This window comes from Microchirus variegatus (assembly GCF_963457635.1).
Source record: "Microchirus variegatus genome assembly, chromosome: 14".
Classification (NCBI taxonomy): domain Eukaryota; kingdom Metazoa; phylum Chordata; class Actinopteri; order Pleuronectiformes; family Soleidae; genus Microchirus; species Microchirus variegatus.
In genome coordinates, this window is record NC_139815.1 from 9,134,788 (window position 1) to 9,278,442 (window position 143,655).

The 143,655-nt window shown below is 39.2% G+C and overlaps 3 protein-coding genes across 3 annotated transcripts; 2 read left to right on the plus strand and 1 right to left on the minus strand.

Moving 5' to 3' along the window:
• Positions 1 to 60,598: 60,598 nt before the first annotated feature.
• On the minus strand, positions 60,599 to 80,427 carry LOC310936660 (CD151 antigen-like). The gene is made up of 8 exons (XM_083900767.1): positions 80,276 to 80,427; positions 77,059 to 77,143; positions 72,450 to 72,641; positions 66,785 to 66,859; positions 63,751 to 63,855; positions 62,716 to 62,874; positions 62,432 to 62,518; positions 60,599 to 61,700 (listed from the first exon to the last, which is right to left on the minus strand). The coding sequence occupies exons 2-8, from the start codon at positions 77,140 to 77,142 to the stop codon at positions 61,641 to 61,643; spliced, it is 762 nt and encodes a 253-aa protein (XP_083756893.1). The 5' UTR covers position 77,143; positions 80,276 to 80,427; the 3' UTR covers positions 60,599 to 61,640.
• LOC310936886 (transmembrane protein 138-like) lies at positions 77,671 to 85,233 on the plus strand (the record flags this gene model as incomplete). The annotated part of the gene is made up of 5 exons (XM_083901044.1): positions 77,671 to 77,700; positions 83,082 to 83,275; positions 83,461 to 83,632; positions 84,414 to 84,489; positions 85,124 to 85,233. 5 exons carry the CDS (start codon positions 77,671 to 77,673, stop codon positions 85,231 to 85,233), a joined length of 582 nt encoding a protein of 193 aa, XP_083757170.1.
• Positions 85,234 to 90,212: 4,979 nt separating this feature from the next.
• Positions 90,213 to 121,606, plus strand: ddb1 (damage-specific DNA binding protein 1). The gene is made up of 27 exons (XM_083900374.1): positions 90,213 to 90,350; positions 92,010 to 92,158; positions 92,384 to 92,500; positions 92,599 to 92,820; positions 92,980 to 93,094; positions 93,639 to 93,736; positions 98,235 to 98,393; positions 100,131 to 100,214; positions 100,704 to 100,820; positions 103,100 to 103,202; positions 104,611 to 104,686; positions 104,770 to 104,878; positions 105,846 to 106,024; positions 106,915 to 107,078; positions 108,619 to 108,726; positions 109,783 to 109,990; positions 110,149 to 110,244; positions 110,592 to 110,703; positions 111,414 to 111,537; positions 112,362 to 112,526; positions 113,297 to 113,391; positions 115,160 to 115,330; positions 116,509 to 116,618; positions 117,300 to 117,469; positions 118,807 to 118,909; positions 119,325 to 119,448; positions 120,983 to 121,606. The coding sequence occupies exons 1-27, from the start codon at positions 90,290 to 90,292 to the stop codon at positions 121,064 to 121,066; spliced, it is 3,423 nt and encodes a 1,140-aa protein (XP_083756500.1). The 5' UTR covers positions 90,213 to 90,289; the 3' UTR covers positions 121,067 to 121,606.
• The last annotated feature ends 22,049 nt before the right edge of the window (positions 121,607 to 143,655 follow it).

Consider the following 143,655-nt stretch of genomic DNA (forward strand, 5'->3'; position numbering starts at 1 on the left):
ACTAAGAACCCTTGAAAAACCCTTACTTCAAGAAAGGGTTTTTCAGAAGCAAATGGTTCCAGGTAGAACCTCAGCCCTTGTATAAGGACCCTTTTGGAACCCTTATTTTTAAGAGTGTAGATAATGGATGGATGGATTATTATTAGATCAGGATTTTAAAAACTTGTATGTTATTTTTCCACTATGAATGCGACAGGTCTGGACTGAACACTCTAAATTGAGCGTAGTATGTTCTATGTTCCCCAACTTTCACCTTCAGCTGGGATTGGCTCCAGCTCCACCTGCGATCCTCATGTTGGAGCATAAAACAGTAGAAAATGGATGGATGGTATGAATTCACAAACCACATCCATTTTAAAGTTGTTGCTGAGATTAGTGCCGTGTTCAGATGAGGGTGTAGCTAACTGTAAGTGACAGACCATCTAAGATTCTTTGAGTTTAAGTTCAGGGCAGATATAAATAAGATTTATAATCTCCTCACTGTTCCCTTCCAATCATGAAAAGTGTTGTCTCAAAAGTCATCATGGCTTTGTGTAACACTGTACTGTATTGTACTAGAATCACAATTAGAGCTGAAACAATTATTATGATTATTAATCGATTCCTAAATTCATCGTCAACTATTTGATAATCAATTAATCGGTTTGAAGCCTTTTTTCATTTTGGTTTTGGTTTGTGGACTAAACAAGACATTCGAGAACATCGTCATTTCCAGGTTTGACAAACACTGATCAACATTTTTTAACATTTTATGACATTTTATGAACCAAACAATTAATCGAGAAATTAATCAACAGATGAATTAATTCTGAAAATCATGGTTAGTTGCAGCTCTAAACAATAACCACTTCTAGTTTGTAGTTTAGATTGTAAATTGGACAATACATTGCCAGCAGCGACTATTCCCAAGGGGAACAACATGGTGATTTTAATGCTTGGCAGCACAACTGTCAGGCATCTACATGTGCTAAGTGATTGTAGGTGTTTCATTAAGTCACTGTTTAAGAGCACATGTGAGAAATGGCTGCGGGGGCACAAAATAGACGAGGCTGGTTTGGAGGTGGTTCGACATGACTGAAGATGGATGAATACAGAATGGCAGTTATCATTTGGACTAAATAGCTTTGTGCTTTTGAAATAGTGCTTTATGTGTCATAACCTCAAATTACAGGAACATCAAGTATGCTGTTATGTGGAATTATTTTAGAGTAGTTCAAGTTTAAGTTTGGTTTAAAATCTTTTGTCCATCATGAAAGTATCTCATTGCTTTCCAATTCGGTCTGCAGCATGACGTTGACCTCCAAACACTAAGAACCAAGTGCTGTCTCATACACAGAGACAAATAAGATGTATTCAACACCCGCAGAATCCTGATTTGAGCATCATGGAGTCAGTGTTGGATCACTGAGGAGAGAGGAGTCACAATAATGTTCATTAGTAGAAGAGATATAAAATATATCGTATATATAAATTAATGGAAAGATATAAATTGAAGTTTTTATTTATTTTTTTTATCAACTTTTTTTTACTGATAAATTAAAAACTGTTAATGACATACGTTTTGAAACAATCCTCATTTAAGTGGTGATTGAAAAAAAAAAAAAAATATATGAAAATATATGAAAAAACATATATCTGCCCTGCCCTAATCAGTCATCACTTATAGATGAGTCCCATGCAGAAATAAAAACACACCATTTAAACTTGATTACTTCTAAATAGTAATGAAGGCCCCAAACACCAGGGCTGCACCAATTGGGGAAAAATATCTTATTGCAATTTTCCTGATACTGATACTACAATTCCTGGTTTTCTTGTGATATAGATATATATTATTTCAAACTCCAGTTAAATATTCATTACATAGTGGTGGAGCATTACCTCATGAGAAGAATATTAACCATGTTATGTATGTAATGCAAGGATGAACCTAAATAAAGATAATGTTGTATCGTTAAACAGGGTTGACAAGTGTAAACCCTGTGCCATATTATGTGCTGCCTTACATGCATCTTGGATAGCTGCTTTTGCACTCTGGTAAATTGCATTGTTTCACATTGTGATTTTGATTTGAAAATGATTAATATTTCAGCTCTCCTCCTCACTTTGGCGCCGTGGAGTCATTGTCTCAGTAGGATGTGAGGCTCAACAGCAAGATGAGAGCTGTTGTCTCTTCTTCTCAGCATCAGAGAGAAGAAAAAACATGTAAACTTATAGATTATTTGCCTGCCGGCGTGGACGTAATTGGCGCTAACCCAGTTTTCGCTGCTTCCATTCTCCCATATTATTCTACATACAGTATACTTTATATTTGTTATGTAACTCAGAGGCGGAACAGAACATTTGGATGGTGGATAAGTTTTTGTGCAGGGTTCAGTGCTTACAATACAATAATAGCCAAAACTTTCTGCCAACAAAAGGTTTTTTTTCTTTACGGTGAATATCTTAACATTAATGATATTTTCTGACCCCATGGCTCCGTTTGAGTCCTGCCTTTAATTCACCGTGACAGTGTGTCACGGTGTGTAATGTGACTTGCTGTTTCTCACATGTGCTCTCCAAGCCGCACCTCTCACCCTCAGACAAACACAAACACAAACACCTGAAGCTTGGCTTGTCATGCAGCCGCTAACACATTTAATGAGGATAAGAAAACCGTTGTAGGCTCGCTTGAGTTTGAACTCCTTTACAGCACATTCATGGACAAGTCAGCCTAAATGAATGCCATCAGACGAGCAGATATGCTAGTTTTTTTTTTTACTCCCACAGAATAGTGCTGACAGAGAGCTTGGTGGCAGGGTTGAAATGAGCACAGTGTGTGTTATGTCCCCGGCGTACATTGTGCTGCACATACAGCCGATCCTGGCCCCGAATATTTATAGTCTATCATGCGTTCATCTGTGTATGTGTGCATGTCTGTGTGAGCCTGGGAAAGCCAGTGTGTATCTGAAAGCCCTGCAGGGGTGTGAGGCAAGAAGCAGCAAGAGGCAGAAAATCCCCACTGCCTTTGGATTAGTGTCAGCAAGCAGGAAGCCAAGCACCGTGCTACATGTGCCTGTGCACTCCCCTAAAGCAAGTCCCTTCAGGATTATTTATATTATCATGTTTCATTTTAACCCTTCAAAGATGGAATCTAAAATTATATATACTATTTAAAAATATATAATATATAACAAGTATTTCTATTCAAGGTAAGGGGCCGTTTAATTTTGGTCGCTTTTTAATGGAACCGCCCACTTTACCATCGCAGTTATAACTGCACCCTATGAGGAGTCAGAGAAGGAAAGGAAATATTTGGTAGTACCTGTTATCCAATGTGATGTCTTGTGTTTTTTTTTATTTTATAGTGTGTATTTTTCACTAAAAGATTATGAATATTCATGGGCGCTTGCTGTGCGTTCTGCTGCTGAAGCTCTGCAAATCCCATGATCCCTCGCTGCATCCTGACGTCATCAAACTAGACCTTTGTGATTGTTTTGATTGAGGTAATCCAGAAATGTTATACTGCCAGTTTTAGTACGTTTGCAATTTGGCCTTAAGAATTATATTTAATTTGTGAAAATATTGCAGTGCATCTGTTTGTTGATGAAGAGTGCTGTCATGTTACAGTGAAACATGGGAAATGTATTCTTCACAGGGAGATATACAACATTATGCAAAATCAACTTTTTAATCATTTAAATCCTTATATTTGTGACTCTGGAGGCCCTATCAGTCGGTGCGAAACATGCGATGTTGACTTCCGCTCTCCTTGGGACGTCACAATGCGCTAAATTGTTGTCTTGTGGAGCTCCGCTTTGTCCGTAAAACACCCAAGAGTGCTAGCGAGGGCAACAAAAAGTTCTATTCTTGGCTCCACAGTGCAGCACAGAGTTCTACACAAACTTCCAGCCTCAGAGGATTTATCTGTCCAGTGGATACATGTTATATATGACGGCAATGTGCCTGCTAGAGCCTGCAAATGATCACTTATCCAAATGCTAACTGCTGTTAGCTCCCAGTAGCCTCTGTGGCTGATGCCATTTCCTGTGCCTTAAGTTTAGTTTTTACTTTTTTTTAAGGTGGACCTAAAGAGATACTACTAAACAGAGCATTCTGAACAGGGCTGTTTTAGCAGGGTGATTGAACTTGATCCTTAAGGTATTTTGACCAAAACATGTCACAGACATGTTCATTAGGACACCAGGGATCTAATATGGGCTGAAATATGTGCCACCAGAAACTGAATTTGAATCGTTTATATTTGAATTTGAATTGCTAAACTTGAATAATTGCATTAAGAAACTGAATTTGAATCACATAATTTGAATTTGAATTGCTAAACTTGAATAATAGCATTAAAAAACTGAATTTGAATCACATAATTTGAATTTGTATTGTTTAATTTGAATTATTGCATTGAAAAACTGAATCTGAATAGTATAATTTGAAACTGAATTATTCAAATTCAACACTCCATATCTCTTCGCATTCGGTTCTCACAATTCAAATTCAGTTCTCAAAATTCAGATTCAGGATCTGCCGGCTTGGCGTTGTTAACAGCTGCCACGAACGGCTTCCACTGGCTGTAGCTCTAACCTACCGGTAAGTTTGTGTTAGTTTGTTTACTTGACTGGGTTTGTTTATGTGCTACTGGTTAGCAGATGAGAGGCTGACAAACATCTCATCTCATCTCTCATTGCTAAGTTAACGTTAGCCTACATTTACGTTACCTTAGCTGAAGCAGCCGGATAGATCGGAGTTTGTCAGCCTCTCATCTGCTAACCAGTAGCACCTAACCAAGTCCAGTCAAGTAAACAAACTAACGTAAAGTCAAACTTACCGGCTGACATTCAAAGTTAAAATAAATAAAACATTCATACTATAGAGACTTTCAAACTATCAGGTCAAAACGTTTACATTAGAAAAGAAAGTAACGCGTCAACAACAAATCTATCGATCACACCAAATATCTAATGACGGAGCCGTCTGAGCCAATCGGATCTATTCAACAGGGCAGGCCGAGATAAGGCTGCTCTGTGCCGGGCACTGCACGCACCGAGCGTAGAGCCGATCACCTAGCTCCTACAAAGTCGCTGCCAAACTATAAATACATCACATCTTAATACACAAACCACATTTTTGATTACATTACAAATCACTAATTTCTCGCCTTAAATGACATTAAAACCGTGTTCTGGGACACAGAAAAATATTTATTTCAGGGTTGTTTTCTCTGCTGCTGTGTTCTGGCGACAAACCAAAGCGATTATCCTGTATCTGGGCTCGATTGTTCTTCCTTGAACTAACCGTATGTCTGTCGTTGTAATTTTAATCTGAATTTTGAGAAATGAATCTGAATTGTGAGAACTGAATGCGAAGACATATGAAGTGTTGAATTTGAATAATTCAATTTCAAATTATACTATTCAGATTCAGTTTTTCAATGCAATAATTCAAATTAAACAATACAAATTCAAATTATGTGATTCAAATTCAGTTTTTTAATGCTATTATTCAAGTTTAGCGATTCAAATTCAAATATAAATGATTCAAATTCAGTTTTTTAATGCAATTATTCAAGTTTAGTGATTCAAAATCAAATATAAACGATTCAAATTCAGTTTCTGGTGGCACATATTTCAGCCCATAAACTAGGTTCACTTGGAGAAATAGGTTATGGATCTTTAAATTCCGTTGCTGCATCCTGATGGGCCTGTAAACATTTTTGCCTCAGTGTTGCCGACAGCACACACAGCCTTTCTGGGTCACGATTTTTCTTCATCTAACCTCCTCTTCTCGCGAATCCTGCCATGACAACAAATAACTCCTGAAACCCTTATCAAGGAACAGTCAATGTTGTGCGTGTTATAATAACATCTAACCCTAACTAGGCTGCTTTTAACAAAATGCAACCGGTGACTTGCTTGTGCTGTTGCTTTCATGGTGAAAGCGTGACAGAGCACGTGTGACACACAGATCAGAAGATTTAGAGGAGAGCATCAACAGAAACACTTTGGTGTCAAGCAACTTAAGTGCAACTTGACACTAGAGAGGGTCATTTCTGAAGGAAATGCCTTCTGCTTGAGCTGAAGCCAGTCTGCCATACTGCGTTGAATTGGATGTTCAGAAAGAAGTTGAACATTTTGTGCAAAATGATGGATGGAAAGCAGGAAATCTATCTAAAATCTGAATGCATCCATTAGGACTGTCACAGCCATCACAAACATGAAATACTGTGGTATGAACGAAGACAAGATACAGCACAACCGCTCATCACATTGTATTAAGACAATAGAAAAATGGCCAATGAATGCACTGGTGGCTAAACAGGTGCGGTGTCCCTTTAAGAGCATGACAAGCTGACATGCTGCGACAGACTAATGTAGCACTCTGTGACTGGTGTCATACTGTGTCTATTACTGCTCTCTACCAAGACCTGACTGACTTTTACTTTTAATTACTGTGACTATCATTTAGCTGGAAATACACTTGTTTTGTTTAATTTATCACAGCCCTCACTGTCTCTAATTGACACTCTCGCTAGCTCACTGTGTTAAGGCCGCTTTATACTCCCTTATACAGCATGCCTTTCGTCCGTAATTTGCTTTTCGATGACAGACGAAACCCAGCAATAGTATAGAGTCAATAATCCAATCAGTCCGGAAAACAACGGAGGATCAACCTACAGTTTCAGTGAAACTACCGTAAAACAAGCTACTAAATATTGAAATGCCATTTGTCATTGATCACTCTAAACGGCAACCCCAACAGGTAATATTCCCCATTTACCATTTAACAGTGAGCGTATCGCAGACGACACGTTTGCGCAAGCGCACATTGCATTATCATAATTAAGGGACAGTTACACTTGCGCTGTTGCAGGAAGCTGGCAATCAGGAGAGTGTTGGAAAAACACCTGTACATAGTTTCCATTTTTGGGCCTGTTTTTGGACATTGAGACAAAAACTCGAACAAATCTCATTTAAAATATGTGTTATACGGTTCAAATTTCAAATTTAACATGTGTTCTCAAGGTGTTCATGTACAATCGCAGTGTTTTTTTCTCAGTAAAACATTTAAAACTGTTAATACACCAGTAAATTGTAAATAACTGCCAGATATTGAAAGTTATTCTGGAAAAATGGACGAAAGAACTTACTCATGGGACATTTTCTGGCCCTTTCATAGTTAAAATAAGTAACAAAAAAAAATAGACATTTTGAGGCTTAGGTGTTAAAGAGTTAATAGGACGACTTACATTTCACAACCATGACATCTGCTTGCGTTTCAGTGTTTGTTTTTGTGTTAGTTGATGCCTGCAACTTCGTACTCGTCACTGCCCTATAGAGGAAATATTGTGTAAACATCCGTACCAATGCAAAAGACGCACAGAGGTATGTAGGGTAGTGACGGAGACAACATTTGGGACGGGTGGACGGACGGAAATCAAGCCCATCCTAGAAGGCAAGCAAACCAAGCAAATGCTTGGGGCCCCGGGCTGGCCTGACAACGACTGGTTATGAATAAAATGCAACGACAAACTGTGCGAGCGCCCCTTTAATTTCTGTAATAGATGCAATGACACTGTTATCGGGATTCCCCTCAAGGGGGCCCCTCTGAGTAGTTGCTGACAGTAGCCAGCCAGGTTCATGATCCCTGCTGCCTTGGGCCTCCATTTACATTTTGCTTGGGGCCCCCAAATTCCTTGAAACGGCCCTGATGGAAATGGCCCTTTACACGTATATTCACAACACGGTCGTTATCCTAGCCTAGCAATTAGCTTAGCAACAATGGCCACTCGCCTTAGACCCAATGATGCACACATAAAAAACTTGTAAGAGTTGTCCTTAAATACATAAACATAGACACTCACATACACAAAGTGTATATATGTATATATATATATATAGCGCTGAGGTTGCTGTGCAGGCTAAGTAATAAGCAATGAGTCCATGTAATGTCTCATTTCCCATCTTGATTCAGCAGTAAAAGTACTCACTGCAGTGTCCTCACCTATTTGCCCTCTTGAGGAGAGTTTGTTCCAGTCTGGGCGACAGACATTACTGCTCTGTCCATGTGGAAAACACTTCTCCTTTGCACGACATTATCGGGGTCGAACGCAGACAACTGCACAAGGATCTCAACTAAACCTAAAATGTCAGACATGTTTTTATTTGGTCTAAACAATTATTCTGTTGTAATATGCACAGAATTTGACCCAGATTCAGCAACAGTTAACATGTTCAAAGGGATTTATTGAAATGCGAATGAGCGGTGATGAGTGCGGAGGCAGAGGTGGAGCAGGGCGGCACTGGCATGGCAGGCGTGTTAGTGGCTCCAAAAGCTCCAGTAGTAGGAACAAGGATGCACAATTCACCAGAGGGTTCACACTGAAGCAGACGGAGAGGAAAATTAGTTGCAGGGGGGGAGGGAAAAAAACAGGGTAAGAATACTCAGACTAAACACTAGGGAAAAACTTGTTCAAAGAACTAAATGGGCTGATCAGTGAACCACTGTTGCAAACAATGTGACGGCGAACACAGGAAGCTCCAAGGCTTAAATCCTGGAGTAGATGAGCTGATGAGCAGCAGGTGTGTTGTAATCATCCAGTCGTCCTCCAAGGACCAGAGAGGGAGAGGAGGTAGCAGACACGCCCACACACACACACACACACACACACACACGCACGCACACACATACATGTACATGTACAGGTATTACTAATGTTGTGGGGACCTAAATCTGTTTACACAGTCACATTATGGGGACTTGTCTTCCTTATGGGGACAAAAAACATAAATTACTACATTTTAAGGTGAAGACATGTTTCAAGGTTAGGTTGAGGTTAGGGTAAGGGTAAGGTTAGGGTCAGAGTAAGGATTAGGCCAGTAGTAATTATGGTTAAGGTTAGAGTAAGTCTCCAGGAAATGAATGTATGTCAATGCAATGTCCTATGAAGTCATGTAAACCAAACACTCACACACACACACACACACACACACACACACACACACACACACACACACACACACACACACACACACCAGAGAGTGTGTGAACATGATATTGTCTTCCCACTATAATTTTCACAGTAAAGCAGAAGTCGTTGTGTTATTTGTGATCTCACATTGATCGAGGACATCATTTTCATTTACATTGACCTCATCCATGCCCGTTGCAGTTTTACTATGGGAATCTTTCATGAGTAGATAGACGATGTGATAAGTTGACTCCTGACTCTCTGAGAGCTGAAAACAGACCTAAGTCTAATCAAGCTAATTTCACCCTATGTATGTTTGGGGATGTCTCCTGGAATAAATCGAAATAAGTTTTTCCAAGAAACTTGGTGATTTAACTTTTAGGTCAGTTTTTATTGATCATGTTTTTGCTTGGGGCTGTAACTATATTCCTCTTTGTAATATTTCATGCAAACATTACAATTATATAAAATTCAGGGTAGCAGTTGGTTTTAATCTGAACAGGTTTAGCCTGGTGCTCTTGGTTTGGCTGTAAGCGTTCATCTCCCTGAAGTGATGGCCTGTGAGATTCATTTGCATGAGAAAAACAGTCATATTTCCTGCTGAATGGGAGCATTCAGGTGTGCACACATGCAGCTGCTGGACCCAGTACATGATTTACATAGCTACAGTTATAGCACAGGTAGTTCCTCAGTGGATTTTCCTGTTTTAGAAAATTAAATAAAACCATTGTCTCTATATTGTTGGAACATGTATCAGTAATTTAGCGAGAGTCAAACATGGTGAGATATTTAAGCTGTCCAGCACGGACTGTCTCCTGTGTTACTAGTGGTTTATTACTAAAGCCTCTGAACTGTGGTGGACAGCTGACTATAGTATAGGAGTGGGAATCACAAGGTACCGTACGATACAATCAAAATACACAATCATATAGTGATACATGATATATATATGTCTAATTGAAGAAAACAAAATGTAATTAAAAAGGAGTCAAGGATGCAGGATTTCTCTATTTATTCACAACACAGAGAACAAAGTGCAGAAGTCAGCAGTCCGCGGCAGTGCTGCTGGCTCATGTGCAGCTTTACTATTAGGAAGCAGAGGAACTTGCTGAATGGAAGACCAAGAAGCAGTGTTTGAAGTGGGACGGTACTGTTCAGTACGCAGAGTACACACGAGATGCCACTGTGGTCATTTGGGTTTTTCGTGTTCAAATCAGCCATTCCAAAATGTGAAGTCAGCCTTTGCACATTTATTGAAATGGTCCAAACCAAGCAGTCATATTTCCAGTTTTCAAAATCAAGTCTCATCAAAAGTGAACACAACGTATACTGAAAAGAAAAATGTTACTCGTATATCCTTAACTTATGTCTATTTTTCTTTTATTTCTACATTATATGGAATATGGAGTAGTTTATGCTTTTCAGTTTTTTGGACTTAATACTATTTGTACCATATGCATGCGTAGTATGTAAGTACCACAACTGGACAAAGTACTTTCTGTACTTCATGCATAAGTAGTATGAAGTACTTTTACTGTGTACTCAAAATATTAAACATAAGAAGTGCCAGTTCCAGACAGTACTGGCGCACTTTAAGCACTGCTTCTTGGTCTTCCATTCAACACGTTCCTCTGCTTCCTAGTTGTAAAGACGTACTGTAAAAAAGACCTACAACTGCTGAGTTCCGTTGTGGCTTATGCATTCACGTTGAGTCTTCAGGGCCAGCGTAGGCATCTCTTATCGTAACGTTCTCCACCATTAAGTTTCCCTCATTCACATGAGCAGCGTCGATGCAAGGAGACATCAAGTAGTGACATGCGGCAAGTGAAACTGACAGGGACTGTTACTTCTGAGTGCCTTCATTTGTTCATTAAAATATTGATATTTGCCCTGGTGTATCGATTACCATATTGCACGAGGAAGGACGACGATCACAAAAACGAGGTTTTGGCCTAGTATACTCGGATGAAAACCAACATGTATCTCTATGGTATCTACATACTGCGCATAGTGTGGTTATAATCCAAATTAAATAATTCACTGTAAAAAAAAAATACACTGTATGTAAATTTGTGAATGAGAGACTAAAACACTAAAAAAGGAAACCCCATAATTGTACTTTAACACCTGTTCATTAAGGATACTTATGTCATAATGGTAACAGGGCGACCATTCTCACTTTTTTAGCAACCACACTGTGCGAGCCTGCCAACAGTTTCTGAAACTCCTGCTTCCTCCGCCCCAACACTCTTTTTTTTTTTTTAATAAATCATATTTATTAATCTCATTCCAGCACAGCCTCCAATTAGAAAGAATTTAAACTTCAGTTCTGCTCATAAAGTCACAGGCACAGTTGTTGTCATGCCTTCGTACACATCTTGCTGTTGCCTTGTTTCCCTCCAGCTGTGGGTTGACTACTTACTGTAAAACTGTTCCTTGATTTTGACACGTGCACCTGAGAAGAAAAACAAAAGACGTCCACTGCACTCTTGTTTCTTTCATTTTCTTTTCTCAGAGTGATATTTTAGACTCAGCAGAAGAAGAGACGTTGTATGCTGTTATAGGATTTAGGACATGTTAACCTTTTAACAGGAAGAAATCTCAGCAAACAGAACCACACTCAAAGATGTGCAGCCATCCGGTTTGGGTGAAAGGAAGAAACATTTTTTTTATATATATATATCTATATTTATATAGTTATAATTATAAATATAAATGTAAATACTGGACAGTTAGAGTCAGTGATGACATACAAGCAGGAGATGAAAATTATACAAATAGTAGCCGAGACACTGGATCTGGATCCTGCAACCTGTAAGATGAGGATATATTATATATAGAGAGAGAGAGAGGAAAGGAGGGAAAAAACACAAACTAGGGAGATAAAGAACAAGGTTAATGACATATAATAAAGTCATATTCATACCCTAAGTGTGAGAAAGTGAGTGTGAATGCACCACAGGAACTCCCTCAGCAGTCTCGGTCTATAGCAGCATAACTAAGAGATGGTCCAGGTTTCCCTGAACCAGCTCTAACTATAACCTTTATCAAAAAAAGGAAGGTTTTAAGTTTATAGGTTGACATCTTGGTGACATCTATAGGGTGACCCTTCTGGGAACTATGGTAGCCATCAGAAAATGTTTTTGTGTTGAAGCTTCCACTTCAAAATCTGAGTGTCTCTTTGGGAGAATGCAGACACATTGCAGTGCAAAATGCCAGCCTCTCCGAGTACATACTGTATATAAGGCTTAAAAGCAGTTCTTCACATATACAGAGACAAATTTATGGGAAGCAAATTCATTAAACACCCTTAAATGTTACACACAGGACCTTTAAGCATTTTAAATGGCTCTACTTAGACTGTACACTGAATATTTAATTCTATATTCAGTCCTTGTATTTGTGCAAAAACAGGAAAAGTCCAGGACACGATACCTGTTTGTATTTACTAAAGCAGTTCACCAAGCAAACAAAACTTGAAATGTAAACAACCACAGATTTAGCTCTTAAACCTTAATAAGGGAATTAGGTAGAAACACTCAGTATGTTTGCTGTAATTGCCTTGCGCCTGCTGCAGCTATGATTGCATACGGAATGTCTTCAACTCCTATGAGACTTTGTGGAAATCCTCCGATTACTGAGGTAGAGAATTATACAACAGCTGCTCTGTTTATAGTGCACGCTTGTCTCTAACAGTCTGCATCTTAATAAACACAAATAGCTTTGAAACAGAACAGTTATTCTGTTATTTTGGCCCTGCAGGGGTGGCTCGAAAAAACATAAACACTTTATGAGGAAGAAATTTAACTTTGACTCAAATCAACATTCAACAATCGACAAATTAGCGCCACTTATGTCGATGTCCGTTGTTCTGCAAAAACACCTCACCTAACAGCAACGTTCTAACATATTTGATGCTGCTAATTACTTGATAATAACGTGCATGTGTCGCCCACTGGTTTACTTTTGTTCCTTTATTCTTTGTTACTTAATATAAATGGTTATAAATGATCTGAAACTAAGCAAACAAGTGCAGAGATGGAATTGTGCTTTAAGTGAATGGTCAGCTGTAAATGTATTTATAGGAGGGTTTTAGATATTAGATACTCATTTTCAACAGTATGGATACCAACAGTGTTCTGTAACAGTAACAATCTAAAATCCCACACTCTTAGAAATAAGGGTTCCACAAGTGTTCTTCTACAAGGGCTGAGGTTCTACCTGGATCAATTTGCGTCTGAAAAACCCTTTCCCGAAGAAAGGGTTTTTTCAAGGGTTCTTGGTAACACTAATGGTTCCAGTGAGAACCATTTAGATCCAGAGAACCCTTTAAAACCCCTTTCCTGAATAAAGGGTTTTAAAAGGGTTCTTGGTGGAATCCTCCAAAAGGGTTCCAGGTGGAAGCTTTATAAAAAAGGTTCTACCTGGAGCCAACAAGGGTTCTCCTATGAGGACAAGCAGAAGAACCTTATATGGTTCTACATAGCACTTTCATTTCTAAGAGTGTAGAAGCTGATACAATTTGATCTGCAACAAGACAAGTTTGTTTAGTTATTTATTTATATGTTCTGCCTCGCTGTGGTATCGAAAAAGGTATTAGCATCAAGTGTTTTCATAGTTATCAGTGTCAAGTTTGAACACACAGATTCACTTCTGATATATCATCCATCATTTTTAAAATGAAAACTATTGGCCTATAAAGGTGCCATATGTAAGAATGTGGCCAAAAACAGTTACTACATTCAAATTCAAAATACCAAGGTCTTTTAGGTTTCGTTTTCTGACGTAACTGGCAATGATTGGTAGACGGCGGTAGGTGGCGCCACATGTCGAAACATGTTTTCAAAGAATAAACATGATTTGCAGTCTGCAAATGTTTTTTTTTTAATGCAAATATTTTGTCTGTACTGTTGTTGTTGGTGAGTTCAGTTTGTTATATGAACATTATTCCTGAGTCTCTGTGACATTAGGAGGATTTTATGGCCAGTTGATTTAGATTTATTACATAATGCACCTTTAAGTAAAGGTGTATAGTGTATGTCACCCCTTCAGTGCTTTTCATGAACAGCTGCTTTTCAGTATCATAATATTGAAGTCACATTGTGCAGCCAAACTCTTGTGCTGTTATACGGCCACTTTGAAATCTGGAGTATAGTACGTTTGATGGACTAGTGCAGCCATAAAAAACATACTGAGTCACTGAGTCGTTTTCAGTAAACAACCCCAACACGCTAATAATGACGAGAAGAATCTCAACCTTTCAGCCACTTAAGCGGAAACACAGAGGAGAACTGTATATTGAGACGTTAACAATGACAAATTATTTATTAAGTACGTAAATCTGCGTGCGAGTCGCTGGACTGTGTGCTTAGAAAACCTCAGACCGATCTGTTCAGAGGCAGTTGCAGTTTAATGACCATGATGATAATCTGTAGCAGGATGCATCGTGATCAGTGTCTGGGTGGTGGGAAAGGAAAATATGATGATGGTCAAACTGCTCCATCTTCATGCTGCATTTTCTCAAGAATGATGACAGACGGTGGTTATCTTGTTTCCTGTTTCTCTGTCTGTGTTGCAGCGCTGCCAGTTACAGGGAGAGGGAGTATCAGCACCACACATCTGTGGAAAACCCCAGAGAACGAGCGAAACATCGAGGTCGGTCGTCACGAGCACGGGGCGGACACTAAACACAACAACAACAACAACAACAACAACAACAACCACAACAACAACAACAACTGGAAGAGACTGGACATTGGGACGAGTGGAGATGAGAGTTACTGTCATTGAACAAACCCAGGGGGGTTTGGGACTGGAGATTGCAAACGAGTGAGTCATGGCCCAACATGATTGCCTTAATTACTACACATACACAGACACGTATGGAGCGATGAAACTAAGAGACTTAAACAAAGATGTTTTCTTTACATGTGAAAAAAAAGTGTCTTGTAAGGAACAGATGTGAATATTTTAATATGATAGAGTTAATGTTTGGTTGTAACGTCGACATAATGTTTTAGTTGGGTCGGCTTTGTAGGTGTCATTGGTGACTAAAGTGGTGAGTTTGCTCTCTGCTTCTGCGGCAGTCAGCAGTATGACTTAATCTATTTTTATCTCCTTTCATATTGTCAACCAAACAAGGCTGGCCTGAGTTACTCTTTCAAACGCTGGCAACTTGAAAACTTAAGTCATAACACATGAAAATCCTCATTCAGACAAAAAAATGTGTATTGTGAGCGAAACGGGGAGACGAACACTGACTGATTAATTGCAACACACTGAGAGACATCCGAAGAATATCCTCTTACATTAAGATCCACTTACACTAAAGCAAAGATGTCAGGCACATTAACGTCATCGTCAATCTGCCACATTCACTTTCTATCACAGAAAAACAGCGGATGTCACCGCCCGAGAATCATCGACATAAAGATGAGATACCTTAGGTTTTTTTCTCAGATGCAAATTTAGAGCTGACCAGCTGCTTTGTCGATATGTTTTCACTTTGACTTTAACTGTATGCAAAAGTAACATGGACGTGTGTTCTATATTTTTTTAAACCTAGCCTTGATAATTACATAACCAAAGGTAAAACCCTGAATTTATTGTATGTCGTGGACTTCTGGAGATGTTGTGACATAGATGCACACTGAATAGGAACAAAAAAAAAATGTAAATAACAGACGTTTATACTTGTGTGTCCTAAGATGTGTTACAGATAGATTAATTTGAGATTTTTTTTTTTTACTTTCTTTGACTGTTACAACCATCGACCATAATCATCTGTGTTTGTTTTGTCCTCGTTGATACCATCACTTGTTGTTTCGGATGCTGCCTCATCTTTAAGTTGACCCCTGTACTCTTTTATTTGCTAATGTTCGTAAGCTTTGTCATAAAAAGCCCTGAAGTAAGTGTGTTTCCTCTGTTAGACCTGCGATGTTTTCCATAAATGAAACGATAAGAGGTGTTTTCGTTTGGTAGTAGTAATACGTTAGATATTATACTTTTATGAAGACAGTGTTTTATTTTCCTACATTTTCCTTTAAAATTATATCATTAACTGACTGTGTTAAAATAACGCCACTTAAAAGGTTGAATTTAGATCTTTATCATAGTGTCTGTTTCCTCTATGTCAAAAAACCAAATCGAATTCTCCTCAACAATTTGTATTTGTAATTACGTCAATAATTGTTTCATCGGGAAAAGTTGTGAACTTTGTGTTCAGATGTTTCCATTGTGTCAGATAGTCACAATACTTAGATGTGAGTACTGAGAAATACATATACAAACTGATACCAGCAGTTTTACCACAGAAGGTTTAGCAATTTTTAAATCAGCCAAGTGTTTAATACCACGACTAAAAGCAGTGAAAAGGGCAGACGTGTAATTTAAAAGAAGAATTTAAAGTAAAAAGGAACAGATTGATATTCTATGTGCTTTCATGTGACAGATAATAAGATCAAAACCACTCTGCTGCCACTTAGCTTCCCTTTATGCTTATCATTTTTGTTTAAGTTTATCGACTTAAACATTTGGCCAGGACAGTATATTTTTGCCAAGTTTTTGCTGTTGGGCTGGATTTATTTCGATTTTTTTTTTAATATTCAACAAACTTTTTACAACATTATAAATAACAGAGTAGCTGGTAGACGGTTTTACAATATGAAAGAGCCAGGCTGGCTGTTTCCACTGTTTCCAGCCTCCAGCAACTTTCTCTATCTACATTATATACAGACATGAGGGACGTATTGATCTTTTCACCTGATGCCCAGTAAGAAAATAAATACTCCTATTTCCCAAAGTCCACACAATTATTTAATAAATGTGAAACAAAAAATGCACAGCCTGTATGAAAAAAATATATTCTGAGAGGTGATTTTAAAATGAGATGTTACCAGATTATTGGTTCTGGCTAGGGGATGGAGCAGTCAGGCCGCTTACACAACTATCATATCAATAACCAATAGTGGGCCAGAAGCTGCAGTGCAATGATTGTGATGACGTTGTGAGAGACAAATCTATATAGTGAGGTATTAACACAGGGCAGCACAAAAGAAGCACAGACATAGAGTTGTAATTATGTCCACAGGTTAGTGCAGAGAACATGGATCAGCCTGAGAACTGATCCAAGAGGACCACTGCGCACCAACAAAACAAGCACAAAGTGAGAACTCAAAGAAATCTGTGTAACTTTGAACCTCAATCTAGTCGTTAAAATAATTTGTTTCGAGGGTTGCAATCATGTGGAGACAGTGTACTGTACTCTACTGTACTATAGGAAGGAAGGAAGATATTAAAGGTCAACTGGCAGATTTTGAAGCAGATTAAATGTAACAGGAGGAAATTTATCTCCGTGTGCGTTGAATGAGACTCGTGCAGAAAATGAGAATGTCATCATCCAGAGTGAGGAGGGCATTTATCATGGTGCGAGGTGATATCAGGATGAGTGGGCGCAACAAATATCATGAAGGCCAAACAACAAATAAAAATGTCTGGAACTTAGTATGTTCCTGTGGGTGTTAACATTACCAACCAGTGATAGGCTACATCCATACTATACTCTTAGAAATTAGGGTTCCAAGAGGGTCCTTCTACAAGGGCTGAGGTTCTCATTTGTTTCTGAAAACCCCTTTCCCGAAGAAAGGGTTTTAAAAGGGTTCTTGGTGGAACCCTCCAAAAGGGTGGTTTATAAAAAGGTTCTACTTGGAGCTTAAAAGGGTTCTCCTATGAGGACAAGCTGAGGAACCTTATATGGTTCAACTTACCACTTTTATTTCTAATATACTCAAACGAAAACAAAAACCTCCTCCAGATACACCTGTCGGACACTAAATCAAAGAAACACTAGTATGGATACAGCCATAGTGTTTGTGGTTACCCCTCACAGCAGCTGTTGAGTAAATCTTTAAAAGCTGTTACGGAGGTTAACAGTTTAACAATCTGTGAGAGGACAGTAGCTATCAACACACAGAACAAGGTGAGAGAACATTAGAATTATTATCGCCTCTGAGCGGCAAAACTCAGCTGGGATACGACAGTAGCGGTCCCAGCTGCTGGCCAGAGGAAGAGATTTCACCCAACACCTTTTAATCATGTCCAATGATGCTGTGAAAAAACAAATGTACGATATCAAATAAATCAATGAAAGACACATTTGAGTAATTGGGAAGACGATTCCCGCTGGAGATTGATTTTTACTGTGTCAGTGTCCACATTTTGAGAACCTGCTTTTGTGTTCAAGCTCACATTATTCTGTGGCATAAACAAACTCAGGAACCAGTGTTTGGAATTACATGCTGACATTTGGGGGACGAGCCCTATTTTCAGGTGGAAGTGTGTGTAAACATCATCACACACACATCATCATGCCATTTCTATACTGTCTTGCACGGCCACACTGCCACACACGGGCGGCAACAAAAGGAAAAGCATTAGGTTCATTAGTGAATTGTTAGGCAAAGTGGTAATGAGCGAATAAACACATATTGATATATTTTACTCCTATTTCGGTCATGTCAGTGTATCTCAAAGTAGGATTTCAGGGGAGCTTGTGTTCTTGTGTCCCCCGTAATTTGAACCACGTCAGGAACTCATTTAATATTCTGTGTTTTCCCAGAGAGCAACACAGGCGAGATTAACTTTAAGTTGAATGCCTCCATGAATCTATTGCAAATGATTTTCTCCACTTAAAAGAAAAAAAAGAAATGTGACTGACACACAATCAGATCCTGTTGTTCTCACATTTTTTTGTTTAACTTCTGAACATAAAATAGGTGCTGAGAAGGTTTAGGGTATTTCTTTTTTTATTTGTACATTTAGGCAAAGCACAAACCATCCAATATTTTTAGTGCCATTGTGATTTTTTTGTTGTTGTTGAAAAAATACCATTGGATATTGATTAAAACATTAACATCTAACAGTTTCATTTAACTCTTTTCGCAGTGATATATTGTGAACGAATAAGAGCTTCAACAGGGTAAATGGTTTTATTATCGACCTGGCTGTGATAAACTGCGACATGTTTGAGCCCTGCCAATTTTAATTTTATTATTGATCAAGAAGGAGGAGCCCAAAATAACCAGAAAACAGCCTGAGGACATTGATGATAATACAGCCAAACTGGCAACACTAAACTTTGGCGTTTGTCAGTGAGTGATCAGAATTGATGTGATGTTAAAAATAATGCATGTATTGTTTATTACAGTGAGCTGACTTTACTGATCTGTTTGCAAATATTATTTGCAAACCTCTTATGGAATAATGATTTTTGGAATGTCAGGAAATGATCCATTTGCCCTGATGCACTTTGACAGTGAGCTGACTTTCTTCAAAAAAACGAAAAGTATCTCACAATGACTTGAGATTTCCCATCATAATAGCAACCATCGCCCTGAACAAGGATCCGTTGAAAATATTTGCAAATCGCTTAAAAAAAGACAAACAAATGGTATCACTTCACATCACAGCACAGTTATGGTAATACCACCCTACTTATAATGCAATTTCCTGCTTTGTAATACCAGTGTAATAGTGTGAAAACACTAAAATAATTTCCAGTTAATATCCAGTTAATTCGAATTGATACACAGGTTATGTAATTACAAAGTTGCAACAAAATTTCCTTCACGTCCCACACATTTTACACTGTTTCAGCAAGTATTTGGTGATTACTATAAAAATAAGATAGAATTGTTGTAATATTAAGTCCTATTAATATGTATGACTAAACCTTTACCATATGTGTACTGTAATGTAAAGTGTTGACAAACAATCAAACAACAAACATGACTAAAAACAATCTGACTAAGCCCAATGTGTACACTCAGAGGTTCCATACAGTTTGATATTACATACACAGACATGAATAAAAGAATAGCAGCGTGTTTACTGTAACATCCACAGAGTTGGATAAAACCAGGGAGAGTTTTAAATCTTAATCCTTATAAACAAGGTGGAGACGGGGAGCGCTGCAAAACTGTTGTCTCGTATCTGCACTGGATTTCAAGTCATTTCGCACCATCTACGTCCTGCAAAACAGTATTAATGCTCCGCATTGAAAATTCAGTGATCACAATGTTTGTCTGGTCACCTTTTTTATGAAGAAACTTTCCCATTATATGAGACAAATAAATTTATTCAATATTACTCGTCAATACCAATTATTAATGTAAAATAAAGATTGAACACTTAATTGTCACAGTCTGTGATTTTAAATCCAGCCCTGAATTGGTTTAATTGATTTGTGAATGTTATATTATTTTGTTGGCAATGTATATCAGTAATTAGGGATGGCACAGTACCACTTTTCCATCTCCGATAATGATATCACAAACTGGAGTATCTGCCAATACCAATATCAGTCTGATACTGTTAATTTAGAGTAAAGACAACTTAAAACAACATGACTCAGTTAAAATGCCGTGGCTGTCTGTGCAAAGTGAAGCATTCGATATGTATAGGATTTTAGGATTGTATCAGATTTTACATTTTTATCGGTCCGATCCAGTGACTGTGACCAATATCGGACCAATAGTATCTGAGTAATAATGTTGATGTTTGATGTAGGTGCTCCCTGAAATCCCGCAGTATACTTTACAGAATATAGTTTGTGGAAAAGTCTTCCACAGGTAATAATAACCTCATCCCTACAAGTACTGGGTTAATAACAGCGTTATTACACACACATATACACACTTGAGATGAGAAACGATTTTTTTTTTTTAATCCAAAGATCATTAAATGTTATTATTTTAAACATATTAAAAGTGTTGGGACACATTGTAGATTACACCAGGGCAGGGAGAACATAACTTTAGGAAGGAGTTTCATTAAATCAAAAATGATATGCTCGTGTGCTAATCCTTGAAAGTGAGTTAGCATTTCCACATATTTAATGAAGGCCACAGAGTGGAAAATTATTCCTGGAGAGTCACAGCAGCCCAAGAGTTCAGTGCTGCCAGAGTTTCCTTGAGCAAAGCAGCATCTGTTTGTTTCAAGGCAGCTGCATTTCTTTTCTGGGCAGATATTTTGCCTCACCAACCAGGTGAGGTAAACAACCATTTGTTTCTGATCTTATTTTCAATAATGTTCCAGCGAGAACTGAACGTCTAGAAGTTGAAGATTCAAGTCACCAATCCTCCCTCAGTTCAGTAAAGTGTCGGCAAAAATAACTGCAGATTCAAAGCTTCTCTTTGCTTCGTTGACCCTTAATTACTGCTGAAAAATGGTTCCAGTACATCAAGTTGTACAATGGCAAAAGACGAAAAAGCCGCACTCATTTATTTCAGCCACGTTTTTGTTTCATATTTGGTGTCGCCAAAAATGTTGCAATATTTCACATCGGTACAAAAAATATCTGGCAAGTTCATACAAGCACTGCTGCATATTATATATATTTAAACAAAAAAATGTATAGATATTAGTACTGAACAGCCTAATCTGATTAATCTGACAAAACTGTAGCTGGGTATAGCTGTTTGATCATTTTCAGTGTGTTTGTTTCATGTTTTTAATTAGCCACAATGTCAATTACTCTATTTGAGCAATTGAAATAATTTACAAAATGACAAAAAAATAAATAAATCTCTAGTTGTGGCACTGATGGCAAACAACAGGGATTTGAAAATCTTATGTGAGGTAATAAATGGTCAGTGCTCTTAGACGTGGCAGTGTAATGTTTCATATCACTTCAAATATTCAGTGATAAAACCCTGGGAGCTCAATGCACCATATCTAAGAAAACACATGTAAACAAGACAAAAAGGTGAACAATGATATATTTACTATAGAACAGAAAACCCAACAAATACAATAGAGACAAACAAAAAATTGCATGTGTTGTTATGTTTGATATGTTTGATCAAATTAGGGATGATGTTTGCTTCAATTTCCTTTAACAGTGATGCATTGAGTTCTCAGGGCCACATTTTAAGATGTCTCTGATTAATCCGTGCCGTGGATCATTTTGCTGTAATTTCTGATGTTAACCCCACAAGAGCTTAATTAATGATGGCCAATTATGTAATAAAAAAAAACTATACAAATGAAGAATAGATTAAAGCGATCGCATCACAAACCCAATGAGACTGGAGTGTCTATGCAAGCCGGTGCAGTTTGGTCACATTTGGAACAGTGTTTGACGTGCAGTATATCTGCCATCGGTCATTATGACAGTCACCGTCATGACCTCGGCAGAGAGGTCAAAGATCTTTAAAGCTGGAGAATCTTTTTTTTTTTTTTTTTTACCACGTTTAATGTTGTTTAATGTTGCTGCTTCACCTATGTGTGTGTATGTGTGTGTGCTTCATGTTCACTGTAATCATTTGCCACTGCCTTGAATCACAACAACATCATCGTACAACAACAACAACAACAAGGGAAACTGACAGTTACTATTATTAATGAACATGTATAATATTTCTACAGTTCAGGTGTTGAGAAATATCCATGTGAGGTTTTGGCCAGCCTTGCTTTTATCCTGCATGATGCTTTGTTTTGAGAAAAAAATGCATCTTAACCCGAGGTTTGATGTTTCTTTTTTTTGTTTCCTTTTTGTTTCCTGAGGGCGCTCCTCTCCTTCTCTTTCACTATCTATCTGTTCTCGTTCCTTTGTTCGTTTCGTTTGTTTTCTTTCTTTGTTTGACTTTTTTGGTAAACCTTCCAACTTCTGAATTTTCTACATTCATAACATTTTGTAGACAGCAATATGAGATGTGATTGAAATGGAATATGTGCAATGTTGATTAAAGAAAAATATAATATATTCAATAAAAATTCAGAAAACACACGGGATAATGATGTGCGTATGTTGTTTGAAGGTATATATATATAAAGCAATATCTCACCTTTTTTTTTTTTAAATCATGCTTAATAGTTTAACTATTTTTTTGTTCTCTTCAGTACATCTTCCCTATTATTGCACATTCCAGTTGAAACTGCTAATTCGCTAATCAAAAGTCCTAACAACGTGTAATACTTATGTTTAATTAGATTTTACATTTTTCGTCTGTGATTAAAAACAAAATGAGTCAATCACATGAACGCTAACAGAGGAGGATGCACCTGCGTCTGGTTCTGGTATAAGTTCGACAACTTTGCTGCCACTCAGCAGCGTTACTGAGGAAAACTCACGTTGTGTTGGAATGAGGTCATTTTTGAGACAAGATCCTGTGTTGCTTTTTGTGCAATAATCTTTTTTTTTTTAAAGTGCAATGATTCGACTGATGATACACCTTTTTGTAGGATGCACACACTAAAGCCCAATTTATACTCCTGCGTAAAGTGCTCTGCGTCGCTGGAGAGCCCGTAGGAGAGCCTCTGCGTCGTCTCTGGCTGCACGAAATATTTTAAAGTGTCCGTCACTCCGTCAAGGGACAACGGAGACGGCAAGAGCTGCGATTGGTCCTCAGGACAGGCCGAGATAACGCTGCTCTGTGCCGGCTCAGAGTGCGCACCGAGCGTCCACAGAGGCGGAGCTGATCACCGCCGACAACGCTGCTGCCAAACTATAAATACGTCATATCTTAAGACACAAACCACGTTTAGACTCTAAATGGCTAATTTCTCGCCCCAAATTATCTTAAAACTGCTTTACGGGACACAGAAAATTGAGAAGCAACAGCAACAGCAACAGCAACAGTGTTTCTCTCAACCCCCTACTGATCGGGCAGGAAATTGCAGTGCGTATCCGTCAACACGACGTAGAAGTATGAAGCCTCGAGGGGTCTCCGTGGTTAGGCAGTCAGGTAACACATTACGCAGTAGGAGAAGTATAATGTGGCATTAAGAAATCAAAGTACGAGACTGTACCTAAAAAGGTACACATGCTTTGTCGCTCCAGTTGTACCCGATCAGGGTACAAGCACTGTACCTGCTTGTTTGTCCCTCTAAAGAAACATTTCTGCACCCCTAGTGACAAAAAATGTACCTTTATGTCCTTGTACAAAAATGTACTGATTGGTACACTGAGAAAGGTACATTTCAGGGATTGTACCCTAATAGAGTACAACTGGAGCGACAGCATTTGTACCTTTTAGGTACAGTCTCGTACTTTGATTTCTTAGTGTGCACTTTGGTCTGTTTAATAATGGCAGTGCAACTAAAGAGCACATTAAATCATGTAACCAAGAAACCATTCTGCCCACAACTGGTTCAGATTCAAATAAATCAATAATCAGGTTGGATGGTATCAGCAGTTTGATTCATAGCCAAATTGATTCTTTATAAAGTAAGTAAATAAGGTTTTCCTACTAAGAATTACACAGCTATGAAAACAGGATTGTATGTATTCTTTGTGTCTTCACACCCACAAAGCTGCCTTTGAGACATTTACTATATAAGCTCAGCAAGCTTGTTATAACATTATTTTAATATCATAAGTCCCAGGTCTCAGCATTATAGAGAAACCACTTTGCAAAAGCTGAGCATCACTTCCAGCTTGACTGAAACTGTTTAGTTTTGCTGTTAGTTGAACTGTTGGGACATGTTTACAGACACACAATCAGCTCCGTCAGCAGAGGCTGAATTTCACAGCAACAGAACGTTTTCTTCCACAGTGGCCCCTCCACGGCGGTTGCTTTTGAAACCCGACGCCGTTCATGTTTGACACTGTTTAAATATTTTAAATGGGTCCATTGTGGTGCAATTACTTGACTCTTGGACAAGCACCAGTTCATCCATCATCCATCATACTGCTGATGAACACACTGCAGTCAGTTTGTGGCTCTGTCTCCTCGCTGCAAAACACCATAACCCTGCAGAGATGCAACCTGTTCGCCTTTACTAAAACCTACAACCACCAGTAAACAGCAACAAGCACGTTGCATTATTTATTACATTGGCGAACTAAAAAGGAGTTTGTCATAAGACAGTGAGCCTGAGCGGTCGATGTATGGCGCTGGGATCACACGGAGGAAAATGAGAGTGTTGAAGTTAAATATAGCTGCTCACCCTACAGCTACCTCCACAACCTTTCTTACACAATCACAAAGGCACATACGCAACACACACACATTCAGCTATAAACAATAACAAAGTCTGAAATTGTATGACTTTTCAAAGTGATCCCTTATAAATAGTACAACAATTAAAGTATTGTAAAATGTTTTTTGTGCAAGTTTTTGTTCTGGGTCAAAAGGAAAACTGCAGTTGAATTAAGGTTCAACAATTGAATCTTCATCACATATTATTATTGAACATGTATAATATTTCTACAGTTCAGGTGTTGAGAAATATCCATGTGAGGTTTTGGCCAGCCTTGCTTTTATCCTGCATGATGCTTTGCTTTGAGAAAAAATGCATCTTAACCCGAGGTATGATGTTTCTTTTTGTTTCTTTCCTGAGGGCGCTCCTCTCCTTCTCGATTGAATCTTCATCACAGGGCCACATAGAGACACACAACCACCTACTCTAACACCTACGGTCAATTTACAGTGTCCCATTTACTTCATCCCCATATTGCATGTTTTTGGACTGTGGGAGGAAGACGGAGAACCCGGCAAAAACCCACACATGGGGAGAACATGCAAACTCCAAGAAAAAAAGGCTCTTGTTCTGACCGGGTCGTAAAACCCGGGTCTTCTTGCTGCAAAGGCAAATAGCGCTAACCACTACATGACATGTCTGTGGGAATTTATTGTATGGAAGAGTGGTGACTGACTTCAAGGGGATCATTATAACTGTCATGATCTGACCACATGATCTGACAACAGTTACCTGCTGGTCTCAGAGGAATCTTAAAACAATGCAATAGTAAAACAGCTGATGAATGATCATATACACAATGGTACACATTTTGTGTAGAAGTCACGCAGAGGTCAGAACACAAGGCCTGCACCTGTATGCAGCTGTGATGTAACATCTTTTTTGACAAATCAGAATCCATTTATTCAGAGCTGCAGATCAAAACTGAACTGCCATGTCAGTGATTGATGTTATGGCTGCCAGACTTAATGTGCAAGTGGTCCTTGACCTTATTTTCCAGGATGAGGAAAAAGACAGTAGTTTGGAGGAGGGAGACAACATTAATGTAAAATAATGATGAATAAACACTGATACTTTGATACTTGGAGATGATATTAATTTTTAATGATTTTATGACATAGCAGTGACGACATGGCAGTACTTGAATGTGGTAACACTTTAGATTAGGGAACACATAATATTCACCATTAACTAGGTGCTTAAGTAGCATACTAGCCCTTTATTAGTAATCATTAAACATGTATTAACACCTTATTCTACATAACCTTATTCTACCTCTTATGACATGAATTAAGATTTTTCCTACATAAGTTGTTAATAGTGCTTAATATTTACTAATAAAGGGCTAGTATGCTACTTATATGGATGTTAGTAAGCACCTAGTTAATGGTGAATATGTGTTCCACAATCCAAAGTGTTACCCTGAATTTGAGTTATTATATTAGATAGATAGTGTTTCCAAATTCAGTATCAATCACCATCACTTATTATGAGGGAACACTTGGCCGGGGTCAAATTATCCAGGACCATATTGCAAAGGGATGAAATATGAACAACAACAAAATCAAAATGTTCCTAATTTAACCCTTTAAGGTATTACTCAACCATTTGGTCACACTTTCAGTCACTATATCTCATTGAAAAATGCATCAAGCTGAACTCTAACAATGTGACTTGTTCTGAATGTTGTACTTTATGAATTATGCAAACCAGGTTTATTAGGAACAGACGTCTCAACCATTTGGAGGCCTGTATCTGAAATACTGTATAGGGTCTAATAAAAAAAAACAAAAAAAAAACTCTATATCGATTGTCGTTATTGTTATTATAAGCAAATAAAATAAAATAAAATAATAAAAAAAATGCAAATAAATCATTTTTCCTTTGCTTTTTTCTTGGTGCGTACCTTAAAGGGTTAATTATGACTGTAGCACGCACGGGTAAACAAGTCAGAATGCTGCCACAGCAGGTCTCAGCTTCAGGCTTGAGCCTCGTCACAGCTTCTGCCGCCTCAGTCAGTGTCCGCTACTATCTCCCAGGAAAAGACCCCATCGCTCAGAGGTGTAACGCGACACCTGACAGAGAACAATATCTTTGGCACATGCTCGGAGGCTGCTCTCGTACATTCATGCCAGCGAATTTGGCGTTCGCAGTTTCCCCTCTGCGCGGAAACCCAATGCCGCCGTACTGTACTCCGCTGGCCCCTGAAACCTAATCCCAAAAGGTACCTGCCCTGCTCCTTTAAAGCAGCGCTCCTGTCACACGACTGGGGATGGAAAAAATTGTCAGCAGCAACTGGGCTCTGCTGCTATAGACAGACTGTTCTTTTATATTCAGAAACTATAAGTCGGCCCTCTGCCAAACAAACACAGCACAACTGAGGGCAGTGAACCTTCCCAGAGGAACATTTACTAGCTTCTGCACTTAGATCCAGTGGCGCTGACCTTAGACTTACTCCCCTGGCACAATCATTTCACTGTCAATTTATTAAATTTGACAGTCAGTGGCATTGGATAGATGTGTTGCCATTTGTCAAGGAAACATACATTTATCTGTGTCTGCAGTTCTAGATTTACAGGATAGAAATAAATTGGTAGACTGTTTGACCTATCGAACAATGCATATATAAATACAGTCCACTAAAATGCAGAACATCCTGACTAACTGCAGTAAGATCAGTTCTCAGGAAAAGTGAGAGAAAATGAGAGCTCAGAAAACACACACTGCAATATTAAATCAACCAATTCCCATCAAACATCAGTGATTTCAGCTGGATTTATCTCACAGCCCAAAGGCTTAAGCAGCTTCTTACATTTCAAATCTTTCCTCACACAAAGTGATAATAAATCAAAGTGTGCATTGTCAGGAACAGTGTTATTAAACTGATCAGACTGTCCTACATGTGAATTCAATCCTAAATGTGTTTCTCCTCTTGCAGTTTGAAAATGAACAGTGTTAAACTATCTATTTAGTTCAATGCCTTTCTTTTTAATGCACAGTCAATATGTTTGTTCTTTACACTTGTTTTTCTTTCACAGTTACATAGGCTTTTGGGTCAAAAGAAAGTGCTAAAATGTCACATTTCAGAGCTGCATATTTCCCAGAATAGAGCCTTTGACGGATCTTCATCTACTCTGACACCTCAAGGTGTGACAGCAGCAGGTCACAGTTCAGAGTGTCCAAAACAGACCCATGGTTCTGGAGTGGCATCTGTACTTAGCAGGTCTGGCATCTTGGTGTCAGGGCCTCCCATGGTGTGTAACTGTATCCATGCTCCCAATCATCACCGCCATCTCCGAGGGATGTGGACGAGAGTCTATTTCTGTTAAGAGAGTAGAAAAATGTGTTTGTTCACGTGGTGTTAAAGTGCAAGCATGAAACAGTGTGTCCCTTCACTCCACTGCCCACACATTGTTTATGCACATGGTTTCCTAAGACTGTGATGATTTTTAGGTGGTCAATGTGGAGCACGTCTAACACGAGCAGGAGCTCCGCTTCATTCTGCATCCACACTGCACAATTCAATCACACCCAGCACAGACTTGGAAGAGAAGAAACGAATCATCGACGTTACAGAGATCAGAATTAGTCATGTGCTCAGTCTCACTCTTATCTGCAGGAGATCGATATGAGTATATTCTCCAAACTCCTGAGGATGCTGGAAGCAGAGAAGCGGGTGGTAAGTTTTGGGGAGAGTGGGGAAGGCGGGGGGGTTGTTGAAAAGCACTTGGGTGAAGTGTATTGAAGGGAAATTTCTGTTTGTTGTCATGGTAACAAGCAGTGTGGTCTGTGGCAAAAACATCCCTGGCAGAGAGGCTTGATCAGGATCCAGCGGCAGCTCCTCGCCGCACAGCTCTCCTCCTCCTCCTCCTCCTTCTCCTCCTCCTCCATTTTGAACGTGGGAAGGCGCTGATTGAGCTGCGAATGTTGAATGATCCGTGATGCTCCAAATCATATGAAATATACAGATTAGACGAGCAGAAGAAAAACAGGGGCGACTTCAGGCGTCAGAGTGAACGTATAGTCTCTGTGAAGGAGGGGGTGAGTGGCTCAGTTGTTGTGGGGAGTAAGTCAGCAAGACATTTCTTTTTATAGTACGATTTCAATGAAATCATGTGTAAAGACAATATTATAAACAGAAATTCTACAACTGCAATATTTACTGTGAGGATGAAACCAAGAAATGTAACGTGCAGAGCTCATAAGAAGTGTAAACGTTGTTTCCAGCGTCTGAGGATTGAAAGCTCCAAAACATGATTCACATATTTATGACCTGATCAGATACAATCAGTGCTGCCACACAGATATTTCTATAAACATTTTTCCCTGGGGTTGATTTTTTTTGGCAGGACTGCATCTTTCAAGCTATTCAACAGTTTGTGAGGCCGGTTGAGTCCAGCTGCATTTTGATATTTTCAGCAGGACAACTATCAGCGGGATGTGAATGTGTTTATCCTGTTTATCCTTGATTCAAAAGTCATTATGAAGGCACTTATGCCTAGTGAATATCTGAGACACGGTGTTTATTATGTGATCAAATCAGAGCACAAGGACATATTTGTTAATACATGTTAGTGGTTATCTAGCTTTTGACGTCATGACTTTTGTTTTCCATGTCACTCATCTTGTCGTTTTATGATGTTTGGCAACAATTTAATACTAGTATGTTGCGGTTTCCTTACAGAAGCAACACATACTAATTAAGTGTCATGTTAAGTTCTGGTTAAAAAAAATAATCTGTATTTTTACTTGAAAATATCAGTCTATCTTTACGTGAGAAAATTAATGTTAATACATGTAGGAGCCTATGTGGGGTTTAGTTTGGGGTTGGTGCGGGATTACTTGTTACATTGTGATTTTATTATTCATTATATATATATATATATATGTATATATATATATACATACATATATATATATGTTTATACATACATATATATATACACACATATATATATGTATAAACATACATATATATATATACACACACATATATATATATATATACACACAAACACATATATATATAGTAGGTATGTACATGTATATCAATTTATGTAATTACAGTGGCATAAAAGACAAGGTTTCAAGCCTCAAACTCAAACAAAGTCCACGAGTCTATAGAGCTGAAAATGGAAAATGTCCTGCCAACTGCCAAAATAAGGATTACATTGATTCTGAGATGGAGTTTTAAAGAACTGGAAACAGACAGGGGTTTGATACGGTTTTGAATGTCTTCAGTGGAGGTCATCAGAAGTGTAAGATGAATGCGTGTTTGTGCGTTTCGGAGGAAAAAAAAGTCTGAATCAAAAAGCAGGGAAGATGACTCTTCCCCTTATAAAGACATATGGAGAGTTCTGGGACTCACCATTGTTTAAATGTGACAACTTCCACACTTTAATATGAATGAACACCAGGAAACAGACAAAAAAAAGCCCTGTTGCCTCTGCCTTCGTCAGACAATGAAGGAGATGTCTGAACGACGTAGCATGTGCCTGCCATTCACTCCTGACTGTCACAGGCTGTGAATTGACTGACATTTGCTTTGATCGTCTGTGCCTGTTCGAGAGGAAAGCCACACATCTCCCCTCCCATCAAGAAAAAAAACATGTCTAAAATTAGCGTGACCTTTTTCGAATCTTGTTTGTTTTTCCTGACACAGAAATAGAAATAAAAATGACTTGCAGGGAAAACAAAAGAATCCTTCCTCCCAGCCTGAACATCACACAGTCTGTGCCTGCAGGAGCTCGGGGCTTTGCATAAAATGAGCATTGATAATTTTAGCGGCGCTTACGTAACACACACACACACACACACACACTCAGTTCGAATGTTACTCACGAGGTAGAAAGTGACGCCTGTTTCATTTCTTCTTCACTCTGCTCAGGATTTTCTTTCCCTGTTTTTTTTTTTTTTTGTGCTAAAGCCTCAAACAGGCAACAGCGCTTGACAAGCAGCAGTTACGTGGATTAGTTCAGCAGACAAAATGCCCTGTTGTGAAGGTAATGTTACAGAAAACATTTATCTGCAGTTACCTCTGCACCCAACCTGCAGCCTCCACATAAATATCCACATCTATAAGCCCGAGAGAAGCTGTCAGTGTGTCTGGGTGTTGACAGTGTTCAGATAATGCAGAATAAATTGTGCATTATTTTTTTTAAATGCCACCAAAGAAAACTTGTTTTACAAACAGCTCTGATGGAAAAATAATCAACTCACTTGTTTCTTTGGGATGTGTGTGTGTGTGTGTTTTTTCTCTTCAGTGCATCTGGAGACGAGAAAACGCTCACTGAACCATGGTGGTAAGAGATACCAATCCCAGGGTGTGTTAGCGGAGGAGAAAGCACTTCTTCTTCACATTGGATGGACAACACTGTGTCAATTTGAACAGTAAACAGTCATAATCACAAACCTGTTCCTTGTATGAATTCAAAAACAGAGCTAATGCTTTTCTACACATCTGATTTTGTGTAAATGGCGACAAAAGTTGAAGACCACCGCGACCAGGAGGGTTAAAGCAATTACCCGTTTCTCTACGTTTGCTTCTCTGCTTCTCTGCTCCACAGAAACATCTAAAGACTTGAGGGGAGGACATACTGAAGGGCTGCACACAATCCCTTCCAGTTCTCCTCTGGCAAAATGACCATCCAGCCATGCCAAATGTGGATCAGGAGCCAGAGAGACAGAGATAAACATAACCCAGGCAAAAGGAATTATGGGGAATAAAATAGCAAACGATGAGCCTTTAGATACTCCTCTGTCCATTTTGTTCAACATGAGGAGACTCTGTGATGAGAACTTCAAAATGTGTTAGAATACAGGGTTAGAAATATTCACTATTTCAGATTTAAAAAAAAAAAACACACATGTATCCATATAACCACAGTTATCAATGGAGAGTTTGTTTACTTTTTAATTCTATTTTATTGCATTATTATACATATATTGTATTATAAGAGATGATAAATGTGTCCATGAGTTTAGCTTAGATTCATTAATAACAATCCACGCTATTTCTTGCTTTTGCTATAGACTGAAGCCCAATTTATACTCCTACGCAAAGTGCTCTACGTCGGTTACAGAGACCCCTCTAGGTCATCGGAGAGCCTCTCCGTCATCTCCATCAAGGGACAACGGAGACGGCAAGGGCTGCGATTGGTCCTCAGACAGTCTCTGGGCAGCATCAACGGGCATGAGGTGGCTGCCCTGATGATTAATATGAGATAGCACAAGGCGTAGAAGTTCATCAAATTTGCCAGCTGACATCCAGAAGTACCTGAAGTAGGTTTCTTCCTCCATGTCCCTCATGTTAAATCTGCCTGCCATCAGTCTCTGTACATTTAGTGGTCGTACATACCACTCCTGGACACGTCTCCTCAGTCTTTCACGTCTCCATTTTTGTATCAAAAGTATCTGTGTTTCAATGTTATTCAAGTCAAATTTGGAAGAAAGACAACATCTAGTCTAGGAAAACATGTTTAACTTTTTACCACCCAGACATACCCCTCAGGTTAACCTGAGGAGCTTTCTGAAAGGACACTTCCATATTCCAGCTGTTCCCTTTCAACATTTGTTTTGCTTCGTCACGACCTCACTCGTGTTGTTGTTTCAGAGAACCCGGGCGGTTTATTCCATAATCTAAAGTTCTCTTTTAACATTCCTTCCAGCTCGCTCATGTTTCAGAGAACTGGAGGTAATTCCTTGACCTAAGGTTCACTGCTGTCTGACTTCAGTCGCATAGCTACGATGCTTCTGACTTCCCTCCAAGAGTCGTCGTGTCAAATGCATCACTCTGTGTCACCACAGACATAAAAACAGAGTCATGTAGACCTGATCAACTCATTTGTGTGAACTCATTTGACAATAGTCTGAATGTAAGTGATATTTGTTAATATTTTAAAGTTACACACTACAGCTTTAATAATGAGATACTTGATGTTTAATGTCAGCAGGTTGCAAACATATTGACTCCCTTTTCAGCCACTTACCTGTGACATAAGTGAAACTGTGTAGAAGAGTAAAGACTTACAGGTTCATGTGAAACTACTGTAACCACACTGTGACCTACTGTTTACAAGAGAAAATGCATTATTAATGCACTCGCAGGCCTCATAGCGACAGACAGACACTCAAACTTTCTTCTTCTTCTTCCTGATGAAACATGAAGGGCGTCAAACCAAGACAGATGGACACTTCAGATCCCTTAAGTCCACTTTACTAATTAAAGTCTAACGATCTCATCAGCACATGTCAGGGTACAGACGACACATGACCTCTACAGATGCTGTTACCAAATGACAAGGGGCGCCCTTTTTGCACCACTTACTACCTACAAGTAAGAGAGAGTGAATTTAAACTAACATTTGCTAGACGCTTTACAGTGGATTATTTGTATGAAGCCCTGCTCTTTTCCTCTGATCACATCGCTGCAAGAGGTTCTGTGTGTGTTTACTTTGTGTGTCCCGTCCTCCTGTAGAAATCATTTCAACCCATTGACACGCATGATGACGTTTTATCTAAAAAACACAATATCCGTGACCAGAGATTGACACTTATTGTACAAGTCTAAAGAGGAATTAGTTTTCAAACCTTATCAGGATTGAAACTGCAATTTCAGTCTTGAGATATTAGGTAGATTATGTAAGTAATAATACATGACAAGGTATCATAATTGTGTCGTGTTCATATAGAAAAATAACACAACCGATGGGGGTAAAAACTAACCATCTTCCATGGAGACAGTGAAAAAAGTGTTATTGAGGTCATTCAAAGTTTCTTATGTCCTCTAAATGTTGAAAGTTCCACAGTTTGAAGGACTTCACTGTCTGTTTTCACCAAGAGGAGTTTATACTTGTGAGTGAAGTGTCTTGTTGCACAAATTTGACAAGATGTTATATTGGTGTCAGCCAACCACAATATCCATTGTCAGACCCTAATAGTTTCTATTATTATCAAAAACATGTGCTCATGCATTTTGGATGATTATCAAACAGATTGATCCACATGACGTTGTAGTTGAAATGAAGTGGTTCAGGTAAATCTTGTAAAAGCTGTAAATATATGAGATAAATGCAGAGGTGGGGGGTTCGAGTAATATGACTTGACTCAAGTCTGACTCGAGTCGCAAATTTGAGGATTTGAGACTTGCTTGACTGGGAAAAGACTCAACTTCATGACTTCAGACTCGAGTAATACAGTGTTTCTGTTACAGGTAAAACTCTTTCATATCACTTGTTTGATTTTAAGCAGGGACTCGACTTGACTTGTTCTTCTTGATTCAAGAATGAATGCAAGAATGACTTGAGACTTGCTTGAAACTGGAGGTGAATGGCCACCATGTGCGCGTGTGCGAAATGAATTTCTCACTGTGCAGCACCCATTGTTTAAACCCTGCTCATCAAGCAGAAAAAAACATTTTAACAACAGAAGAAGTGGTCAAGAAGGACAGTCACTGAGCCTTGACCTGACGTCTGACACCCTGACTCTCCTGCCTCGAAGGACCTTTCAGCTGTGAGCCATCTGAGGAGCTGTAGCATCATTCTCTTCTTCTTTCGTAGGAATGCGTCCTATTACCTTCGCCCAGGCTTGTACCACCACCCGATGGGGAAGTCAGATACTACAGGATGGGTATACCAGGTTCTTAAGACTTGAGACTTGCTTGTGATTTGCATATGTGTGACTTACTCCCATCTCTGAACCTCAGGCTGCTTGTGCTCATATATGCAACTATCTGTGGGAATCTCGAGGGCCACAGCCAGAAAGATTTAATGTCTACATGACATATAGCTCATTTAAATGAGATGCTTTACTGTGTACTGAATTACTAATAGAGAGGGTGCTGCACGTACTATGAGCATGTAATGAGAATATACACAAGAGAACAGGTTTAAAGCAAAGGAATAGCAGACAGAAATGCTTTCTCACAATGATTCACTATCCATTCACTTGACTGGGAAAGAGACCACACTCTGAGCCACCGTGGCCCATGTGTCCCATGCCTTTCCTCGCTTTAATGTGTCAGAACTTCTCTTTTCATGTGTGCGCAGCAGTCAGTCTCTCACGAGGTCCCTTTAAATGCAGAGCATGATTACAAACCAGACCCAGCTGTGACAATCAGCTCACCTGCAACCATCTCCACACCTCCACACACACACGCACACACACACACACACACACACACACACACACACACACACACACACACACACACACACACACACACACACACACACACACACACACACACTAACACGCGCACACACACAGCTGACAGCCAACCACACTCACTTCCACCAAGGATTTTTCACAGTGGAGTCAAACTCCACCAGTGTATTAGGTGTGACGTGCAGAAAGAGTGAGAATGACATACTCACAGCCGTCACCCCACTGTGCAGTGGGAATATTGAGAGAGAGAGAGAGAGAGAGAGAGAGAGAGAGAGAGAGAGAGAGAGAGAGAGAGAGAGAGAGAGAGAGAGAGAGAGACTGTGTGTGCTTGTACTTGCGGCATACTGAGTACCGGTGAGGGTTTTTAACCAACAAAGTGAGGTCATTTTTACGAAGGGAGGACATTTCGGCCGGTCCTCACTTTGTTTTCATTGAAATCGCTTCCTTAGATTGTTAACATCCTATGATCTGAGAGAGGTCCTCAAAACCCGTTTTCCAGCCCAAGTATTATCAATACCAATATCATAAATCCAAGTATTTATCAATATCAATATCACACACCCAAGTATGTATCAATACCAATATCACACACCCAAGTATTTATCAATACCAATATCATAAACCCAAGTATTTATCAATACAAATGTCACAAACCCAAGTATTTATCAATATCAATATCATAAAACCAAGCATTTATCAATACGAATATAATAAACCAAAGTATTTATTGATACCAATATCATAAACCCAAGTATTTATCAATACCAATATCATAAACCAAAGTATTTATCAATACCAATATCATAAACCCAAGTATTTATTGATACCAATATCATAAACCAAAGTATTTATCAATACCAATATCATAAACCCAAGTATTTATCAATACCAATATCATAAACCCAAGTATTTAGCAATACCAATATTTTTTCCAGCCCTGGTGTGTCCCACACGTTTTGCTCTGGGGCTCCACCTGCAGATATTTTATGGTACTGCATCCAGTAGTTCTTTATTGATGTCATTCATGAAGTAGATATTTTTGTAATTGTGATTTGTAAAGTGGAAATGCTGGTCCTCACTTGGTCAGCACTTTTACCCGGTCCTCAGTATGCAGCAAGTACAAGAATGTGTGTGTGTGTGTGTGTGTGTGTGTGTGTGTGTGTGTGTGTGTGTGTGTGTGTGTACACCTGCCATGAACAGGACCCGGCCTATCTCAAATAAACCAAATCCCAACACACACCGAGCTCCTGCTGGCTGAAAGCTTTTCAGTCATGTGCAGCCGTGCACGTTGTTTGGTGACGCTAAGCTCTCATTGTTAATGTGCGCAGTCACTCCCTCCTTCTTTTTTATTATTTTATATTATTTATTTCTGCACTTGTGAACCTTTTTTCTATAAATCTTGTTCTCACTCGCTGTTAAAAAACAGTGTACAGTATATGGAGCAACGGAGCAAACATTTTTAGATTTCTCGTGTGCAACGTTGGTTTCAGCACAGCAGTATTTATGTGAGCAATCAAGAATGTCCTCACAAGCTGCTGTGAAATGGATCCTCACTCTCTGACACTTTAACGGTGATGTATGAAACAGTTATTTATCTTTGATTAACCCCACATGTTTTCACTCTCAATAAATCAAAAAAATTCCCTGTCATGCCATTTGCTCATTTACATTCACGTTGTATTCTGTCTCTTCTTTATTGAAACCAATTACTCTGCTGCAGCAGTGTCAGAATTTCCCCAGAGGGATGAATAAAGTTTCATCTCACTTTATTCTAACAACTGTCACTAACATAAAAGACGGTGATTTAGAAGTTGAAAAGAAGGAGGTGACCGGGAGAAGCCCTCAGATATATGTCCTATGCTATATATATGTATTTATTTTTACATAAAAATGATCGTCTTCCCTATGTATTTTTATCTGTTTCATTTATTTTATTCAACCAGATAAAAGACCCATTGCGATCAAGACCTCTTTCGCAAAGGGTGGACTGGCCAAGAAAGGCAGCAGCACACGTCATAGTTCATAAAAACAGGGCAATAACAGTTACGAAACAAACACTGAAATATAAAATTGCAACTAAATAGACAAATAAAGTGCAGGAGTTATGGTTGCAGTAACATTTAAGAACACAGGCACTGTTCAATGGATTCCTGTTGTTTGTCGACATGAGAGGGGGAAATGTGAGCCAAAAAAAGAGAGAAAGAAATGTGTATAAAAAAGTACTTTCAGACTTAAATTATTGAGGTGGACAATCCAAAGTTATGTTAAACTGTTTTCCTCACAAGCTAGCTGCCTGTTAAAACACAGTCGACTTGCCTAATTATCGGGTTTCATGATTTGGTTTTTGGTCGAGAGACCTGAATAAACAGATAATCTCATATCAGCAGGAAATCAGACGTTAGCGTATTCCATTCCTTAATGAAAGTTGTGTTTCTATTGGATGAGCAAGTGTACATTGCAGTTCACTGTTTGGACAATATTTTCAGCGCAGCAAAAACATTAAAACCAAATACTCCACCAGTGTTCTTGTCAATCCCTGTCCTGTGGACCCACTGCGCTCTAGATGTTGCCCTGCTCCGACACACTTGATGCAAATGGTCCGCTCATCATCAAGCTCTGCAGAAGCCTTTTAACTAGTGCTGTTAAACGTTAATGCGTCAACGGCGTTTAACGACGTTAACGCATAACGTGTTTCCATGACGACTGACCGGGAAAAGACGCGCGTGACGTGATGTTTACGTGACTCCCGATTGTGAAAATAAGTCTCTAAAGTAACACTAAACTTTAAAAACAGAGGCACACATACGCAGTTACACAGGTACGCTGGTTTTTTTTTGTAGCGCTGCTCTTTTCATTTAATAAACAGACTGCTCCAGTTCCACTGTAGGCACGCTAACGGCGCTAAAAGGTAACTGGTGTCTGGACTCCGGTGTCGTGGCACGTAAACATGGCGTCATGCGCGTCTATTTCCGGTCAGTCGTCATTAACGCGCGTTAACCTTTTGCACAGCACTACTTTTAATGACCCATTTATTTGAATCAGGTTAGAAATATTTTTCTGTGATTAGTCAAACATGTATCGTAAACATTTAAAGGATTAGCATTTAGCTTTGTATTACTAGAATAGGGGAAGTGTTTTGGAAAAATTGTGCTTCCCATTCTCAGTTTCCCCTGAGTCCAGAAATATCTTCATTCTTTTTGTTACGTGCCCACTAGTGTCACTTGGGTCCTGTTAGCGTAACTGTTAGCAAAGATGGCGGACACTGTTTGCATTCTGGGAATGAGGTCCCGCCCCCCTCTATGGGTGGGTCTAAAAAGTGCGCAATTAGCATTGCAGTTTCAAGCCTTGAACCAAGGCTCGGACAATGTGTCCGAAAAATGAAGATAATTCTCCACTTGGGAAACTGAGATTTTAATGATGCCCCATCAATGTAAACGAAATGAAATCTCCAAACAAAAAGTTGGATTACTCTCATTTTTCATCCAGTTCTAACACAGACACTAAAAATAAACACCAACATGAGTTAGATAGCACAATGTACAACCATCTCTACGTTGAATGCTTTAAAACTGGCGAGCCTGCAGCTCATATGTTTTTTAGGCTCAGTGAGTTATTTTCGCATAAGCCATAAATAATCTGCAGAGATATCCACAATGTCCTGATTTTCACTGTGCAGTCATACAGTTTATCAGCTGACAATTTATTATTTTAGCAAAGGCCAGTAAGATTAAAGACTAATTGAGCAGTGCCAACCAAAAATGATTTGGCAAACCACGAAAGTTTTGAGAAGCGAGCTACCGGCTGCCTTCTGTTCACTGCCATTGATCATCAGAGGAGACAGACTGGCAGGATGTAGTGGTGGTTTGCCGCTCCAAGTCTCTGGTTTATGCATCAACTGTCCTACGATTTCTTCTCGAGAAAGCTTCAAACATCTTTTTTTTTGTCTCTGCATGTTAAAAAGACAAAACAATGCCAAAAACAAAGGGCAGCGCAGCACCTGGACAAACTGAGGTACAAACATTCCAAAGTTTTGAGAAAGGTGGAACTCAACTATAACAAATCTTTCTACACCCTCACTTTGACACTATAGGACACAAAAGTGTGACACGGAAGGTACATTGTTCAGAAAATACAGCGGCAAGTGTAAAGAAGTTGCTCTCTCCATTATATAGTCCAAGATGCCTGTCCATACCCACAGACACTCACGCTCTTTTAAAGAATGGTATATTAATATTGTAGAACATTACATAACATTAGTATTTTTGAACATAGTGCACAGATACTTTCATTGCTTTGATCACTGAAATATTGATTCCTCTTCACAAACAGCATTTTACCCAAAACAACACGGAGCATAAACACTGACATATGTACTGTTATTTATACCTCTCTCTCTCTCTATCTCCATCTATCTCACAGGAATGGTAAACATTATCTTTTTGTGATGCAAACAAATGCCTCTGAAGACGACCTGTGCATCAGTGTACAGTGGATTTATTGTGCAAGCCAATTTCACTGTGATCAACATTAACAGCAACAGTAACAGCAGCACATGTTACTGTCCCCTAGTGATGGTATAACAGCATAATATCATACCTGGATCCTAAAACTATAATTGAAATCAATGACCTAACCCAACATATAAAGTGGTTATTTGTTCTAATGCATGTTTTTTTTGTGGAACAGGTCTGTAAATCTCAACTTAGGGTGCTTTCATACCTGTATTTCATTCCGATTCAGGGAGTAATACGTTAGTGTTGCACTTAGTTCGATTAATTTTCACACCGTAGTCTAGACTCGACATGCCCTCAACACTACGTGCTTATAAACACTTTTGTTATTATAAGCACGGGAAATTTGCTGTCTGTCGATCTCTGGATAGTGACATACCAGTGTTCAGAATATGAACATTTCCACTTTGCCACGTCATGAAAACAACGCCATATAAGTGATGATGCTAGGACGATGCACTGCTGCTTCATCCAGACACCACTGAAGGAGAAGACGTATTCTGGAGGCATATAATGATCGATTCACCGGACCGTTAGTATTCTGAAGAAGAATCAGGTAAGCTGCTTGGTTTATAAGCCTAGACTCTTTTCAACGTGGAGCTCAAACTCTGTTTATCAAAGTTGTTTCCGGCAGTGAGACTGCTGCAACAGAGCTGTTGGTTGAACCAGTTTGTGAGTAAATGCAGCTGCATATTACACATTAATTGTGTACACACTCCGTGGAGCGATTGTAGCCAAGCATTTTGTGCCAGAACGGAACAGTGTGCAATTGCTAAGTTCACATAAGCCCATTAGAACTGATCTAGGTTGGAAACACCCCCCGGGTTCCGTACGACAAGATAGGTATGAAAGCAGAATTATAATATGTATATTATATCAGTGATACAGATGTCTATAGTTTCCGCCCCCCCAACATCACTGAACACGATGTGCAAAGATCTAACAGAGCATAAACAAACTGAGGTGGTTTTAAGATAATTTCTACAATCCATAGAAATGTGTACTTTATCATTCAGCTATATGCTTGTACTGTCACATACAAACCTGGAAACAAGGACTCTCTGTCCCCTGAGACCGTATTTCTCATCCCTGGACCTGGGAATCCAGTGCCCTGCATGTTTTACAAGTTTCCCCTGCTCCAACACACCCGATTCAAATAAATCAGGTTTTTTTTACAGAGCTTGATGATGAGCTGACCATTGAATCATGTGTGTTGGAGCAGGAAACCCTCTAAAACAAGCAGGACAGTGGATCCCAGAGAAACACTGTGCTTCCAAACACAGATTTTGTGCTGAGAACTGCAGAGGTTTTTATGGATTTTATTAGGGATTTACATTATTTGTCATAAGCAACTTTAGAATTTCTATTTCAGGGCACGCATCATAGATCCACACACATATTGTATTCATCCACTTTGTTGCAAGAATATGTGTGTAAATGCACACCGAAGTCTAAATGATGTATGAAGTGTTTTATTGTTAATTATGTAGCTAAAAAACTCCATAGTAACACAAGCAGTAGTGCAAAGAGAACTCAGAAAGTAGTTGCACTTCACCTCACATATCTGGTCTGAAGATGAAAAGTGAAAATTTTCAATGGATCATTAGCTCTGTAAAGGGTGCAAGATTATTTGTTCAAAGACCAACCTGTTTCTTTATTCTAATACTTAAAACTCACCAAACCCCATTTCAGAAAAACTGCATGTTTTTCCATCACATCCTAGAACAGGAGCTTTCGAGGGTATTAGTTGGTTTGCTGTACCGAGAATTTTGAGTCAAAAGACAGTTGTCATCCTGTCCAAAAGAGGGATAATCTGTGAGTTTGCATTGTAAATGTTGTGTACTTTGTGTGTTTGTAGGCAGCACACAATACACGAATTTGTCGCAGTTAACAAAAGCCAAAATGTGTCTATGGGGAAAAATAGGCTTTGAGTTTGTGTCTAAATGGGTTCACAGGCTTTCACACGATGGTCACATAATTTCATCAAACACAACAGGGAAAGTACAACATTTATACTTTTTACATTATACTGAGCGACGCATCCAGGAAAATTAACATCCTCTAACATGTATTAAAAACTACAGGAGACCTACCAAGAAATTTGCATTTTGCTGAAACATTTTAAGAAATCTGCTTCTCAGTCACAAATGAAATAAATCTCAATGAAACTATTTTTTGAACAAGAACATTTATAAACGCAATATAATAACACTTATAGCTTTATCCTCCACATGAGGAGGCTGGAGCCATTTCCCAGTGTTTCCCCTGTGAAAACCTGAGTTCACCCTCCATAGACAGGCCGCTATTCCAACTATTCGCAGAGCCAACATAGAGAGATAAACAACCATTCACTCTCAACCATAATCCTCAATCTGCATATTTTTGTTTCTGAACCTTTGGAGGAAACAAGATTACCTGGAACGAACCTGTGTGCACACGAGGAGAACATGCGACTCCACACAGGAAGGCCCTCGGTCAAACCAGAACCCAAAGCGATTACCTTCTTGCTGTGCAGTAATAACGCCGACATTGCATTGCAGCTGGTGATGTGTTAGATAAATTAGTAAATACATTTTTAAAAAATGGTTTGTTCCTTAAAATTCAAGCAGTATAAAGAATGTTTTTAAAACTAGTTGGAGGAGGATATTTTGGAAGGAAGAGCCTACGAAACTTGTTCATCCTCCTCATCTCTTAATACACCAAAGCTGCCTGCTGGACTGAAGTGGATTCCCCTTAGGTACTTTTTCTGCAGCGTGACTAAGACCCTGTTATTTCCTTTCCCAACTACTAACAGCTTCTGTTTGCTTTTTTAAACAAACAGTACAAAAAAAAAAGGACACACTATTGTATAGTAACTGGGATGATGTGAGTATCACCTGCAGGTGGTTGCCTCCACATTCTGTTTACCCTTCTTTTGACTCTAGGATGTGTGTGTGCATTGCAGGGAAGACCAAAGATTTTAAAATAACGAGCACCACAGATTCTGCCGGTATTTTGAGGACAAGCTCTATCAAGATGGAGGTTACAGAAAAAAAAAGACAAGTTGTAGCCCCATCTTCACCCAAACCAAACATTCTGACTCACTTGATATATATATAAAAAAAAAAAACTTCATGCAAGCATCGGAACGGAAAGATTTTAGAATTACTCACTTTCCAAATGTTTTATTGTTGGAACAAATGAATTGTTTGAGCCAATAAACTTTTTTATTATTTAAAAAGCTCATGTTCAGAAACCACTGGAAATGTAATAAAAAATGCTCAACGGGACTTGGCTCAGTTTAAGCACATGATTTATTTAATGCGACTGCAATTTAAAAAAAAATACAGCCAGTATTTTTCTTATACCTACACTCCAGGAAAAAATATAAAACTATGAGATGACAACTAATGTACACATGGCCCATTAATTGCAATAGATGGGACATTATATTGATTTAGGTGTCTAAAGCAGGGTTCCTCACTCCTGGTCCTGTGGAGCCACTGTCCTGCATGTTTTAGGTTGTTTCCCTGCTCAAACACACCTGATTCAAAGCTCTGCTGAAGCCTGATAATTACCTATTTATTTGAATCAGGTGTTTTGGAGCAGGGAAACACATAAAACATGCAGGACAGTGGCTCCCCAGGACCAGGAGTGAGATACCCTGGTCTAAAGTATGGGTAACCTTAACCGTCTTCTTCAAAGCGGAAATATGCAGTAAAAAAAAGATTATGGTCTGGATGAACAGTTGCTATAGATCAAAAGTTGCACAGACGGCTGGGTGTGCCTCTGTTTCTCTATGACAACAGTTGGTATAATCTAACTCAACCTATTTCATTATTCTCAGGACCTTGAGTCGTTGTGGGGGTGCCAGTGGTGCCCCACATGTCCCAGGATCAACACACATTAGTCACATACGGTCATTTATCAGTCTGGCTGATGGTCGCTCAAATTCAACATTTACAGTTTAGACTTTATGAGTCATGCACTCCAGCGCAAGATGATGTCATGCTGCTGACTTCAACAAAGACAGCTTCATTCAAACACCTGATGGACACTCAGCAAGACATTTACAGACATGGATGAGGAGCACTGGGCTGCAGGAGAGAGGAGCAAGTGAGTATTTAGATCTTTTTGGATCTATGACTGGATTCATATCAATTATATTTAAATATCCAAGTATTTGTATTCATTGTATTAGTGTCTGTTTCTATTGGCCTACAGGGATAATACACTCTTAGAAATAAAAGTGCCAAGTAGAACCATAAGGGTATTTGGCTTGTCCTCATAGGAGAACCCTTTTTGGCTCCAGGTAGAGCCTTTTTATAAAGGTTCTACCTGGAACCCTTTTGGGGGGTTCCACCAAGAACCCTTTTAAAACTCTTTCTTCAGGAAAGGGGTTTTAAAGTGTTCTCTAGATCAGTGTTTTTCAACCAGTGTGCCATGGCACACTAGTGTTGTCATGGAATATACATTCCCTCATACAAAGACACGTAACACATCATCACATTACTTACATTTGACTCACGTTTATTCACATTTATAATCAGCGCTTATACAAACTTTCCATATCTTACTCATGCAACTTTAAGTGCACATTCTCTGCCACCTACACAGGAAGATGTAAACCGCAAGTGACAGGAACTCACAGCTCCTAACTTACGCAGCTGTCATTTCACAGAACGCACACACATATATCTTTTCTCCCAAAGACAGCAGGGCCCTCCACCCTTAACCGTAAACCGCTGACAACACAAAGGTCACCAAACAATAGCACACGAACATGCGCTAAGAACACCTGTGTCCTGACTTCCTGCTCTCATCCTTTAAGAACCTGTAAACTCTGCAACCAGTTCAGTCGAACACTTTTGCAGACCGCTTAGCACTCTGTAAAACTCTGTTTCACTCTGTTCAATAAACTCTTCAAAGACAACTTTGAACAAACCCTCGAATTTCTTCTTCTCACCCGGGCTCACACGAAAATTTCCACAACAGTGTGCCGTGAGAGATCGTCAGGTGTGCCGTGGGAAATTATCCAATTTCACCTAATTGGTCTAAAAACATTTTTTGAAAACAAATAATTAATTATCTGCAAATAATATGGATATAAATATTCAAGACACTTTGATAAGAATGACTAAATTGTTAATATAGGCTACAGAGTATCATTTTTAAAATATTTTTGTTTGGTGGTGTGCCTCGTGATTTTTTCAATGAAAAAAATGTACCTTGGCTCAAAAAAGGTTGAAAAACACTGCTCTAGATCAAAATGGTTCTTACTGGAACTATTATGTTACCAAGAACCCTTGGTTCCAAATGGTTCCAGGTAGAACCTCAGCGCTTGTAGAAGGAACCTTTTGGGACCCTTATTTATAAGAGTGTACAGTACTGTGCAAACCGCCTTTGCGGTTATTCGTGTCTGTCAAAATCTGTCATCGTGGTCATTTGGAGTTGAATAATGTGACTGAATATTGGTCTTATTAGCAAGGTGTCAGTGGGTTTAACTCTCAATTCAGCCCTGCATGTTTTAGTGTGTTTTAGTGTGTCCAGTCTTTTGGAGCAGGGAAACATCTTAAACATGCAGGGAAGTGGGTCCTGAGGACCAGGATCGAGAAACACTGGTTTAACTCAACATGGGTATGTAATGGTCAAACATGTCTTGAATAAATCTGGTGTAATCAACCTTATTTTTTAACATTAATTAGGATTCCACTCCAGGTTTAAGAGAGTCAGGGTCATGATATTGTTCAAGTGTAAGAGCAGGTCACACTAAATATGTGTTTATGTTCTTAATGGTCATTAAAGAATTGCTAACACAACACACCTGATGGTGGCCTTAGACGTATGCACAGTTGTGTAAAATCAAAAGTGATGAAGAAAAAAGGATATTGTTCAAACACAGAACAATGTCAGACTGATGATTTTTGGATTGCTCAAATTTCAGAAGTTGCACACTCCCATACCACATGAACACATCACAGTCAAACAGCCCCAGAGGGGGTTACATGATGCACAAAGAATCTGAGAAACACTACAGGTGCATGTATAAATCTCTGACTCAGAGTCTTTGAAGGGAAATGATAAAAAAAAAAAAAAAAAAAAACAGTCTTATCCCCTCACATGTTTTATTTTCTGTGACCTGTAAAAAGTTCAGAGCTGTCAGAATGACTAAGCTGCTCCGGTTAAGTGCAGCACAAAATCCTGAAATGTCCCACTCAAACACTGAGTCATTGCACATAAATAAAATGTTGCTTAGTCCTAATCAGCTGAAGAGGCAGCCAACACATGGTAGAACATACATGCATACATTATATTGTGCAACTTAAAATAAAAAATATTGCAGTCTCCTCTTATGGCTCCTTGAGTGATCCAATGTAGGTTTGTTCGCTCACAAAATCTTTTTTCATATGCCCTGAAATTGAGATTTGAATCTATGATTACACCAAGATATTTCAATTCTTTGACAATCTGATCCTAAAATGTCTGGATCTTGACACGTTAAGTTGAAGACAACACTTTTTCACGCTCGCTGGCACTGACACAAGAAAGAACCCAAAAGCACAACAATGAGACAGGCAAGTTTGTAGAGGAACAGGCAGTTTACTTAGTCCAAAAACAGGCAGAGTCAAAACCAGGAGACCAGTCAAAAACAGGCAAACAAATCAGATTAGGGGCATGCAGGTACCTGAAGTCTGAGACAGGCAAAACCGGGTCAGACCAAGAAGGCTAACAAGATAGTCCTGGAAACAAAACTACACAAGACAATCTGGCAGGGCAGGGGTTGAATGAAAATGGGCTGGTATATATACGCAGAGGAACTAATGAGTAAATGTACAGCAGGTGAGGAGATGGGCGAGGAAGACATGGTGAGGGTGATGAGTTGATTGCAAGGGACGAGAGAAAAGGCAAGGTCTGAAATGACGGGAATTAGTGAAAAGGTATGGAAACAAATAAGAAGAAAACAATTAGAAGATGTAACTACGTTACAGCACTGATGAAGCCACTCTGATTTTAAAGTTTAGAGCAACTTCTACCTTATGTACATATAGAACTGTGTCATCTGCAAACATTAGGGTATTGACCTCAGGACACAAAGTTGGCAAGTCATACAACATACTGACAAAATAAAAGTGGACCAAATATGGATCCCTGTGGAACACCATCTCCACTCCCGTGGAGAGCGGGAGTCAGACTAATGGCTATGGATATGCACAGTTTGAGATCGGTCGGAGGGATTCAGTAGCATCAGCAGAAAAGTTGAAGGTGGCTAATTTGGACAAAGGAACACTGTGATCCAAAGCGTCAAATGCCTTTCTGAGATCCAGAAAAACTACACCATCATTTATCAAGCATTGATTTCATTGATTCACTGTAAAACAATCAGCTGTCTCGGTTGAGTGGTTGGATCGGAAGTTTGTAAAGTTTATTACGTTGAGATGATTCTGAACTGTTTCTGTCCATTTAACTGAAAGGTTTAATGTTCACATAGGTCACACTTGTGTATTTGCCGTGTGGCGGTAGACCAGGAGTGTTGGTGGGAGGGATTTGAAGACACACTAAGTGAAATGGAGTGTATATTAAACAAATGAGATTGAGCTGTTATTGAAGACACTGAAATATATATACTACTCATATAAAACATGATCTGCAAGTGTCGTAAATGTCTGTTCTCATCACACTGTGACTGTGCAGGCTTTTGTTGTGGCCGAATGCCAGTTGAGTTTTGGAATGATGGCCCATGCCCAAGCACATCAGTCAATTTCAGACCCATGCAGATTAATTTGATCCCAGCAGGATAAAAATGGTCAATTGGGCTGTAATATAGTTGTAATATTGTGCATGACATTGGGTTCAACCCCATAAAATAGACGGGAAGCAAGGGACAGGAAGCAGTTGCCAGCAGGGAGTAGTTTCATCAGTAAGAGAGTTATTTGACAGCACCTCAAAAAACTGACTTACAATGTTAAGATCTAATTAAACTAAAAACAACTGACATATGACAAATGGTGAAACATGAGGCACATATTAATATAGTTTCAAACCAAGAGGGTCAAACATGAATAAATTGTATTCTCAGGATGGAAAAAACATTTAGTTTTAGTAACAGAAAAGCCATAAATATCCAGGAATATACAACGTGTGAAGATGATTGAGTCATTATAATTTTAATTTTCAGTGTCAACAGTGTCAACAGTGGATGGCTTACCATAAATTCCATAAATAAGTTGATAGATATTTATATATTTAATTTACTTATAATCACACCTCAGAACAGATGGAAAGCAAAATTACTTATATCCTCATCTGGAGTAATTATATTTTGAGAATTTCATGCCATTTCATTTTATATAGATTTATTATAGAGGCTGTAATTAGGTGTGATATTGATTATGTGACAGTTGGGCTACTGTCATAATAATAGAGTGCGCAACCCAATGGTCAGGGTAAATTCCACACATACTCACAAACTACTGCCAACAGATGATCCAAAAGTCAAAAGACACTGAACCAGGAAATTAGAAGAAAAGAGTTCCACAGGTTCATACAATGATGGTAAGTCCCATCCAGCTCAATTGGCTTCACTGACACTCAGTGAGGTCAGTTCCTAGTTCCATCAGTGCTTGGCAATAAACCTGCTAAAACTGCCCCGAGGAGCAAATTGGTCTATTTGAGTGACTGAGGCCGAACAGGGAGTGAATTAAATAACAGATAAAAGGAGGTCTTACAGTTCAAACTGGCCTGAGAACTTTTCGCATCACAACACAAACCAAAATAAAGCAGAAAGTGTCTCCAGTTGTTGCTTCCACCCAACAATAGTTATTTATTACTGACTAGGTGACATTCTGGGCCGAAGCAGATTGAAAAAAGTGTTAGGCCTGGTTGGTTAAAAAATCATTAACAACAAAAACCTTTGTGTGATAGACAACAAAAAAAATAATTTGGATGTTTGCCCCATTGGACACAATTCATAAGACATTCAAAGCTGTTTTCACTAAACATGCGCAAAACAATGTTCTGTTCACGGAATACAAATTTGTTTGACAGTGCAGCACAACAGTGCACCAAATTGTCCTTGCTGTCACATAGAGTTGGCATTAGTGAGCACATCCCTATGAAGCTGGAGCCACGTCACAGTCAACTACAGCAGCCCAGACTGAGACGAACATCCTCAGATGCATCTCAATTGAGTCACAGAAGCTGCCCCAGCCCATTTCTAAATGAGTGTCTGGTCGGACCCTCCTTGTCAAGTCAGATAGGTCGACTGCACAGAGACATGTTGACGAATGGGAACGGCGTCGAGCTGCAAACAGAATGAAAATGACCAAGAGAGACAGAGAATGAAGGAGACAGAGATGGAAGGAGGCAATGTTATGCAGCTCCCACACACATACTATCTCCTTATTGTCATTTGGTCTGTTTTTGCAAGGCTGACTCTGCCATGAATCACCCTGTGACCTACATCCAAGCAGCCGGCCTTACACAACATTTAATAGATATCATTAGTTGACTATTCCCATTCACTTGTTCCTGATTACAGTTGTTTTTCACAGCTGACCGCTCTATTAGGAGGTTCATGCTTAGCTGCTGAGTTAAGGGCGTGTAGTGGAGTGTAGGCATTTAGCAGCTTGTTTTTAATATAAATGTTTCCATATCACATCCTGCACAAAGTTGCAAAAACACCTGTGATGTGATCACGTTCTTTTTAATTTGATGTCAACATTCTCTCAGACGTTTAAATCCAACCCTCATAAAATTGGATGAAACACTCAAACACCAGATCACAAGGCAAACAAATCACGAATTTCACATTCACTTAACACAAAAATACCACAGCATTTGAGCCATTGGTTCTTAGTTCAATAGTTTTACAGATAATGAGAAAAGCATACACCAAACAGTCGAGGAAGGCATGCGAAGCCTCAGGATCTGAACAGACACACTATGATTTCAGGACCAATGAATTATCATAATGAGTCGTCCATGGAATTCAATGTGTATGTATGACAAACACGATGTTACAAGCCTCCCTGAGGCTCTCTGTTCATATATATACACTGATATATATACACTGCATATCTTCATGTGAGTACACTTTACTGTTGACTGAGTGATTCTGTGCGATGCTCGCTCCATAAAAGTAATTTTCTTGCTCAGCATGGGAGAGGAGGCTGTAGTCATCCAAGACCCAACACCACGTTAAACATGAATATTATAAACACACACACACACACATACACATACCAGTCAGGACAATAGGCTTTAGAAGCCAATATGAAGGTGGGGTTAGAAGCTGGTAATCATACAAATGAGGAGAAGATGATGCAGCATTGTGATATTTGTTTTGCTTCGGGAAACTCTCCAATGAAAGAAAAAGTGTATCGACAGGTAAATCCGATTTTTTTTTTTCTGATTTGATTGCTGAGCTTGACATTTTTGTCTAATCAATCATCTCACCAAAACCAAACAACAAGTAAGAGGAAGAGTATGGACGTATGGACGCGTCTCTGTCACATCTTCAGCTTTTCTCCCCCAAGTGTGAACTCCACCTGACTCTATATGAGCTGTTCTGCATTAGGTCAGAGCTGCCAGATCAACCACACACCCAGTTAGTAGTAACAGGTGGAGCAAATAACAGAATATAGCATAGCATAGCATAGCACAGCACAGCACAACACAACACAACACAACACAACACAACACAGCATAGCATAGCATAGCACAACACAGCAAAACATAGTATAGCATAGCACAACACAACATAGCATAGCACAGCACAACACAACACAACACAGCATAGCATAGCACAACACAGCAAAACATAGTATAGCATAGCACAACACAACATAGCATAGCACAGCACATCACAACATAGTATAGCACAACACAACATAGCATAGTATAGCATAGCACAACACAACATAGCATAGCATAGCATAGCACAGCACAACACAACCCAACACAGCATAGCATAGCACAACACAACACAGCATAGTATAGCATAGCACAACACAACATAGTATAGCATAGCACAACACAACACAACATAGCATAGCATAGCACAGCACAGCACAACATAGTATAGCATAGCACAACACAACATAGCATAGCATAGTATAGCATAGCACAACACAACATAGCATAGTATAGCATAGCACAGCACAACACAACATAGAATAGCATAGTATAGCATAGCACAACACAACACAAAATAGCATAGTATAGCATAGCACAACACAACACAGCATAGCACAACACAACATAGCATAGTATAGCATAGCACAGCACAGCACAACACAACACAACACAACACAACACAGCATAGCATAGTATAACATAGCACAAAATAACAACACAAAAGAAGACGTTTTACTCTAGCCTTAAGCTAACCCTTTTATTCCACCCTGTGCTGTGTATTGCATTTTTAGTTTATTTTAAAGTTAAAACAGAGTTTTAACCTCTTGACTCTAGCCTTTTCCTTTTTTATTCCACCCTGTGTTGCATTTTACTGTTTTATTTGCATATTTTGTTTTATTTCAAAGTAGCTAAAAACAGGGTTTTTACTTTTGACGTTTCACTTTCACTCCGTCCTGTGTTGTGTTTCATTGTTGTATTTACTTTGTACATTTTATTTTCCTTTTATTGTGAAGCACTTTGAGCTGCAATTATTGTATGAAAGTTGCTAAATAACATAACACAACATAACATATGAAAGCAAGCGAGGAGCCTCCCTGCCTTCACACACAGTCACATGGTTCTATCAAGAGCTTACTATCAGATAACAAATCACTATCACTGTCAACTGTCAACACTTAACATGGAGATAAACAGGATCGAGGGGCTGTTGCTGTTTGAAGCACTTTAGCAATCACTTAATGGGATGTGAACACGGGCTGACACATCGGGGAACCCAGCTGACCTCCAAAGTGGCAAGGACTTCACTGAAGCTGAACAGCTCTCCAGTTAGCTCTTCTGCAGACAGCTATACGTCATTTCAATTACATTTTACAATAAAACGATTTGTGGTCCCTCCATAATAACCACAGGAATGGCAAAGATAACTACCTACTCCAGTCAACTAGAATTTTGATTTGCTCAACAACAATCAATATTTTTTAGGCATGATCAAAATCAATTGTAGCTGTAACCATTTGATGTTTGATTAGTCAACTGTCTGAAACATTGGCCTGAGGCAGCCTTTTTAATCAAGTTGTACTTTTCCCTGTTTCTGTTTCTAGCCATTGCTGGGTGAAAAAAAGGACAAGATAAATCATAATGACCTTTGAAGCTATATTCTTTGAAGCTTCCTCCAATAACTCCAACTACATATATATATAAAAAATGGAACCGAGCTGTGGAACACACATGCATGCACACATTCACACAAAATGTTATAGACTCGACACATGTACACACTTCTCACATGTCTTCTTCCAGTCCCTCAGTTATGTAACCTTAATGCAAGAGACAGGTTGACTAAGAAATCCTGGGCTGTTATCTTGATGAAGGTGTGTGCGTGTGTGTGTTTGCGTGCGTGCGTGCGTGTGAGTACAGCGTATCAGGAGACACGAGCTGCCCATCTTCATTGCTGCCTGCTCTTTTACATTAAGAACATACACACATCTTTTCATAAAAAAGACACCTGTATTTTTAAAAAAATATATATATATACTATGGTTTCATTAGACTTAATCTACACTCTTAGAAATAAGGGTTCCAAAAGGGTCCTTCTACAAGGGCTGAGGTGGAACCATTTGCTTCTGAAAAACCCTTTCCCCGAATAAAGGGTTTTTCAAGGGTTCTTGGTAACACTAATGGTTCCAGTAAGAACCATTTTGATCCGGAAAACCCTTTTTAAAGCTTTAAAGGCTTTTAAAAGGGTTCTTGGTGGAACCTTTTTAATAAGAATATACCTGGAGCCAAAAAGGGTTCACCTGTGAGGACAAGCCGAAGAACCTTATATGGTTCTACTTAGCACTTTTATTTCTAAGAGTGTAAGAACACCATCTAATCTAGTAATAATTGAATCGTAATCTTCACTTTCTGGTAGCATTTGTCCATTCTAATATTTTCTAAACCCCATTGTATAATATTGTTAGAGGTGCAATTAATAAGTTAATACACTAATTCTCTGGTTGCTCTACCCCAGTACATTTGTAACTTTACTTTAACATTAATGTACGGTGGTATTTTTGGATTTCAGGCACTTTGGTTGGTGGTGGAGATGTGGCATCCCAGAGGGCTTTACCACAGCATACAGGTGACAGCTATGCCCAAGAGATAACAGTGACAAATAGTGCTGAACTTTTTATGCCATGGCAACTTGCAAAACTCCAAACACAATTTCCAACTTCAACACAGATTCTGCACTACTGACTTCCTCCTCCATATTTCCTCATAACAGTAAAACAAACAAATCGTATGCAGAGCTCATCGGTGGCACGTAGCTTCTCAAGCACAGAAGGAAAAAATATCAGACAACAATAAGTACAACTAAATGAGCTGAAACTGCAGAAATATTATGCACTGTCATGTTCCTGGCTAAGTCTGAAGAGAGAGAAAACTCACAGGGAGGTACAAGAAAGTCATCATCAATAAAGCTGGAGCCAGTATAACTTGATTAGCTAACCTGGTTGACTCATCATAAAACTTAATCTCATTTGTGTTGATGTTTTGATTTTTAGGATGCATCTGATAAGCATACAAACTGGAAATGTAAGAGCCAGAGTTCATATCTCTGTGTATTACTGTGTTACAAAGTAGGAAACTTATGTCAACCTGTAGTTCTTTTTCCTCAGGACTCAACTCCATCCACAGGTAACACAGACAACCATCAACGCTGCTGCCATTATTTTAACTTGGTTAGAGAAAGACTGCTCCGGGAACACTTTTTTTGTGTGTGCCGATATAATGTGACACACTCGGGCAAAAGAACTCTTTGTTTCACTGACAACAAACAGGACAGAAAATGTATGCCGTTGTGTAAGTCTGCTCTATGTGAATTAAAGTGTTCGAGGGAAGATACTTAAAGGCGTCTTTTGCAGCGATCAAAACATTTAACATGATCGTCGACTGGTTTGTTTTGGGACATGCACGCATTTTAATGGCAGCAGTAATGTGCAATGGCTCTATAAATGTTTCTATGGAAATGCTCCCCTTGCATGAGTAAAAAGCAGTTCATATCTCCTTCCCCTCAAGTTCCCACCGAGTGCACCTGAATACACTATTCAAAGCTCCATTTAAAACACAATAGCATGTGTGACAGGGCATGCATTTTTCTTAGCCTGTGCTTAATCTTCAATTATGATTTTTCCCCGCAAAAGCAAATTTTTTTATGATTGAAAACTGAATATATATTAAAGGGTACATCTACTTTCCCATCTCACCCTGTGGCCTAATCCAAGTATACCAATAAGCATTTTATTATCCAATTCAGAAATTCTGTTTTTTATGCATATTTGATGTTCTGTGGCTCTGATCAGGTGTGGTTCTGCGTCAGTGGCCTGCAGTTCTGTTGAAATGCCATGAATTAGATTATCACAAAAATGTGTATATTCTCTCTCTCACACACACACACACACAACAGGAAAGTGTGCTTACTACTGCCCTGCATGACGGTAATAAATCCAAACAACCTGTAATTGTAAATACACATTAAGTGTAGTAAATTTCTCCAGTGAATTGTAAATACTGCACAGGATATCACCAGGACTCAATCTACACCTCCATGATGCCTGCGGCAGGTTGACAACACCATTAAATACCCATCCTGCACCAGCCACCACCTGTTCAAACTCTGGTCGTCTGGAAAGAAATAGAGACTCACTGCAACTTGAAGTAAGAGGATGAAAATCTTTCTTTCCTGCTTTTCCTGCACTGCACATACTCTGAGATTGGGATGGCTGGAGCACCAGCACAGCGCTTTCATACGTATTAAAAAATATATTTTTATCTATTTACTGATTACTTTGCACATATTTACAATTTTGTAGAGTGGTCTTGAACACTGACAATGAAGCTCTATTTACTTCAGTATCATCACGGCCTTGTAGGAACCAAACATGTGTCCATATTTCCAACTTTTCCCAAGCTATTATACTCTAACAATTTCATCAACACAACACAGAGATACATGATTTTCAGTCAATTGACTCACTTCTTTAAAATTAGCAGGAGAACACATTATACAAAGCCCCACACCTTTATACATTATTTGTACTTTACTTGTACTTTCTGCAGCACATCCATCTAATGCTACTTCCATTCTACTTCTAAGTTGTGTAAACTTCTAAATAAGGGGGGAGTAATTCAACATTGTGGATGCCAAGAACCATCAAATGCCAAAGAAGAGGAAGAAGTCAAGTTACACATACTGCAATTGGAAATTTTGCAATGTAAATCTCTATTTATCCTTTGGTCATTGATTTGGTGAAATATTGAATAATTTGAATAATTTGTCACATCCTCATCCACAGTCAACACTGCAGCCATTTTTTTTAGCTATAGCAGAACAAAAGCCGGCTGGTTGAAGTGCCTTTGATAATGTCAGGACTCCAGAATCTCCACTGCTTAGATGGGATTTGACCCAGAAAAGGAAGAGGGTGGTGAGCCAGATGTTGGGGCCGCTACGCTTCAAGGAGCGGGAATGGGCCAGAGTGAGCCTGAGAGAGCAAGTGAGTGACAGAGTGATATATGTAGTGTACAGTACTGTACCTGCATACAGAGGGATGAGAGTCATATGCGAGCCTCCTGTCAGCACACAGACGCTTCACCCTGATGCACATCCTTGCAGTGGCTCCTTCCTTCAACAGATGCTCGAGTGTCATCTGCTAAAAGCTGAGAGGCAGCTCCGTGAGAGGTTGTAGTTCACACAGCTCAGTATTCAGAATTAGTCTGAGGAGGAGAGCCTGGAAGCTGCGGAGGCTCAATCTATTACTCCACTGAGCCAGGCCCTCTAAAACTGGAAGAAACAGAGATGACTTCTGTAAACTGTACCTTACACACACACACACGTTTGCGCTTCATTCATAGTGAGGACCCTCATAGACATAATGCATTCCCTGGCCCTTCCCCCACCCCCCAAAAAAAACCTTTAAAGATGTGAGGACTAGCCATAATGTCCCCACTTTGCCAAAAGGTCCTCACTCCTATGGTTTAAAAATGATTGTTGGTCCTCACAAAGCCACAAATACATGAACACACATGAAGTGAGGACTCTCATAGACAATACATTCCAGAGCACATTACCCTAAACTTAACCATTACAACTAAGAGCAAACCCTAACCCTAAGCAAATCCAATTCTAAATCAAACCCTAAAAAAACAGGTCTTAACCCTGAAAGGAGCCCTTTAAAGATGTGAGGACCAGCCAAAAATGTCCTCACTTTGCCAAAATGTCCTCACTCCATGTATGAGTTTTGGTCCTCACAAAGCCACAAACCCAAGACACACACACACACCAAAAATGTGAAACCAGTACTTTACAAACACAGTTACTAACCGTTAAAAATACTATCAGTTGTGTGCAACAACTAAAGTTACAATTCAACCAAGTGAGCAGAATCTTACTAATATTTCACTGTATGTAGCTTCTTTTGCTACATAATGAGGCTCATCACCTGAGTAATGATCCTGTGGTTGAGGCAGAAGCTGTTTCTCTAGTCCAGGTCCTTGATAACCACTGTCCTCCATGTTTTAGGTGTTTCCCTGCTCCAACACACCTGATTCAAATAAATAGGTCGTTATCAGGCTTCAGCAGAGCTTACTGATGAGCTGACCATTTGACTCAGGTGTGTTTGAGCAGGGAAACAACCTAAAACATGCAGGACAGTGGCTCCAAGACCAGGAGTGAGAAACCCTGATCTAGTCCAATGTTTAAATCCATTTCTAAAAATAACAGCAGATTACACTCCCAGAATTCAAGCACTCTGTAAGTTTGTTTTGAAAGGTGCTATTTAAAGGAAGTTATTATTATTATTATTATTATTATTATTATGCATGGATTCTGGCTTCTGGATGTGCGCAGGCATTAAAGGACAGGCTACGAAACTCTTCTTTCTGAGTGGATTCATTCGATTAATTGCAACTATGCATATTTTTTTTCTCTCCTCACATTGGATTTTCAAATTAAAGGGATATTTCAGCGTTGAGAAGATGGATATCTATTAAAACTAGGTCATCTATGCAGTATAAATGTGAAATAATGTTTGAAGCAAGTGCCTTCTTGGCTGAGAAAGGCAGGAAAATGTATTTATCGCTCATGTACACGAATGACAAAAACTCCCAGAATGCACAGCGCGCGCTCGCAAGCAGCCATATCAGTTTGAAAACTACATTCTGTCATTATCTTCTCAGTTTACAAGGCCAAATTAAAGAGCCAGAGCCGGTGGTAACTTTTAGCAAAGATAGCGGACACTGTGTTTACATTCTGGGAATGAAGTCTCGTCCATTCTGGGAAGTCTCGTCCCCCTGTGGGTGAGTCTAAAAAGTGCAGAACTAGAGTTGTAGTTTCAACACTGAACCTAAGCGGACCCTACCAACGCGTTGATAGGGTCCGCTTGGAAAATGGAGAACAGATTTTTTACAGCTCAGTGAAAAACTGAGGGAGGGACGCACATTTAAAAAAAAATATTACTGCTTTTCTAGCAACACAAAGCCACATGCAAATCAGTGAAGTGTTCCTTTAATTTCAATTCAGTTGGCAGCCCTTGACAGCCAAGACAAAAGACCCACCCCCCCCCCCCCAATTTTATTGAGACTGATTGGCCAAGAGTGTTGCTGCCATCTACAGACTCAAGATTACATTTACTACCACCACCACCTCTTCGTCCTCTTCCTCTTCCTCACACATACACAATGTAAACAGCCTTGAAGGACTTGAATGGGAAATGAAATTACCTGAGATGTTTGTGCCTGTAGCACAGATGTCTGGGATGCCGCACACTCAAAAAGCTAAGCACGACAGCAGATTATGTATGTTTAGACCTCCAGAATTCACCTGTGGTAAGAGCACAGGATTAGCCGGCTGAAAGTCACAGTCACTGCTTTAGTGACTTAAGGTCCTGGCTAAATGTTCTAGGAATAGAATTCCTTGCAGTGCTTTCCCATACCCTTTCTCTTTATATAGCGTGTACACACAATGCTCAGAATGCTCAGTCGTAAATGTAAAAGTCGTAACCAATGCAATGTATAGCTGTGGTCCCTTGTCAAAAGTTGTATATCCTTATGTCATTTCTGCTAGACTTTAAGAGCTTGAGGTGGTAAAATCATCCCTACATTCACATATAAAGATAATAAATTCTGACAAAATTGTTATTAATTCTTGGTTGATTTCCTGTATTGAGTCACCATTAAGACCTACTGTATATGCTACTTCCTGGGTAGTCCCAATCCACAGGTTGGTGATTCCCCTCTTGGATTAAACTCAAAAACTAACCATTACGTTACCAAACTTCAACCTTATGTCGACCCAAGTGAGCAATTTTAGCTCATGATGAGTGTGAAACACATTCTTGAAGCCTCAGAAGTTCAAAGTTCAAGCTACGAATTATACAAACGATGTCCAAAATTACACACCGTTTTTTTTTTTCCTTCTACCCTTCGCTTCCCCTGCCCTTGGGCGATCATGTTTATGTTCTCCCTCCTGTCGTCAGCTGCAGACAAACTGTGGCACAGCTCACTGTTTTGTCTTTGTCTTGTTGGCACAGAAATCACATCACCTCTAGGAAAAAAAAGGTTTCAGGTGGAGGAGGGTGTTCAACAACTCCCACACCCGCTCTGAAAATAGCATCAAACAGGCCAAGGTGCAGCAGGTGACATGTTCACCGAATGGACAACTGCTTCACAAGAATAAGTTGAGATATTTTGGAAATGTCATGTAGTTATTAGAATTATTAACATTCTCCTTATGTCAGTCTGCATGTGTGCTGTCACACTACACAGCATAAGAGGCAGGGAGGTCTGCATGAAGAGGAGGGTGATTTATTATATTATAGAAAAATCAGAAGGGCACAGTTGCTTGGGACACACTGGTTGTTCTCATGCTTGTCATAATTTGCGTTCTCTATTTAGAGGCGATCTCCTCTAACAAAGCAAAGACAAAGGCTGCATCGAGAGCAGAGCAGGAGACTTGCATTCCACAGATGTTCTCTCCGAGGAAAAAATGCCCTGTTAAACTTGCGTTAAACATGTGTTGAACTACTTTCACTCTGATGGAAATGTTACAGACTGAAAGACGAAGACCAGAGGAGGAAACACAGAGAGTGCAGATTCAATTCCTGCCTGTGTCTCATACAGTGCACAGGAAGTGATTTGCTTCATGTCAACATTGCGCTAGTAAAGCGAGCTGGTTGAAAATAAGTTGGACTATGACTGAAAACACAAAGAAGCACCCACATAGAGCTGAAACAATTAATCGATAAATCGATCACTCAAATAATCGTCAACTAATTTGAAAATCGATGAATTGGTTGAAGCTTTTTTTATGATTAAAACAAGATTTCTGATTGTTTTAGCTTCTTAAACGTGAATATTTCCTGCTTTCTTTGCTCCACATAACAAAGAAATCATTACAAACTGAATCATTTTGGTTTGTGGACAAAACAAGACATTCAAGAACATCTTCATTCGCAGGTTTGACAAACAACATTTTTTAACATTTTATGGATTTAACGATTAATCGTGAAAATAATCGACATATTAATCGACAAGGACAATGACAATAATCGTTAGTTGCAGCTCTACACACGAAAGGATTCAGAAGAGACTTCTACTGCTCAAACTCTGTCATCTGGCAATTGGATGGGAGAAAAAGGACACAGCATATCACTAATGTTTCATTATGTTTTTTAAGACAAAAAAGAGCAAGAATAATAACGTCAACAACAAAAACACTCAGTGTTACGCACTGCTCCTTTAACTTTTTGCGTTACGCTGCTCACAAACAGACGAACAGACAAAAACATAACCCCCTTTGCAGGGGTTATAAAAAAAAATAAAAAATCTCCAGCTCATTTGTCAGGGATGACTCAGCTTTTAGACAGTGTGCTGTGAGAGCACCTTCAAGTGGTACTATGACAATACACACTGATTTTATTTCACTCTGTACACCTGCAACACAAAGATATTTTTACACTGCCAGCAGTCACTGACTGAGAAATGTGTTAATTTGCATTATTAGAATTCCCAGTAGAAACCAATTGGTATTCCGTATGTAACTGAGAGCTGACTGGACACCATCTAATTTCCTTTATGCTCATGTTGCACCCTAACAATTTAATGGAGCACAAATGATAAGAGGTTAAGTTCAAATGACTGTGACTGACATATGTAAACCCCACCTAGAAACCAAAAATGGGAGCGTATACGAGGAGAGGGTGATCCTCAACAAGCCTCTCTGTGTTATATCTCACACTTTTTACCAGCTGTTTTTAGCAGAATGGTGTTGTGTCAGTGAAACCCTGACAGGTGCTGCCTCCCTGTGTTTGTACACGGTAACTGCTGCCGTTACACAATGACGGTGATGCACAGTCACTCTTGACAATAGAGAGGAGGACACAAATGAGACTTCTACCACAAGAGCAGAGTGACTCACATTAAAGAACATATAGACACTGGTATAGGTGATGCACTCCAGCAACAGCCGTAGTTGTGGATATGGCTCACATCCTCAATCACAATACAGTGACATTAGGGAATTGACTTTGGGTTAATACAGTAATGCACCTGTAAGCTGGTGAAAATTATCTAAGGGTCACTGGTTACAGACACACGGTTTTGTCTTTATACAATGTCAGGTTATTTTGGCAGTTTTGATAAATGACATGACCTGATAACCTGAGTGAAGGACATTGTTCAGCACCAGTGCAGGACAGGAAACAACGACAGAGACACAGAGAAGTGGCATTTATTCAAACTTTAAAAAAAACCTGGATCGTTACAAAGACCAAAATACAGCAGATTAATTTTGTGTTGTCTTTGGGAAACACAGGAAATGACCATAACTAATAGTAAAATATTACTATTCTACCATGTGTATGTTAAATACAATAATATTTATTTATGACTTAAAAAGTAAAAAAAAAGCTTCACTTTAATAATATTTATCATCTAATTAATTTAATCTGAATAGAAAGACATCAGTAAATAAAGGTTACAGAGATAACAGTAGTCCTTAAAAAATAGTTCCAGCTTTGGCATCAGTGGATAAATGGTGCTTCTAAAAAGAAGACAGTAAAATCGAAAAGCATGAGGCACTTTCTTATGAGCAATATTAGTGGCACTGTTTTTAAAAATTATTTTCATTTGCATCAGAATTTATACCGTTGACACATGATAAAAGTCTGAAAATGGCACAATTCGACAAATCACACGGTCAAGATCATCATGACGAGTGTTTACATTTGGTAGAACACTGACATGATGAGACAAGAAAGCACCTCAAGTGTTAAAGAATAACATCATTTATAAAATATATAAAAAACACATACAGTTCAAAGGTTTGAAAGGCAACTAGCGAACCAAGATTTCAAAAGCATGGCTGGTGAGTTAATGTGGAAACAGAATGCTGTTGCAGTCGAGGGCCCCAGGCGTGGGCTTGTTTTAACTACGCTGCTGGGAAAAGAGAAGCCGATGTTGCTGCTGCTACAACCAGGAGATTAACATTTTCTGTAAAGTGCCAGTTTTACTACACTAATCTTTACACCACTCTCAGGTGCAGCATCTGGTCCACACATACTAATGTACATAAAGGGAATCAGAGTGGAAGAAAACTACGTTGTTTTTTTTTGTTCTGTGGAGGCCACATTACACAAGCTGTGGTTGAATTCTCATCAGTTTCTCTCAGAGGCTTTTTCTCACAGCACTGTGATCTTCAAAATGTAGTGGAGAGAGAAATTTTAAGTGTCTAATTACTTTTCAATTCGATCCCTTGCTAAATTTTCCTTCCCCCGTGTGCACAGTGAAAAAGACAACCTATGGGCTGTTTAGATATGTTGTGGTGATGGAGTTACCTCCTTCACCCACACACTTTTCTTCTTCTGCTTCTCCTAGTATGGCTCTGCCTTTAGACTTCGATACAGGCAGCATGTGAACACCATCCCTATGATCTGGGGATTGGATTGAAGGGAAGGAAAACACACTTTAGGAAAACTGTTCATGTCTTTAGTAGGTTTATTTTTTTAAAGGAGACATATTATACCCTATTTCTACAAGTTAACCTAGTCCCCTGGTGTCCTAATGAACATGTCTGTGACATGCTTTGGTCAAAATATCTTAAGGATAAAGCACCACAGCCAAAACAGCCATGTTCAGAATGCTCAGTTTTGGGTGCCTGTCTCTTTAAATGCAAATGAGACACAGGAAACTACGTCAGCGTCACTGAGGCTCGGGCAGCTAACAGCAGTAAGACTCTATACGGCACATTGTTGTCATATATAAAATGTATCCACTGGACACGTAAATCCTCTGAGGCTGGAAGTTTGTGTAGAACTCTGTGTTGCACTGTGGAGCCAAGAATAGAACACTTTGCGGACTTCCGCTCTTCAAGATACTATTGCCCTCGCCTGCACTCGTGCTTTTTTTAGGGACAAAGCGGAGCAGGGGGACAACAATTCCAGGAATGTGTCATTGTGACGTAGCAATGAGTGCAGAAGTCAACATTGCGTGTTTTATCTCCTGTACTTAGACTGAGGAGGACCACAAAAACATGAGTGAGTCATCTTTTTTCACACTTTGCCTACTCATAAGGCACAAATATAAGTATTAAAATGATTAAAAAGTTGATTTTGTATCATATGTCCCCTTTAAGAAAACCGATAAGAAAAAATATGTAGCCCACCTGTACACAGGCGATCCCAACACCGACTGCTCCGATGATCTTCAGATGGTCAAGGATGAAGTTCTCTAGTTTAGTGATGCAGCCGCCCTGAGTGAAAAGCAGAGTCATCAGCCTATGTTTCTGTAGTCTCACTCTAAACAAACACTATGTTTCCAGTGTGGATGTGTTCACTCTCCTCTCACAGACACACACACACACAAAAGTTTCTGTGTTGACACTGATTAGGGCACCCACACCGACAACTCAAACACACTGACACCCCTCAAAACTCTTCATCCTCTCACCTCAACCTTGTAGATGTTAGAGGGATGGCTCCTCCGGCCACAAAACTCTGTGATGCTCTTACAGCAGCTGTCAGGCACCTCTCTCTGCTTTGAGGCTTCAGAGCGGATCCAGATGCTCGCAGCCCAGTCAGATGAACTGTTGCTCCCACAGCACTTGAACTGACGTGAGAGACGGAGGGAAACGGATATTTTTGCTTAACATTTTGATCGTGGCAAAAGGTACAACAACTACAAACAGAGAACACTAGACAAAAAAAACTTTTTTACACCAGCAGAAAATCAATACATTTTACTAATGCAATGACAGAACTAATTTCCATAAAAGATAGTTTCACTATTTGGGAAATAACCATGTCCAAGGGACTATTTCTTAGTTGGTTACAATAAACTTGTAATAGTGTACTTAAAATGTGTTGGTATTAGCGCTGCATAATATAGTCAAAATATCATATTCACATACTTTTTGACAAATATTGCAATATGATTCACAACTGGTGAAACTGATTATTTGTGCATCCTAATCATTATTATACATTTGAATCATGTTGGTTTGACATTTTTGGCATCTGTCAACTAACACATTTTCTCATCTGAAGAGCAAGAATATGATGACAGTGAATTTCTGCAGCACTGCAGTGCTTTTTTTATATTGTCATATTGGTTATTTTGCAAAATAATTGTGCAGGCCTAGAAAACAAATAATTATATCTGGCAAAGGGAGTCCTTAAAAAGTAATGGGGTAGAGTCCAAACAGATGGCTGGGATTTGTACACTTGAAAACCGTACATAAAAACATATATAAATGTTTATATCTGATAACGCAGAGGCCTTTCATTCTTGAAAAAAACATCATAGAATACAAATAAGCAGCTCTGATTTATCAATTTCTTACATGACTTTCGATGAGTCGGAAATAATATTAAGGTGTGCAATTAAATAATGACTTAATAAATATGTTCATTTTTCTGGCATGCTTTGGGTTTAAGATAAATAGGATCCAAGTGTACTTTTAAAAGTAGGTATGTGGCCACTTACCTCTTGCTGCAGCTTGTCCACAGCTCTGGTGATGTGTTCATGGCTCTTCTGTTGGTATTTCTGGTTCATGGTTTCCTTCAGGTTCAACTTCAGCTCCTCGTTTAACTGTTCACACACAGACACACACACAGACAAATGCATTAGCAGCCTGCTACACACAGTAGCTACCCAAAAGTCTGGCCTGCACAGACTGAGCACTGGTGATAAATTGGTTACAGATGTTGACTTTGCAACTGATGTGATTCATAACAGAGTGTAATGTCTCCGAGTTCGAACAACAAAGGTGCAGACGAGGACAAAAGGAACTCTGTGGATTTTTCTTTTTTCCTCTGGACCAGTGGCAGACAATGTTCACTAGAAGAGCGGGGAGGTCTGGGGGCTGTTTCTATGGCAACAAGCCAGCTGGGAAACCACTGTAAATCAAAGCATGAAGGAGATATCAAGGGAATGAATTATGAAGAAAGGGAAGGGAGGATGGAGAGAGATGAGATGGGAGGTGAAGATAATGAGAAAAAGGAAAAAGAGGAGGAGTTCACCTTTTAGTTGTTACCTGTTGACAGTCTGGGACACACTGCAGCAGTGTTGTGATAACAGCAATACATGGTTTAAAATAGCTCAATAACTAAAACAGCAGGGGTGGGATTACACACCATTATGGTACTGCAGTGTCTAAATAAAAATAAAAGCAAATACGAGTTAAACTCTTTATTAAGGTGGTGGTGACTACATGGCCTCACAAACCCTGAGTCCACCATGAACCAACAATTATCAAGAGAGTCTTCTGAAGTGCAGGAGGTTACTGATCAACATACACCATCTATAGGTAAGAACAGTAATAGCATATTCTCGTTTAACTGGTGATACCTGAGGACAAGGACTGTTACAGATACAGGTTTTCTTTTTTCCCATCACTGCTGTCTATAGCAATAACCTCTCTCCGGAATCAATAAATCCACCTCAACTTGTCTGAGTAAACAAATTCCTGCAAAACAATGTTAATTTCAGGCTGTTAAAATTAGGCTGGAGGAGTATGTACTCGACTGTTTTAGAAGATTTAACAAGATCTCATATTTAATCTTAACATTCTGATCTTAAATTCCAGCTTGACAACAAACACATCTAATGTGAAACCACACACATTGAAAACCGCAGCTTCAATCTAAAAGGAGTGAACACTAATATTACAGATGCTGATGTTGTTCCTTTCCTTTACAGTAGATGTAGAAGGTTGGCTCGTGTAGAACCCTTCTTACATAACTGTGTCTAAGTGTAACTCAGTTGCAAACAGCTTCCAAGGTGTGTTTGTTGACTGAAAACAGAATATAATAAACAAACACAATACACACAACTAATTATCAGAGGGAGAAATTAGGGATAATAACAAGGCAGGGAGAATGGAATGAGAAAGAGAGAGTGGTGTTTCAGATTTTAATAAGGCTGCTAGACAAAGATTTAGGAATCAGGGCAGAGCTGTGGCGCTTAGCGACTGCTCATCCTCAGAATAGTTGTGTATTATGAATGAGGTAGTTACTGTATAATGATGGCAGTGCACCTCTACACTGAGAGAAGTCCTGTTGCTGAGCTACAAGGTACAAAGCTTGGGATGAGTCAGGCTGAGACCAGAGCTAGCGGAGCGCTATGTCATGTTAATATTGCACAAGGAAAAAAAAAAAACCCCAACACATTAATTTGCAACTGCTTGCAGTGCAGTCAATATAACTGGCCATATATCAGCAGAAATGTGCTGAGGGGGGGTTGTCAGTTTTAGTTCGCCTTTATACGAGCACAGTAAATGAGATAAGAAAATAATCACATGCACGATGAGGACACATTTGGTCGAGCTAAACACTTGTCTGTACTCTAACCTTTAAACAAGAATTCTTCAACTATTAGTGATGCTTTTGTGTCACGTAAGAACACCTCTGTTTGAGTGTACAGACTTTACCTCTATATGTGGTTCGGATACAGTGCGTTTAGCCTTGTTGTGAGTACAAATGGATTTGTACAACATTTTTCATTCCATTAGGGTGAAATGAACCACATGTGATATGGCCAATCTGATGTTTGTATTGTTTTATATGGGCTTCTGTGTGACTTCATTCACACACTGGTTTTACAGAGGAGTGGCTAGCATTGTTGCCTCACAGTAAAGAGGTCACTGGTTCAAATCCTGGTTCGACCAAGGGCTTTTCTGTATGGAGTCTCTGTGCGCACATGGGTTCTCTCCAGATGCTCGAGCTTCCCACAGGCCAAAAAACATTTTGGCTGTGTCTCATTCCAGGGTCAAGATTCAAGATCCTTCATATTATTGAATTATAATTTTTTGTGAATTAAAGAGAAGCTCTTCTTACATAATTAATATCTTATTTCTGTACAAATCATAAATCACATTCCAGTTTAGTAACATTTAAGGAAAATTGTTTGTCTCTCAGTATGAGACACATAACATTTACTCCAGTATTACATGAAATATTTACAAAAAATAATTTTAACTGGTGACTCTATCAAAACTAATAATCACAAAACTAATTAAATGGTACAACACACAAAAGAAACACTAAATACTACTACTACTAGTTCTACAACTGTTACATATGTGTATTTTACATCAGATATGAGTAAATATACTAGATTTTTCAGATGTTTTGGCTAATTAAAGCTTAAATCAACAGAAGAAGGAAGCAAACCCGTGCATTGTGTGGTCCAAACCATCTAATTTAACACAGCGCATGACTTCTGTCTCCTCCTCGGCTGCACACTTCACAGAATCCAGACCCTGAATTGAGACACGGCTTGTATGTTGGCTGTGCAACGGACTGGCGACCTATCCAAGGTGTACTCCGCCTTTCTACTTTACACATATTTTTTTTTTTTTTTCAGTGTAAACCATCAGAGTAACAGTGCTTATGAGGCCTTACACCGTAGTCAGTACTACTTAAAACAATTCAAACTTAACTGATTTAAAGTTGTATTATTTTTCAGCGACATTGTAATACACAAATCCAGGGATGCCTTGTTAAAAGAGAGGGATTACCTGCTGGTAGTAGATGTATGCAAGGACACCTGCCAGGATCTCCAACAGGAAGATACACAGCAACAGGACAAAGTACTGGGGACAAAACCATATACATTGTTAAATAGATATTAGAGAACTTAACAATGCTGAGATGCTCATTATGTAAGATTTACAAAGCATACGTTCTGGTCTGCATTTCTTTACCAAGACTAGTAAAGAAACATTGCATATTACATGTAATTACATTTTAAGTAAATTACTTGACACTCTGGTGCTTTTCATTAGTCTATTTATTTGGCTATTTTCCACCAGGTAAGTTTTTTGTTTTTTTTTACAGCCTGAAATTTCAAACTTTGAGTCACTGCTGCTCAGTGACACATCTCACACTGTGCCTTGAAGTGAGGCTTGTTTATCTCCAGGATCCGATTCGTGACCAGACCCATGGGAGTTAGAGGAAAGATCTGCTTTACAGTTTTTATCAGAATTTAGAACAGGAAGAGATTATCAGACCAGAGCCTTAGACCCAAGTGGCCTGCAGCTATCAAAGAGAAAAAAATAGCCCGGTAAATTGGATGCATTTTCCGACATGAGAGCTTGAGCTGATTAGTTTTTATAGTGGCTCCGGCTCATAGTCTGAATACTGAGCAGCAGACAATTAGATGCCTTTTGAGGATGTATTGAGGTTTATTGAAAAGAATGACAAATGGTGGAGGAAAATAAGAAAAAACAGAGAACTACGCTTTTTTTTCACCTCGTGCATAATGCTCATTTCTACACAATGTGATGGGCCGTGGGTGTTGTGGCACTCGTGTCATGCTGCATCAAAGCTGGGTAGACCTCAAAAACAGCAGAAACGCTGGCTGTGTTCAGAAGTTCAACACATTTAAATTGAATTGACTACTCTACTCAGAAGTGGTTGCAAATAGACCAGAATCCATTCAGACCATTACAACAACGGATGATGCAGCATTTAAATTCAAAAATCAAAGTACAACATTAAGTATGTCAATAAGGGGAAAACTGTCCGTTAGTTTTCTGGGTATTTATGGTCTTTATTTGATGTTGAGAAAGACGGGCAATGTGGAGAAAGAGAGTAGAGAAAAAATAGGAGTTAAAGCCTGTTGACATTCCAAATGTGTAGTAACACTTTACTTTAAACACAGTCTGCCTGCACAACTAGTTGTTGACCTCTCTGGTGCGTAAGCTGGCTCTTCGCCCTGTTGCATACTTTCCAAAGCAGTCTTCACACACCCACAGCAATTATACGATTGTGGTCAGCATGTGTCTCTTGAAATTTGAATCATAACTGTAGTCACTGTCGATGACTGACTCTTTGGGACCGTCTCTCACGTCTTCCAAATAAAGACACCTAAAAAAAACATACATTCAAATAAGACAAACGACGTCCACTGAGAGTGAATAGCTCCAGTTCTCCTAATACTCTACCATACATAAGGTTCTGTGTCCTCACACACACGGAATGATGTGTACCGGGGTCACAGGAGCTCTGGTTGGCAGCAGATTTACTGACTGCAGTCACTCCAGAGAACTCAGGCACTCTCTCTTACTGTCAAAATTACTCTCTGTAGGTTTGTGGGCACAAACTCGTCTCTGAAATCTCTGCCAGGGCTTTGAATACAGTGAGCTGCATGCAGTCTCCTCCCCACTTGTGTGAAGTGCAAATGAAGGAACAACATGTATATATAGCAAGGACACACATTCAGTGTTTCTATTTCAGACTTCATTAGAACTGTATTGCTGCCATTACGACTACTGTACACGTAAAGGTGACATTTATATGCAGTCTATTGCAGTTGAGGCTGTAAACACAGGTGTGAAGTGCTTTAATCCAAAAGAAAAGTCTATATTAGAACACATGAATCATGATATAGGCCACCTTTAACAGAACTACAACTTTTCTTCACAGTTCTCTTCAGCAACAAACTCCCTGGGCCTATTTATATTTATATTATTCAACACATTTGTAAAATGTTTTTCAAACATCACTTCACAGAGCATGTTGTATTGCTTTTCTGACCTCTGTTGATGCATAAAATATCCCTACAAACTGTACTGAACTGCTGAATAAACAGTGGAGGTTCATGAGCAACAGTCAAAACATAAGTCATGGCAGACTCATCGGGTTGCATAACAGGCCAGCAGCAAGCAGAGGCAGAGCAGCCACTGAGAAACAATGATCTCTAACCTTTTCTTATGCTTGCCTCTGATGAATAAAATTATGCAAAGAATGAAAAAAGGGAATAACTTTATAGTTATAAAAGAAAATCCATACCAGACCAAATTGATGAATGGGTGAAATTAATGAAACGTTGTCTTATTGAGTTGAAGTCAACCACATGTATATGTAATGCTCAAGTCTGTCTTGAATAAACCTGGCGTAATCAACCTTTTTCACAGCAGATATTAGCTGATATGAAATAGTAGGGCTAGCACAAGTCGTTTTTTAGAAATAACTTTAATTATAGTTTTTTCTACTCATGGACTTATAGGTGGAGCAGCAGGTGGTGTTTTCATTGACTGAATTGTACATGAAAAACAATGTATTATAACCAGTTCCTAATAAAATGTATTTGTAACTATTGTCTAAAAAAGATAATAAAGATAATAGAACAGAAACAAACAGAAAGAAAGACAACTAAAGAGAAAGGCAGAAGAGACTGGGACTCAGATCTTCTTTTGTATACTGTAATACTCGAACCATAACATGGCCATTCCAACTGCATGAGGTCAGTTTCTCCACAGGTGGATCCAGCTTTTGGTGGGACTGTTTTCCATTTGACTCTGTTATTTGGATGGAAAAACATTTTCCCCCTTCTCTCCCCAAGTCATTACACTGTTCTGTCATGATTCTGCAAAACAATAAAGTTGTGTGTTTGCAGACATGCTACACCCTACCATCCAGTTGGAGAGGGGTTCTTTTTTCCCTTAGTCTCAGTGAACTCTCTCATACTTTGTACAGAACATTGCTAACAGCCTGATACAAAAGTCTGATATGGCCTTTCCTTTAATCAGAAGGCAACTATGGGAAGTATATTTCGGCCCTACAGCTGGCCATGTTATTACCGGATCAGCTTTTTGTGGTAGAATGTGATGACCTTTAGGTCACAGGATAGCATTGCCAATCATTGCTGCTCTTGTGTACTTTCAGCAGTTGCAACGCACTCAGCCCAAACAGGAAAACAATTAATCTCCTCCTCTCCCCCATTCTACTCCACCCTTATGTTTGCCCTCTTTAACAATCTCGATAGCATCTCTCCTTGCCGACAAGTTTGTTCCTTCACTGTGATTCATTGCCCTAATCTCAGCCCTTCAGGATGCACTGAGCTTTTCAAAACCACACCACACTGAGGAAAAGTGGTGGTGTGCACTCAACCTTGATTTACACACCACTGCTGAGTCACAAATCAAACAATCTGGACAACTGAGTATGGATCTATAAACCTTTCAATTATGTTTTAAAGCCTCAAAAAGGGCTGCCCTGGGAATCTGCTGTCAACACATCTCAGTCAAATTTTCCAAAATATTCAGCAAGGTCAACAGCAACGGACCACTGCTTAAATATGTATTTCTATTCTACATTAATAAAATAAAGCAGCCGAGTCGTGTCATATTTAATTTAAGCAGATCTTTTGAGCCAAATGAAAAAAAATATTTGAAGGTAGAGAGGGCAATTTCTGAAGAAACTGCAGTGGGATTGCAGCCTTCTGCCTGAGCTGAATCTGGCACGCTGCATTGACCTGGTAGGAATTTGAAGTTAAAATGAGAAATCATTTCAAGTCTCTAATTGAATGTCTGCAAAATAAGGGATTGAGAGTTGGGAATACAATCTATCAAAAGATTTTTAATACATCCATTAGGGCTGTTGTAGTTATTGCAAATATGAAATACAGTGGTATGAACGCAGAGGAAGACGAGATACGGCACAACCGCTACAGCTCTGGCGTTTATAAAAGGGGGCGAGGAGTCTGGGACAATGACCCTCACGCTGGTAGGACAAGAGGGTGATGAGAGCATGTACCAGTGACACTGAAAATCTGAAAATTTGCTTTGTCTAAAGCTGAAAAATATGGAGCCGTTTTGAATTCTTGTGGACTCTGGTGAAAACTGGATAATGCCAAAGATGACGCATGTTCCTACACAAACATTTGACTTGTGCCAGGTTTGATGGGCCTGTATAACTTAACCACACTGATTGAAAGTCTGGTCAGTTTTTGTTTGTGCAGTGTTTCCGTCTGTGAGTGCATTCGAGCCGTTTCCAGTGTCACGCAGGCTTTGCTGTTGGGAAAATCTGAGCTTTCTTTGTTCAGCATGTGTCAAATCAAAATTATGGAAACATCATTTTGTTTTGTCTAAATACAACTGAGGCTGATGCCTTGACCTTGATTGGCTCTTGGCAGGTGTGTGCCCACTAGTGATTTTCAAGTGTTGTCCACACAATGTACACATTGAGATGACATGACAGGGACCTAAGTGACCTAATAAATTAATAGACATCCCTCTGAGAAATACCCTGCCTGTTCCCAGTCTCTCCGTTTCTGTTTTTTAATATATGGAGGGAAAATGTCACCCTGGTCAGAATGGAGTGTACTCTGACACATTTAGCAGCACAAGAGGAAATGAAGAGAAAATAAAAAGTAGTAATTTCCTAGACAGAAGGGACAGAGTTTCAGAAAAGTACATTCCCTAACACAAGTGCATTCACTGAGGTTAGTTGATTCTTGTGACAAACCTTTGGCAGTTAACACCAACACTGGTTCATGGGTTTCATTCTAATTATTTGGATTATTTTGTAAATGCTCAGATGAGTCTCTTTAAGCTACATTTATCTACTAGTCCACCTTGGTATACATAGTGTTTTAAATGGTTTTAATAAGATAGTCATGTTTGTAAAACAAACTTTCTTGTAATAGCAATTAAGTTAAATTACCAACATTTTTAAACTTAAGAACTAACCTTTAAACTGTTCAACTCGTGATGTATTTATTAAGTTAAAGGCGCCATATGAGAATGTGGCCAAAAACGGTTACTACACTCAAAATTCAAAATACCGAGGTCTTTTAGGTTTTGTTCTCTCCGCCATTGCAGCTCACACTTAACTGGCAACCTGTGGTTGCTCGGCAGCTGAGACTCTACTGACTGCAATGATTGGTAGACGGCGGTAGGTGGCGCCACATGCCAAAACATGATTTGCGGTCTGCAAAAGATTTTTTTAATGTAAATATTTTGGCTGTACTGTTGTTGTTGGTGAGTTCAGTATGTTATATGAACATCATTCCTGAGTCTCTGTGACATATTACGAGGATTTTATCACATAATGCACCTTTAAATTCCAATGAAAATCCCCATTTCCCCATTTGTCTTCCTTTCCAGAGCTTTTAAATATAGGAAAATGTGAAAATTGTGAGCAAAGTTTAGCAGCAATCTCAATTTTATGTGGCATTTTTGTCTTCTCTTCCAACAAATCATGACCGCAGATCTTATCTGAGTCTCTGAGTTGTACATGTTATGAATTTCCTTCTGAGAGCTACTTCATCATTTTGTGCAAATGATAAAAGAGCAACATGTTTTTTTTTTATATTGGTGAAGAATGGGCAACTTCTGTTTATAGACTTTCACAAATATACTGCTTCTATTATGTCTCTACCCTGGCGTGATCTCTTACCACTCGCAGCAGTCTCTTCCGCTCCTTGAAAGTGGCGCAGCAGCCCAGCACGCCTGTTACCATGACAATGGCTCCAGCCAGGACCAGTATGTAGGCAGAGGCAGCGTAGGTCTTGGAAGAGAGAAGGCTGATGTAGTCGCTCTTCTCAACCAAGGTCCAAACACCCACAGCCATCACAACGCCCCCGGCCAACTGGGAGAAGAGCACATGGTTAGAGTTCGATCTCTGTACACAAACAGACTTTAAAAAATGTGCCATTGTCAAAGATCTGGATCATGGATGGAGGAAGGAGGACATGAGGACAGTTGGTGCAACAGAAGAGGACACAAAAGTATAGTGAAGGATGGAGACAGATAATCTGCTGTGGTGACCCCTAAAGGGAGAAGCCAAAAGTATAAGAAAAAGATAATTATCAGAGATAATAAGTGCAAGTATGTCACTTAAATGATCTGTATTTTGATAGCGCTTTTCTAGTCTTGATGACAACTCAAAGCTGCTTTACACTACAGTTTTGCCATTCACCCATTCACACCCATTCACTCACATTTTTATACAGTGCATCAATGTGCAGCACATTTTCTATCACTCATCTGTCATACCCATTTACACGCTGCCAGGAACAATGTGGGGTTAAGTGTCTTGCCCAAGGACACATCAGCATGTAGACTAGGAGAGCTGGGAATCTTCGAGGTGAAAGACGACTGGCTCTACCACTAAGATACCATCGTCGTTGAAAACTAACTGATAAAAACAATCTACAGCTACCGCCCAACACAGTAATTTACTGCTTTATGGTTCAAAGATTGTGGTGCTCAGGTTGTGCTCAATTAGTTGACTGAATGAAAATGAATCTGCAGCTCATAAAATGTGAGTGTTATTCTTATATCTCAAAAGAATTTTAATTTAATTTATTATTATTTTGGGTTTTGGAATGTTGGTTGATTAAAATTATAATTTTTACCGTCATAAAATGTGCAGAGGCAAGCACATCCGCATTTATTAGACTGGTTGCTGGGCAGGATTGACAAAATGACAAACAACAAAATTTCCATATACAGGTGCCCCCAAAAACAAAAACTATTCTTACACAGGGGATGTTTTCTATTTTTTCTTATATATAAACTGTAACATTTTAACTCGATAGAAAGTGGTATTAAGTGCTTGTTGAGAATGAGCAAATTGAAAGGTTATTAAATGCAGGACTTACAACCTACATAGCAACTGTATAGATTAAAGTCTATGTTCAATTACAGTCCAATACCTTAAATCAGTGTGATATATTAAGAGTCAGCAGATGGTGCAGTGCTGCAACAAAAGCCTGTCATAGCTAACTAATTTAAAATTACTTAAACATAACTGGTTAATGCGGACCTATATAACCCCCGGCAAGCTTCATAGATACAAAAAAAATATTCCTGATATATGTTTTAAATGTAATTATACATTGTAAATGCAACCTCTTGAAAGGCGCTATATAAATCTAAGCTATTATTATTATTATTATTTAGATAGGAATGTGAAAGAGTTAGGAAATTCTGGAGGAAGGTGATGGATAAAATTATGACAATTATGTCTGGTAACTTTCCAATAGACCCACATTTTGCTGCACTTCTATCCAATAAACCTTAACCTGAGGGCAAGAGAATACCAATTAATTAACTACTCTATATTACAGGCAAAGTGTCAAATTGGAAGAAAGATATGGCACCTTCCATAGGAGCCTGGATGAAGTGTATGGCAAAGTGCATGTCAATGGAGAGGATGAACTGGGTGTACATGAAGGGATCTGGATTACTTTATAAAGAGAAGATTTAGCAGAGCTTCTAAAGTTGGAAAATCCAGTTTAATATACCCACTTAAATGGAAGGAGGTATACAAAATAACTTATTGTGGAAAACTTAATATAATGTTTCAATATTTGTATTTATTGTGCTTATTTGTTTTTATACTGTATGTTTATTTTTGCTAAGGTACCATGATTTTGAGTTGAGTGCTGTATTTTGTTTTATTATTATTATTATGTGTAATGTTATCCTGAAATTCTATATTTTGGGTATAAGAGAGAGAACAAGTGTAATACTGTTTGTAATAGTATTGTAAATAAAAGCATTGTTAAAAAAAAAAATGTATATATATATTTCATTTACATTAAGTGTTTAAAAGTGAAAATGATTGTCACAGAGTCAAACTACACCACAGAGACTGTGAGTATAATACATATTTCAATCAAAACTCAACATTATTATTGTTCACTATATAACAACCTGATAACACTAACATTTTACATGCCACATAAAATTGATTAAATTAAACAATAGCTTTGAAAATCTCATACATTCTTAAGTTGTGCCCGTCTCATGTCCCCTCATTAATAGATGAATATAGCCCAATACTCTTGCTGCCTGCATAAACATTATGACTCCTGAACCACAGGATTAAGAAACCGAATGTGGTTCAGTCTTTGCCGTAAACACTCAGTGTGGTGAACATGATGGTTGCTGAACTGAATGCACCACAGGAATGAAGTAGTGAATCTGTCCTAAAGTGACTGAAAGCTGTGCAATATAAATTGACACTGTGGCATCCCCTAGTGGCAGCATGGTGCTTTGCCTGAAAATAATATGTAAATAACCCTGGTGTGGATGTATTGTTATTTACATGCATTTGTTTACACATGAAACCCACAGATGTACTGATTGTTCTTGTTAAATATATTGTTGAGTTCTTCAGCTACCACTGTGTGTCTGTGATTGTCTTGCAGGTGTGTGGTTGAGGTGCCATTAAGCTGACTGGGAACACCTGGCCACTGTTTCCAATTAGTGAAGACTCCCTAATCTAGAAGCCACTGTGCTGCTGCTGATCCCCAATCACATACACACTGACCCTGACTGCCACATCTCATCCAGACTATTGTTATTTTTTAGAAGATGTAATAAATGCAATTTTGGGATAATATCTAATACTGACAATACTATTTTTATGCATCTTATTGAGTACTGTTGTTACATTAGCCCAGTGTTTCCCCAACTCTGGTCTTCGGGGGAACACTGCCCTGCATGTTTTAGAAGTTGCCTTGCTCCAACACACCTGGTTCGAATGGTCAGCTCTTCATCGAGCTCTGCAGAAGCCTGAGAACGAGCTGTTCATCTGAATCAAGTGTGTTGGAGCAGTTGACACTGCATTAGCCCATGAAACAACACATTTTAAATCCATATAATTTTTATTCAAGGCAAGGTGTGTTGTTGTTGTTATTGTTTTACCATTGTGTGTATTTGTCATTTAGTGGTTCATAAGTACTAAATGTCATTTGTTGCAAGTTCTGCCACCAAAACTCTCCCTAAGGCAAAGGTGAAACAAACAGAGCCTATGATCCCATGTTGCTTCCTGACATCTGCAACTAAATCTTTTGTAACTGTTTTGAATGAGAGACCCCTAGTGGCAGAAATGACATACCTACAATGTCAATCAATCTTATCTAGAGCGCAGACACTGGTGTATGAGACTGTGTTCTGATGTGAAGTGTCAGGAATCTTGAGATTGTAAAATACATTCAAAGTACAACCTGACTGGTGGAGTATAAATCAACTACATAAATATGAGCCACACAACACGGAGAGAAAAAAGGAAGAACATATAACACTCGATCTCATCCTGCTGCTACTTAAGTTTTTATTTTGTAATCCTTCACTTTTCTATTTAATTTGGTGTTATGAATTCTCCTCAAATGTGCAGTGCGTATCCAGCACCATGACGGAGAACTATGAAGGTTCGAGTTCCGTGGTTACGCAGTTGGATAATGCATTACGCAGCTGTAAAAGTATAACGCGGCCTTTATCTTGACTCTATATATCTTACAGCACAAAGTAGTCTGTGACATTTAGGAATGTGACAAAATCATTGAAAGTGGCATAAGGCAGATAATCAGGCAGTTTGTGAACAGTAATTATTGTGTCATTTTGTCTAAACTGCTTCATTTCAAATTAAAGCCCATAAAAGGCAGCAACCACAGGGAATCAGTTAGTGCAAATCAAAGGCAAGTGCATAAGGTCAATACCGAGCTAATGTGAACTATGATCAATTCTTACAATGGCCAGTTTGGCAGACCACTTAACTGTTGTCCATTGTTTTCTTGTCCAAACACAGTAAATCTGGCTAAACTGGGGTCTGTTTAAAACTCCATTTTTGTTTCAGCTTAACTGTGTTCCAAGGTCTCAGCAATTAACATGGTGAAAAATGTAAATGTAACGGATAAAACAATGTATAAAACGCAAGTTGCATTAGAATTTACATATGCAGATTCTGAATGTTACACAGCTTATATTTATCTTTGTCTCCTCAATACAGCGGTGATGGCAGCAACAAACTTTCATCAAATTATACTGCAGTTTAAAAGTATAAGCTACATCTCCTCTCTTCTTCATTGTTGCTGTATCCAGGTATTTAATTTGTCAAATGACTGAGGAGCAGCTCATCCTGACAAGATGAGGACTTTATTTTTCTGATCTGAATAAAATGTTTTTGCAAATGTGCCAGTCATTCACGTTGCTGTTAATGTGCGAACACCTTAAGTCCTTCATGCAGGCTTAACTCTCACTGACGAGAAACTTACCCAGAAGAGAAAGTTGAATGTAAACAGGAGGTATTTCAGACAGATGGTTCCACATGTTTTCTTCTTCTCTACACTGGCCCCCATGCTGCAAAAGACAACAGACAGTTTAAGGTCAGTTATGATAGCATCATTATACACTAGGAGTGATATTCACACACACAACAAAAAACGTATGATCAAGTACTGATGTCTTTCAAAGAAAAAAGTGATGTGAATAAATGTGACAAATATGGCTCTTCTGATGACTGGTACCTAGTTTTTCCTTACTTGAATAAAACGAACCTGATTCTGATCAATTGTTGTTAACACTGGAAGGCAAGAAGATTATCTGAATATGTTGTCGTCAGACAATATTTTTCTAAAAAACTAATAAAATACAGAAAACAATAGCACAGAGAAAATAAAATAAATATCTGTATTTTTGATTGATGTAAACAAGGGTTTCTCACTCCTGGTCCTGAGGAGCCACTGTCCTGTCCTGCATGTTTTAGGTGTTTCCCTGCTCCAACACACCTGATTCAAATAAATGTGTCGTTATCAGGCTTCAGCAGAACTTACTGATGAACTGACCATTTGAATCAGGTGAATATAAGCAGGGAAACAACCTAAAACATGCAGGACAGTGGCTCCCCAGGACCAAGAGTGAGAAACGCTGATGATGTAAACAAATTCAAATACAAAAAACACACACAAAACCCCCTAAAAATAGACAAAAACAGGCAAATATTGAACACGGCCTGCACTAGTATGTTTACTTAAGTGCAATGAAAGCTGGTTTACTTGGTGAAGGTCAAATAAAATGTAGCCTTCCTGCTACTGTGAGATGCTTTTAACAAATGAGATGTTACAGGGCTAATGCAGGCCATGGGGGAGTAAACACCAGATCAGCAATGTAGGCAGAAACAATGAGCTGAGCAATTTCATGTGCATGCAGAAAGATTCATGACTAAGCACTGAGTAGGAGTGGAAAGGCTGCTGAAGGCTAGAACTTATACCCTTATACCCTCCTCCCTCTCTGGTGCCGGGTGCGCAAATATCCAATGTTTCCTGACACAAAATCATCTTCTTTTTACAGCAGGGTAGTTTTAAAAGACAACAGTTTATGTTAAAAACAATTATTGGTGCTTTCTTTAAAAATACAAGAGGGATTTTAAAAACAGCAACTCATTAACAGTAATAGATTCCGTTGCTTATAGTTGTTTGTTGGTCTCTCTCTGTCTCTCTGTTTCTCCAGGTCTCACATGGTTTTAGTTCAACCACACCATTTTCCAGGCCTTCTTGCCAGTCAAGCCAAGACTCGTCCTCCTTCGACTGCCTCTTATCGAACCCTTCCTCCTCTTCTGCTCTCCCACCTTTATTTACACAAGTGTCAATTCAGACAAGCACACAGCATGATTGAGTGAGTGTGTCTGGGTTCTCTACGTTTACCATCTGTTACTATGGGCCCTTTTAGCATGTGCTGGCTAATTAAAGTCTACGTGAAAGCCTCTATTGACAGTGTCTGCTCTTATTTTTCACAGCAGCTGAGTCATGAATGGAGGCTTCCCGTTAAGAACATTCGCATTTGTTTACTTTAATTTCCAAACATTTGCATGTCACCATTTAAAGATTTTCCAAAAGAAAAACTTAAACTAACATGTGTAGTTTTTCTCAATCCTGGTACTGGGGGTCTACTTCCCTGCTCAAATGAATAGGCCGTTATTAGGCATTGATGACGAGCTGACAATTTAAATCCGGTGTGTTGGAGCAGCGAGACAAATGCATTAGATAGTAATTAATCTGTTTATTTTTTAAATTCTCTGTTGAACATGAGATGGCCTACCCTATTTTCCAGCCATGAGACTGAAGTGAGTCACATTTTAGTATAAGTATGAATCACACCTGTGGAACCTCCACTAAAAAAAAGCACAGGATGAGAACTAGGTGCTTAAAAAGCAAGCTATTAGATTTGATTGCTGTGTAAAATGTAAAACTACTTTGAGTGTCACCATCTTTAACTGCTCCATACGTTTTTGTCTATCAATAGTTTATGATAAAAAGTAAAATAATAACACTTAATTACTGCCCATCATTGACTTGTACATCATGACTTGAGATGTCAGCTAACTCACCCTGCTGATTCAAACAGGAAATATTCTTAAATGTTAGGATATTTAGGGATTTGAATTGCTTTTTGTTCTTTTTTAAGTGCTCCAAGTTCTGTGGGTTTAACTTTGAAACAGTAATCTAATGTTGTTTAGTCAATCTGAGACTTCCATGTCTTCATCAACCACATTTATTTTACAAAAACAGTTGCCCCCTCGTCACTGACTCTATTAGGTGTCAAATCAGACCAAATGCGTTTGTTTAATGGCAAATCACAATGTAAATAATCTCAAGGCACGTTACATAATAAGGAGAGACATTTTACTACATTACAGTAGAGTGGATAAAAACAATAGATGGGAGAGAAACCCATCAATAAGTCAACATATTTCAACTTGGAGTCATACCAAAGTGTATTAGAACCATGTTGTGCAATGATTTGTAATGAATATGAGTGTTGAGATCACAGTCTGTAAGAGACATAGGCTGTGTTCAGATTACCAGCAACATTGATCAAGTAGATAAAAAAAGATTAATTGCAGATCTGGTATTTACATTCATACTACAACTATAAGTGCCCTGCATATAAACAAGACTGCCCTCTCAAACAGCAGACGTGCACACAAATAGCTTTTAGCATGCGTCAACAACAGGAAAAAGGATTGGTATTGTTGCATGTCCACACATGGGACTTATGTCTGATATATGACCACATATTTAAGTGACACAAATCTGATTTGAAGTTGAAAGTGACAAATCGATTGCTTGTTGTGACCACACAGCCGTGGAAAACTGTACACTAGACACTTTAGCCTGGTTATCTGAACATCTGAGTATTTCAGCTTGGCATCGAAATATCGGCCATTAGAAACACATCGGTCGACCTAAAGGCGCATCATTTCTCCGCCGGTGTTAGCTAACGCTAAAGTTACGACCCTCTGTATCGTTGAAATGTCACAATAACAACACCCTCTTTAGTATCCCGGCAACTTCATGGAAATTCGTCTGTCACAGGGAGAGCTGTAAACATATTTTCCTCTATGAGCGCAGTTTTTCATAAATTAAGACAATCGTTTCTGGCTAACAGCACAGTGTAAGCTAACAACACCGAACACTTCCTGTTCTCACTTACCTGTAGTTCAGCCGATCCTCAGTCCGTGTCGACCACAGAGATGAGATGTGAGAGGAAACGGTCCTAAATGTGGCTCACTTTCCTCGGGACAAAGACTTCTCCGAAAAGAGTGAACTCGACGACAGAAGAAAAAAAAAATCAAAGCAGGACTGACGGAGTAAGAGTCTGGAGCTTCTGCTGCTGTTGCTGCCGCTGACTCCACCCCGGGCCACCTTACATGTCTCTGCTGCCCTGCTTTTTTTCCTGTCCCGGGGCGATGCTTTTCCCTGCACTGTGATGCAGACAAAATAAATAAATCCATCTCATTAGATTATACAATAATTATGGTCTATTTCCGCCAGTGTAAAAAAAAAAATCCAAATAGCTCAAAATAATGAGATAATATCTCAATATATTGAGATACTAAGTCAATATTTTGAGATACTAAGTCAATATATTAAGATAGTATCTCATTATTTTGAGATACTGTCATTATATTGAGATACTTAGTCATTATTTCGAGATACTAAGTCAAGATATTGAGATTGTATCTCATTATTTTGAGATACTAAGTCAATATATTGAAATACTATCTCATTATTTTGAGATACTAAGTCAATATATTGAAATACTATCATTGTGTTGAGATACTGTGAAATGGGCTTCCAGAAATAATAAATATTCAGTATGCTCAAATCTAATTGACCAAATTAAGATCTGCATAACACAAATTAGCCACTTCAATATGTTTTTTTCATATATATATATATATATATTGTAATTACACACTTATGTATCTGGGATAAGCACCATTTATAAAGTCCTTATAAAGAGTTTAAATGTAATGAATGGCTCTAACTGACTAATGGATCATTTATTAGTCTCTTTCTTTCACTCTCTCTCCCTTCCTTCAGCAGACTATTTCATTCATATTTAATTCATTAGGGAGACCTGAATGTCTATTTGCTGCACTGCTGGACATCTGGACCAAATTAAAATCTTCTTATTTGCATTTCTAAATACAGACTTGATAGATTATAATTAAGAATCCTCAGAAAGTGTGTCCCACTTATCATCCCCAAACAACATGCTGGTCCCAGTGTGCAGTTACCAGGTTTTCCCATCAATGCAGCATTGTAATTGTACTGTTATTTTATGTTCTGCAGCATTGTCATCGTTTTGTGTGTGTGCGTGTGCATGTGTGTGTGCCCTGTAAGCTGTTAAGCTGTCAGTCTGTGCTGTGGCCGCATGCATCATGGAGGATAAGTGTTACTTCAGGCTCTGAAATCAACCTTCATGAACAGGTATATAAACTTCTGTGTTTTTTTGCAGCAGCTTGGTCAGTAGTAAGATTATAAATAGTAAAATGGAATATATTTATCATTTCTGTGTAAAGCAACAGGCTGGTTAGGAGTTTCCTAAGAAGATTAAGTAGAACAGTATTAAAACCTGTGCGCTCACTAACACACTAACAACGTTTTTCAGTGCCTTTCTTTTTGTGATAACTAAATGTTAGACATTGTTTGATGAAAGTGTCTTAAAAATGAAAGTGGAAATTGATCATTCTATATCATTGTGTATCAACTGGAAAATCTTGACCCAAATGTTTAACATTTTAACACTAGGAATAATTCCCCACACATTTACAAAGGCCATGCAAAGATAGAACTGCTAACCCACATTCTAATTGCGACTGTTTTCAAGCATAAGTATCATCTCTAGGCTGAAGCTCCATTGTCTGTAAGTATCCCTAATCTTTCTCACACCTGCTGATGCCGTGCCAAGCTATAAAAATAGGGGTCATAAGAGGATCCACCGGAAGACCGAAGAGCCAGGACAAACATTTACATGCTGAACTGACAGTTTACAGTGGCAGCAACAATGTGGAAGGGAGAGTCTATTTATCTACATATTACATTATCTAAATTAGTGTTTTACTGTTTGGATGAGAAGAGTTACCTCAGGAAGATGTTTTGGATGAGAACCTGAATAATGGTAGATGGCAATTTAATGTAATTTTATTTATAGGTGTGTTTTGGTTGATTGGAAATCCCATATATTCCCAAACCTCCATAATATGTTTGAAATTATGGAAGGTAAATTTTTTGTATGTTAAAGTTCGGTTCTTAGAAAATTGTTTTCTCATTTGTGTCAATACAATCAGGAAACACTTTTTTGATGCTCCCTGTAGTACTTAAACTTACTATATTTTGTTTTTAACAGAACTACTCTCTCCAGAGTCTATGTGTGATGCACAAAAAAAACACGTTTTTCTCTGGTAGAAAGTAGTTAGTGGAGGACAGAAAACTTGGCTGTTTTGTCAGAATAAAATTGTATTGAAAGATACATTATAAGAGACCACATAATTTAGCTTTTTTTTCAGCAACTTAAAAATTGTTAACCAGGCCCAAAAGTCTGAAACGTATATGGGGGAAGATTGTTAAAGAGTAGTAAGACACAATATGAGATTAACCCTGTTTATGTTCATTAAACATATGGATTTATCTCTGTTGTCCACAGAATCGCTGCTGGATTGATTACGGGAGCTGAATATCTGACGTGACGTGTCTCCCAGCACGACACATCTGTTAGTAACATGCTGACACCCGTGATTTCCAGGCAGTTCACTCTAAACCCTGACTCATTCTATCGTGATGAAAGGACCTCACTTTTACCCAAGTGAACAGGGACCATAATGGTGTGTCAATCACACATCACCTGCAATCAGGATATCTGAGTGGATTTATGTGAACACCTAACTGGGGACCTCAGACAGCCTGGACTGCTGTGGGTGGATTGATGTTTCTATGTAGTGTGTGTGTGCCAGTGCAGTGCAGCCTTGGATCCATCGTGGAACCACAGTCCGCCTGGGCGCCCAGCCTTTGGCCCAGAGCCGCTTCAAGCCAGTAACTACTCTTTGGTGTTGCTGATTCAGCTCAGCCTGCTCTCCTTTGACCTGTTTGTCAACTCGTTCAGCGAGCTGCTGAGGGCTGAACCGGCCGTCCAGCTCGTACTTTTTATGTAAGAAGGAATTACTCAATGTTTCAGCATCCAAATGCATTTGGCTCGAGGCTCAAAACAATTCAGAGTTAAAGAAATTTATTTGTCTGATTTGGGATGGTGATATCACACGATCCTCTTTGTTTCTACTGCTCTCATGTTTTACCCTCACTTCTCTTGTCTTCCTGTGCTTCTTTTTTGGGCAGTATCCAGGACATTACCATCCTGTTTAACCTCATCATCATTCTGTTGATGCTGTTCAACACCTACGTGTTCCAGGTTGGCCTGATCGCCATATTGCTGGGGCGATTTAGAACTCTGCTTATGATCTCTACTCTTTACCTGACCTTCAATATCATACTCCATTCCTGGCTAATGGTAGGACGAAAACCCCAACTATCTACATTTTTATGCATGCCACTTTTAATAAGAAAGTGTTGACGAGGTATTTTCAAGGTCCAGTGTGAAAGAACTAGTGACGTCTATTGGCGAGACTGCCAGTTGTAACCTCTCCAGAGACTCCTTCACTCATCCCTCTGTTCACCCCTCCATTACCCAATCACGGCAGTACACTATATTGACCCTCACATACCAGAACATATACTTCATTCATTAGTACGCTTCCCCTTCAGCATGCAAAATGCACAGCCTGCATGGTGGACTCTTCTTATAATTATTTGGGTTTCACAGCAGCTTGCATCCATGATATTGAATGCTATAGATCAGGGATTTCAAACTCAAATGGCCACTGAGAATCTAGGCTGGCTCGTACAGGGCCAATCAAGTGAAGAAAGTCAAGACTGTCACTATTCAATAGGGATGGGCAATATGATCTCAAAAGTATATCACAATACTCCTTCCTTATATCAATACAAGTATATTTTACAATAAAACTTTATTTATAATGCAAAATAAATCTATTACACACATACAGAAATAACTTGGCGGGCCACATAGATGGTGCATATATTCAATATCATGGATATACATTAAGTGTACAAAGTTCAGCTCTATGGAAGCCACCATGTGGACCAACTATAGCCAATTTAGCTAGTTTCCAAATGTGTTGTTATTGTCTCAAAATGACTATGCTACTCCTGTATTAAACCTAGTTTAAAACAAACTAACGTTTACCATGTGCTCTATATAACATTTTCAGAATCTTCGTTGGCTTAATACCAACAGATTTGTTTGGACGGATGGCCTTCAGGCGTTGTTTGTGATTCAAAGAACAGGTAAGATGACACTTTAAGAAAACGCAGGAGCCAATGCATGCAGGATGTTTTTCCTCTGTGATATTTACATGACACTAATTAGTCGTTTTCCATCGAGTAGCTTTTGACACCGTGTCACCCTAATGAATCACACTTTTGAGTGTGTGCAGTGTTGTTTTTTATGTTACATGTCTAATTGTGTCAGTGATAAATAAATAAGAATCTCTGCTCTAATGTACTCACCGTTTTTGGGGGGGGAGTGCTTATCTGTCTGTCTGATAACAACTCACTTTATCACTCAACCATGTGGGTGTAACTTTCATACTTAAGCTCCTAAGTGGATAAAGGGATTTATTATTTAGTTGTTGTTCTCTGCAGATGATGCTTTATTGTGTATGAGAGGGGATTGTAGCCATGTATTATTTGTCTTAAGTGTCTTTTTTGGTATTCACTGTTGTACAAACCATTTCACAAAATGTCCAGTCACATATTATATCTCAAGTAACACAATATTTCAGCACCTATAATAAAGTCACTTCTGAGGACATTTGAGGATACTGACGGCATCAAAATGTGGATCCAAACTTTATATTATCTGCACAGAAATTGTTTTATTTCAATTTTAATACCTTCTCCCAAATGTCCCTCTTCACAGCATCTGTGTTGTACTACTACTTTTACAAGAGGACAGCAGAGTATCTGGGTGACCCTCGCCTTTATGAAGATTCGCCGTGGCTGCGTGAAGCTTTTGCTCGAGTCAGATAGTGAGACCAAAGACCACAATCAAGGATTCTCCAGACCAAAGGTAATTTATTTGCAATACATGTACAGTCCATAGAACTAGGCTGTTCGGAGGCTCTGAACTAGCCCTTACTATCACTGTGCCAAGATCTGGCAATGTCTCTCTTTTTAAACTCATTTTCTCACAGGGCTTGTTTTGCATTTGATTTCAAACGTGGCATTGATATTGTCAATGGAATTGATTTCCAATGTCTTGAAAACCGGATCGATCGTGTTGCTGAGCTGTGTGTGTTTCAATTCCAAAATCAAGCGTCAATACATTACAGACTACCATGTTCAAAAAAAAAGTGTCAGTGATGTCATTTAAAGCCTAATTTCAGAGTATGTTTTGAGGATTTAGATTTGTAAAATGAATCAAGGCAAAAACACTAAATACTTAAACATCCCCATGATGAACCATTGCCAGACTGAAAATAATGAGTTTCTTATGTGGCTTCCAGTCACACACAGTTTAAAAAAAGAGTGAAAAAATGACTTTATGTGTCCCAGTTCAGGATTTATGGATGAACAGTAGACAGCCCACACAGGGGAGTGTGAGAAACTGATCTAAAGCCAACACTATGAGGACACTTTGTGTGTTTGTTAGTCCACAGCAACAAACCTAAAAATATACTTATATTGTCAGGTAACAGTCGACTGTTTCAGGGACCTGAATTCACTGCCAAGTGTGGTACACTCTTAGTTTAGGTTCTTCGGCTTGTCCTCATAGGAGAACCCTTTTTGGCTCCAAGTAGACCATTTTATAAAGGTTCCACTTGGAACCTTTTGGAGGGTTCCACCAAGAACCCTTTATTCAGGAAAGGGGTTTTAAAGGGTTCTCTGGATCAAAATGGTTCTTACTGGAACCATCAGTGTTACCAAGAACCCTTGAAAAACCCTTTCTTCGGGAAAGGGTTTTTCAGAAGCAAATGGTTCCAGGTAGAACCTCAGCCCTTGTAAAGACACTTTTGGAACCCTTATTGCTAAGAGTGTAAGGCATGCTTCTAGACAACAGAATGCATCTAAACCAAGTAGTCAAAATAAAATAATTTCCTATTCTTTGTGAATTTATATGAAATAACAAGATGTGTTTTGATTTGAATGTGAAGAGATTGTAGTGCAAAGAACAGAAACCCATGCAGTCACTGGCATAGAGTTTGATTGTTGTCCTCTTTTCCATGGGCTGCCCTTATTCAGGTGAATAGACACTACATTGTTTGCCTCTATGTGGCCCTGTGATGACCTGGCGACCTGTACAGGGTGTACCCCGTCTTTCGTCCCTTGTCAGCTGGGATCAGGACCAGCGGCCCTGTGACCCTCGTGTGGACGATAAAGCAGTAGACGACGAAAGACACTACTCACGTTTCACCCATATGTCTTGTTGCTTGTATCTTCATAAGACCCTCCATTATAATGAACGTGGAGAGAGAGGATCAGTTGCAGTTGAAGACCTGCACCTTCATCAGGCTGAAGGAAAAAGAGTACAGCTTCATTTGTGCAAAATGACAAGGAAATGTACAACTCTCGTCATAAAAATAGTTATGAAGTGCAAGTGTTTAACTATTAATGCTGTTCCTAAATGATATTAATTACCACTGATTATAGGGCATCCTCTCACTCAAAGACTTTCTTATGCATTTCTCAAGTCTGCATTTTTATGAGGTGATTTTATTGTATCTTTTTATTTAACCTTTATTTAACTAGTATTTCCCTTGAGACAGAAATCTCTTTTTGACACCTAGTCAAGACAGCTCGCCAATTACAGTTGAATTAAAAAAAGCAAAGCCTCTCAAATGTGAGGGAGGGCTCACTGGGGCACCTCACAACTACACATCAGTGTTCATTCAGTTACTGTGTGTTAGCACTGGCAGCCAGAGCACACATAAGATGATAAAGAATATATGTATGTTTGGATTGAAAAGAGTAAACACATCAACGACCTTGGCCATGGCCACAAGAAGCTTTTCTGCAAGTGATTTTTCCTTATTTATTTTTGGAGTGAATGGAAGAGGTATTAGAAAAGGCAAGCATGTCGTTGTGGGCAGAACTAAGCGGTCTGATGATAATCCCAGGTAAGCCGAGCCTCCTTTGCAAAATGTCTGTGCTGAGAACAGTTCAAAGACACTTCATCCGAGGAGCCATCAACGATGCCATCTGAATAAATCTCGGGGGAGTGGATGAAAAAGAAAATATATTTCTTTTTCATCACACGCACACACACACATGGGGTTTTCATGACTTCAGGGGACATTGCATTGACTTACATTCATTTCCATAATTACTACTGGCCTAATCCTAACCTTATCCTCAACCTAACCTTAAAACATTTCTTCACCTTAAAATATAGTAATTTACAAGATGGAGACTACCTTTTTTTCCCCACAAAGAAGCCAAGTTCCCATAATGTGACTGTGTAAACAGTTTTACATCCCCATAACATTAGTAATACATGGGCACACATACACATACACAAACTTGTTTTCATATCTTAGTGAGGACATCGTCATAGACATAATATAACCACGAGTGCATTATGTCTATGATAACCCCTTACCCTAACATTAACATCCCAAAGATATAAATACATCTACACACACACGTTCATCTCATTATCAGGCAAACATACAACTTGCTAAATTAAGCATGTAGTGTAGTGCAGTGCATTCTGTCATGTACAAGCCAAAGCCTCACCACTGCTGCACCACAGGAAAAACACAGGCAAACACAAGTCGTGAGAGAACATCACTTGTCACTGACGGGAACTTTGTAATCCATTTCCAAAGATTCATGTCAGGGCTCTTGCAGGTTTCATCAGTCCCAGTTGTGCTGTGTGCTGCTGAAGTGACCTTCGTCTGCCCCTTGAAATTAAAGTATCCCCACACCCATTGAGTGATCCCATCCCATTAACTTTCATTTGCTCCTGCCTGCAGCCTTCAGATGACTTGCATCTTGCTCTAAATAACTCCTTTCACAGGTTTGAAACTTGGGTCATGAAGTTGCTTACCTGCTTGTGGAAAGTGGTAGTCTCCATTTCCTGCAGATTGAAGGCACTGATCCCAGCCAGACCTCCACTTCCTGTGGGTCCTAGTCGTGCTGATAGTTAAAACACATGCAGTTAGTGCATATAAACACACTCATCTCTATGTACCTCCTCACATTGTTCTCAGTATGTATTGATGCTTGACTCTGCTTGAGTATGAAACATTTAGAAATTAGAATTTTACCCCATAACCGAACCTGCCTCCACGCAAGGCTCCGTTTTTTTATGCTCATGGATTATGCAGTATTTGATTTGTTATGGTACTAAGAGCAATTTCACTTTAACGTCATTATTCACTGGCGACGCCTTGATCTTGTATATTACCCTTAGGTCTAATACAGGGCCATTTATATGAAATTCATCACTTTTAAACAGTTCTATTATTGACAGTGATGTTCAATGCAAAACCAAGCAGGTAGCAGGTGAAGGCCAGACTTGCTGTTATCTCTGACCCAGTCAGTTTGCAGCCCTTCAGCGTACTGGGCTCTTTGTGAAGAAACACTCCAGGCAATAATGGCCCTTTTCCACTATGGTCCCAGCTTGGCTCGCCTTGCCATAACACAGTTTAGGTTGGTTTTCCACTTCAAAAAAGTACCTACTCAGCGTAGGCGCAGTCATCACTGCACGCCTGCATGAAACTGGGTTAGTGACTTTTTCAGTGTAGCTGAATCAGTACAGATTTTAGAGAAGTTAGAGAACCCAAGTTGTTAGGATTGTTAAGTCTTTTTAACTGATCTACAGTTCAGCATTGTTGGGCTGGATTCTTGTGTTGGATGTCTCTTCCTGTTACGCCACTCTGACCAATCAGTGGCCAGCAGTCTGGTGAAGTCACTCATATTGTCTTCTCAGCTCGCTTGGAACCTCGCCAGAGCAGGTACTAAAAAAAGTTTGAAGATTGAAAAGATTAGAGACCTCTCAGATGCAGCTATTGTTATGCGAAAATATTAATAAGACCATGGTGAGTATAGAAATAGGGACTTGAGAACAGCGGCTGTCTTTGTGAGTTTTATAGGAACAGATAGCACAGTGCATCGAGGCAGTCTGTGCAGTAGTTCAAGGGAAAGGAGTTAACCCCCCTCCCCCTCCACCGTGGACAGCAGTTGGTTGGTTAGACAGAATCTGGGAATCCGGTGACACCAGGCACAGAGAAGGACAATAGAACCTTGGGAGGTAAAGTCAAGGCACATGTTGGTATGATACAAGGCTGTAGAGAGACATTAGTTCAACATGCAGGACCCTCTAGATGTGGCCTGTCTTGTTTCCTTGCCAAAAGGAGAAAAACAGAGAAAAACGGCAACATTAGGTAGATAGTGACAATCGTATGAGTCTTTTCTTCCAGAGTAGTCAATATGTCCCTGACCCAGTGATTTAAGTTCTACATTACATTAAAGTTAGTTAAAGCTATTATGGTCAAGTAACACCTACTCTAAATTTATATCCCATGACTCTCAGCCATCATGATAGCGCCACATATATCGTTATTTTGGTATTTTTACTTACAACTAAAAGAGAACATTCTGAGTATGTTGTCCAGAGGTTTGGAATGTTTGTCCAAACAGCTTCATTAAAATGTCAGGTACCATTAGAGTTGATGGCTAATGACTTTTTCAGACAATTGTACAAATAGGGATACATTTGTACCTCACTTTCTCTATTTGTATTCTTGAGTTGGTGAAATTAGTACATTAGAGAGAGAATAAATGCACAAACACGTGTACTTACCAGTAAATGTTCAGTGAACAGATAATACTAACTGAATGTACAAGTACCACACAACTGAGTTCAGTCCATGTTGACAGCACACAAATGGGGTGGTGTAATACGTCCTCCCTGTCACGTGAGGACGCTCCACGTCAGAGTCACCGCTCTTCAGTAACTGTTAGCTTGTGATGCGCATACCAAAGCCAGCTAACTACTTCCGGGAGTTATATTATCAATGATTTTGTCACTTGTCTGAGATTAAAACACTTCTCTGGTGTTTGTCTTTTGTTGTTGTGAAAGATGTCGTACAACTACGTGGTAACAGCCCAGAAACCCACGGCGGTGAACGCCTGCATCACCGGTAAATAACCGCTGTTTGTTGTGTTGTGCAAAGAAGACTCGTTTACCAGCAGCGTGCTAGCTGAGCTCCCGCGCTACGTAAACGGGCCTGCAGCAACCGTTAGCTTTTGTTTTTGCTAAGTAAAAATGTTTTTCTAGCCACACTAGCTGTTGTTTGCTACATGCAAATCACGACACACGTATATCTCCTGCCTCTTAAGGTTTAATACACTGCACCTTTCTCTTGAATGTAACGTTAAGCAAATGTTGTGTCTAATGTGGCGTCGCTAGATCAAAGTGCATTTCATCTGGATCTCAATCATTATCAAATAAACTATGTGCACTCGAAGCTAGATCTGCCGTACACTTTTTAAAAAGTTGTAACAATATGTGATGGAAGCGCTTACTGAATCATGTACTCGACAATTAGAATGCCAACCAATTCCTTCACATACTAATACATACTAATAATCCTCTCAGTGTCAGATTTAAGATACGTGTGTTTAAATTGATCTCTTGTTTGTTATGACACTTAATAGATCTGTATTACATTTTTACCTCACTGTACTTACACCACCTGTCACTGTATTTGGTACAGGATACCTATTAAAGTAGCAGGAGTGGCCCTTTGCTGCTTGTAGCCCATCTGCTTCAAGATTTGATGTGTTGAGCATTTAGAGATGGTTGTGGTTGTCTGGACGTTCAACTCTGACCTCCAAGTGAATCGATGCTCACTTGATCGTTTCTCTTTTTCAGACAGTTCTGTCAACACTAGTGATGATTGTGTGTTAGATCCCTGTAGATCTGTAGTTTCTGAAATAGTAAGACCAGCCTGTCTGGCATTGACAACCGTGCCATGTTCAAAGTAATGTTCTCCCCCATTCCGATGCTAGGTTTGAATTTCAGCAGGCTGTCTTGCATGGGTCTGCGTGGCTAAATACATTAAGTTGCTGCCATGTGACTGGCTGATTTGATATTTGCATCAACAAGCAGTTGACCAACTGTAACTTATATAGTGACAAATAAGTGTATTTGACATGTTTATGTACTACTTGCTTCAGAAATAAAATATTTGTATTCAAAACATTACAAGCATATACTTGAAGATGCTTTTTATTAGTGGATTAATCTAATACATCCAGAAAGTGTATTGAGTAATTTTATTTGTAATGGACATTTCTTGACTATCTCATGGCAATCACTTGAAACAGTAATTAGCAGAGTAATAATTTGCTGTTGCCCTGCGTGAGGAGTATTATCTTCATGCTCTGAATCATTGGTGATCAGAATAATTTAGTTGTAAAATGAGATAATACTAGCCACAACCTATACGGATTTGTAATTTCACTTGAAGTTGAATACCATTTTACCGCGTAGCATTACCTTCATGCAAGTATCAAAGACAGTATATGACTTCATTATTAACAGCTTATGCAGTCTTAACATCCACTCAGCGATTTACACTATGAGTCACATATTGGCTGCCAATAACCGAGGGAAGGGTGCATTTGGGATCTATTTGAGTCGAAGATAAGTTTCATTATCTTGCCCATAGACACTTATGCAGATCTGGTCAGTGGTAGTTGGCATCAGCAATATTTTGATTTTGTCAATCATACATACATCCTAAACAGCAGTTTATGAGAATTATCTACATACATCTACGTTTATTTGCCAACAGGTCACTTCACCTCTGCGGAAGACCTGAATCTTCTCATAGCCAAAAACACACGTTTGGAAATCTATGTCGTCACACCAGAGGGTCTCAGACCTGTCAAAGAAGTGGGCATGTATGGAAAGATTGCCGTCATGGAACTCTTCAGGCCAAAGGTAAGGGTTACAAAAAGTTCTGGGGAAAAACTGAAATCTTCCAAAAATGTAATTATAATTTTTTAATAAAGCTTTTAACTCTGTCTTGACTAAATTGGTTGGTGGCAATTAAACAGATGACTGATACTCCTGCTTTAGCCTGCTGTCCTGAATCATACTGATGAAAATAGAACCAGGTCTCTACATGTTTGGTATTTGAACATTTTGGTGTCTTTTTTTGTTTAGGGTGAGACCAAAGACCTGCTGTTCATTCTCACATCCAAGTACAACGCATGTATCCTTGAATACAAACAGAATGGGGACAGCATTGACATCATCACACGTGCCCACGGCAATGTCCAGGTGTTTTTTTCTTACTATACTATTCATCAAACACTTTTTGTGAATGTTGTGTTTTACTGTAGGTATTAAACATTTCCAAACCTAATGCTCTTTTTCAGGATCGTATTGGTCGTCCATCTGAGACGGGCATTATTGGAATTGTAGACCCAGAGTGTCGCATGATTGGTCTCCGTCTTTATGATGGGTTGTTTAAGGTGATCCCACTGGACAGGGACAACCGTGAGCTTAAGGCTTTCAACATCCGACTGGAGGAGCTACAAGTCATCGACGTGCACTTTCTCTTTGGCTGCCAGGCCCCAACTGTCTGCTTCATTTACCAGGTTTACAGCATTCTTAGTCTTAATTATTTACGGTATTGTGTGACAGCATTAAAAAGCAGACAATGACCATGTTTTTACTTCTACCTTGAGGTCTTGTTTTCATTCAAGATGTTGATGTAAAAACTGTAATATACTGTGATTTTCTGTTGTGTACTAAAGGATCCACAGGGACGCCATGTGAAGACCTACGAGGTTTCTCTGAGGGAGAAGGAGTTCAACAAGGGCCCCTGGAAACAGGAGAATGTGGAGGCTGAGGCATCAATGGTCATCCCAGGTAACCAGAGTTTATACTCCATACAGTACTAAAATAACAAGTGAAGTAACCAGTTAGAAATCAAATACTGTTTTGAATTGAATTAAATTGAGTGCTAAGGTAGTGCATTTTCTGTATTCTAGGTGAGAAGTTATAAGGGCATTAAACATTTTCTCTGAATTGTAGAACAGATCCCACTTTTGAAATATTGCTCAGTTTCAAAAACATTAGTTTTTTAGACATGAGCCTCAGCTCAGCTTATTGATAAAGTAATCTGTTGATCAATCAGAAATGACTGCACATGACATCAGTAATTAAAAACAGCAGTTGTCCACAAAAAACTCATTTTCTAACTGTATTTTTGATATGTCTTTTCTTAGGATGTTTTAATTTTTCAATTAACAAACAAATCTAAAATGGAGATATGTTTTAGTGTAGGACATTTTGATGAATTGAAAAAGATAATAGAATGTTATATTAAAAATAAAATTAGTGGCAGCTCCCCTTGAATGTATACCTGTATACAAATACAAATTTCTCTTTTGCTCATGTGCTTGTATTTTAGTGCCAGAGCCATTTGGTGGTGCTATAATCATAGGACAAGAGTCCATCACCTACCACAATGGAGACAAATACTTGGCCATTGCACCACCTACTATCAAGGTAACTGGACATTAAATAATTCATATTGTCTGTTTCTCTAATTTGTGTAATTAAGGAGTTTTAAATGTTTTCATCATTCAGGGGTCCAAATGCGCTACTGTGCTCACTTGTAACATTAATAATTCATAAGCTTATTATAAATTGTCTTCCTGTTAAAAGTTAGTATCATGTTGTAATGCGTTTAAATTCAACAAAATATTCAGGTCATCTTTGCTTATCTCCAGATGTATTCATTCATTGAGGGTTAATTTTAAGGTTTTGTATATATCTGTAGTGTAGTGTTAAAAATATTATTAACATCCTCTCTCAGACTTAGAACTCAAACTTTTTTGTTGTCCCGCAAATTTATTTATTTTTAAATCTAACAAATGGTTGACAAAGAAAATCTTTAGTCGGGGTAGCCCTAATTTACAGACTATTAAACTTCTGAATTTAGTATTAGGGGACCAATTCTTTTATGAGAAGTAAAGCAAACCACAGATCCCTAGTCCCATGCTGTGTAAAGCAGACAGCTACAATAATAGAGGGGTGTGTTTTTAAAGTTTCATACATTATTTTGTTGCTTATCACCATACCCTGTCAGATATAAACCTTTGCTGTACAAAGAAAACCAAGTGAATAGTAATAAAGTAATGTAAATTCACCTGAGGGCCTGATGTTATTTATTTATTGTCTTGTGTAGGGATGGGACTTTTTTGACAATCGACACGTGCGCACCTCGATAAAAAAATTACAAGTAAAAAAAGTAGAAGTGTCACAAACACGTAAAGTTCACAACCATGGAGGTTGAGGAAGCTGTGCACGAAAAGGTGATCCTGCTGTCCAGGCTCCCTACGCTCTCAGATGATGATGCGCGCATCACCGGCTCGTTCTCTCGAGTGGCTGTGCGCGTCCTAGTGTGTGTGTGTGCGTGCAGTGCGAACGAGGTTGCCATTAAGCTTAGGACGGGGGTGGGGGACATAACACAAGCGCTACACAAATGAAGACGGCATCTCACCTAGTGAAGATCACTGTACTTCAGTCTGGTGGACACCTAATGAGCGCAGGTTCAAAAACCTGAACGCGTTCCAGCGGAGAGTCCGATTTTTTTTCTTTTTTTTGCCCCTCATATTTATTACCGCTGTTCTGATGGTCAATAATGGACATTACAGCTACATGTTTTTGAGCCTAAAATGAAGTAGTACACTGTAGAATAATTTCCACCCCCGCATTGCTGCTGCTGCTGCTGCTGTATAAAAAAAAAAAAAAAATCGACAGAAAATTCGACACGTGGACCTCGACAATCGACTCTAAAATGTGTGAAATTCCCATCCCTAGTCTTGTGTTTCTGCTGTTACATAGTAGTTGTCAGATTCCCGAGCTGCATCGTAATCATCACCATTGATCTGTTAAGTTCAGTATTGAGTGGGCAGGAGAGGCTTCAGAAACGTGCATCAAAGAGGTTGTGCAACAAACCTGGAATCCCTGACCTTTATGTGGAAATTTGTTCTGAATGTTGTCCTTTGCAGGATTATGTTTCAGGCAGCATTGCATTGCTTTATACATTCAACAAATCTCAGAGGTGCTCTTCAGCAACCACCTCCTTCTATAATTAGAAAATATGATCTCACTCTCATACTGCTTTTTTTTTATATACCAAGGCAGTAAACGTCTTGGAAATGACAAATCAATTTATTCAGATGCAGTAGCTTAAGCTGATAAAACATAATTATTAAATGCCTGTGAGCATTATTGGATTTGTTGATAAATAGCTTGATATTCTGACCTGATAGAGGGGTGACCAACCAATTTTCATTTAACATTTTATTGAATTTGTTGGAGCATTGACCTAATTTTTCTTCCGGAATTCATTTCTCTACGTGTGAAAGGAGTGAGTTTGCTTTCTTGAAAATGTCGTGCAAACATTCTAAATAAATGGAAATGGCAGGTCAGTTCCACATCGGTGTAATTTTACAGAGTGGGAGGACAACACGAGGAAGTGGCCTTATAGAATTAGATTGAGATATTTTTGCGCACACACCAATTCATGATTTGACCTCTGCATTTACAAGCCCAATTCCTTTCCTCTTGGTCACTGGCTGTCCGATGTTATGTATGAGAATATTTTTAATTATGTTGTATGCTGTACTGGCGAACTGTCCAGGCCTATCGCCCTATGTCAGCTGAGATAGGCACAGCACCCCACGCGACCCTCCCGTGGAGGATAAAGTTGTAGATGATGGATGGATGTGCTGTAGCTCATGAATTAATAAAAGCCGGCAATATAAACCGGTTTTAATTCCACAACTATGCCAACTGTTACTTGTTCAGCTATTTCTGGTACCTGATGATCTGTTGGTTAATTTTAAACATAGCCTAATGGACAGATATAGTGATACTTCTTTGTCTTCTTAAAATTTGCATCCACATTGCCTGGCCGATAATCAAAATATATATATATATATATACCATTAAAGCCTTTGGCTTAAACAATCTGCTGTTATAGCAACCCTTGACTGCATGATACCTGCTTTCTAGGAGCAAAAGTATCTGTCAAAATGATCCTGTCTGCTGTGTAAAGCTACTCAACTACTGACTGGAAATGCCAAACCAGGCTTTCATACAAATAAATAGGTGAAAATAGGTCTATAGGTAAATGTTTAATGCACTTTGACCTTATATTCTTAGACAGTGGGCAGCTAGTATGTAAATGCTCACTGCTTCCCACATAAACCATGGCATTGGTTGCACTTTAGTTTAGGGCCTGGAGTTTAGGCCTTTTAATTGTTTATTGTATGTACCTCCCTATAGGACACCTATGAATGTTGATCACAAAATATAAGAATACTAATAAAATATATTTTCTTTCTGGCATGAGTTATCATTTTCGGTATCAGTAATCACACCAACTACACACTGTTTAAAACCGTTACCATATCACTCCTCATCAGCGATAATATAGATTATAAATATACATATTGCAGGGAAACTTGCACTATTTAGCTGCACCCCTGCTTTGTCCTTGTTGATGGTCTATCAAGTTTAAAAAAAAAAGTAAAAAGTTAACCCATGATTGGCAGTGACTCATAAACAGTACACTTGTTGTGCTCTGTTGTGATGATAACAGCCTGCATTCTGACTCAATTCACAATTATCGGTCAACCTGTCAACATTTCAGTTACTACTCTCTTTCCACATTAGCACTAGCCCCCATGACTGATGAGATGTTTGAGGTAAGAGGTAGTGGGGCATCTGCTCTGTGACTAATGGAACCATCCATTCTAAATGAAGCTGACATTTTTATTTCGGACTCTCTTTCACAGCTAATGCAGCATTAGCATTCAGCTGAAGCACACACTCCTAATGAAGACACACAGGCTTATACTTTGATATACTGTATAACAACATTTTTGACAACCAATTAATAAATGTTCACTACAGCACAGAAGTGAAAAAAAGAACGAGACACCAGAAGTTCTGAGTGTGTATAATCTCCCTTTTGTAAATGAGTCTATGGTGGGTCAGCAAACTGATTTCACTTGTAGAGGCAAACAGCCTAATTACCTTCCTTTCACTCAAGCACACTGCTAAAGCTTTGTGAAGCTGTGAAAATAAAAGTGGATCAACAGTTTTGGAAAAATGCACTACAAGGCAGGCTAGAGGATTCTGAAAATGATTTTTTTTGTAAAGGTTTGATCAAGTGAGAAATTGACTGGGCTTGTACAGTAGACAATGATAATAACAATACCTCCCTTTGAAGGGAAAGTAGAGCAGGCTCGGTCACAGTATGTGAGTTTAATGCCAGTTCCAATCATGGTTACTATTCTAGCCAGATGGGTGGCTTGTCTTGTAGTGACAATGGAGAGGGGAGACTTTGGCTCTGCAGCAATTTCAGTCAAAATCACCTGAGATGTTAAACAGTGTTGACAGGAATGATCAAGCGATGGGAAAGATGAGTGGCAACAGTATTGTTCAAGGGAAAAGTATTATACAACAAGTCAATATTATACAAGTTACTCGTTTGACTGTATTTAAGTTGCTACGTAGTTGTCTTCACAAAATGCCAAATTATGGAAACCCCACAGAAAGTCTGATATCATAACACAAATAATTACACATATATATGTATGTGTATATATATGTATATATTTGTAATTGACTTTTATATTGTAGTGAAAAATGTTTCTGGATGTGTGGAATTTTATGTGTTAACCTTGAGTAGTGTTACCCCTATCTCTGACGATGCCATGCCGCCTTATTTAATGCATGCTTCTCTTGACGGGGAACATTTGAAGAGCCTGTAGTTTTAACTTCTGCCTGAGGCAAACTCCTCACGGTATATTTTCATAATGACAGATAAATAAGGCAAGCGTACTGAAGACAGGTCCCTGTGGCTGTATTTTAACATTTTCATACAGCACTAAGTTAGAGCATGAGGTGAGCATATTTTTGGTTGTGGTTTAATTTGAGGATCTTTTACAGGCTTTTTTAACATTTTCTATTTGTTCCACAATTTCAGCAAAGTACCATTGTCTGTCACAACCGGGTGGATCCCAATGGCTCTCGCTACCTGCTGGGGGACATGGAGGGACGGCTGTTCATGCTGCTGTTGGAGAAGGAAGAGCTCATGGATGGCACAGTGGCTCTCAAAGACTTGCATGTGGAGCTGCTCGGCGAGGTTCATTATTTATATATTTCTCTCTATTATTTCGCCTGTCTGTGCTCACTTTTCCTACCTGGCATTTCTCCCATCCTTTTTTTTCTACCTCTACCACTCCTGCTGTTGCTTGAAGATTGAAGATTTTCCTTTTGCTGCGTTTTACTCTGAGTACCCACCGTGTTACGATGGACTTTTTAATAGTTTATGGCCCTGACAGAAGCTAATGGATCAGTCTGCATGAGAAAAAAAATGATCCCAGCTCTTTGTTGCTTACTTGCCAGGGTGTCACTTATCTCTTTAAAGTTGATTTAGACTTGCCAAGGAGCTTAAAAAGGTAAAATCCTGTTTTGATAGTCTGCAGATTGCAGATTGATGCTGGAGTTAGAAATAATCAAGTAGAGAAGTCTGTCAAGCCAGAGGCAGAGTGCTTTTACAAAAAAAAAAAATATATATATGTATTAGGAGTGCAAAACTGAACCGTGGCGTAAACCACAATATACATTAAATGTGTCTATATTTTCTTAGATTCTGCATGGATTGTGTTTGCAACTGTGTTTATAAGCAACTTCTCTTTTTCCTCACGTTCGCGATACGCAAATCACGCAATCTTAGGGGCGATGGGAACAAAGTGGAAGCCAAAAAATACAGCGTTAATGTCAGCAGTGAACTGAGAGTGGACCTTCATCTATTAATTCCACTGTGTGGCTTGATTAGCGTCAACTGTGGCAGCGACAGAGCGAAGCTCAGCAATAAAAAAAAAAACACCATTTGCAGACATTGTTTGTCAAGTCTGCTCACAGTAACACATCTAACGTGAATGTCCATTTACGCGGGCATCACCCAGGCGTTTCTGTGGCAGGAACGAGGAAGAAGTTGGACTGTTGACTGATCTGTTCACTTTCCCACAAATTCAGACAAACACAAAGAAATAACACAAGCCGTCAGGCTGTTCAGAGCCAAAGATTTAAAATTAAAGTTGCAATTTCATATACAGTTCCAGCCACCAAAGACAGAATGTACAGTGTATTGTGAAACATGTATCCATACAGGAAGTATTTTGTTTGGTGTGAAACTATAACAAATATGACTTTTTTTAACATGTATTTTTTATACAAAAACAACATAGAACGAGATTGTGAATATGTATAATATCAACTGGGTGCAGTAACTCACTCTAAAAATGTTGGACAGTAATACTTTGTGTGGAAATGGCATCTCAGAAAACCGCATTGTCAAAGTGTTAAAGATGTCTATGCATGTTAGACATCTTCTCTTCCATTCCCAACAAATAAGCGCTAATACCATTTTTCTATTTAATCTTTTAACTTTGTTTTTTTTGCAAAGCTTTGAATTGTTATCTGTGGCATTTGTCTTTTGCTGAAAATAATCATTAATGTCATCGAGTGTTCTGCCTGTTTTTGACACTTTGTTGAGCTCCATCTAGAACTTTTAAGTTACATCTTATAATTGTTCATTTTGTTGGCCATGAAGTAAATGTCATGTTGGAAAGCTAAAATTTTATTTATTTTTTTCTTTTCAATTGTTGGGTATATCTCCACTGTGATTTGTAGCTTTTCTTTGTCTTGCATAACAGTGAAGTGAGTATTGTTATTTTCTTGGATTCTAATTGGACAAAATTAGCTATTTGACATTTTACAGGCAGAGGGATTTAACAGGAAAATAATAGTTGTTGCAGATTTAATAGGGACATGGCCTGAGAGACTAAGCTGTATTTGTGTCCTTCTCTCTTGACAGACATCTATTGCTGAGTGCTTGACCTACTTGGATAATGGTGTGGTCTTTGTTGGCTCCAGATTGGGTGATTCCCAGTTAGTGAAGGTAAGCTACAAGTCAATAAATATTTGTTTTTACAGTCATAAAGTCTATTATGTCTTTCACCAGCTTCAAAACGTTCTCAACGTATTGTCCTGTTCGAGATCTGTGTGTATTTCAGCTGTGGAGATCGTGCTGTTCTTCCATCATTTGAAGCCAACGTCTTTTCTTAGGTCATTATGTTGTCAGAAGCAGCTCCAACTGGCCAGCCTGTTTTCTTTTGTTACTCGTACTTGTTTCCCACCATCCTGATAAAAATGAACATTACGGCTCCCTGCAGCACAGTATTGTCCTAATAATGCATGAAAGAGTGGTAACTCGGTGTGCTCCAGCACCACCTCCGTGCAGGCGGAGAATTGGTAATTACTCAAAAGTTGGGGCATCAGACAAGAAGCGGTGTTCACACTTAGTGGGTCACCAATCCATTGTGGGTGTTTCCTGTCACGCTTTCTTCTTCTTCTTCTTCTAAGTAGGCTTCTCTTTGTTTATCTTCAGCTCAACGTGGACAGCAATGACCAGGGCTCGTATGTGGCGGTAATGGAGACGTTCACTAATCTGGGGCCCATTGTGGACATGTGTGTTGTAGACCTGGAGAGGCAAGGCCAGGGCCAGGTAAAGACCCACAACTGAACAGACCCACATGCACACACACATTCAAGTTTGTGTAGTTATTCTTCATTTTACACTACATTGAATTCCATTCATTGAGACTACCTAATTAAACTTTATCTCTAACATTGAAAACAACCAGTCAATGTCTAACTGTTAACCTAACCACAAATCAAATGTTAGCCCTTAAACTTAATCTGTTCCTCAGATATGAGGTTCTGCCTTATTAGGACCAGGTTTTGGTCTCCATGAGGACTACTGATCCTGGCAAGGACAGTGTTTATGCCAGAAAAGATCCTAAAGAGATAACAAACACACGTACACACAGAGAGAAACACCACACTTGCCTACTAAAAGCAAATAATTCAGATAGAAATAAAATATAATGTGTATATATATATATAATATTTTCGTAGCTGTCACAAAAAGAACTAGATACGGCACTGTGATTTGCAAAGACCTTTACTGAAACATTCAGTGGGTACGCTATACCTTGCTGAGCATCGCCTCCTGTGTTTTCTTTTCTGTTAATCATGTGCTTTGTTACAGCTTGAGGGGATTTTGGCAATTGAGCAAACTTCCTGACTTGTTTTTTTCAGCACAATTAAACCGTAGTTCAAATCTGGTACTGGCCACAGTTTCAGGATATAAAAACGTGCCTTTCTAAAGGCAGTCTCTCATACTTTTGTTTCGTCATATGTTCTTGTTGTTTGTGGCCTGTATTCATCTGACATTTAGATGCACCTGGTATCCCAGTTGTGTCGATATGATTTAGCTCGACTGCAGTTATACTTGATGTTAAAATGCATCTCAGGCACACAAACTTAAATTGGCTTCCTTGTTCCATTACAAAAAGGCAGATTGCTGTGCAAAGCACATCATTTCTTCTAATAATATTTACAACCTTTACAACGGAGAGTGAAGACCTACTCTCAGTCATACCCATCTGTATGCATCCGAACAACTCCTCATCTTTAGTATATGTGTGCACTTAAGTTTGGTTACCATCAGCAGTTGGCAACAGTTGATATTCTGAATAATGTAATGTTTTCTCACTAAATGTTAAATGGACAGTTTTATTTTCATCAGTAATAGGAAAATAACGATTGCCTTTTTACTTTAAGTCCAATCATCTGCTGAGACCGGTTCTTTGACACATTGCGGCAGAATTTATGAACTCTTTTGATTTTGACTTAGGAGTGTTTCTTCTCCTACTGCTTCAGTGTTTCATCACAAAGTATGGGGAGATGGTGTTCAGAGTTTTTTTGGCAGGGTTTGAGACCAGGCCTCTGGGCACTTGATATGTTTCCAAAGGCAGCAGTTCATTGGAGCACTGAGCCACACTTTTGTGTGCAGACCAGCACACAAGGTCTCTGACATTATTCTTCCACATTCTCTTAATCCAATCACAATGCTTTAAATTACTATTTGCTCAGAATCCCACAGAGCATTTCACCTGGTTAATTGGTTTAGATTCATTCCAAGACAGCCGACGATTCATGCATAAGCTGCAGGGCAATGTAATTTAACCTCGCAGGAAGCATGGCAGCAGTGTGTGTGGTCAAAAAAGTATTGTCATGCCAATGCTTTCAGGAATCATGAAACCTGCTCGAATAACACATGCATGGATGTAATGTGTGCCGTTTTCATGATTCTGTCATTTTCATAATGGGAGTGTGTGAGGGCATTTAAGGTGAGTTAAGGTTGTCAGGTTGTCAGATTTGAGATGGTTATTTTCATTAGGATGTAGGTGGCAGGTGGTAGGGGCAGAGATTATTATGTGTGCTAGAAATAATCCTGTTGGTGTACTGTAGCTGAAAGGATAAATGCACCTTTTCCCAATCAGACGCTTCAGACATCACACTTCTTTAGGATATATTATAACAGCAGTTAGTGCTACTGCAATGACATTGACTGGGTTTTTTTTATGCACTACTAATGTATATATTCACACATATCACTTTTTATTCCACTCATATGCAAATAAATAAAATGGAAAAGTAAATCTGCAGTTTGAAAACTTAGCAAAACAGTAATAAGCATAGAGAAATAAAATGCAAATGTTTATTATTGAGCTCAAGTAACATAAACCATTGGTAAAAAATTAATTAAATAAAAAAATTAAATCACAGCAATTAATGGTCAAACAAATTTGTAATGAATGATTTTAGCCAAACAGACAGCAGAAATAAATCTAAAATACTGAAGAAAAATAACAGGATCAACCACAATATTGTAAATACTTATAAATTCCATTCATGTTTTTGTGTCTTTGCTTTTAGCTGGTGACATGCTCAGGAGCATTTAAGGAAGGCTCTCTTCGAATAATCCGTAATGGCATTGGCATTCATGAGCATGCCAGCATTGACCTGCCGGGAATCAAAGGTTTGTGATCCGTATGTTGGCCTCTGTTTTTCTTTACTGCACTTCTAAGTCCTGACTTTATCTGGACCTCAATCCACCTCTGATTTGACAGCAGAGCAGTACTTCAACCTGCACATCTGTTTCCATCACCTGACCATGCCTTGAGCTCTCACTCATCTGAGCTCAGCATGTGACCGTGGCTCCGTAAATAGCCATGGTTCGATTTGAAAACATTTTCATTTGGTAAAACTAATAGCACTGTGATGTCTGCAATAGTGGGCCAATTCCAATTCCTATCTTAACCCTCAATCTTAACCCTCAAGCTCAACCCTTAATCTTAACTGGCCCTCAAAACCAAGTGTTGAGGGTTATTTTGTCTCTTAGAAATGGGACACCCCTTAAATGCAGATACGTCTTCAGACTGTGGGGGGCAGAATAACGTGAAAGCTGCGTCCAGTCTGTCAAGATGAAGAACACATTTACGTCACGATTATTTATTACAATCTGTTTGTCACTCAAGTTATTAGGTTGTCAGTTAGTTATAAGATGATACTCATACAAATACCACAACCACGGACATATTCAGCTGACAGTTACCACACACCACGGCTTATTGAAAAGTAAACCATAGCAAACGATCGTGTGTGCGCACCGGCCGGCTATTGACAAAAGATCGTAAAATAAAAATAAATGTTACGCAATGACATCAGTAATCCATAATATGGGCCTAAACTAAGATAATACAATGGTTTTCATAATTTTTATATTTCTGTTAACAAAGAAAATACTTAATTTGTAGCGTACTCGTTTCTCTGCTTTCGGCGCCATCTTTGTTATGTCAAAACACGCAATGCATTCTGGGTAGCCCTTGATCCCAAGGGTGGTCTCGGAAAATCTCAATATTGAGGGCGATACAGCCCTTAAACTTGCCCCTCAACTTAATTTTTCTGAGAATCGGGACAGCACTTGCACTAGAGGGAGCGCACATTTTTTAGATTGAGGATTAAGCAAGGAATTGGAATTCACTGTTTAGTTTAAGAATTTATGATGCAGACAGCGCTTAATCCAAGCAAACTGGGTTTCTTCTCTCCAGACAGGTTGTTGGAACTTAAATGAGACGCGGGCCACTTAAGGTCTCGTTGCACTTGTTAGGCTCCAGCATTTCATCGACTAGTTCTGCCCTTAAAGTCTCAGATTCTGCCTTCTCACTTGGCCTCTTGATAAGAGGCAATTATTCACTCAGCCAATCAATGGCTCTTAAAAAGGAATCTGCAACCTGCACATCTTCCAACATGGTAACATTTGACAGATGAAATGGTTTAAAATCGACTTGGGTAGTGGCTAGATATTGTATTTCTTTACCTTCCAGAGTGATAGAGAAAATATGTTTTCTTTATAACACTATGTTTTCTTTTTTATTTGCTTCAAGGTTTGTGGCCACTTCGCTCTGAGGCAGGCAGAGAGACCGATGACATGCTGGTACTGTCTTTTGTGGGTCAAACACGGTGAGTGTTTGCTGCACTGCATGCCAGATAAGTTTAGAGTCGGGTTTTGAATGCTGTTAACTAAAGAGAGCGTTTTCCTCTAGAGTGCTGATGCTGAGTGGAGAGGAAGTGGAGGAGACTGAACTTCCCGGCTTTGTGGACAACCAGCAGACGTTTTACTGCGGCAATGTGGCACACCAGCAGCTTATTCAAGTTTGTATACACTTTCATGCATGCCTACACTTCTGTCGTGTGTAATATGTGCTTAATCAGAACGTACTTAGTTTCGTTTAATGTCATTTTGGAGACTTCTCTCTGTTTTGATGAGGCACACTTTGCTGGAGCTGAATCATGCATGATTGAAAAGGGAAGTCTTGGATTTAAGAGTTCAAAAATAAGTGTTTTTTGCACTTACCTGATATAAATATTGTATTTCCTTCAAATTCAATTTGATGTGCAGAAGAGTTGTTGAAGCTTGGTTAAGGAAATAAGTGAATAATAGCAAGCAGCAGTATGGATTCATGCCAAGAAAAGTATCACTGGACAGATGGGATTTTTGCATTGATAGTGCTGATGTATGAGTATAGAGAAGAACAGAAGGAGTTGTACTGTGTCTTTGTGGACCTATAGGAAAGCTTATGGTTGGTTGCTTAGTGAGGAACTGTTGTATTGTATCAGGAAGTCAGGAGTGGCAGAGAAGTGTATGTATGAGGACATTGAGACAGTGATGGATGAATTTAAGATGGAGGAGGGATTACTTAAGGGTAGGGTTGGGCGATGTGACAAAAAATTTCATATTATGATTTTTTTTTATTTACATTAAAATCAGGATAACAATTTTCTGTTTTACTACATTGCAAGTTACTGAACAGTGCAGCCAAACTATTTTCCAATGTGAAAACATAGCCCTAAAAAAATATAACTGAAGCTTTGGGCCAAAGAATATTTATGAACAAATTTTAAGAAGTACACCGTCTCAGACTGTTTTAGCCCTAGCCGTGTTGGAAGGAGGCGGTGATTTGCGTGTTGTGCAATATATATGTCTCCCACATACAAGTGGCAGGATGTGCTTTGAAAAGGCTTTATATTTTAACTCCATTGTTTCCACATAACCCTTTCTGTCACCAAGAAATTCAATACAAAAATGATCTTTAAAGAGAAAAACACTTTGTGCCTTCAGATAACGTCGGGCTCTGTGCGCTTGGTGCTCCAAGACAGCAAGGCTTTAGTGAGTGAATGGAAGGAACCACAGGGCAGGAACATCAGTGTTGCAGCTTGCAACCACACTCAAGTGGTGCTTGCTGTTGGTCGTGCCCTCTACTACCTGCAGATCCTGGCAGGGGAGCTCAAACAGATCAGGTTTGACATATACAATACTCTCACTCTCTCACACACACAAGACACTCTCGATCGATTATCTATCCGGTCTCAAGATTTTTGGTATTGTAGAAAGTCAACTTCAGACATCTACATTTTCATGTCAGGAAAGAAAATGGCTAAATCCCAGAAATTGTCCTAGAAGAGGTAACATGATAGAGCATCAGAGAACAAATGACTGCATGCATAATACCACTGGTGATTCACAGATGCTTGTTATTACCCTGTATTTTACCTTCATTTTAAGTTTGTCTTTCCTAATATGTGGTCAATTTGATATATTTTATGTACTGTGCTTCATATTGATTCTGTGCTTTACATTCATGTCTATTAGTGTCTTTTATACCAAATCTGCTTTGAGCCAATATTATCACAGTAGTTAAAATTATGAGTCGGTGTATATATATATATATTATTTTTTAGAGACAGGAACACAGCTTCTAAAAATGGCAACCAGTAAATAATCACCACAGTATGCAGCATTTTTTAGTTTTATTTCATACAGTGAATCAGATATAAAATTCCTATTTAATCCCATTAATTATTTATTGTCTATGATTTGTGGCCTTAGATTGTTAGCGATAAGAAAGGATAGTGACTTCAGTACAGTAATCACATTGAATGTGTATTGTTATGAAAGCTGGAAATGCATATCAATCTATACTAAACACGCTTATGCATTAACACATTTAGGAGATTCAGAATAGGATTGATTTGATCAGTTCACAGAACGACTCCCTCTAAACGTAGCACCTTAAGAGAGCACACATTGTGGAATGGCCGAACGCTAACATGTCAAATTTAGTTGTACACATTTCACAGTCACACAGTGTGCACTATCGGTTTTCTCACGTCCGCTTAACCCCCCTCAGTACCACGGAGATGGAGCACGAGGTGGCCTGTTTGGACATCACGCCCCTGGGGGAGGCTGGCACTGAGTCACCGCTCTGTGCCGTGGGACTGTGGACTGACATCTCAGCCCGTGTTCTCAAACTGCCCTGCTTCACAGCTCTGCACAAGGAAATGCTGGGGGGAGGTGAGAAAAGAGCGAAGCAGAGAGCACCGACATGAGAAAAGGAAAGCTGTTAGTGACTTGGTCAGAGCAAAAGGTGGACAGAGATAATGTCACCCCAAAGGAACACGTCTGTATTTGGCCCAACAGCAAATGCAATATAGTGAAACATTTACAAAGGTGAAATATATATTTCATTTATTGCTTGCCACCCCAGAAAACCTCAGCCTGATCATAGACCCAGAGAGGGATTAGTTCAATGTACTTTTCACCTTAATTATTGTTTTTTTAATTACTTTTTTGCATTATGTGAACAAAAATAACCACTTATTATTTATGTTGCATGATCAGGGAACACTATCCTGAGAATACAATTCATACTGTTGATCCATTTCATGTTTACAGGAGAAATACAATTAATATACACCTTTCAATGCATGGACGTAACCGTAGTAAAATAAACTAAAATGTACTTATTGAGTTTTAGAGTTTGTGGTAGTCTGATTTGGGAACTTTTTAAGCTGGAAAGAATGTGCAACTATTCTCTTCAGTGTAAGATTACCAAAAATGTTTTTGCACATCCCCTGTTTTGCACATTTTGTGGAGGAGGGACTTGTGAATGAATAAATGAATGAATGGATGAATATATAGTAAATCTGACATAATATTTAGTAAGAGCCTCTGGCCTCCATTCCCTTATAATGGGCACACACCCTGTGGCTTTCAGTTGTCAAATATAGAAACTCTAGAAATATGTCTAGTGTAATAGCAGTAAAATGTATGTTATTACCGTGTACTTAGGTTTGTATTAATAGATGCCAATGACATCTCTTTTTAAGTACCTAGTTTTTTGGAAATACTTGAGTATTGGAGCATCACCTGTGCTCTTAACACAAACATAAGTGCACCATTTACACACTTAATATTTCAATGATATGTGTAAATGTGCAAGATAGGTCTCTCTTTCTGGGTGCATTTTTGAAGAAGTCATGTGTCACCAGAGACACGGTGAACTGGCAGAGACAGGAGTCTTACCTTCCAATTAGGATGCTTCATCCTTTAAGAATTTCTCCACACTCTTTTTCCACAGACTCACACTTTATTTTTCAAGTGTGCTTGATTGACAGCTGCTTGTTTTCTCAAACTCTGCAAACCCCTAATAAGACAATTCTGACTGCAGACTTAAGTTTTTACGAGTTATGAACAGCAAACTTCTGAATTAAAAGCTGCCACCGTGCTGTTCTAGTTTTCTTTTTCATTTGCATGAAAACATTTCCACTGACCTGTTGTGAAACAGCAGCACTTAACAACAAACACTAAATCAGAGCCCATTGTTATGAGGTAATTGAGCTCAGAGGACTTCATATTTACCCTGCAGCATTCAAATGTTTTCTTTCAGATAGTTACCTGTCAGGCCAATTAACCTGAAATATTTTTGCGAATGGAAACATTGCTGTCATTATTTATCAGTTTGGTGTTCCACAGTTAATCGTTGTCTCCAGAATACAGGAGAAAATAATTTTGTGTTTTGTGTGTGTGTGTGTGTGTGTGTGTGTGACCGCAGAGATCATACCCCGGTCAATCCTCATGACCACCTTTGAAGGCAGTTACTACCTGCTCTGTGCCCTGGGTGATGGAGCGCTCTTCTACTTTGGTCTGGACCTGCAAACTGGTAGGTCCTTCACACCACCATCACTACACAGCTTAGAGATGAGCTTCATAAAACTTGGACTGATAAGTGCCTCCAGGCAGGGCAGAAGACGGCTGTCTGAGAACATTTTTCAATACTGAAAACAGCAGCTGCCAACATATTGTCTGGATGTTATTGTGAGAGTAACTTTCCAGCCTGAAGCCTGAAGTTTGACTTTAAAAATCTTTCTTTCACACTGTAAATGTATTTCAGAATCTTTAAAGCCAAAATTCATTCAGTTTTCACTGTCTGACTAAGTTTCCGGCTTTTGCATAAACATCGCCATCTCATTTATCTTACAGATTCAGGCTTTTTTGTTAAATCACCATTTTTGTGATCAATATATTTAAATCAAAACTTTAAGATGCACTGTACATATCCTCATGGTACAACAAGTGGCAAATTACAGCTGAAAACCTTGAACTTGTTTGCATTTGTTTATTTGGCATTTGTACCTGAATTAACATTGTTATTGGTTGTCTGAGTGTTGTAATAGTTGTAGATTTCATTTTCTTTCTATTCTGTTAATGGACAATTTGTCTCAGCTGTAATTGTCACACAGCAGTTACAATAAATCTCTGGAAATCACAGTAATGCTATACCCAAACACTTTACTATGAATAACAACATAATAATCATGTTTCTTGCAAACATCTTCTAATTTCAGTCAAAATCAGGGAGTCATGGCTATGTTATTTTGCTGTAATGATCGTTTCCAATTATGTGTACTGGGGAAGAAAAAGGAGAACAAATATCTCAACACTGATTGATTATACAACATTGTGTTATTCAAATAAAAAAATGATTTCAGCTCGAGCAAAGAATGCGATTGATGTGTATTTCTTGTGATTGCTGTGCTTTGTGAGTGGCATGAGATTTGCAAGATCTTTTCTTCGATTTTCTTTTTTCATTGAAGTGCAATGTGAACACTTTAAAATTACAGAGACAAAGGGTTCACTGACATTAAACAGGAGATGCATGTTCTGTTTCACGTTAAGACCCTCATTTTAAACTGGCAATTACACTTCTTCTATCCAGGTGCCCTAAGTGAGCGCAAAAAGGTCACCCTTGGCACCCAGCCCACTGTGCTGAGGACCTTCAGATCACTTTCCACTTCAAACGTCTTCGCCTGCTCTGACCGACCAACTGTCATCTATTCCTCGAACCACAAGCTGGTGTTCTCCAATGTCAACCTTAAGGAGGTCAACTACATGTGCCCACTCAACTCTGAGGGCTATCCTGACAGGTCAGCAGCTCAGTGATTTGTCCAGTTGCACCTTGATGGGAACCTATAAAGAAGAACTCATCCATGAGTTCACATCTATACAACCTGTCCTTTGTTTTATTTTGATATTTGAGAACCACACACTTGGATTTTCATGTTGTCATTTTTTTTGTCAACAGTCTGGCTCTGGCCAACAACAGCACTCTGACCATTGGTACCATTGACGAGATTCAGAAACTCCACATTCGCACAGTTCCTCTCTATGAGTCACCCAGGTCAGATCTCTTATTCCATGTTTGAATGAACAAACTGCATGTTTTTCATATCTTTGTCTTACATCTTCTGTTGGATTTTTTTTGGTGAATTATTTTTGTGTGTAAATATTCTAGTGGAAAACCTGACTCAGCATTTTAAAATTAGATATTAAAAGTTTTGCTACAATGTGGTGGATTCTAATTGCTCAGGTAGCTGAGTGGTAAATATAGCTAAAGCTAAATATACTTTAGTGGCTGTTTATGTACCCAAATTCTCCAAAACTTACTGCAGTTTGCCCCCTTCATGTCCTCCGCTGGTTTTTTTCTCACTCCTCTTGTTTCTCTCTCCAACTGTGAACACCCACTAGGCGGATCTGTTACCAGGAGGTGTCCCAGTGTTTTGGAGTTCTATCCAGCAGGGTGGAGATTCAGGATGTAAGCGGCACCACATCTGCTGTTCGCCCCAGTGCGAGCACTCAGGTACCACTGCTCCATGTTGTGTCAGTAAAACAAATGTCTTGTTTTGTTGGTCAACAAGCAGGTTTAGTGAGATTAATTCTGTTTAATTTTCATTTTAATCAGCAATTGTTTTTGTGCACCTCCAAAGAAGAATAATTTTCAAAAGAATAAGATATATTGCCTATCAATTTATTGATGTATTTTTATTTCAGTCCTACTCCAGAGGCATGTAGGTTATTGGAGAGTGTAATTCATGAAGACCGAGGTGTGCAATCAGTTTTAAGTGCTTTACGTAGTGGAGCTCAATGTAGCTGTTCAAATGATGTTTCACATTAAACAAAATGTATTGTTATTTTGGTGCAAAAATGATTAATAAGGTTTCAGCTGAGACGAGACAGAACAGTAGGACCAAAACATATTCTCCTTTGAAATGTAATTTCAGCCAGATTTGTAGTGACAACATGTCACAACAGTGACAACTTAGCTTGGTTCTATTGCTTCCCCAAAGGGACAAGTGTATATTTTATTTGTGTTTTAGATTTACTGCTTTAGCAGCTCTGCTTTGTTAAAAACAAAAGTCACATGATGACCAGAGAAATGGTTACCTGATTTTAAGGCCTGCACATCTGCTTCAACAGATGCGTCTTAACAGTGCTGCTGAGTATACACAGTAGAAATGGACTCTTTGTCTTTTGGCTTCTGTCTCGTCTCATAAATCCCCGTCCTTTCAGGCTCTCTCCAGCAGCGTTAGCTCCAGCAAGCTCTTCCCCAGCAGCACCTCTCCCCACGAGACCTCCTTCGGTGAAGAAGTAGAGGTCCACAGTCTGCTTGTCGTGGATCAGCACACCTTTGAAGGTGAGACATTTCCATTTGATCTCAAACATGTGGTACTTTCACATGGAGCTGCTGATTGGAAAATAATGTGCACAGCTCAAAGGACAATCGGGTCAATACATGCTGACCATTTTCACTCCAGACCTCTGTTTTGAAATGCATATTTTGCTGCACCATGTCTTCGTTTAAAAAAACATGTAGGTTTTACCATGCATGCATGAATAAGGGTATGTTCAATGTAAATACGATGTAAATAAGGGATTGGTTATGCACATTTTTCAGTCAAAATTGAACCCCAGCACAGTGGTTCATTAAAAGGAAATGCAGTCTTCACTCTGTATAATCAGTTTAATCCGTGCTTCAGTTAGTGCTACACTTGTCTGCAGTTTCCGTTGAGGTTTGTCAGAAACATTGCCTCACATCTCAGTCACAGGCTATTTAAATGCCTTGTAGCTGCTGTATAAACAGCATTGGCTGTATGAAGTTTATTCTAATGGATTCATATTTGACATAGACATAATCAGATGGACGCATCTGTTCTTGTGTCTGTAATCATTTAATTTCCAGAGCAGAACTTTTTCATGAAACTTTACAATTATGGTAATAGGGTTCATGCCTGATTGGCAGTGCCTTTTGATCTTTTAGTTTAAATATCAAGACTTGAAGTAACTGTGTAGCCTTCTCTTGATTACACTTAATATGTTGACGTCTGCATAGTGTTTTTAATGTCTGCCTTCATGTTTTTTTGACTTGATACAATGAGACAACACAATAGAATAATCCTGTAAAGCTTAATGCCCAAGGACATTTCATAAAAAATGTGTGTTTTGTATCTTTTGTATCAGTTCTCCATGCCCATCAGTTCCTCCCTAGCGAGTATGCCCTCAGCATGGTGTCATGTCGTCTGGGAAAAGACCCATCAGTGTATTTTATTGTTGGCACCGCCATGGTGTACCCAGAGGAGGCTGAGCCCAAGCAGGGACGCATTGTTGTCTTCCACTACACTGACGGTCAGTGGCCAGGCTTTACTGAATCTCTGACTCTCTGTGTTCATTAAACCTAAAGCCCAAAATGCAATTTTCTTGTGTTGTTCCTTATACAACTTACTTTGCTTTGCTCTCTTAATCCTTCATCTGGTTTCGTTCTCCCTCCGTCCTCTGTCCTGTTTTTCACACAGGGACACTTTGTCCTACGTTGCTCTCGTCTCCCTCCTCACTTAATCATTTTCTTATCTCTTCTCATCACACTCTTCTCACCTTCACCCTCACTGATTCCCCACATTTCTTTTCCGATATCTCACTCAAGTTGCATTGCTTCTTTTCCTGTAGCTTGTATGAATTGTAGTATGAATTAAGTATTTTCTTTATATTTATCTTTCAAACAATTATTGAATGGTATGCAATGCTCCGTTATGATTAAGGTTTCATAGGTGCTAGAGTTGTTTACATTAGCTCTTGGCTAGCAGGAGATATTTGCAATTTTTTAATAATCGGCATTGGCTGATTAATATTATTAATCAGTCAAAAAAAATGTTTTATCATTCAACAGTTAATTAAAAAATTTCTTACTTTTTCATGTATTTGATATTTTGTTTATACATTATTCTGTTATACATAATATTGGCTATAATTGCACTGCAGTGCAGACATCAAATGTAGATTGGAGAGGCTTCGGCATCGGTCGTAGAAAATCGAGGACCATATCGGTCGACTTCTATAGTAAACCAATGAAACACTGGATGTTCACTGTGTGTTGACTGACCTTGTGCTGGTTTTTGCAGGTAAGCTGCAAACGGTGGCAGAGAAGGAGGTAAAAGGTGCCGTTTATTCTATGGTGGAGTTCAATGGCAAACTGCTGGCCAGCATCAATAGTACAGTAAGTGGTGCTCGAAGGTGTTTTCAGATAGACATTAAAAGCACTTGGGATTTTCTTGTCTTTAGTATAGTTACGTTAATGTGTAGGCCCAGACAAAAAAAATTAAGTTTGAATATTATATTTGCTTCAAGGCTTTCTTCATATTAATCTGTCTAGATTATATTTTTTACTGCAGACCTTACTATTAAAAACTAATTTAAACTTGTTATTAATGCAATTATAATCCTTCATCTCCATTAGCCCTTGGTAAGGTGCTGACTATGTGCCTCTTTCATATGTCTATTTTAGTTTCTTATACACTTTGCACTAGACCAGAGAAAACCCCCCTGATGTGATTATTTGTGTTTCTTCTTGTTGTGTGTTTTATGAAAATGGATATCATTATGTTTTTGACTGGTGATTGACAAGAGATTTGAAGATGTCACTTTGGGCTTTAAAGAGACTGTGACCAAGCCAGATGAGCAGAAATCCATTTAATTCAGTCTGGATGCTTTTCATGTTCAGAAATATCATGTTTGTTTGTTTGTTTGTTTTTACCAGAATCAAGACGGTAAATTATCTGTTTAGCATCATTTTCTAGATTATTTGAGTTGGATTCAGTTCATATTCAGTTCACACTCAGGCAACCTCTGGGTGACTCTTGTGTTTGAACGTTCTTTTCTTTGATTGGTTAAGAAGTGTGTGATATATTTTTGGATAAAAGCCCTTTCTTTGTCATTTTCAGTTTCAATATTTAAATCGATTTGCTTCACATAAATTGGTGTTTTGAATAACTTCACAAACAGTTTGAAAGAAACGGCTTCCCGTTCACTGTCCTGAACTTCACACTTTCGCACTAAGCTGTAGATCGATTAAAAAGGTTAAGGCTTTTAAATTGCAGCTTTATCTTAATATATTAAAAATTTAATAGTTATGGATTACCGATTTGTGGAAGTCATCCCACGGTGTGTCCAATTTCCTACTGCCTCTTTTATTTAACATTTACCTCAGTGAAACATTTTATTTTCATTTCATCACATAAAATCTTTCGGTTGAAAACCTCCTCTTTAATTTTATGTCAGTGTTGTTGAATCTCAGAGCAAAGTTTTCCACCTAAACTCTTACACTCAGAGGTTTAACAGCCATTAACAACTAATCCATCACTGAAATCCTTAAACAGTGGCCTCAGTACAAACCATAATCAACATTATGACATTAGTTGGTTGTAAAACACCTTCATTAATCACTTTTTCATTTCATTAACGGGATACTCTGACATGTTCTTGGCTTTAAACTTCATATAATATCAGAGGTTCTTTATTAAACGGTTGTGAAGCATTGTCTTAGGAAATAAGAGTGTAGAGATTATAAAGATATCATTTTTGAGCAGAAGCATGTACACATAAGGGGGACTCTACATTTAAAGTACAACACATCTAGTAAAATACGTTTTGATTTCCAAAGGTTTATTTATACTTTCATCCTTAAATTATTTTAACATTATTGAGTGAGAGAATATCATATATACACCCCACAAACACACATTTTTTTCCCATTGTGAGCGAGTGTAATTAGCCAAAAACTGTTAATGTGTGTGAGCTGACAACTCAGATTGTTAATCAGCACGTCAGGCTCACACTTACTGAGGCACATTGCTTCCACAGTGATGGCAGGATGAGTCTGATATGTTGGATAATTCGTTAGATTCTGCTGGCACAAAATGTCAAGCCTTTATGCCCTTTTTTTTTGCCTGTAATGTGACAGTTGCTCATCTGAATTTTGTTTTAAGGTTCGTTTGTACGAGTGGACGGCTGAGAAGGAACTGAGAACTGAGTGTAACCACTACAACAACATCATGGCCCTTTACTTGAAGACCAAAGGAGATTTCATTCTGGTGGGAGACCTGATGAGGTCGGTCCTGCTGCTGGCATACAAACCTATGGAGGGGAACTTTGAAGAGGTGAGATCTGAAGAAAACAACTCGAGGTTTTTACATGGTGGCTTTAAAACTAGAAGGTAGACATTAAACTAGGGTTTTCACGAAATCTGCTGCTTTTGGGCACAGTCGGTGACTTTTTTTTAATCACTTGGGTTAGTGTGTGTTTGTGTGCACGCCTGCACATTCTAACTTTTCTCTTTGGTGTGTATAAATGACTTTATTTCTTGCCTCTCCAATCTGACACATACTGCACTTCCCACTCTTTTGATGAGTGAGGTGTAAAATTGATTTGTGAAGATGAAGATGAAGCGATACGAGTCCCACACTTTGCTGTATGCATGCTGTTGTGCTCTGTGTAATTAGTGTGGAGAGAGTGAAACGGAGCAGAATTCTTACAGAGTAAATATATACTTTGAAGGGTCTTTACATTTTAAACATTAACGTCTTCATATATTTCAAATACTGTTTTCTTGGTAGCTCTGTCATTATTGTTTTATTATTCAAATAAGGATCAGGCTCATTCTGACAGTCTCAGCTCTGTGGGGCATCATAGAATGTCTCCCCTCAGTGTTTTGGTTTTCGAGTCTGCAGCTTAACTATTTTTGTTCACTCTCTCTTCTCTCATTAGCACTTTTTCTAGACACAGCATGCAGCTGTTTTTCGCCAACAGAGATCTGAAAATCTATTTAATGCCACCTGACTGGCACTAAATGGCAGAAACATTTAAGATGTCGCTGGTGAACATAGTGTGGTATTTACCAGCTAATGAACCAGATATGTCCCATAGGATGCTGAAAACAAGCCAAAATACTAATGTTGGTATATAAACAACTGTTAAGAAACAATTTTATAACATAATAATCCAACTTTATGTTTACAGGTTGTTTCCCTCTCTCCCAAATAATCCCAAACACAGTCTAAAGACTAGGTCATTTATAAACCACTATTTAGTCACTGATTAGTTTAATGAGGAGATTGATTCCACTTAGTGGAGTAACTCGCACATGTATCCGGTGCAACAGGCCACTTGGCTTATTTTAACATAAATCTACCTTCCAGCATCGTTAAAGCTCACCAGTTAACATGCTGAATATCTTGTTTGTGAGCATGTACACAAACTACATATGACATTTTAGGTCTGGATTTTCCAGAGTGAAAAGATTCAATAACCATATGGATATTTGCTGTTTTTTGGTCAGATTGCTCGCGACTTTAATCCTAACTGGATGAGCGCGGTCGAAATCCTGGATGATGACAATTTCCTGGGGGCAGAGAACGCCTTCAATCTGTTTGTCTGCCAGAAGGACAGGTGAGGAAAACAATAAATGTCACAACAAAATTGCTGAAGTGGATTCACCTTCTTTTGCTCATCAATATCAACCATTCCCCCTAATCAGTGGAGTTCACTGAAATTCTCGTCAATATTGTCTGAAGTCATTGGGTCATTAGATGGCTACACCTCGTCCCATGATATTTGATAGAGCAGCAACCTTGGGACACGTTGTGCAACACAATTGTCCTTGCATTTACTCTGGAAATTATGAGTCATCTGGCTGCTGAGCTTTAGCTGCACGGCTGCCTTTCTCATTTTACTCACTTAACTATCCCACACATTTATTTTAAGAAAAGGATGCGGCCTAAAAGTGAGTGTATTACACTTATGCCACCACCTATTATCCAACTAATACCTCAGTTTAGATCACTCAATGGTTTTGACCTTTAGTTTTGTATTGCGTCTCTCGTTTACGCTCTCAAACTGTTTCTTCACCCCTTTATCCATTATCTCGCCATCATTGGCTGACCTTTTCCAATGTCTCTAATATGTCTTATCCCACCTGTTTTTCTTTCCTTAATCTATGACTCTTCACCCCCCTCGCCCCACCATTTTCTTTTACCTTGTCTTTGACATCTTTTTTGTCTTTGTTTTTACACCTCGACCTCCCACATTTTTATAATCCCCTCCATTTTCCTCTCTCTCTCCAACTGTCAGTGCGGCCACCACAGATGAGGAGCGGCAGCACCTGCAGGAGGTGGGGGTCTTCCACCTCGGGGAGTTTGTCAATGTCTTCTGCCACGGCTCGCTGGTGCTGCAGAACCTGGGCGAGAGCTCCACACCCACCCAAGGCTCTGTGCTCTTTGGCACAGTTAACGGCATGATTGGTAGGCTCACGCACAATTTAACACTCACACAAGCGCGCGCGTGCGCACACAGGTTGGAACTGCACAAATAACTTTAGTTACTGGTAGGAAAGTAACTGGGGCTAAAGAAAAAAGGAAAAGAAAGATAGAGGGCATCATTTAGACACAGCAGTAAATTAGCTTATGTGGTCCCACACCACCAACATGCTGTGTGTTATATCACCTCAGCACCTTTTGCGATTCTTTTTAAAAAGTCTCTGAGGAAAGTTTAACAGGAAATGAGAACCACCTTTGTACAGTCCACTAAAGTCTTCCACTGTAGCCTGTAAACCAAAACGGGCAGCAGTGTATAATGAAGAAAAATCCCCCTGCCAGTCTTATCATTCCACAAGACGGTGTGATATATGAGATTTATTTTGGGAGAAGCTGCAGAGGCACATGTTTATTCTACCCAAAAAGAATGGGTAATAAATCCATTTCTCTCTGTTCTTGAAGCTGAAACACTGGGCTCACTGAAAGAGCACATTATTTTAACGCATCTTAAATTTTAGAGGTGGTAAGTGAGGTAATTGCTTTACCTGGTTCAACATAAAGTAGATACTTTTATGACTGATAACGGTTAAATAAAGAGCAAGGAACTTTTACTAAGTACCTTTTTTTTCCCTGACTTTTTTTTATGTAATTTTAACTCGTTTTTATGTAATTTATTAAAGCAAGTACTTATGGTTATGATGATGGTACTTCATCATAATGTGGAAACAATCCCTGAATGAATTTGTCACTAGGGAATCTATTAATTGTTGGTGGTCATTTCTCTGATGGGATGAGAACACTGATGTAAACACGAATACATGCAATTAACAAAGAATCTGCATAAACAAATGACTGACATTCAAGAAGAACACACATAATTTGACTTTTTGTTAAAAGAAACAACATGAAAGTAACCATTAATCAAGAAAATGACTACATCATATTATAATAATAATAGTTAGTCGGAGAAATGTCCTCCAAACTGTTCTTGGTAGTTTGTCCCAAAACTCTTTTTGCTCCTTTATTCTTCACAATCCAAGTCTCTCTGTTGTCAATTTCACTTGAAATAATTTCCTTAGAGCTTGAAAGTAATGTACTTACTGTCACAGAAGTTGATTTTTTTTTAAGCACAGGGGAAAGCGCACTCCTTCCTCAAAGCTCAGGGACTCCAGGATTTACAGGGAAATTGCAGAGTAAAATAAAACTTCATAAATGATTTAAATTGTCCTACCTTACTCCCAACATAGCCTTAGCGTACAAGAATGACATCTACATTAGGGTTGCTCTAGTCACACTAATGATCTTTCGTTGCTCCCGTGTGTCAGGTCTGGTGACGTCTCTGTCCGAGGGCTGGTACAGCCTCCTCCTGGACCTGCAGAACCGTCTCAACAAGGTCATCAAGAGCGTGGGCAAGATCGAGCACAGCTTATATCCTTTTTATATACACGTCGACACTGGCCATCTGTCACAGTGACACAAGCAAACTGCACTTACCAGAGTGGTTGTCATGTGGGTAAACACACACACACACACACACACACACACACAGTAAAATGACCGATGATAAGACTCACTTTACTTGGTTACAAAGATGTGAAATAAACAACTTCCAACTAAGCCAATGATTTGATGATGAGTTGTATCTAGAGTCAGTAAATCAGTAAATTGATTCTACATTTTATTTGGTTGACCATACCAGTCTGGCTGTCTGAAATGTGTTTTCATTAGACCACATTTACATCACACTGAATATTACTTTTGCCTGTTCCTGAGGTGAAATATTTCATATTGTACCTAAGGCGATACGGCAGCCATGTATTGATTTTCCTTGACTCCGCTGCACCTGGAGGTCCTTCCACACCGAGCGTAAGACGGAGCAGGCCACAGGATTCATCGATGGGGATCTGATCGAAAGTTTCCTGGATCTCGGCCGAGCTAAGATGCAGGAGGTCGTTAGTACTCTACAGGTACAGGAGCTCATTTTCATCCACTCTATGCTGAACGATGTGAAATTTGAATTGTGTGTTTTTGTTTCATTGTATTCTGCGTTTCAGTGTGTTAAAACACAAAAGCCATTTGGACCCTTGTTAAAAAGGCATTAAAGCCAGTTTAATCATGACTTTTCGTTGCCAGCTGATTGGTACAGCCTGCAGTGAAGTGTAACGGCACGGTTATGATAGTTGGTTTAATAACGAGGCAAAAGGCAAAAACACAGGTCCCAGAGAAACATCTGCTGCAGAATCACAAACACAAATGACAACACTGAGTTGTCATTTGTGTTTCTTTTTTTTATTAGCTGCCTGCTCTTCTGTGAGCAAGAACAGGCAATAACTTTCATAGTAGAACAGGTGGTGCTGCCCTTTCTTTTTTATATCTGCCAAACAGCTTTGGCAGATGAATAATTCTATTCTGCTTTGAGCCCGTCTTCACTCACATTGTTCAAATTGCAATTAAGAAACACTTTTAACTTATGAAGGCAATTCTTTGTGTTCCTTTAAGACCAGATAATAAAACATAAAGTTAGAAATATTTAAATAAGTAATTTTAAAACCCAATATACTGCAAGAATTGTAAAATATCTTGCAGTTGAAAATGAAGGCTGAAACGAATGATTATATTTAGTGCTGGGCACGTTAACGGCGTATGATGCGCGTGACGTCATGTTTACGTGCCGCTGCACCGGAATCCAGTCACTGTTTACCAGTTAGCTCCGTTAGCTGCGTTAGCTCCTTTATTGCCGTTAGCGCGTCTACAGTCGAACTGGTGTGGTCTGTTTATTAGACGTAAAGAGCAACACGACAAACAAGAGTCACGCAAAACATGACGTCGCGTGTCTTTTTCTGGTCAGTCGTCATGGAAACGTGTCATGCGGTTAACGGCGTCAACGTGCCCAGCACTAATTATTAGTGCTGTGCAATAGGTTAACGCGTGTTAATGCACGACATGTTTCAATGACGATTGACCAGAAAAAGACGTACATGACGTCATGTTTACGTGCCGCGACACCGGAGTCCAAGCACTGGTTACCAGTTAGCTGTGTTAGCTGCGTCAGTTTAGCGTTACTTTAGAGACTGATTTTAACAAACGGGAGTCACGTAAACATGATGTCACGCAAGTCTTTTTCTGGTCAGTCGTCATGGAAACGTGCCATGCACTAAAGACGCGTGGCCACCACTAATTATTTTCAAATCGGGTGATCTGGCTATTGTCTTCATGAACTGATTTAACGGTTACCTCTATATATCATCACATGTGCCATAGCTATATAAAATAATGCCCCAGACTATTAGTTGCAGCTAAAATAAATCTTTGGTTGTTTACTTTATTGGCCGGCAGGAATTTAGATATATATAAAATTTGTGGTAATTAAGTATTTCGGTTATTTGCAGATAGATAACAGGGGGAAAAGTACCTGCTTATTTGTCCATCTAATGTGGTGTAAATGAACACCAGTGGGGTTTGTCACAGTAGTGAAAGCTCATCGGTGCCGTTCAATTTCAGATCGATGACGGCAGCGGCATGAAACGTGAAGCCACAGTGGACGAGGTGATTAAGATTGTGGAAGAGCTGACGAGGATTCACTAACCTCACTTCCACCTGGACTCCTGCTGATTGAGAGGAGGAGCATCCAGAGGAGGAATTCCACGGAAAAACAACATGGAAGGGGACGGGACTGGGTTTTGCAGATTTGTAAATAAAAATAAAGAGTCTGTGCATGTTCGTCCTTCAGACTTCAATGATATGTGAACTGGTGACTGTGCTGGACGAAGTGTAGCACTGCTTATTTAGTCAGCCGTCTTTAGGCAAAGTGCTTTGTTGTCACAACGACAACAAGACCAAAGTTAAGACATTGGTCTGAGTGTGGAGTTTGTGTGCGACTGTTTTGGAATAATGTCTGACTATAACTAGTTCAACCTACTACTTGTGACTGTGACTGACAGGTTAAAGGTCATAGCAGATCATCTACACCCTTCTAAATCTGAGATTGACACGTTTCAAGGTTATTGTTGAAGTCTGGAGTAAAACACGCTGTATGAGAAACAAATTGAGGAAAATGATAGATTTATAGCTATTTTGTCTGTGTGATGTTTTCTTTGTTTATTTTAATAAATTTTGCTTTAGTACTGGTAACACCTGTGTTTCAATTTGTCTCTTTTCTGACGTTTAGTATCCTCAACGTCTGTCTCTGCTGTTATTATAATCACCATTTTGTTTGATAATTGCTTTATCGTTGTCGTTTCAAACACAGGCTGAAACATTTTCGGATAGTAATGAAATTCTTCAGGTAATCTGTGATATCCCAGGAGGATAGATTCTTATGAATTCTATGATGTAGTGGCACCAGAAGGTAAAATGTAAGTGCAGTGGACATATTTTGATAAATGGCATACAATTATTTGATTAATTGCAATTAAAATTTGTAAAGACATTCAAGGTTTCCCGAGGACATACATATATATATATTTTTTATATAACTTCAGTCTTGTTCAGCTTTGGTTCAGTTGTGTTGGAGCAGGGAAACGTCTAAAACAGGGGTCACCAACGTGATGCCCGCGAGCACCTGGTAGCCCGCAGGCAGCCAATACGGTGCCCGCAGGCTCACTTCACCTCACATACCCATATGATCACTCAGTAAAAATATAATTGATATTGTTTATATAAACTGATAATCGCTAGGAGTAAGCACTGGAATGAATGTGATGATTAATATTATGCAATTGAATGCATAATATTAATCATTTAAAGGCGCCATATGTAAGAATGTGGCCAAAAACTACACTCAAATTCAAAAATACAGAGGTCTTTTAGGTTTTGTTTTCTCTGCCATTGTATCTCAGATGTAACTGGCAACCCGTGGTTGCTTGGCAGCTGAGACTCTACTCACTGCAATGATTGGTAGACGGCGGTAGGTGGCGCCACATGCCAAAACATGCTTTCAAACATAAACATGTTTTGCGGTCTGCAAAATATTTTTTCAATACAAATATTTTGTCTGTACTGTTGTTGGTGAGTTCAGTTTGTTATATGAACATTATTCCTGAGTCTCTGTCTCGTATTAGGAGGATTTTGTCTCTTTAGATTAGGAGTTGCTTTAGATGTATTACATAATGCACCTTTAAATGGTATATATATAAAAAAAACGGTGCATAAAATGTTAATATGGTAGCCCTCCATATTATTCTTTATCGGTCTCAGTCTCAAAAAGGTTGGTGACCCCTGATCTAAAACATGTCACATTTTCTTCCTCCATTGAAGCCAACTGTTTTGATTTTGATAGAATTAGTTATGTTCTATTCAATATGAGCATAACTGTTTTCATGCAGCGTTTCTGAACCCTGGTCCTTACAGCCCTGCATGTTAGACATGTCCTGGCTCCAACACCTGATTCAGATCCATGGGTCGTTATCAGGCTTCTGCAGAGCTTAATGGAGAGCATTTGAATCAGGTGTGTCGGAGCAGGGCAGCATCTAAGACGTGCACTCACAGGGCAATGGGTCCCTGAGGACAAGGATTGAGAGACTCTGGTTTTAATGCACCTACACCATGTGCACTCAACTGTCTTCACCTTGTTTAATGTATGGAAACAGCATTCTGGTTCTACACTCAATTAAACTTGCAAGTATAATGCATCCTGGGCGTAAAAACAAGAGAAATTCAGTGAACAAACATGTTTAAAGGTCTTTGCATCAGTATTGTGTTCACTAAATGTGGGAGTATCCTTGTTGTTACTTTGTCCAGCCTGAAAACTGATTATTTATCTGTGTTGTTTCTTCAAGCCTACCTTTACTGTGTGTTGTGCACATATTGATCTGCAGCAAACTGTAACAACATGGAACATAGCAGCTTTTCAAGCCGATGATACTAAAGCACATACAGGCTAAAATGCATGAGCTCCAGTGAAATTTCTCTGAGGGTTTGAATCAAACTGGTCAATACCAATCAGAGGAAATCCTCCACCAGCTATCCTGAGCTATTCTTGTCCTCCTGTAACAATCCTGAGGCATACACACCTTTGTTTCTCTCTGGGGTTCTTACACTCATTGAGCGTGTGCGTCCTCACACTTCTTCACATTTAAATCTTTTTCATGAATGTATAAAGCAGCAGTATCTCCAAGCTAAACCAGCAAATATAATTTCACAACCAATAAGAGGTCTGGTGGAGAATAAATAAACAGTAAATGCAATCTGACTGACATGAAATGAAATGAATTAATTTTCCTTATATATTCTAAAGTGTTTCTGTTGATGTGAAATTCAATTTCAGTGCTTCATATGGAAATTCTTATTATTGAAATGTTTTCTTTTCATTTTCAAGGATTCATTTGAACTAAATGTGCCAAAGCCCTTATGTCTATGCACACTGCAGAGATGCTTTACCAAGGGCATGTGTGAGAAAACAGGACACTGAGGACGGTGAAACATTTACTGCTGCATTTATTTTTTAATGTTGACACAGCAAGATAAAAAAACGAAGCAAAAAAAACTCATCTCGACCATGTAATTAAATCTTTTATTTTTTTTAAAGGTAATACTGGATTGGGTTTACAAGTTAATTCATTTAAAGGTCCCATATATTATACCCTATTTCTCCAAGTGAACCTAGTTCCCTGGTGTCCTAATGAACATGTCTGTGACACAGCAGTTCAATCACCCTGCCAAAACAGCCCTGTTCAGAACGCTTAGTAGTATCTTTTCTTTTTTTCTTTTTTTTAAGCCGAAACTAACAACAGTTAGCATTTGGAAAAGTGATCATTTGCAAGCTCTAGCAGGCACATTGCTGTCATATATAACATGTATCCACTGTAAAGATACATCCTCTGAGGCTGGAAGTTTGTGTAGAACTCTGTGCTGCACTGTGGAGCCAAGAATATAACTTATCTTTTCAGATACAGTTGCCGTTGCCAGCACTCTCGCGCGTTTATGGACAAAGCGGAGCTCTGCGAGACAACAATTCCAGGAATGTTTCATTGTGACGTCCCAATGAGTGCTGAAGTCAACATCGTGTCTCATCTCCTGTACTTAGACTGAGGACCACAAAAACATAAGTGAGTCATCTTTTTTCACACTTTGCCGACTGATAGGACCTCCAGAGTCCAAAATATAAGGATTTAATTTATTAAAAAGTTGATTTTGCATAATATGGGACCTTTAATTTTATTTTATTATTCACAAAAATAATTGAACAAATACACATTTGAAAATGCAGTCATTAAGATAGATATAATTATAGAATAGAGCTGAAATACCTTATCTGATATCAGATAAGGGATTTTAATTACAAAAGTATATTAATAAATAGTATGTGAAATCATAATGTGTGGAAGTTCCACAGTTTCCTTAAATAAGTCTGTATCTAAAATGTCTTAAACCCACACCTTGGCATGTCCATTATTAGTCGTTGTTGGCCCAACACGTGTCTGTTTGTGTTTGTGTCCAGCATTTGTGTCATGACAGAGTTAATACAGAGTCTCCGTGCAGAAAATAGCTGCGTGCGATTCTGATTAGTATCATAATTAGTGAAATTATACACCTGAGAGGCTTATTAGCAGTTTCCACCCACAGTATACACACACATGCTGTGTGAAACCTACAGCTTGATAAAAACATGGTCTCGTCTCTTGCTGCTGCTGCTGCTGCTGCTCTTATGGTGTAAGAAGTTTTAAAAATAAAGTGAAGCAGAACAAAAAAAAAAACAAGCTGTAGTTATTTCAAACCCAACACCACCACCACAAAAAAAAACCCAAACGATTCAAGAGCATAAAAAACACTTTCCAGTAAAACTGGTGCAAAGCACAAACTTTCTTTGCATGTGGTAACATCAGTCTGTACATCACATTCTGTGGGTTTATTTTCCTTTAGAGGGGTGAAATGTATGACTATATCCACACGGTACATGTCATAATACATATTTAATCATACAATGTGATCATTTCTTTGTCTTATGACCCTTATTTTGGTTAACATGAAGAAAGTGTTGACATTTCATGTCTTTATCAGGTTAATATTAGAATATTGTTCAGTCTAAATAGACAAAAAATTTATTTTCTGTTCTTTTTTAAACGTTTTGACGGCACCGTGTGAGGGTTGACACACTTCCAGCCCGTCCATGAGATTTAAGGATAAGACCAACGACACACAATTCTCTGTCTACACAAAAAAAAAACAATACAAGAGCATAAAAAACACTTTCAACGCACAAACTTTCTTTGTATGTGCATCACATTCTGTGGGTTTATTTTACTTTAGTGGGGTGAAATTGCTGATTATGTCCACACTGTATATGTCATAATACATATATGATCATATAATGCGATAATGTCTTTGTCTTATGACCTTTATTTAGGTTAACGTGAACATAATATTCACTTTTATCAGGTGAATATTATAATATTGTTCAGTCAAAATAAACTAAAATTTTCTTTTCTATTCTTTTTTTGAAAGTTTTGACTGCACCATGTAAGGGTTGACACACTTCCAGCCCGCCCATGAGATTTAAGGATAAGACCAACGACACACAATTCTCTATTTTACTCATTGTCAGCACATCTCGACAACTTCATGTCTTTCCCGCAGTGTGTGTGGCATTCAGCCCCCGTTTTTTGCAGCACACGCTGCAGATGCATATCACTAAAAATGTCACTTTTACTCATAAATAATTCCCCTTGCAATGCAACGATGTTTGGAGTTTAACATTAATACACAGTGGGGGAAGCGCAGTTGAGGCTGCCTCAAAATAGACCAGAGTGATTGTGTCACTGTCACTGATAATGTAAAAGTACAGTCTGACACTCGGCACAACAGCGTGGCTCAGGGAAGTAATTATAATAGTATCTCGCACAATAGTGGAGCTCCATGTGCCAGAGGAATGATATAGACTGAGAAAATATAGATGATTTATGGTATAAACTATTGTTTCAGCCTGGAGTTTAAACTCATGACCGATGCTTTTAGCTTATGAGCCTTAAAAATGAATCGATGCGTCTACTCACAGCCCATCCTCATAGTTTATCTGTATTATTTACCAGATCATCTTCCTTCCTTCTCACACAATATGAAAATACACAAAAATGGCAAAGATTGAGAAAATAAATCGATACAGTGCAGGGGGATGTAGATGCCTTATTTGAAACCTAAATACAAAATCTCACACAAGTCACTGTGCTGAAACTACACTTATTATAAATAACTAATATGTTTTGTAGTGCAAGAAGAATTGATAAAGTAAATTACATAGTGCCAAAAAAGCACTATGCATTCATTTTGAAGGCATCTTTTGTAAATGAAAACACATGCTTGAAAAAAGATTAATGGATAAATAAGGAGCAGATGAGACATTAGACTCTGATCTGGAGAACCAACGTTTTGTTTAAAGTGGTAGGAAATATACTAGAGCGATAAGAATAAATTAAACTAAAGATTCCGGGGATGGTTTAAAGTAATAGGATGAAAAACCCTCCCTTTTATTCTAATGGATTTATTTATTTATTTTTACAAACAGTCAATTCATTCTTCCATCAACAACAATTCCCAAGAATCTCGTTGCAGATACTTGAGGCATCTTTGCAGAATTTAATACCATTTTAGATAAATCATTTTAATATGGTCTGCTGCCACCAAAGAAGATACAATATGATAAGATGTGATTTTTTAAATATTCAAATATAATGTATTATATCTGTTTACTATTAATTTTAACATAATTTGGATTACACAGGAGTCAAAGTCACATCGGTTCTTGTGCCCCCTGCAGTGATCCGGACCTGCAAATCACTCAGGAATCAAATCCAGTTTATTTTTGAAACCGTTCCACGTTTTCTCCTGTCTGCTCCGTCTCTCTCGTTCAGAGCTGGAGCACTTACTGAAAGTTAGTCTCCCGAAAGATTCAGAAATGAAGAGGAAAAGTCCACATCGTCCCTGGATGAACCCTGTATTTTCTACAGAGGACTGAAGTGGACTATTTCATGGAGTCTTAAACAGCATGGTTAATGCATCACGCTCTGGCCAGGAGCCCCCCCACTTTCTGGCACATCTTGTAAGTGCCATTCCCTGTCCCACAGCAGCTGAGGGGGAGTCTGCCTGGTGATGGGATCCTTCTGCAAGTCTCTGATGCAGCTTCAGTAAATTTGTTTCTGGGTGTTTTTTATTTTATTTTTATTTTTTTTAGTTTAGTTTAGCTTATTTTGCCTTAAAGTGTAAAACATAGTATTTCCATTTGTGATTTTGAGAGATTCTAAAATTGGGAATATAGACATTTTACACTTTGCAGAACTTTGCTCTTGTTTCTGCTACTTCCACAATCCCTCATTCAGTCTTCACTAACGCAGGTTCCAGCTCGGTTTGGTATGGTTTTCCATTACTAACATGGGAGGAGTTATCATAACACGGCTGCATGAAACCATGACGTTGTTTTATACATGACACTAAAGAGGACATAATATGCAAAATCAACTTTTTAATCATTTTAATACTTATATTTTGGACTCTGGAGGCCCTATGAGTCGGCAAAGTGTGAAAAAAGATGACTCACTCACGTTTTTGTGGTCCGCCTCAGTCCAAATACAGGAGATAAAACACGCAATGTTCACTTCCGCACTCATTGCTACGTCACAATGAGACATTCATGGAATTGTTGTCTCAAGGAGCTCCGCTTTGTCCCTAAAAAACGCGAGAGTGCAGGCGAGGGCAGTAGTATCCGGAAGAGCGGAAGTCCACAAATTCTTGGCTGCACAGTGCAGCACAGAGTTCTACACAAACGTCCAGCCTCAGATGATTTGCGTGTCCAGTGGAGACATTTTATATATGCTGGAGCCTCAGTGACGCTGACGTAGTTTCCTGTGTCTCATTTGCATTTAAAGAGACAGGCACTCAAAAGCGAGCGTTCTGAACAGGGCTGTTTTGGCAGAGTGATTGAACTGCTGTGGTGCTTCATCCTTAAGGTATTTTGACCAAAGCATGTCACAGACATATTCATTAGGACACCAGGGAACTAGGTTCACTTGGAGAAATAGGGTATACTATGTCTCCTTTAAAAAGACAAAATTGTTCAGTTCTTCCTGCATGACCGGAACACAGTAACTAAACTGAAATACGGCAGAAGGGGTTGTGATGTACCTCCTCGCTAAATTTACTCCTCCGTTAAATATTGAGATTTTAGACTTTTCTCTGGCTTCAGCATTGTTGGGTTTGATTCTTGTGACGACGCTCTCTGCCAATCAGTGGCCAGCATTGGCGACATCACATAGTATTGGCTCAGCTCGCTTGGAACGTCGTCACAGCAGGTACTAAAAAAAAGTACCAAAATCTTTCTAATGCGAAAGGAAAAGGGGAAAAAAACAACTTTAATCACAAGATGGTTTGACTAAAAGCAAATTTGAGGCCTCCAGCTGTGTACTGGTGATTAAAAAAGCATCCATCTCTCTTTAAAATTGGAGACAAAAAGGAGCACATGTTTACTCTGACAAAATCACACTCCATTGCTAAGATACCATTTGATCGAAAATTGCTGTCGAGAGCACTAATGCACACTCTTTCAGATCATTTGCAGCAGATGAAGTTAATAATGTAGTGCCACTGCATTATTCTACTTCAACCACTGACATATCATACGGTATGAAATATTAAAATCAAGGAGTCCTACATTGGTGGTGGATATCAATTTGTTTAAGTTGTCGAAACAACAGACTCATTCTCTGATAACTAAATTGAGACGCTTATCTGGTTGGCCATATATTTATGTTACAGAGGGAGAGCCATAGTCAGTTCCTGATATTGCTTTTCTGCAGTATGTAACCCAGACAAAGTGGTAAGCCGCCTGTGGTGTAGGGTTTGTAATTATGATTATGGACAGATTGTCATTTTGGTACTGAATTTATCAAAAAGTAAAACTGAGAGCCTGCAGCCAGAGCAGCTCTGCGAGGCAGTGCCTTCAGCCACAGAGTAACATCAGCGAGCGAGACTTTCCCAACATGCAGATTTATTACGATTCTGGCCTGGTGTCAGCAGCCAGTGGCCGAAGGCACTGCATGGATCTTCTGAACATGATATCTCAAGAATGGCTTGAGGTAATTCTTCCAAATTTAGTGCAAACGCTCACTTTGACGAAAAGACGAACAATATTTTGGCGGTAAAAGTTGAAGACCACAGTGGGCTCACAAAACATGCTTTTTTTGGCCTGTTGAATATTATACTGAAGCCAAATCTATCTCCTCAGCACTAAATAATGGACAGGCTGCGACCATTATCATTGTGCTACTGAGAAAGAAAAGACTCCGACTCATTTTATTTCTTTAAATCATTTACAGCCTTCTTGGGGAATGCTGCTTATTGGTGCCATGGGCGATACTTTATGCGTATCATAACATGCTGTCCGACACTACAGCTGCAATGTTTTTTTCAGCTTAAGGGTTCTGCTACTCTGGCAAACACATGCAAAGACAGTTGAGGAAATAATGAACAGCTCCACTTGTTTTTTATTATACTCTGCTATAGGAGGACGTGCACAGTGGGTTCCTCTTCTGTGCATGCACTGTCAAAATTATTGAATTGAATCAAATTTATTTGGCAAGTCAAGTGAAACATAAGCCACCTGAACCAAAAATAAAAATATCTGGTTATCTTAGGGGCCACATGGTTGGTGTAGTGGTCAGTGCTCTTGCCTTTGCAGCAAGAGATGTTCTCCTTCATGTGTGCTAGGGATTCTCTGCTTTCCTCCCACAGTCCAACGACATGCAGATTTGGGGATTAGGTCTCTAGGTATAAGTGTCAGGCACTCTAAGGGCGCTTTCACCACTAGTTCGATTATTTGATCCGCACCAGGCAATACAATTGTTATTATGTAACATATGACTCCAGTGTGGTCCGCTCTCACACCAGCAAACGAACCAAAATTGGCCCGATTGACGTTTCATCAATGTGTATATATCTTCCGGTAGAAAAGCGCCAATTTTGACTCACTATGGAGCAACACGTTCGCACATTGCTACTTGCTCTGATCTTCGTTTATTACATTCTCTGTATTGGCCATTTTTGCCAAAATATCCAATTTGAGAATGAGTCGCGGCTGCGTCTGGAGAACAATCTGCTGATGCACTGGAGTCGGCGAAGACGTATAGCGCGTCATTTCAGGCAGAGGAGACGCGCTATTTTCATGAATGTGGTCGTGCTAACTATGAGACGAAGATTGCTCCAAAGACCTACAAGGTAGGCTATGTCCATGGCATTTACTGCAGAATATGGTTTGGACCCGAGTTCGCGTTCTCACCAGAGGGACCGCCCCAGAGTCTGACATTTGGTGCAGAGTCAAGCGGACTGAGACCACCTCTATTTGGCGGTCTCGGTCTGCTTGATTTGGTGCGGACCCGAGTGCGATTGATGCTTTCACACCAACGAAAACGAAACGAACTAGAGTTTTTGGTTCGAATGGATCGTTTGGTGCGCACCAACTGCTGTTGGTGTGAAAGCGCCCTAAATTGTCCGTAGGTGTGAGAGTGGATGGTTGTTTGTCTTTATTTGTGGCCCTGTGAACTGTCCAGGGTGTACCCCGCCTGTCAGCTGAGATTAGCACAGCATCCCCTATGACCTTCATGTGTAGTATAAAGCAGTAGAATTGGATGGTTGGATGGTTGGATGGCTGGTTGGTTATCTTAGAGGCTATATTTTCTTCAGCTTTTAGAGAAGCTAACTGTTTTTTGGCCTACATATAAATTTTGATTCATTGTGTTGATGGAAACAAAGTTGATAAACAGAGAGCCTTTTCTTTTTACTTTGAAGCAAGGCATACTAAAGGCACCCAGACAGGTGTTAAAGAACATTTCTGCTCACTTGTTCGCTAAAAACACTCTTTTAAGTCAAACTGAACTTTCTCCAAGGCAGTGAGTCTCAATCCTGGTCCCTGGGACCCACTACCCTGCATGTTTTTGATGTTTCCCTTATCCAACACCCCTGATTCAAATGGACAGCTCGTCAACACGCTCTGCAGAAGCCTGGTAATGACCCATTCATTTAAATCAGATGTGTTGGAGCAGAAAAACATGCAGGACAATGAGTTCCGATTGAGAAATGCTGCTCTAAGGCAGAGGTGTCCAACTCAACTACAGAAAGGGGCCATATCTGCATCCAAGTCAAGTAAAATTCAGAATAATAATAAAAAACAAATCAGGGATCAAGATTTAAATTAAAATGTGTCATGTTAAAGCTCCCATAGATTGGTCCTATTGCACATTATATGTGAGTTATGGAGGTCTATTTACATACATTAACTTGTTTTTAAGGTAAAAAACCTCCTATTTTGCTGCAAACGAGCAAATCTCTCCTCACTGAAGCTCTCGTCAGCCGCGCTGTCTGAGACCGAAATCTCACCCCCAGAAGACAGACTGTGTTGTGATTGGCCAGCCAACGAGAGCTTTCTCAACTGTCTTGTGATTGGTTGGATACCTGGAAGTGAAGCGCAGCTCCCCCTCTGGAAGGGTGGATGCACTGCTACTCATTATCAAAACATTATTTTAACAATGTGTAAAAATAGCTTTGTGACGACTCCCCGCCGCAGTCCCTTTTACGCCTTTGACCCGGAGTCGGACCCAGAGTCAGAAGACACTGTCACAAGTGAAACACAAATTCCACAACGGACGTTATTCTTCTGCGGTTCAATGTACGCAACCGGATGTGCCCGCTCGGACTAGTGCCCGGAGCAGGAGGATCCACTGTTCAGGAGACGGGATCCTTACGTCAAGATTCCAGGTTTTTTCAGAGCGCTTGCAGAGTCCGAGAATACAACAAAACCCAGCGTTCTCGGCAGTGGCCGAGCTGTTTGTTTCAAAACTATAGGGCTTCATAAACGAGTTAATGGCGCAGATACACACACACAAAAAAACAACGTTAATTGGAACGTCCACTCTATGGGAGCTTTAACATAATTAGCAAAAGCAATAGATACTTTTTTCATGAAATAAAATGAATTGATTTACCCATGGAATAGCCTCAGATGGCGTAAATATCAACATTGGACCACTGTTATATAAGTTATACAAGCTATAGACACATCACTTGTAGTACTCACAAAGGAACATCAATGTAGAAGTAAATGTAGGATGTACTATTGAACTGAGAAATATAATAATGTAATTACCATTTCTCTTATTTCATCTGCTGTATTCCAGTAGAACAGCACATACAGGCCTGTATGTAATTTGCTGAACTCATTATTTCTTATACAGCGAGGTCACTTGATGTGTGGTGCTAATAAGTGCGCCAGTGGAGGTGCAGGAAAGACATAACATATTACCTTGCTGGCCAAATACAATTGTATGACAGGCCAGATGTGGCCCTAGGGCCTTGAGTTTGACACATGTGCTCTAAGGCTTCACTTGTGGTTTCATTTGAATGTTTTTAAAGGTACAGTGTGTAGGATTGCATCAGGGCCTCTGCTCATGCCCAGCTGGCAGTCTCTCTCCTCCTCCTCCTCCTCCTCCTCCTCCTCCTCCCCTTTTCCTCTGTGTGTAGTCAGGTCACCAGCTGCCATGCATCCTCATCAATCTCTGCCTACATATACCTGGTTCCTCCCTCAGCACTCTGCCAGACCATAGTGTGCAAAGTCAGTTGTGTATCTAGCCACCTTTGAATCTTTCTGAACACTTACTCTGTGTTGCTTAAACCTGTTCTCATTTGCCTGTAATTAGTAACCTGGCTCCTGTCATCAATCCCAGCTCTATCCTCATCTCTGCACCCACCCAGCTCGGTTTGGAACTCAGCTCTGAGGTTTATCTCTCAGCTCCCTTCTCTGTGCTCAAATCAGCTTTGGCCCATTTCCCAGAGCAACACATCCTACCTGCTAAAGCATCTCTAGTAGCCTTTCATTATCATTAAATCTCAAATGGTCTTCAGTTTGTCCATTAAAAACAGTATGGTCTAAAACAGTAACACAAATACGTTTTGGTGACTGCACTCCAAAAAAAAATAAAAAAAATAAAGACACATCATAACAAATGTACTGTGGTCTGTGTGGTAGTTTTTAAAAGTGCAATGAGCTGACTTCACGGAACATTAATTTAAGTGAAGCTTCAATCACATTTCAAGGTTTTGCCAAAGGTAAATCTCTATTTACTTCGTACCAGAGTGCAGTCACTGAGTTTAGGATCACGACAGTATTATTAACATTGGCGTCATACTTCAGCGTAAAAAGAAACGTAATGGATTGTAAACCAAGGTCAAACAAAGCTGACATTGAGGAGAAATAATTTAAGGACAATTAAAATGGTCAGTCAGCTCCACTCCTGAAGAAAAAAAAAGTAAAAAGTCATTTCAGTGGAAGGCGTTTTCTGCTGCTTATAAATTGCATTGTAATGCGTTGTGTCAGTTGCCTGGTGGATGTTTAAACAAATGCAGCCAGAGGTTGATGGATGGTCAAAAGCAGAAGCGGCAGCCAAGTCTGACATTTCATGTTTAAATGACTGGAACAAAGTCAGATCAAGCCAGTAAACGGTCTATATTCTGCTTAAAACTCTGCTGAAACATACTGTAGAGTTTTACCACATGCAGTACAGCGACACTGAGGCCTTCACATTTTGAATTTGGGGAAATTACTTTGATGAGCATCTGTGTTAAAGCCTTAAACTCTAAACACAAAAACAATATTCATTCCATGAAATTAGTGCAATTAGTGCATGGAGGATCCACTCAAAGAGGTCAGTCAGAGGTCGGCTCAGCAGCTGCAGCAGTTCAACAGCGAGCCCTGTGTGAGGTTACCATGTCAACGAGCTTTTGGCACTGTGTGCAAGACATGCATTTCAAAGCCATTGCTCTTTTTAGACAAAGAGCAATGGAGTTTTTACCCCTCTTTTATTTTAGTTTAGAATTGTTTATTTTTCTGTGGTGTGGCAAATGTTTGCTAGTTCATGTAAATTATGATATTCTTATATTTTATTTATCTTTTCTGATGTTTTTCTTTTTTTTTCAATTTATCTGACAAATAAAATTGTTATTCGCTTAATAATTAATGAATTGAATTATTCATTCATTTAAATTGCATTGTCACTTGTAAATGCTGCAGTTGTGAAGTGGAAATTAACAAGAGCGATGCAACCAGCAGCTATGAAGGTGAGCTGCAAAACAATTAATGTGCGTGCGGCATGGGTCAAAGATTTTGATTGAAGTGACTGTTATTAAATCAGAGATACATACAGAGACCACAAACTTTACTAATAGCAACAATGAGACGTAAAACAGAAGCATGGAATTTGCAAGCGGCAACACAACCACACAAAGACATGATCTGATTATAAATTACAAAATTAGACACAGTTGTGTTGCAAACGGCTAACAATTGAACACACAAACAAGCCGTCAAAAAGGTGACTGCAGTGGAAAGTGACACACACATCAGTTTGTGGAAAAAAAAATATTTCTGCACACAATATTCCTGCAGTTGGGCACAGAAAGAAATGGCAGGTTAGAATGATTGATGAACTCTGGAAAGTTCCAGATTTTGACAGATGTAGTGTCCTTTCATGAGCCGTGACACAAATTAGACACAACTCATGCTGGTAGGAGACGGACAGAATTACAGTCCTTTTCTTTTCCCCCACAGTTTGAAAAAACCCTTCATCTTTGTTGTTACCAAGTCAGCCCGAGCTCACACTCTTGAACTGCAGGAGGAGAAGCGAGAAGTGAGAGGCGAGGGAATGAGCACATAGGTATGTTTTGCTGTTCAAGCACACGATGTGAGAAAGCCTGTGAACATGATAATGAATGATGTATGTGGGGGGGGGCGACATCAGTAATCTGCTGAAGCGACAATGTGAAGTCTAGGAGGGAGACGCTGGGGTTTGGTTTGCTGTGCTGCTGTGAGCATGTGTATCCACATTCCCCAACTAATGGAACTGCTGAAGGTCCCTGTGTTGGTGCTTGAATACAGGAGGTAACACACACCTGTGACTGCTTTTTAGCCTCTTTCATGTTGGTAAGATCATTGTAGATAACTAGATGTACCCACAGGATTATAAGATAATGGGCACAAAAAAACATTCTCACTGTAGAGACTCAAAAAAATGACATGGCTTACCTTCTTGTGGGCGGCACAGGTGCACTATTTATATGTATTACACCTGTGTTTAAATCTGTACTGTTAAGTAAGATATTAATTAGATTTCCTGGAGGTCAGTGAATGCATCTTGATGGTCAGAGATGCTAGAGGCCTGTTAATAATTTGAGGGCCATTTCCATTAAATAACTCATATTATACCCTATTTCTCCAAGTGAACCTAGTTCCCTGGTGTCCTAATGAACATGTCTGTGACATGCTTTGGTCAAAACACCTTTAGGATGAAGCACCACAGCAGTTCAATCACCCTGCCAAAACAGCCCTGTTCAGAACGCTCACTTTTGAGTGCCTGTCTCTTTAAATGCAAATGAGACACAGGAAACTACGTCACCGTCACTGAGGCTCCGGCAGCTAACAGCAGTTAGCATTTGGAAAAGCCATCATTTGCCGACTCTAGCCGGCACATTGACGTCATATATAAAATGTATCCACTGGACACGTAAATCCTCTGAGGCTGGAAGTTTGTGTAGAACTCTGTGCTGCACTGTGGAGCCAAGAATAGAACACTTCGCCCTCGGCTGCACTCTCGCGCTTTTTAGGGACAAAGCGGAGCTCCGCGAGACAACAAATTCAGAAATGTCTCATTGTGACGTAGCAATGAGTGTGGAAGTCAACAACACATGTTTTATCTAGTGATGGGATCGGCAGTTCATTTGAGTGTACTGAATCACTTGAAGCAGTTCATTAAAATTATTTGTTCAAAAGATTCGTTCACCGAATCATTCAGTTCTAAGCAGGAGCCCAGTGCCCCGCTACATGACTCACCTCCTCCCTGAGTGCAGTACGTGCGCGCCGTGGGTCATAGAGTGAGTGAGTGACAGCGCGGACGAGATTCATGTCCTCAGCGTCAGTACACCTGCTCTCTGTGTGTCAGTTCGTCTCTCAGCGTCAGTTCACCTCCTCTGTGTGTCAGTTCATCCCTCAGCGTCAGTTCGTACCTCAGCGTCAGTACACCAGTTCTCTGTGTGTCAGTTCGTACCCCAGCGTCAGTTCACCTCCTCTCTGTCTCTCAGTTCGGTCGTACGCGCGAATCATGAGTGAGTCAGTGTACTGACAGTGTACGAATCACAGCAGCACGGCCGGGCAGACACAGTTCACAGTCACTCCCTCTCCCTCCCCGCTCGGCGCACGTTGGCTGGCGTCGGCGAATGACTTCACGAGTGATTCACAGGACCCGGCAGTTCCACTCCCGGCCGCCACGCTCGCTGCTGAGCTCAACTGAACTAAAAATGGAACAAATCAGTTCATGAAGTGATCCCAGTCAGTTCTTTCACTCAAATGATTCGTACTTTCGAACGAATCACTCCTGACCGACACAACACTAGTTTTATCTCCTGTACTTAGACTGAGGCAGACCACAAAAACATGAGTGAGTCATCTTTTTCACACTTTGCCTACTCATAGGGCCTCCAGAGTCCCAAATTTAAGTATTAAAATGATTAAAAAGTTGATTTTGCATAATATGTCTCCTTTAAAGGGGAACACCTGCATGTTTCCTGATAGTCTTGTGAACAGACATTTGTGGAAGCCACCAGTTTAGGACTATAGGACTCTTGCAATGGCTTTCATCTAAATTACTTAATCAAGCTTTTGGCGAGTCTAAAATGTGAACATATGATGGTTTTTCATGTCATTAACAACTTCTGGAAGGAAGACGATTGTGCCAAGAAAAAACATCTGCTACTGGCGATCGAGCCGTCGCTAGTAGCAGCACCAGCTGCAGATCGCCACCATTTTTATCCCTGAACTTGTGCGTTATCTGAATCTGAGCCTTGATGCATGTGTGCCTGTTGCTGTCTCTCTGTATGTCGCTAATATAATATTTGCAGACATGTTAATTATACACCCAGACCTCCCACAGTCTGGCTATTACCTTTAATGAATGTGTGTTACATATTTAGTTTTGCTGAATGGACATAAAACCACAGTGAATAGACACATGATGTGGTGAGGCTGCAGACAGTACCTTGCCGCACTGAAAGGGGATGCATGTGAGACCAATGGGTGCTTATTGCTGAGGTTCTTGGAGGCTGTGCGGCAAATGTGCTCTCTCCACACTCACCATTATAAATGTGCTTTACATATAGATGAAACGTGCATGCTGCCTACTGAATAGTGAAAAGCTACTTTCTTGGGTTCATATATCTGTAAATCTGACTGAATCAGTCAGGGCCTCACCAGCCCTGGACCTCCACGCATGTATAACATAAAAGGGTTGGGGAGTCGTGAATAAGCTATTTTTTAACATTGTTAAAACAATGTTTTGATAATGAGTAGCAGTGCATCCACGTTCCAGAGGGGGGAGCTGCGCTTCTGAGAGCTGGTGTGTTGATTACATCACTTCCAGGTACTCGGCCAATCACAAGACAGTCGGGAAAGCTGTCATTGACTAGCCAATCACAACACAGTCTGTCTTCTGGGGGTGAGATTTCAGTCTGAAACAGTGGAGAGCTTCAGTGAGGAGAGATTTCTATCGGGAACTAGGAGGTTTATTACCGTAAAAACAAGTTAATGTATGTAAGTAGACCTCCATAACTCACATGTGCGATAGGACCACTCTACGGGAGCTTTAAACTGTATGAATTAAACAATCACTCATTTAGCTGCTTGTGGATTTTATGCATGGAGAGCTGAGGGTGCATTTTGGTGAGTGCAACACGCTCAGTGAAAATGAACTTCCTCTGGATGATGGGGAATGGATATCGTGCAACATTTTGACATTGAGCATTGTTGGTAATCAATGCCACGGTGTGCTTACTGCAATGAAGAATGTCACCACACGAGGCACACGGCAGCTGTGTGAGGAAATATTTTTCTCAGCTTTATCAATGTGACGACACGGTTTATTACTCTACTCATGACGCAGCCACTGGTATATATAAATGACCGCACACTGATGTCCACCATGTAGACGTTGACTGTGTGGTTGATTTCATAATCAACTCTACTTTGTGAGTGCTGTTTGATTAAAGGAAGTTGATTTAAAAAATCTGATATATCAATTAGGCCCAAGTGAGTCAACTGATCTGACTTCCACAACATGGACTGAATATAAAAAGTAAACATGGCTTCAGAATGGGAATTTAGATTCTAATGGATGAGGTTATGACCAATTTCCACTTGTTCTACAACTACATAACGACAACAAAATAAAAATGGGGGAGTCACCCATTTGATTTCCAAAGCGTGTGTTTTCTCTAATTTAGGCCAACATGTACCTTTATTTTCCACACTGCTCACTGCTCCATAAATAATTCCCACTATGTTTTTTAAGGTCACATCAGCCCCTGATTCAAGGCTCATTTTACCACCAAAGCAGCTCATTTTCTATTTCATACCTGGGATCACATTCGCCAGCCAATTAGAAGCAAACTCAAATATTATGAAGCACAGGCATCTGTGCTGGGAAAAGCTAAGGTACACATGTTTTTCATTGAGTTCTGGTTTCAGGAGAGAGAGAGAACCAGACTGTGTTCTCCGTGTTATTTGGTGAGGTTTTAGTGGGAATTTGTTGTCGAGTTCACTAATGGCCCGAGGCTGAAGATTGTCATTTTCATTTATTGTTTTCATTTGTTGTTTCATATTGCTGGTGCTGTGAAGCCTTTTGAGACTCTATACTGTATGTGTTCAAGAGCTGCACAAATAATCTTGACTTATTTCCTAATAAGATTATCTGAAGCACTGCATAGAAACACAGGTGTAGAGGTCGATAGTGTTTATCTGACCAAAGAGTGGATCAGTGTGTGAAAAATATGTGCCATACTGTATGTGTGTTCCATGTCAGTGAAATGATGAAACAACCTATATTTGCTTTTTTTAAATGACATTGCTGCATAACAACAGAAGCTTGCTCGATATAGCAGTAACAAGCCCAGTTTCTAAAATCTAAAACGCAGTGTACAACCACCTGTGCTCTGACGTAATTTGGAGACTTTCCATGTACTTGAATGTATTAAATACTTTATAAAGAGTAAGATGTGTACATGATTGATGTTCTTTTAGTGTTTACGGATGTGTTGGCCAGATGGACTGGTCTCCCAGACCCGGCCCGATTGGAACAAGGGGCTTTCTGCATGTTCTCCCTGTGTGTGCGTGGGTTTTCCCTGGGTTCTTTAGTTTACTCCCAAATTGGGAACTCTGTGAGTGTGAGTGAATGTTTGTTTATCCCGATGATGGACTGGCGAGCTGTCCAGGTTGTACCCCGCTTTTTGCCGTATGTCAGCTGAGAGTGCCCCTCTCCAAACCTCATGTGGAGGATAAAGCGGTAGAAGATTTGGATATGGATGGATGGACTGGTCTCCCAGAAAAATATTTGTATATTTTGTGCAGAACCACATTAGAATATTACACTTTAGCTAAATGTTTCTTGTCACATTAACATTTCCAGACTGATGTCATTCTGAAGTATTCAAGTGACACAATCGCAAGAAAGCAGAAGGCAACAATTAGGGATGAAACGTTAGACAATTTGGTGTGATTTTTTTTGGAAGTGTGATGAGGACAGTGTGCTTTTATGGAAATGGTTCATTTATAACACTGCAAATAATTTCTGTGAATTTACGGCAGAATTTCAACAGTAGTAAGGTGTTTTTTTAATAACTTTATGAAAGTTTGTGTAAACATTTTACTCTATTCGCACAAGATTGGTATTACCTGGGGACCTCTGGTGACCCAAGGTAATTAATCGAATAGGGCTTTTAACAACACTTTAAAGACAGTGCACGCTAATTATTGTGTGTGATAGGGCAGATTCAAATAAAGGCAAGTTTATTTCCAAGATAATTATTGGATCACAAATTTAATACTGAAGAATATTTGCTTTCACTGTAACTTTGACTGTTTTTCCATCTTGCATTGTGCAATTGCCTGTTCATTTGTATTTGGATTTTTTGACACATTTCTCTCCTTACAGGCTGGATTGACAAACCTGGCGTCTTTGACCATTATGTTCATGACTACTAGTAGTACTTTGAAAGTGAGCTGACTTTCTTCAAAAAACAAAAAGTATCTCAGAATGACATGATACCATTTTAATAGTCGGCATTGCCCTGAACAAGGATCTGTTGAAATTATTTGCAAACCTCTTAAGGAATAATTTATATGAATTTTTGAAATTCAGGAAATGATCTATTTGCCCTGATGACCTTTGACAGTGAGATGACTTTCTTCTGAAAAACAAAAAGTATCTCGGAATGACTTGTCATCTTTTCATTAAAATAAAGTAAAGTGCAATAAGAAGTGGCTTTTTCTCTTACATTTTAATCACATGATTGAAAAATCAGTAGGTTAATTTTATTATGGTTTGCCTTCCGTGCTTGTGGCCAGGTTCAAACAGAGATTTTGTGAAACCTAAAGTCAATGACATGTAACATGTTTTTCTTAACAAAAGTGCCTTTAACTGTGTGTAATCATATTTTTTTTAATAGATTATTTAAATGTACAAATAATACAAGCTAAATAGTAATTTAATTGTAAAATACAGTGAAAGTCATTTTAAATATCAGTCTACACTGTATTTTACATTTACAGGGCAAAACTGTACATTTCAGTGACAGTAAAAATATGTGAATTTTACAGTAACATAATGGCAACACAGCTGCCAGTTCTTTACTGTTTTCCTACAGGAAAATATTTAAAAATGGTTCATCATAATCACCCTCATTTCAGTCAAAATAACCAAACCTGTTTAAAACACTATTATGCTGATATGCACATTTGTCGACCTGCAAATAAGTAACTTTGGTCATTTTGGAACAGACACAGACACATGTATTTTTATGTTTAGGTGCTCTGGCTTCTTGCCTCAGTCCAAAGACATGCAGCATGTGGTTACATTAACTGGAGACTCTTAACTGATTGTAGATGAGTGTGAAAGACTGTTTTTCTCTATATGTTGGTGAGGTGATGGCGTGGTGGCCTGTCCCTCTCATTGTCTCTCACCCTCTTACCTTGTATGTCAAGAGTTCAAGATCAATGACACATAAATGTTTAATTAATCTTTACAGATTATGGTCCACACAGTTTGCAAGGAGTCCTATGTTTTGTTGAACAGTCATTTTGTGAAGAGTTGGTGAGAGAATCAACTCACTGCAGTCAGGTGTGTGTGGTACTGATTGGTGTTGATTAAGCCTGAGTGTGGGGATTGTTCATATACACTGAGTCAGCAGAACACTGCAGACTCAGTGGGTGAATTCCAATTCCTTGCTTAACCCTCAATCTTAACCCTCAATCTCAAAAATGCGCGCTCCCTCTAGTGCAAGTGCTGTCCCGATTCTCAGAAAAATTAAGTTTAAGGGCTGTATCGCCCTCAATATTGAGATTTTCCAAGACTACCCTTGGGAGCAAGGGCTACCCAGAATGCATTGCGTGTTTTCACATAAGAAAGATGGCGTCGAAAGCAGCGAAGCGAGTGAGATACAAATTACTGACGTCATTGTTGCGTAACATTTATTTTTATTTTACGATCTTTTGTCAATAGCCGGCCGGTGCGCACACGTGATCGTTTGCTATCGTTTACTTTTAAAAAAGCCGTGGTGTGTGGTAACTGTCAGCTGAATATGTCCGTGGTTGTGGTATTTGTATGAGTATCATCTTATAATTAACTGACAACCTAATAACTTGACTGAAATAAAATAATAAATAAATAATCCTAACATAAATGTGTTCTACTTCTTCTTTTTTTAAGTTGACAGACTGGACGCAGCTTTCGCGTTATTCTGCCCCCTACAGTCTGAAGACGTATCTGCATTTAAGGGGTGTCCCCCTAAGTGACAAAATAACCCTCAACACTTGGTTTTGAGGGCCAGTTAAGATTAAGGGTTGAGCTTGAGGGTTAAGATAGGAATTGGAATTGGCCCAGTGTCTCACCTTCAGAGGCAGTGAGAGGTGAGAGGTTCTCCCTGTGGTTTCTTATGTTGTCGGTGTATCTTTAAACACCAACTCAGAACTTTGTGTGTGTTTGATGTGTGTATAACTTGTGCCTGACACATTTATCTAACTGCTCTAAATATCTCCACTTGAGCTAGTCTTCGAGGAACTAGGAAATTCCTTCAGCGTGGCTTTAAGTCAGGGGTGTCAAACATACTGTCCACGGGCCAGAACGGACCCCTGGATGATGATGATGATGATTCTAATCTAATCAGTTCCAGATACCTGTGACTCGATATGTTGTGCTTTTGTAGATCCACTGTGATCTGTAAGTTGTTATGCGCATGGAAATGGTTACATTGGACATAATATTGTTGAAATAGTTTTCTTGAATAAGCAATTAAATCGCTTAATTGCTTATTTTGCTCAATGAATTTGTGGTTGTTCATCATATGTTTTGTAAAAAAGATGCTTCATTAAATGTAAAACGAAGGAATATATCTTGTACAGGCTATTATGCTATTATTTTACGGGCCACTTGAGATCAAATTGTGCTGTCTGTGGCACGTGGAAAATTAGTTTGACACCCCTGCTTTAACCCTGGATTTCCACTGGACGCGGAACGGCCGCGGAACGGCAGCGGCGCGGTCGCCGTTGCAAATCGCTTCCATTCTAATCAATGAGAGCATTCCCACCAGACGCGCTGCGGAGCGTCTCAGCAGCGGCTCGCCGCGCCGCAGCACTATCGATAGGAATCAGTTCTATTTTTTCCGTTGCCGCTGCTGAACCTCGTAAATTTCAACGAAGCAGATCGCAACAGACAGGAAAAGCGACACAGAATCAAAGTAAAACATTTCCGCCCCCTTTCAAAATAAAACACAATACGCAGGTAATATCGCCTGTCACAACTTCACATCAACATTACGTCGTGACCGGTGCTGCCAGGTAAACAGTCAATAATCAGAGCGTCTCGGAGAGTCATAATGTACGACGAGAGACTGATTGTTGAAGTGGAGAAACATAAAATCATTTATGACACCAGATCAACAGTTCATCCACGTCGGAGAATGAAAAGAAGCTGTGTTGTTGTTGTTTACTTTATACACACAGTCTATCGCTGGATCTCGCGAACTCACGTCCGTTCGAGATTATCGCGCGATCTTCCGTGAATACCGCCGGCTCCCAAGGCTCCGCGCCGCTGCCGTAACGCGCC

What these genes read in the sequence shown, in the direction of transcription:
- LOC310936660 (XM_083900767.1), bottom strand. Translation starts at nt 77,142, where the DNA reads ATGGGGGCCAGTGTAGAGAAGAAGAAAACATGTGGAACCATCTGTCTG. An exon ending in CATTCAACTTTCTCTTCTGG is followed by an intron (nt 72,642 to 77,058) that starts GTAAGTTTCTCG and finishes CTCTTCTCCCAG; the next exon opens with TTGGCCGGGGGCGTTGTGAT. An exon ending in TGGACAAGCTGCAGCAAGAG is followed by an intron (nt 62,875 to 63,750) that starts GTAAGTGGCCAC and finishes CTCTCACGTCAG; the next exon opens with TTCAAGTGCTGTGGGAGCAA.
- ddb1 (XM_083900374.1), top strand. Translation starts at nt 90,290, where the DNA reads ATGTCGTACAACTACGTGGTAACAGCCCAGAAACCCACGGCGGTGAAC. An exon ending in TGGTCTGGACCTGCAAACTG is followed by an intron (nt 108,727 to 109,782) that starts GTAGGTCCTTCA and finishes TCTTCTATCCAG; the next exon opens with GTGCCCTAAGTGAGCGCAAA. An exon ending in TCTGAGGGCTATCCTGACAG is followed by an intron (nt 109,991 to 110,148) that starts GTCAGCAGCTCA and finishes TTTTGTCAACAG; the next exon opens with TCTGGCTCTGGCCAACAACA.